Genomic DNA, 127,914 nt, shown 5'->3' with positions numbered 1-127,914 from the left:
ACAGCTATATACAGTGTGACAGGTAGATGGAGAGAGTGAAAGGGATGGGGCAAAAATAGAAACAGAGCAGTAAAGTATTTCGCAGCCTACTAAATTCTGAGACAAAAAGGGAAACAATGTTCTATAAAAGACTTGTGCTACCAGCAACATGGAAGTAGACAATTTGTGGCAAACATGAGGTGTTGGAGCTGATATGTTTGGTCATTAGTTAAAAAAAACATAATTAGAATCACTAGCTCAAGCTTCTGAAATCCAAAAAGGTTTGGAAAATGTCACCTGGAAATTGATGATATAGAATATTCAGGTTTAACCAGGTTTTGTTGATTACCGAGTCAAACTTGACACAGACTAAAACTGAACTAGGCTAAACTTTAGCTAAAGAGAAATCTTAAACAAGCCTGCTTGCTGTCACACTAAATGAACAAACAGCTGTCTGCATAACAATAGAGTTCACCTTTCCCTCTTGGGGACCTGCCAGGCTCACGTCTGTATTATCTGTCCCTGCTGCTCTGAGAGGAAGATATGGGACACCAGATGTAGGACACATTGCTTTTACACTGATAATCTGTCTTATCTACAAGGCTTTTACTCCCTTTTTACTGAGCTTTTATTAGCTCCCACATATAAAAAAAAAAACATTCACATTGCTGTGTGTCGGCTGTCAGCTTCAGTCTCTCGCACAGGTGATCTGCAAATGAGAGAAAACAGTGGCATCATTTACAGTCTCCTGACTAGAGTGTAATTAAAGTGGCACCGATTTTATGTCATTGCCTTAATCAATTTTTCAATATTCCTTATGTGGCATCTCCTAAATTAATCACAATAGCGAGGGCTGCAGTTTTTCAGTGTTGCATGGCATAGCCACAGTCTTTTGAGGCGAATGCCAAACTGTGCGCTCAACAAAAGACCAAAATCAGCAACATCCGTGCTGTTTGCATAGCTGCATGTGCAGGTTTCCAAATATTTATTTTGTCTGACACAGATTTGTACGGATCTCTTTGCATCTCATTGAAGGATTGCAGTATTCCAAGAGGACCTCCTGTCCTGTTTGCAGCCAAGTATATTGAAGGATGAGAGCAGAGCCATCATGCGGTTTAAATGTGTTATTCTCTCTGCTTTTGATGGCTTCAGGTTTAAGTGCACGGTCACACTCTGCCAGCTCTCATCTTCTGAGAACAAAAAAAGGTCTTTTGGGAGTTCACGCTGCAAAGTTGCACTCCAAGGGTATTGGACAGACGCCAGCTTCCTGCTGCCTCTCTTCCAAATATCTTCTATTTTTCCTCTTTAACGCCATCATCACATAAGCCCCCCTCCCCCACCCCCTAAAAACAGCTTGTCATCTGAAACGATGTGAAACAGCATTATATTGTTATATATTTGACATATTTATGCTGCAAAATTGTTATTTAACAGGATGATGACTCATCAGCTTCATATCTCTGGAGCAGTTAAACGCTTGTCTGCCACACGTCAGTTGTATAGCTTCCTTTCAAAATGGGTTTTGTCAATGTCTCCGATTAGGCTTCTGCTTTTAGGCAGGTGTTTTCAGAATGTACAAATAAAATGCTCACACACCACTAGGGGGAAAGAAAGAATAATAACAATAGTAAGAATAACAAAAGTCCATCTCAGTGCATGTTTGCACATGCTGATATCAAGAGATCATCTTCCATGATAGCTAAGCATCTGGCAAATCCCACCAGTGTTCACATGCGGTTGACGTATTGGTGGTCTTGTAATAACAGACACATTGGTTCAACACCAGCAAATGAAACAGCTAAAAGACACCCAAGAGGGACAAGCAGTGCATGTCATGAATTAGCTAATGTTAGCCATAATTAAAATGTGCCAAGAAAAAAGAAATGCAGGTGTTCTCACAGTTGCCACTCAGGTGTGTATTCCCCTCAGATAAACACCCACAATCTTGGAAGGACAAGAATAATATGGCATATACAAAATAGATGAAGTGAGAATATAAGATTTCTGTGAATGGTATTTTGTTTCATTGCTTTCAACACACGGTGATCAATCTGTTTCTTTTCCTTTACTTATGAAATAAATTACACAGCATAAATCAAATATGGCCACGAGTCAGCTAGCTTTCACATAAACTTAAAAGAAATGAGTGCAATTCCAGCCCTGAGCAGGAACCTGCAGAACTCCATTTGTCAGGGCTGAAAACACAATACACACATAATTACCAAATCAAAACTGGACTTGAGGAAAAAGTCCACAAGCGTATCCTTCATCAGAAGGATCCACATTAGAATGATTTGTCCCCTCTCAAAAAAGTGTTTACAGTCACAGATGATAAATGCTGAAGCTACAGTACTCTGTCTGTCTTGAGTCACCCCTCATTTCTTTATATTGTGCTTGGAAAATGGGAAATAGCTGCAGAGAATTATTGAAACATAGAAATATAAATGGAAATGTAGCATATAAGGCAACATTTGTAGTATTGACACTGAAAAACAATATTTCCTATGATTGCTTTCTGTTAGTGCAGATTTATTGTAATTTCTTTAACTAATCTTCAGGAATAGTTTTCCAGGCTTCCTCAAAGATGTTTAAAGCTCTTCTCTGGATGATGATCTGTTGTTCCGTTCTCTGTCGAGATGATCCCACATTGTTTCAATAAAATTGTCCAGGCTCTGTAAAGGCGTGATGACTGACTGACTGATAGTGTTCTACTGTGTGTTCTCTGTCAACGTATGCTTTTACTGCATTGGCAATGTGTTTGTCGTGTTGAAAAATGAAGCTGCTGCCAATCACATGATGTTGCATGGTGGATCATAATCGGAAGGTACTTTCATTTTTTTTTTTTACACAATCCACTACATAAACCGAGACTCTATGATTCACATCAGTTAACTGGTTTTGACTCTATCTGAATTTTGTTAAGATGGGGATTATTTGTCATAGTCTCTCTTCACGATTGTAAGCTCGTTAATCTGGCACAGTTTCTCTGTAGTCACCTCGATCTGTATTTCAATTTCTGCTGAGCAGCACCTCCTAAATTAATCTAAAAGATGAGCACTGCTGATGTTCAGAGCCAAATAAGGCACAGTGCATTTAAACAAAATAAAAAATCAGCAACCTTTGATTTCTATTCATGGAGCTGCATGTGCTGGTTTGGATATATATCTTTTCGTGCTTATACAATTATACTTTCTTTAGATCTGATTGAAGGCGTGCAGTATTCCAGGAGGACTTCTTGGCCTGTTTGTGCCAGGTATATTGTAGGATGAGAGCAGAGCCATCGTGCGGTATAAATGTGTTATTCTCTCTGCTTTTGATTGCTTCAGGTGTAAGTGCACAGTCACATTCTGCTAGCCCTCATCTTCTGAGAACAAAGAGGTCTTTTGGGAGTTCGTGCCACAAGGCTGTACTGCAAGGGCATCAGATATGGAGACAGTAGCCAGCTTCCTGATGTATGTCTCTTTACTAAAAATCCTTTTATTTCCTCTGCCTGCCTTTCTGTTTCAGGCTCTTACTCATTCATCACACACACACAAACCTCAGACTGCAAGACATGAAACAGCTGAGTATCAGAAATGATATAAAACAGCTGACATATTTACATTGCAAAATTGTTATCTGAATAACAGTTTGATGACTAGGCAACTTGAGCTCTTTGGAGCAATTAAAATCTTTTCCACCACATGTCAGTTGTTTTACTTCTTTCTAGAAAGCTCATCTATAGAATACATGAACCTTAGCAGGCTGAATTTATACAGACACTTTGATCCACGCCTCATATTTGGCTTCTCTTGTAAATTGAATGGTGAGAAATGTCACTCTGGCTCTGTCTCTCTCGCTCACTCTCTCAAGAAAAGCTGCAAAAAGATTTCCACAGCCTTTAATTCTCCAGCCAGCTGGGTTTTCAGAATCTGCTGGTTTGGGCCAGAATGGAGACAAGAGGATAGAAAAGATGAATTAAAAACTGTACAAGAAAAATATGCAAGCTACAAAATGAAAGGGACGGAATGAGATTTCTCTGCATGATATTTCTTACTATAACAATCACACTAATTCAGCACCAGCAGGTGAAATAGCCAAGAGAAAGCCAAAAGGAAAAGGTAATGCATGTTGTCAATTAGCAAATGTCAGCCATAATTAAAATGTGCTAAGAAAAAAGACAAACAAAAAAACAGCAGGTTTTTCTGTCATTCAGATGCGTGCCTACATCAGAGAAACTGCTACATCTTGGGAGGACTTCTCTGTGTGGTATTTTGTTTCATTGCTTTTGGTCACAGATGTATTTCTTCTCCTTTTTTTGTGAAATAAAATACAATGAATAAATCAAATTTAACCACAACTTAGCTAGCTTTCACATATCCTGAAAAGAAATGTGTCCAAACGTGACCTCCGGCAGCAACAGAACATACTAATAATTACCAAATCAAAACTGGCCTTGGGGGTGAAAAATCCACAAACCTATCCGTCATTCAACACATTTCAAAACATGCTGCAAGAGATAAATGCAGAAGCAATATAAATGCTTTGAACATGATTCATTTCTTGATGTACTTGCCATTGCACTGACAGCAATACCACTGTTTTTGACTGTATCCTAATAATAAAAAATGAAACGGCCATTTAATACTGTTTTGCTTTAAATTAGCAATTTATTTGCAGTCATTGTTTAGAAAACTAAATAATTGTGCAAAATATTTAAGGCCTAGAGACGAGCCTGCAACCATCTAACGACTGCCGGTCACGTGTGAAATCTGTGTATTCTACAATACACACATTGATCATTTTAATTACTTACCTGTATTGCCTAATCACATCTCTGTTGTGTGCTCATGCACCTTGTAGAACAGAGTTTAGTGTGGAAGAAGTACCAAAAAGGTGGAACTGAAAAGCTAAGTGAGAAAAAGAAACTAAAAATAGATGCAGCAAAATGTGTCAAATTAACTGGCATATTAGCTGTCGGGCTGCTGCTGCTTCACCGTCAACAACAGCACCAGCAGCAACTAATAACCAGCCCTAACAGTCACAGGAGGCTGCTGCTGCTAGCAACAGCTGTGGAGAAGTGCAGAAGGAGGGACAGCAGTCCCAACAAAGGGTGAAGAAGAGACGGAGGAAGAAGAAATTAACATGGTAAGAAAATAGATGGAGAGATTCAAGGATTCAGATAAAATGCATGGCTAATTTGACCATGAGCCACGTTTTTAATTGTCAATTATCAGCTTCATTTATCTGACTGGGAAACTATGTTTATGTTACATGTGCTGTTGTAAAAATGTAAAAATACAGTTTGGTGAGTGATTACTGGCAGCTGCTAACGTAAAACTGGTTGCAAAGGTGTATCAGGTGTAGTTTCCAGGGATGAAGCTGACTTGTCTGCAAACACTTGCAAACTACACCCAAAAAGGTTTGAGCAGAAAAAGTGAGAAACTGTGAACAGTGCAACATAAACCAGAAGAGGAGAACATGTTCCTTCTAAGGAAATGTTGGGGCTTGACTGCAACCAACATGTTTCAGCTTTTACTTTGAAGGAGACAACTCTCAGTGTGCATCCCATTTTTCACACTGCTGAGATTAGCATGTGAGCTGGTGGCCTTGGTATTCTACTAGCAACCCTTTTGCAACCAATTTCACCTCGCAAGCAACCACTCACTATCCAGTCATTGCAGATTTTTCCTAACAATAGGTGGTTGCCAGGAGGTGGCTGACTGATTTTTAGCCCTGCGTGATTGAGTACTAAAGCAAAGCATTTCAGATTTGATTGTAGGACCACTCCTCTCACTACAGTTTTTAGCTTATTTTATTTTCATTTAGAATTGTGTTCTAAAATGTAATTGAATTCAGTGTAATTTCCATATTTTCTTCCAGTAACAATAACTTATATATATATATATATATATATATACACACACATACACATACATACATACATACAGGGAGTGCAGAATTATTAGGCAAGTTGTATTTTTGAGGAATAATGCTATTATTGAACAACAACCATGTTCTCAATGAACCCAAAAAACTCATTAATATCAAAGCTGAATGTTTTTGGAAGTAGCTTTTAGTTTGTTTTTAGTTTCAGCTATTTTAGGGGGATATCTGTGTGTGCAGGTGACTATTACTGTGCATAATTATTAGGCAACTTAACAAAAAACAAATATATACCCATTTCAATTATTTATTTTTACCAGTGAAACCAATATAACATCTCCACATTCACAAATATACATTTCTGACATTCAAAAACAAATCAGCGACCAATATAGCCACCTTTCTTTGCAAGGACACTCAAAAGCCTGCCATCCATGGATTCTGTCAGTGTTTTGATCTGTTCACCATCAACATTGCGTGCAGCAGCAACCACAGCCTCCCAGACACTGTTCAGAGAGGTGTACTGTTTTCCCTCCTTGTAAATCTCACATTTGATGATGGACCACAGGTTCTCAATGGGGTTCAGATCAGGTGAACAAGGTGGCCATGTCATTAGTTTTTCTTCTTTTATACCCTGTCTTGCCAGCCACGCTGTGGAGTACTTGGACGTGTGTGATGGAGCATTGTCCTGCATGAAAATCATGTTTTTCTTGAAGGATGCAGACTTCTTCCTGTACCACTGCTTGAAGAAGGTGTCTTCCAGAAACTGGCAGTAGGACTGGGAGTTGAGCTTGACTCCATCCTCAACCCGAAAAGGCCCCACAAGCTCATCTTTGATGATACCAGCCCAAACCAGTACTCCACCTCCACCTTGCTGGCGTCTGAGTCGGACTGGAGCTCTCTGCCCTTTACCAATCCAGCCACGGGCCCATCCATCTGGCCCATCAAGACTCACTCTCATTTCATCAGTCCATAAAACCTTAGAAAAATCAGTCTTGAGATATTTCTTGGCCCAGTCTTGACGTTTCAGCTTGTGTGTCTTGTTCAGTGGTGATCGTCTTTCAGCCTTTCTTACCTTGGCCATGTCTCTGAGTATTGCACACCTTGTGCTTTTGGGCACTTCAGTAATGTTGCAGCTCTGAAATATGGCCAAACTGGTGGCAAGTGGCATCTTGGCAGCTGCACGCTTGACTTTTCTCAGTTCATGGGCAGTTATTTTGCGCCTTGGTTTTTCCACACGCTTCTTGCGACCCTGTTGACTATTTTGAATGAAACGCTTGATTGTTTGATGATCACGCTTCAGAAGCTTTGCAATTTTGAGACTGCTGCATCCCTCTGCAAGATATCTCACTATTTTTGACTTTTCTGAGCCTGTCAGGTCCTTCTTTTGACCCATTTTGTCAAAGGAAAGGACGTTGCCTAATAATTATGCACACTTGATATAGGGTGTTGATGTCATTAGACCACACCCCTTCTCATTACAGAGATGCACATCACCTAACAGCTTGGAGTAAGACAACATGCATGAAGACGATGAAGTGGACAAAATACTCATTTGCCTAATAATTCTGCACTCCCTATATATATATATATATATATATATACATATATATATATATACATATATATATATAGATATAGGTCAAGGATAAAATAGAACAATGAATGATTTCCAAACATCCATCCATTCTCTTTTTTGGCTGGAGCCTGTCTAGGGATATTTTTCCTTATCATTATTTTTCAAAGTTAAAGGTGTTGCATCCTCAGCTTATGAAACATAATGTATTACCAATGATTGTAATGCCAATGCAGTACCTGCCTTTGCCTGTAAAGAGCATTCATATCCTGTTTTCTCACATGTCAGCTTCCTAATTCGAGCCCTTTACCTATCAACCTACACATCTGAGGTACTCCTTCAGTGTCTCCGTGGTTACAGACACCACCTTTCTAATCTACCGCTCACATCAGCATTGCTAATATGCATGCATATACTGTTGAGGGACTGATTTATTTAAAGGGTGGGCTAGATAGAAAATGACACAGTTTAATTTTCTCACTGTTTTTATTTATTTATTTTTCCTAAATAGTGTATGAACTGTTATTCAGATGTTTTGTGTTTATCAAAGAAATCCAGTGTTATAATGCAGGCCTGTGAAAACCCCACCAATCAAACATTCCCCTGTGACTACAAATGTTACAAAAGTGGGAAGGAAGAGCTCTGTTTTAACAGGAAGAGACTTCCATGAGGGGCAGCTATCTACTTCTGCTGGTGAGGGGGTAAAAGGAAAGAGAAGAGAAAGAAGACAACCACAGAGATACTGAAGTATTGACAACTAGAAACCATTTATTTATGTTTATGAAGCCATGAAGTAACAGCTGTTACGCGAGTGTGTTTCTGTGTGAAAGCTTAGCATGGATCAATAGCCATCAGGTCCATGAGATTGAAGTCCAGCAAGCTCCCACTGTGAAATCCTCTTAAAGCTTCTGATAGTTCAAGTAATCTGGGAGAGGCAACAAGTGTGTGTTTGCGTCTAGTCCACGTGCCCTGTCGCCTCCAATAATGGCGGTCTTCCAGAGGGTCACGTGCCTCGCCGACTTTGAGCTCTTGAAGTGTTCGCCATGCAGCGCATAAGATCAGTGACAAGAAAGAAAATAAAGACACACACACACACACACACACACACACACACTATAAACACACACACACACACACTATAAACACAGAAGCATCGGAGCCAGCTAACCAAGTAGACACTTCATGTGTCAGATCTGTCGCATTAATTTGAACCTTTTCTCATTTTATCTAACATTCATTTCAGTGTGTACATGTGGCCTGGGAACACTGGTGGCGAATTAGCTGGCTATTTTATAAAAAGACCTTTATTTGGCAGCAAAAATGAAAGTAAGAACACCTGAAATACTGGTAAGAATCCTCCACACCACACGACTAAAACACCCCTGTTTGTTCAGATAATGTAGTCTTTCCAATAGCGTTTTTTTTTTTCATGGTACTTTCAGATCATTGGGAACATGTTTTAAAACCTTGTGTCAGTTTGCATTACCATATTGTACCAGTTAACAGTGAAATGATGAAAGTTATTTCCCACAACTTTAATTAAAAATAAATCTTGATGACAGATTAGCAGCATTCATTATACACGAGACCTTGAAGCAGACCAAAAGCAGATTTCATTGTCTGTTTTCCACGAGTCTTTATAAAAACTATAGATCAGTAGTAAAATGACAAGTAGTCAAAGTATTTGTGTGTCACACTAAGTGAAATATCCAAATGTACAGACTTAAAGATAAAATAAACTCCTTATCAAATAATCTTGGGCAGATAGTAGCAAGCAGACAATAAAGGGATCATCACATTGATTTAGATGTGTGCTGTATGTCACCACAAAGCCTATTTTAAATCTGTGAAGAGAGAGAAAAGTGAGCGAGATCTATGCATAAATAAGCGATAGAGTCAGAGATGCCTGTGATGCTGGTCAACAGACACCTATACAGTGAATATTGAGTGGGTCTGATCTAGGAAACAGGCCAAAACAGAGCTGGCTGATTGGAGGCCTAACGGATGAGACTCAACAACACTTCGAAAGGCTTGATGTTGAATAGGAACTGGATATTGAATTTCAAAGACACAACATTCAGCAGGCAGAGAGGGCAGAGCTTCCTCTTATGTGCGCCCTGTGTTGCTGTTCTCATAGGAGCCATACACTTGTCTGTGCAAGGCGGGGCCAGTGATCAATAACTAGGAGAAAGTGGCCGCTAGCCTTGATCCTAATTAGTGCAGGGTTAGAGCAGATTAGCTTGCACCTGAGCCCTATCTCAGCCTTTTTCAAACAACAACTCCCTCCCAATCAGGCTACCTAGAAGCACCAGTGTTATTCAGGGATGTGCTTGAGTTGTTGGGAAAAACAACTCTGTCTGCATATGAATAGTATCAATCTTTTCCACTCATTTTGCTTTATTGTTTGTTTGGGTTTGGGAATATCAAATTTAGGCCAAAAGTGGGTGGGTCTATCACAGAAGGATGTGAGGAGGGTGAGAAGCAACAATCTACCACGTGATAATAGTTGCCATCATGGCAACAGAGGGATTATCTGCAAACTGTTGTTATTTCAGCCAAACTCAGGGAATGTATAGGAAGAGGAAACAGTAAGGAGATTAATATATGGCTAAATAAAGTGGAAGACCTAAAAAAAATATCTACAACTGATGGACAGTATCTGAAAGTCATCCAGAAAAAGGCCGGATGCAGGACCTGAGAGATGTATCTGGTTGATCTGTGCACTGAAGCCTCATCAGAAATGGTCTCCGTGGAAGGGTGACTGTCAAGAAGGCATTTCTAAGGAAGGGGAACGGTGAGATGAGGTATGCCAGATTAGAGAAAAACTGGACTGAAAAATCAGCGGCAACAGCTTTTGTGGAGTGATGTGTCCAAATGTGAAATTTCAACATTATCAAAGCAGACAGTGAAACAAAAGAAAGCCAACATCCAAAGAACACCTCTGAATGTCATTCAAGGCAGCAGTCGGGATTCAAACAGGGAACCCTTCTTGCTGTGAGGCGAGACGCTATTGTAAAGCCATAAAATAAAACAAAATAAATATGCAGAGGGAATGTCATTGGTGTCAGTGTGATACAATTTGTCAACACAATCAACCTGAAGAGGCTTTGGTGCAGATGTTTACTGAGACTGAATGTCTGTATGAGTGTGAGTTTGTTTGTACTGTCAAGAAACTCACACATAAACTAAAAAAAAAAAAACTAAACTAACTTAAATATTTTCAATTAAAAAAAAATCCAAAGTAAAATAAACAAATCCACTTAGGAAACTCACTGAAACTAAACTGAAATGAATAAATGAATTCAAAAATAATATATTTTAATACTACAGCCCTACTAACTAATATAGAAGGGTTTTTTTTCCCCTGTAGAGAAAGGTCATCGATTCCAGTCTTACACTTAGCTTCGAAACTCAGCTTCTAAGCTGAGTTGTTGGGATACAGAAACAGAAACATTAACTGTATATTTTACATTCATATCATGAAACATCATTTATATACAAATTTTAGAAAAGCAAAACTATGTGTGAAGTTTGCACATTCTCACTTTGTCTGAGTAGGTTTTCTCAGACTCCCTGCAGCAGACTAAAGACATCAATGTTATTTTGTGACTTTAAAATTTGTATTAGGTGTGAATGTGAGCGTGAATGCTTATCCAGTTATCTATTTGTGATATATGGTCAAGAAAATGGTTGGATGCAGGAGTCCCAAAACTGATCCAGCCTGCGATATAATATATGCAATTCATACCTAGACATAGAATACGATGGTTTGGGGGTACTGTATATATACTGTATATACTGCAAGGATAAACAGCAATTACAAGGTTTTTGTACTCAATAGTCCCCAATCTGTTGCCTAAAATGAATAGCTGGTTTATTTTATCACACACATTTTACAGGTCTGTCAAAAAGCCTGTATCAAACCAAGTCTAGTTTGTAAGCCAGAAAAACTATGACAAACTGTTTAACTGTAAGAAAATAACTGGTCAGTTTTTATGTTGGTAATTAGTTTGTGCTGGGGCGGCCATGTTTTTACAATTCATCCTACATAGCTTTAACTTTATAAACAATAGATCCTTTAATATGTAGTTACTTTTTTAAGACTTGCCCACTTATTATTGCAATGCCTTTTATATAACCAATATGTAAACAGAAGTTCTTTGGAAAAAAATGAACACTGAAATGGCAGAATGAGTCATGTCATGCCTAACACTGACAAGCTCGATGTAACTGTAAAGGTACAGTATGTCCCTGTGCAATTTTCACAGCTCCTCTACCAGCCTGACCTGGTTTGGTCTGACACTTCCTCTTGTCATATGCATGTATACAGAATGAAAAATCACACCAGCACAAATACAGTACAAGACACACACTCTCAGGCGCCTTACACCTCTGATGCAAGCACATGTAAACACTAGTCCAGCTGCCAATCAAACATCAAATCAAACATCTTTTTTTTTTGATGTGCAGAGACTGCAACAAAACAAGTTATGGATTCTATCATGCATATAGTTCCTCTCATTAAAAGCAATATGTGGCTTTAAACTGTTAGGTCAGGTATGTATGACTGCAAGTGCAAATAGCGCTTTCTGATGATGTGTCTGTTTATAGAAGTGGCAGGATACATTCTGAAGCGTGCAGGGTTATATTCTCTGCTCAGATTTAGTCAAAAGCTGCAGCTTCTGGCAGCTTCATAGATGGTCACAAATGGGTTTCTCAAGGCAAAAGAAATTAGATATTCTTTATTGGCCAAGTCAGTCATCTGATTACAACCAACAGAGCACGATTTTCAGTTAATGCAGAGAATACTGAATGAGGACAAGCCCGCAAACAAGGAGCAACTGAAGGCAGCTGCAGAGCATTTTATACAAGGGAGCAGCATAATTCTTCTATTTTATTTTTTTCCAAAGCACTCTGCTGGTACAGAGGCAGAATTATCAAAACTGTATCATTCTATAGATCCAACTGCATACATGCCATCTACTGTCTTAGTCTGCCTTCTCGCTCAGAGACAGAGACAGAGAAACATCTCCTGCCTTTCCACCAAAGATGGCAAGTCTGTTAACCTTAAGGCTTTTGGAGCAGTCAAGAACTTTTCCACACTTTCCTCTTGCCCACTGCATTCATGAATGAGCTGCAGGAGTTGGCAGAGTAGCTGTCCTCTCTCTGGCAGCCTCGCTCACATCAGCTCCAGAAATGACTGTATCAGACAGTTGAGATTTCTCTTAAGTGCCTCTCCATGTACTTTTCTCCTGATGACAAATGGGACCTGGCCTTACCTCTCCTTAAAGGGGGCTACCAATAATAGAAAAGGAAATGAGGAAATCTAATCATGGCAATGGTGATGATGACATATATTATAAGATACAGTTGATATGCTTAATTGATTTTAGATGCTAATTGATGAACAACAGCAGCACAGTGGGAGGGAGGGAGGATATTATGGATGTGGGGTTTTTTTATTCTTTAACCAATGTGGGCCAGCTGCAGTGTGTTTGTGGTTTTATATTTGGGTTTGCGGTGCTGCAATGCTGTGTGAGCTAAAAAATTTATAATCAGCGCTGAAACTACAGCGTGCATGAAACGAACCAACCCGAAGAGCCTCCCCTGAGACACCAAAGATAGATTACGTACCTGTGTGAGTTCGCATGTGCTCGCCGCTACATTCGCACACACACATACACGCACGCTCTCCTGGGATAACTCTTTTTATGACTGTCATCATATTAACATAACACTGTCTAATGCACATAACCTTCCAAAGCTAATTTGAATGACTCCTAACCCTCTGTCTCTCTCATTTCCATTGAATGACTTAACAATGTTAGCCCAGTCGGTAAATGAAGATAAAACACTTGAGAAGCATTTCCAGTAGCATGAACCGGGCCAGTGTCTCCAAACCGGGGAAAACACAACATAGCAGCGAGAAGAGACTTTTGTTACACAGCAGCTTTTAACAGTTTTGTAGCCTTTGTGGTGGTTCTTTTGGTGACGTGTTTGTTAGTTTCTGTAAGTAGGTGTCTAAAGCATCTCTGTAAACAGTCACCAGTGTTTGCAGGTTAACTTCGCTTTATGGGGTTAAACACTGCATGATGCAATTAGTCATAGCCTGAACAAGAGAAAGTTAGGGAAAAATAAAAACTACACAAGGAAAAATATACTTTAGCAATTGGCTAACAAAAAAGTAACACAAAGACACACTAATTCTAATAATAGTCTTAAAACATGCAATTTATCAAGATCCCTGTAAGAAATCAGCTTGGACAACAGAGGCCACCTTGTGTCGCCTTGCTTTCCACTTCAAACTGTTTCCATTTTCAGCAGCATTATGATTGAGCTTGATATCGTTTCCTCAGCTCAGCTCAGTCGTAACAACTCTGGGTTCACTGATGGCCTAGGGGTACTTAAATCTGCATTTCCTCTCACTCATGCATGCTAAGAGCCGAATCTGAGAGGCCTTTTTTTTCCCACCGTATCCCTCTCAGTGCAGAATTATACATCACTATGTAAGCAACATCTGAGATAGAAAGCTACACGCTGGCATCTACTGTTCACTTTCTGCACATGCAGGACTCTACAAGAGTAGCTTCCTTGTATTTTGCTAGGAAAATGGATACAAATGGTATTTTTCTGTGTTCCTAGTTTCATCATTTTTGACAATATCTTCAACACCACTGACTGAAATGCAGCCCCAAACCTGTTTTTGCAACAGTAGCAAAGTGCCAAAAGATTCTTTTTTTCCTTTCCTTTGCCAAGTGGTTCGTTATGCCCGGTACTGTAACCTACCAAGGCTTTACATTGCTGAAGTGGAGTAGAAACAGGTATACAACAACCAGCCCATTTACCATTCACCAAAGACATTTATGACTTTTTTAAAATCAACACAATAAGCTCTCACCAAATATCAATTTAGTGTTTTATTGTATTGAGTTTTTTAATAAAGGTATTGGCAGTCTTACTGAAATACATCATGACACATTGTGCGTATCGTTTTGGACAAAGAAGATGTTTTTGTTCTTTAGACACGTCCCACCAAGAGATGAAACACATCATTTTGTAATACAGACACTGAGAAGTATATAAAAAAAAATATCAAATGCATGATGGATAATCCATGTAACATAACAAGACCCATGTCATAATAAACACAATTACCCAGCATAGAGAGTAAATGACAGGCATAACCTGAATTTTTCACTTCCTCTCTGTTCTTGGTCAACAGCAAACTCTGTACACTGGAATAAATCTCTGTAACATTGAAAGATTTGTACTTGAAACTTAAAGCAAGCATTTGGTCAAGGTTGTGTAAACAGTCTGAAAAGGCACTAGATTATATTATGATTTGTACATCTCTTCATGCGGTAGAAAGAGAAAAGTGGAATACTCTACCAGAAGTAATATGTTGATCTACAGCTTCATTTTAGAGAACAACAGTGCTAACATTTAATGATCTTCTCATTAACATCCATTATGAAAGAATACCCTTTGATGTCTGACTTTTGTTTTGATTTTTACATGCATGTTCTCCCTTTCCTTTTTAAGCTGCATAGTTCACACGATATCATGTAACATAAAAAAATCATGATCTGATTCCAGTTAGTGAGCTACATTTTCAAGTATTAAGAAATTCATCTCAAAAATTGTCAAGAAGCTTAATGATTTACAAAATACCTTAAAGCACATTAACAGCTACAATGATTTAAAGAGATTTGGAGTATTTCTAAGAAATGTCTGGGCTGCACTGGCTTGTAGGTTTTATTTTGTTTTTTTGAATCTAACTGATGTTGAAAAAGTCAGCCCGGTGTTTTTTTTAAAAAACCTCTGACTCATGTTGTGCCAAAGCTTGAGGCAGTGTAGTTCCACATGGACCCTGGAAATGGTACCTGTGCCACACACACACACACACACACGCGCGCGCACACACACGCGCACACACACACAGAGAAACACATTGAAGGTGAGAATTGTACGTCTGAAGGGCGTGTAGGTGGTCTAACTTCATCTTATTTAATGAGGACTGTGTTATTTGACTGACTTACATGAAATATTCTGATTTCGGTGTTGTATGTATATTAAACTCCGCCACTGGAACACCTCTGGATGCAATACGAGGGCCAAACATGGCTGCTGGGTAAACAATAGAAGATGCTCCCACCTATAGGAAAACAACAATCAACAATGACCTCCAGTGGCAACTTATATGGGAAAAACACAGGTCGAGTAATTTCTTAGCAAAATTGTGTTACATGACAATACTACACAGGAAGAATACAGTATATATCACACGTGCATATTGAAATTAAAATGACTCACCACGAGACAAAGATCACAGGTTTCAATTTCTTTTTCCACCTTGGTAAGAATGTGAGAGTCCAGCGTCTCCCCAAAAAACACCACATTGGGCCTCAGAAGACCATTACACTCTCTTTCTTCACACCTACAAAGAGCAGTATAAAACCTCATTTCCTCCAGTATAAAGTCCTCATGTTAATGGTCTCATACTTTTTCAAATTCTATCCACACTGACAAAGATGTGGCCAGAAAAGCCAAATGCTTGATAATTAAAGATGATAAAATCTAAGAATAAGCCGTTTTCTCAGGAGATGTCAATGTGCAACTTTTCAGCCATATTTTCAGTGACACCTATAAGCAAAACTGGATTTGAAGTATTTATAGCGCACTGCTGCCCCCCAGTGGAAGAACTGACCTGACTAACAGGAACATTGGAGTTGAGTTTAAACTCATTCAGCAGGAAAAACCTGCAGGCCTGCAGCAGCTCAAAGAGACAACAGGGTCACCGGAGGTGGGTGGAGATGATGGGTAACCTAAACCTTCACAATAATGCAGATGGCATGCTTCCCTTAAGTGTGCATTTTCGTAGCTATTGTGTTTTCTTATTAAAAAGATTCCATGTTTTTGATATTTGTTTCCTTTCTAACAAGCACATGCTTTTCGAAAGGGGAGAAAGATTTCCCGGTGAGGCACACAGAATTACACAAAAAAATATGTAAACGTCACACAGTGCATAAACAGCCAAGCTGACAATTGCTTAGTGTTTGCATAATCATATGCAATTAGAATAAGTTTGCTTATTAGACTGGTGCAGAATACAGAATTTGAGGAAACTAATTTTGCGTCTGACCGACTACAGTATATGCAAAACAAAAAGCTTAGCAAATCTGTCTGTCAGTGTTATTAATATGGCATGAAAGTAATCCCACCTTGGCAGCTTATCCACAGGAATCTGGGCATCAGGAACATCTGGGCCAGGGTCACTGCACATTAATACAGCAAAGACTGTGGGTTAAAGAGTGATCCACCCATGCTGGAGGTTTATGTTGATCAATGTAAGAGTTGGTATTTCAAAGGTTCTGTTACTCACCCTTTGTTTTTTAAGGGAGCACATATGGGGCTTCTCTTGTTCACTGACACATGACCGCAACTCATACAGCGCGTCTCCATCAGACTGCCTGCAGTTACACACAGAAAACACAGCTGTTGCACATTAGAGTGCTGGGATCACAGAAAACATCTCGTGGGAACAGACAGAAGAAAGATTTTAGCAGGTGAGTCAAACGTTTTAGCACTCTGGCCACTCTCAAAACAGTATGAAAATAGAGAAGCCAGTCAAAATGTTCCTCTAAAAGGCCAACTTAACACTTGAGCAGGACACTTCTTGGACTTTTCTCCACTGACATTAAATTACTGACTAAATCTGTGGGCTTGAGAGACCAACCACTATGAATCAGATTTTTCCATATCCCAGCGAAACCACAACAGCGCTGTCAAAGTTTCCACTAATATCTACACAAGTTGTTTTAGGATGACTGTACATTGTTAACACAAACTGGAAAAGTTGTTCAATTTCAGAACTTAAAACTGAGTGTGAAACTGAAGATACCTATAGAGTGAAATTCTTTTAATATTAGCACACAAAACTAGACATGGAGGTAGTGAGTCACAAAAACAGCAAGGCCATTCTGACAGTGCAGTTCTCTGCCAAGGCATGCTGTCATGCTCCAGCTTGCAACCAAGTTTCATATAATTCCTCCTGGTAGTTTTTACATAATCCTGCACGTAATGAAATTAAACAGCTGCTATTTGCATTTTGTATCTGTTGTCACTTGCTCTGCTCCTCACCGTGAACGTTGAGCACATGTTTGGACCCAGCCTGACGGTGCAGGTCATCTATGCACTGAGTGATGATGACCACAGAGCGTCCCTGCTTCTTCAGCCGAGCCTCGCATTCTGCTAAAGCCAAATGGACAGCGCTGGGCTTCTTGTTCATCACAAGCTCCCTTCTGTAATGGTAGAACTCCCAGACTCGAGACGGGTCGCGAGAGAAGGCCTCTGGCGTTGCAAGGTCCTGAGGACAGATCCACATGGTTGTGTTTTAAGCACAGACTTTAAAGGTCAGAAGGCTGCCATCAAAATGCACAATCCAAAGGCATATTTAACTGAAAGGGAAAACACAAATACAACCTAAAAAATAAAAAAAAAATGAAATAAGAAAAGAAAAAATAAAATGCATCCATGTAAAAGTGTGTGCTGCTTCTTTATGAGTTACCTGAGACAGCCACTTCCTCCACTTCTCATTCTTTCCACGAAAGGTTGGTACTCCGCTCTCTGCGCTTACACCAGCTCCTGTTATGATGGCTATGTGCTTGGCTTTGGAAAACACCTCACGGAATTCAGACATGTCTAGGAAAATATAATAAAAACTACTTTTACATCAGAGCAGAAAGCACAATTGCAAGCGTTGAAACCCTTCAGACATAATGATGATACCCAGATGAGTTAAGAAAAAAACATAATCATTTTAATTTCGATAGAATCAAGCAGCCTGTCTTCTTTTCAGTTACCGTGATGCACTTCCTACTTCTTAATTAAGCGCATCAGGATTTAGTTGTTTGCTTTTCATGAACTGACTTCTTACTCGGGTTCTATATGTCACAGAATGATGTAACTCAAACATTGTACTATGTAGTACTATGCACAAGTGTTCATTTTACCTGAGCTGTGTTTCACTGCATCAGCCAGCGGTCCTTTGGTCACATGAGAGGAGCACATTCGAAGCCCAAGAGCAACGACAGCTCGATTTCGGAGAAGCATTGTCACTGGAAGACCAGATAAAGATAGAAAAAGGCTGAAAATCCAATGTGTAACCTCACGCATGCTCACACAAGATGTTTGAAGGGACAGTGTAAGAGTCACCGTTTAAGCACAGTATAAAAGAGGTTTTGATCTAAATCATAGCACATCAGTGAGTGGAAGTGTATGTGTAGCTGGTGGTTAAGTGGTGTAATCCACGTAAACATGGATTACAGGTCAGCAACAAAACAGTATGATGCAGCTTTGGGAGTCCTGGGTGGTGTGACAGGGTGAGACATCCTCTGTGATGTGTCACAACACATGATAAATACATCATACTGCCATCAGGAGGAAGGTCTTTTAGACCTTGTAGCATAACTGATGAACAAATCCAGTTGATATGAGAGTCGCTCACTTTGCTGCAGCACTTATTGTTTTGCTTTACTTGTATTTATCTGACAGTCGCCACAAGACACAAATGGCGCTTCCGAAAGGACAATAAATGCAAAATTCAGTGCCTGTTTTGCTTTATATGCCAGTGAAATATAAATACAAAAAAGGCACGTAAATGAATACAGCTGCAACGTAACTCAGATAGCCTGCCTTTTTAGGCCCCGATAAGACACGCGAATGTCGCGTATTAAACCCAAAGAAGGTTGCCAGTTCTTCCTACTTTGAGGCCAACGGAAAATAACAGAAAATGACAAAAGTGAGTGCCCATTAACCTGAATAAACTACCTATTACGTTTAACGAGATGTCAAGCCTAAGGTTAAAAAAACATGTCAAAAGGTGCTTAAGCTAATCTAGGCGTTAAAGGCTATAAAGATTCTGCACAATCCGAGTACACGTTACAACTACTTACTGCTGCGGCTCTTTGTCGCGCGTTTCTTCCAAAAATAACCCAAAGAAGCGTTTCAGCCGATGAATTAATGAAAAGAAGACATTGTTAACTGCAGCTAACAAGTTGCAAACTCATTAACAAACTCCAAACATCGGCTGCGTCGACATGTACCCGTTTTAAAGTCGGGGGGAGGAGTAGCCACAGGGATCAAATCGTGCTCGCTGTCAAATAAGCAGGAAGTAGCCAGTCCATCCGAACATGTATCTGTTGATACTACAAATATGAGCGTGTTTTAAATAAACTTGCTACAATACATTTATTGTGCTCACCTCGCTGCGATATAAACCTTCTATCAGAGCAGAGTGCCACAACGAGTTTTCTTGTTTACCTGTACGCTTGATTATCGTGAGCAGCCGTAAACGTATCAAACTGTCGTAAATAGTACTCGCGAGCGTGACCGCCACCTGCTGGCGCGTTGGCGAAATTGCAGTTCATTCAAGATGATTCATTCATTCTCAGGTTTAACGATTCAGTGGTTTCAACTTTTTATGCTTAAAAAAATAAAAGCTCTGACAAACGGATAGAGATTTTATCAAATAAGATTATTTCAGATATATTATAAGTAATTATTTTGGTTCGAAAAAAATATTTATTTCCATACAGCACAAATGTATTTAACCGTAATATAATTGTATACATCGTAACCTATAAAGTCCTAATCTCTTCTAATTTGAGATTATATGTTTCAGTTTTTACATGTGAAAAAATCTGAATTGATCAATGATAATGAAATGATCATATCATGGCTTTATATATCCCTTCGCACTGTGTAGTGTATGCATGTCATAACCCACCAACGCCTCTCTCTCTCTCTCTCTCTCTCTCTCTCTCTCTCTCTCTCTTTTGCTCTCTCTCTCTCTCTCCCCCTCTCTCGCTCTCTCGCTCCTTCCCGTCATCAATAGCTACCTCCCAGCGTGTGAGAGTGGCCGTGGTTCTGCATCTGCCCCCAGTCGGCCAGAGCAGTCTCCACTGGACACTGGGTGAAAATTGATGGCGACCACTCCAGCCAACAGCACAGACCGCAGACCGATAAGGAGACTCCGCTCCAAGAGTGAAACACCATATCTTATAGAAGCACGACTCTCCTCCAGCATGCGGACAGGTAAGAGCACATCCATCCAGCCGTCATGCTCTCAGATCTTCTTGTTGGATGTTTTTTCTGTCCCCCTTTCCAGATGTCGTTCAATGATGTGGGTGGAGTGAGGAGATTACGGTCTAAAATACGCTCCTGTTTTTATGCGAATGAGCTTCCACAGAATGTGTGGATTTGTAGGACAGTTTTTTGGGGTGTGGGATTTAATCCTCAAAATCTGTTAATGGGTAGCTTTAGATATTTTTGAAAGGGAGGGAGAAATGTGAGTGAAATGTTATGCAACTTTGTAGACTAACGCTGAGGCATGGTGTCCGCTGCAAAACTCCAGAATACAGAAAATATACAGATTTTTACATTTTTATTTATTTATTTATTTCATAGCTTTAAATAGCAGTCTCGTGTGGATTTTGATTTCGTCAGCGTTTGGTAATTGCTACCACTGTAATTCAACGCAGTTACATAATAATGAAAAAAAAAATCTTCAACGTGACCCTGTAGTAGCCCCAGCTTTGGCTGTGGTGCACAAAAAATCAGGTGGGATGTCCGAAGTCCTGCATGTATTTCTCTCTCTCGGATTCTAATCACTGCATTATAAACAGCTGTCATTGATCCGAGATGATGCTGGTGGCGAACAGTCTCCCGTCTCCATCACCCTGTGCAAAGTGTGTTGCATCCCCTGTTACCATGGTGATTTGGCATTTTATGCTGACTGAGTCAACCGGATTCAGATCTTCTGCACTACAGTGTGATTATGATACACTACAAAGCTGCATCCAACAGTCTGTTTCGGCGACAGATCTCATCACAGTCACGCCAGTTAGCAGCCTACTATGAAGGATGTTTGATAGCTTGTTTTGTATCACAGCCAAAAATGTGGTTTTCTCTTATTGGTCTCATTAATTGAATCACATGCCCTGCTGTTTTTCTTTTCTCATAAAGCTTTTATATAATAAGCTGGCGAAGTTCCTCTTGTCCTGCTGTATCAGCTTGCTGGCATCACACCCATCATCCACTCAGCAAAATGTATAGGGTGCTGAAGCTGCCATGTCTGTAGTGTGTAAGGTTTGGATGTTGGCCAGATGTCCATGTATTGTAGCTTTCAAAAGATCCTTTCTTTATTTGAAACTACCACACAATGGCACATATTTTCACCTGAATATCACAAATATCTTTATAAAGGATGGCTTTAGATGAAATTACTGTGCTAATGAGAAGAAGTTTGAACAGTGATAAAGCAGTGTCGCGTCATTATGAAATCATGTGTTAGTAATTCATCAATGAATCATTTGGTTGCAAAGTGTCCTAAAAATGAGTGAAAATACCCAATGTGGCACCTTTAATTCCTCCCCCATCACCCCGAGCAACACTTCCAAATCTCAAAGAGTAAGACATTCATAAAATACAGGAAATTTGCTTGGAAGAAAATCATCTACACATATTATTCACATATTATTATCATTATCATCATTGTTTCCCAAATGTAAGATAAATAAAGTGTTTCTCATCTCATCATCATCATAGTCCTTTACAAGAAAAATAAGCAGTAAAATGCTCCCATAAAGAAAATCTTTCCTGCCTCATACCACAACCCCTGAAGTCCTTTGTTAGATTGTATTATATTTAGATTTTGATTTGTTCAGATCTTTACTTTTTCTTTTTTCAGTTAAATTAAGCTTTTTCTTTTCCCACCTTTCTAATACTTGCTTCAAGGCTGGTTTACATGTTTTGGCTGCTGCAACAAAGTAATTTCCCAGCTTTTTGGGATAAACAAAGTACATATCCTATTTGAAAAGCCAAACCTTGAAATCAGTTAATGGTCGCTTGTTAAGAGTATTTTATGCAGTTTTATGCTTGAAGAGCGGAGCATGTGCAGTCTCACATCAGGACAGCTTGGATTCCAGTGCAGCTTGTCATTGCACGGCAGCTGTATTGACAGCTCCCAGGTGTGCAGTGCGAGCCCAGGCAGCACCGGATGCTCACTTGTGTTTTTCTTGACATATGAAAAAGAGGGGAAAAAAGAAACAGTTCGAGTCTATTTTGCTTTCACCAGTGAGTGTTTGGCCTGTGGAGACGAGCCTGTTGTCAGTGACATGACACTGTCAGTTGTCTCTGTGCTTCATTTTTATTTTCCTACTCTACCATCGAGCTCACACAAAGCATAAAGATGGTACGGGGGCGAATTGTACAACAGTGCTGTTGACTCACTTCCACCTGTAGAAGTGGAGCAGGATTTAGCTTGCTTATTGCCAAGGAAACCAAAAGTCTTGTGCTTGTGCACCCAGGTGCTTAATAAAGATAAATGACCAGGGCTGCCAAGTATGTGAAGCAAGTACTAAGCAATTATCTCTCTGTAGTTCACAGCAAGACATTGAATAGTTACCTGTCATGCATTTAAACTCTTATAATGGTTTAAACACACCCCAGTTCTCTGCACAGAAAGAAAATATGGTAAATGAAAAACAAATGTTTTGGCTTTTGTTGTTGTTGTTTTTGTTTCCTTTAATAAATGAAAGAGAGCATAATGAGATTATGATCAATACACCACTAATCCTGTACGGGATTATTATGTTTTGTGTTCATTCATGTCTGCAAAGTTTATCTGGGAAGGTTTATCTGTGCGATCATTAGAAGATGAACTGAAGGTTCATATCTTGTCTTGCTTTACCCCCAAGACTAAAAGTAGGTTTAGCTAGCCCATGCATGGATCAGGCGTCCCCAGTCTTTGCTGTAACTTTGACTTTTACAGAGATAAGGCTGAGGCTTACAAATAAGAGGTACTCTAAGGGTTTGTAATGGAATTAGGGTTCACGTATGAAACATGGCTTTATTGCACTGACCTGTTTAGAGCCAGCACTTATCTAATTTGCCCTGCAGTTAAATGGCTCTGCACACAGACATAATAACATAAAGGCATCAGTTACCGCGTTGCTGTCAACGATAAAACACGAAAGGGGGTGTAGGTGTTGACAGACGGCTGACCTATGTGTCAAGACTGATTCCAGTCTGTACCGCTTGTCATGATGCTTTATATTATTAGGACACACACACACATACACACACACACACAGACATGCGTGGTGTCTGGGATAGCAGCTGTGAGCTGACAGAGAATCATCACTGTTTAGCTAAGCATCCTGTCTATGGGTTTTTAACAAAAAACAAAAAAACAAAAAACTAAACAGAGATTTGTGCTCGTGCATTCGTTTCACTGTAAACTTTCGTGAAGACAAAGTGTGCATACATGTCAGTTCTTTGTTAGCGCTTTGCCAGCTGACACAGCATTGTTTAACTGGAAGAGCTTGCCTTGTTGGTTTTTTATTCGCTTATCATTCAGCTGCTCGACTACAGCCCCATCTGTTTTCTGTCTGCTTCACACAAGAAAGTCTCCCAGTTAAAAGGAGCTGGCGCTTCTGATTTTCTACTAAAATATCTCTGATAACTGATCAGACTTCTTTGGATTTTCTCACATCTTTTCCATCACAATTAACCTATCATTCTGTCTCAGTCCCTCATTTCTCCTTTTGTTGAAAATAATTGATTCCCATATTTCTATTGTCAGATACAATCTGTTTTAATACCAGAATACATTGATAAAATCACAATTTGATATTATGGAGTAGATAGATTTTTCACTTTTCTTACTTTGTCACACTGTTGAGATGTGTTGAAATGTTATCCACACAGAGCTTGCCTCTAGCTAATCATTTCATAAACACTTAGTACAAAAATCCTGCTTATGGCAGTTTGGATTCCCACTATTATCTTTAGATATTTTTGTGGGTGTACATTGTTTGTTCTGTTTTTCTAGACTTAACACACAGTCCAGCTTCCTCACCTAGTTTTCAAAGATTTTCATACCCCACAATAGTCTCAGCACACCCACTATACAAATATTAATTATGGCAAACAGCTGGATGTTGTGTGGGGATGCCTGGAGGCTGGAGCTCCCGCTCTTATACCTGGCCTGCATGTAAATAAACTCAGACTTGGCTGCACTGCAGATGTTGGGATACTTTCCTCGGCTTTTGTGCAAATTTTATTTAATATTTATTTGCAGTCTTGCCTGTGCACAATGTGCATGCCGAGGCTTTTCATCCTAGACATTCTTGCAAATTCAGATGTACAGCCAAACGTGGAAAGACGCAAAGAGAAGCAGCGTTAACATTTCACTTGGACACGTTCTGTCTGTCTCACAATTTGATGTTTGAGCCTGGCTTCTGTGCTGCAACCACATTAAGCTAAAAAAAGCCAAATTCAACTCATTCACCACCCACCGCTCTCTACTTCTCTCTTTCCGTGTTGCAGTGCCTGCTGTCCTAAAGAGTACAATCAATACACAGATGCATGGTGGGACGGGGCAAATTTTTGCTGCAGAGCTCTGCTCGCCAGCTGGGTTTACATGACAGCTTTTACAGTATGTCTGTACTGGACTGGAGAAATGTAACTGTAGTTTTCCTTGCAAGATGCCAGCAGTTATTTTGTCTTACCTTTTGCTATTTCAGCATTTAAATATACATATTTGTTTCCACAGAAGAAGATCTAAGCCAGTTTAATGTAAAAGGTGACTGCAAGGACAACTTCCACCAGAATTAGCAATCATCAATTCAAGCTGTCAGCCCTTTTTTTTTAAAAGGAAAAGTGAATTTCTGATGACCTAGTGGGGCTGAAATAAGTGCAGAGGCTGTAGAATTTGAAATGCTTCAGCTGTCTGTAGAGACGTTAGAGGGAATTAGCGAATGTGTTTAACAAAGTAGTGATAATAAGCAGCAAGAAATCTATATCAGTTCTCAATCTCTGTCTTTTGTGATTTATCGCATAGCCCCCATTGCAATTTCTGAAACACGAGCATACAGAGCGTGGCTGACATTTTAGACCATCTTATGAGAGACTGAAAAAACAACAGGCACCCATCTTCTCTATTTGGTTGCAAATGTGCCTTCTTGTGCTGAAGCATCTCGGGTCTGAATAATACATGAGTGGGTAAATGAGAGCAGAAAATAGCAAAGCTATATCCAGAACTCTTACTGGATGTTCCTGCTCCGTGAACCATCAGAGAACCATCAGTGTCACCTGGCCTGAACACCTGCCAACCTCTCAAGGAAAAAAAAAAAATTAAAAAAAATTAAAAGACAGGCAGGTGTCTTCTACGACAGCCTGCAGGAAGCTGCAGCTCTCTCTCTCTCTCTCAACAATCTTTCTCTCTCTTCACTTTCTTTTCATCTCTCGCCCTCTCCGTGTCACACTTTTAAGTGTGGAAAAGGCTTCTGGCTGTGATATGCTTTCCACATGCCAGCTGAGAAATAACGCATTTTTCAAAAAGCCTCGCAAGCCGAAGAACGCAGCACGATGATGTACTTATGGGCTTTATTTATAGTAAGTGTGTATGCACATTGGATAGAGATGGGTAAGGATTCCGCTGCAATAAAAAAGGCAGCATGGCCAAGGACCAATTATTACTAGACTCGAGAACCCTGTCTGAATCACTATTACTCTCTAATGCTGCTTTGAAAGAATGTAAGGCCACATGCATCGAATGACTTTGCGTATGAAGGAATAAAATGCAAAACACAAGCGTAGACTGCGCACAGGATCCAGGAGATGGATGGGTGGATGATATCCCTGTTATCTGCAGTGACAGTAAAATGTATGTTCTCAGCAGATGGTGTCAGCCAGTTGAGAGACGTACAGTGTAATCTGTTAAGTGGAGAAGGCGAATGTATGAAGACAGAAATTTGATACAGGTGTCACAAATGCAATTCCCAGAGTGCACCAGCCCTTTAGGATCTTTCTGCTGAGTAAGTGTCTTCACAGAGTAAGAATCCCCTCAACACTGCCGCAAACCTGGGACTCAGTTCAATCAAAGCTGCATTGCACCACTCGCCCTCCTTTAAGATTGCATCCTTTTTCTAATGGTAAACCTAAGCTATATTGTGACAAATATTTTTAAACTAGGTGAATATTTATTCCAACAAAAATATTGATGGAATAATTTTTTGGATTATTAGTTGTTATGTAGTCCAAAAAAAAGGCATTTTTTAAATTTTTGTTAAAATAATATTCAGCAGTTACTTTATGTTATAGTGCAGAGCTTATTTTGGAATGAAACTATTCAAATGAAATAAAAAGGTGTTGTGTTTTCCTTAAGAAAACAATATTGTAAATCATGCCTGCATTTTCCAGGCAGTATGCAATCTGCCATTATATTGTTTTCTAAGTCAAATATATTCTTTTAAAACATCAACTGTCAACATCTGTATATGTTATATATGTGTATATGGATATACAGCCCAGCTTCAACTTCCCAAATGTAAGAAGGATCTCTTATAGCTAAATAATGCTCCTTTTTTGATTAGCCCTTTAAAGCCTGATCCATGAAATAAGAAAATATTTTTTAAAAGTATTTTTTTTGAAAATGGATTGTTTAGTGAACCTTCTGACTAATTACAAAAATTAATATTAATTTGCATATATGAGTTTCAGTTTGTTCAGTTGGAATCCTATTTGCTATATCAGGCAGTTGATTTCAGTTTTTCAGGCGGGGGAGGATCACGCTGCTGATGTAGAAGACAAAAACTCACAAAATGTCATGCATCAAATATGATACACTTGGCTTTAAAGGGTTAGGTTCATTGGCAATTTCTAGCGTTAACATCAAGATGGGTACTGTACCACCTCATTCTCTCCCGGCAGAGCAAATTCAAGTGACACCATGAATAAATGCCTCAAAGCAGAACATAGACTGCATCATTTTTATTCTTTGTTTATTAACAACAAATAGCTACAGTGTAATCACATACTAATTCTCAACATGTGAGCTTTAAAACATTCAAGTACAAGAACATTACACTTTTACAGAAGCGTTTATATTAATTTAATATAGACTGCTTTTATCAGTGCTTAAAAAAATATGAAACACAGTGGTGGGTTTTTCATCCATACTGTAGTTGTTCTTCTAGCTCCTCCCTTTATGGGTTGCCACATTATAACATCTGCCACCATCTCACCTTGTCCCTAGTTTCCTATTCTTCCGCACTAACCCTCTCCTTCACTAAATCCATGAATCTCCTATGTGGTCTTCCTCTTTCCCTCCTGCCTGGTAACTCTCAACAACTCACCTTCAACAACCTTTGTCCAGTATATCCACTACTAGTATATCCTCCCTCTGCACAAACCATCTCAGCCTTGCCTCTCTAAACTTTTCTCCAAAGTAACATCTTCAGCTCGACCACCTGCAATTTGGTTAGCACCACCATCTCCAAACCATACATCATGCCAGCTCTCTGTACCATTTTGCAAAATCCTCCCTTTCACTGTTGCTGTTATCCCTCTGTTGGGACATTCAGAGTCACTATGATTAATTAAAGATATTGTCCTGTCACTCAGCCATTCATAATGCAGGCACCACTGTAGTGCGTTACACCTTAAACTTTGAAAATATGTGGCAGCGGTCATTCAGTAGGTCATCAGCAATCAGGAAAATTCTTGATGTGAAGTTTTTTTTTATATTACTGAGCTACCGGTGCCTGAAACTAAATGATATTCATCTTAACTTTATCAGAGCCAGAAGAGGCCAGAGGGGACCAAAGCTCTTTAGCTGAGCGCCCCCTCTGTAGTGCGCTGCTCTCTGAGAGAATGACAGATGAAAGACTTAGTCAGAGAAAACTCAGAGCGTCTGCAGACACAGACAGCAAGAACATCCAAGAGGAGTGGCACAGTCTGCCTGCCACTAATTACTGCAGAGCTCATTGGGGATTGCTTTGATTTTGTGGAATTTCTTCTGTTTCAGTTTCCACTAACCTGCTCTCAAATACTGTGATGTTTTTTACAAATATAATCAAACTGTATTACAAAAGACTCTGTGCTGGTAGTGAAATATGAGGTACTCTGTCCTTTTCCTTTCTGCTAGCTTTATTAAATGGTAAATGGCCTGTATTTATATAGCGCTTTACTAGTCCCTAAGGACACCAAAGCGCTTTACATATCCAGTCATTCACACACACATTCACACACTGGTGATGGCAAGCTACATTGTAGCCACAGCCACCCTGGGGCGCACTGACAGAGGCGAGGCTGCCGGACACTGGTGCCACCGGGCCCTCTGACCACCACCAGTAGGCAACGGGTGAAGCGTCTTGCCCAAGGACACAACGACTGAGACTGTCCAAGCCTGGCCTCGAACCGGCAACCTTCCGATTACAAGGCGAACTCCCAACTCTTGAGCCACGATCACCACAAATAGGATTAACATCTAATGTGCTCTTACAACAAGAGATTTTAAACAAAAAGTTGCTATTTATCAAATAGCAACACAATTATTTACTTGACAGACAAATAAAAAAAAACAGTAAAAAGGAAAACCTGAAACCCTGGGACAGAAGAGGCTGATGGTTTAGACAACCAATGTAAGGAAAGTTTTACAAAGTCGTGTGTTTGTCCTGTAAAACCATAAAAGACAGATACAAATGTTCAGCAGCACAATGTTCTGTCCAAAAATCGTTTCAAATTTGAAAGATGCAGTCATTAAAGCCTGTTGCCTGTCTTCATTTCATAAGAGAGGATGTGTGAAAATGTATATCATTATAATGGAGATGAATATGATATGTCAGTGTATTACAGTCTGCCTCTGGAAGATGAAATTAGGGCAGTCCTTGGAGCACCACTGCTCCCTGCTGGTGCAACTTTCACTTTTTGCAATTTAAATGTTCATACACTCAAAAGTGTTGCAAAGCTCTATTAATGAAAGCTCACTGTGTTAGTTACTGATTAAAAACATGTATATTAACTGAATATGTCATTTACATAAAAGAGATACATTGCTCGCAAGAGCTTTATGAACATTTCATCAACTGTCTGTGAAGATTCTCAGTCATCCAGGTCATCGTAGTCAAAGGAGCTTGCAAAGAAAAGCGTCTGGACTTCTTTAAGTTACTTGAAGACGTTTCACCTCTCATCCGAGAAGCTTCTTCAGTTCTAAGGTCAAATGGTGGAGAGTCCCAGATATAAACCTAGTGGGAGTATCCCCCCACATAGGGACAAAAGGACCCCCCTGACTCTCCACCATTTGACCTTAGAACTGAAGAAGCTTCTCGGATGAGAGGTGAAACGTCTTCAAGCAACTTAAAGAAGTCCAGACGCTTTTCTTTGCAAGCTCCTTTGATTTCATCAACTGACTGATACAAGAAAAATCATTAGTTGCCTAACACAGGTGAACAGCGATTTGACTGTCTCAGTCTTTAAAAGAAAGGATTTGCAGCTCATCAAGTGGACAATTTTCCATTTTTTTTACAGAAAATGTCCTGTTTTTTGTTTGTTTTTGTTTTTTCTAAATAACTGAGGACCCATACGTGTGTGCACGCGCGCGTGCGCGTGTAAACAAACAGTGAAAATATATTTCTGTTATATACAGATTTGTCTGTTACTTAATTTGGTGAAGTACAGCACGTTACGTGTAATGTCATTTAGTTAGTGAGAAGGCTGTTAAACTGAGGATGATTCAGAACCCTGGCTCTGATGAAATCATCCATTTTTAAGGACACAATGCAGTTTTTCAGATTTTTTCAGAACCTCGAGTAGTAATGTCTCAAATTTACCATGCAGACAATTTGCTTGAAAAATTATTCATTTGACTTGTCGGCTGTTAACTTTTGTTTCTGCTCTACAGTTATTAGGTTTCTTCATGCTGTGAGTAAGTCATTAAAGATAATTCAGCACTTTATAACCCTTGTGGATGTGCACTTCACAGGAAGCAGTCTTTGTGACTTCCCATTTGGAATGAATTCATGTAGAATCACTCCAATTAAGAGTCTGGCTCCGCCTTGTTAAATTATACAGCTTTGGGTTTCTTGAGCTCTTGGAGAAATCTTCCAGAGATCTGCATATTTTAGACTTACAATCCCTGCAGAATGAACCATTCACATTGTCAGACTAAATGTTTTAGTTTATGTGCAAATCTGTTAATGGATTATAAAATTTGTCATGTATACAGTGCAGAAATATTATATGAGAGCTTTTCAGGCATTTACACAAGACGATTATTTATAGATTGAAAACAAATCATAAGTAGTTTCAATACGTCCACAGGACTGACTTCCAAATGTACCTTTTCTCTGTGGTCACAGAGGTGAGATTTTCTTGTAAAGCTTTTGGCACATCTCAGACAAATGGGTGCTCCGGTCCTGCATGTTTGTGCTGATTGAGGTATGTCTTTTGATAGCATTTCTTCCTGCAGATGGACCATGGGTAGCCCCCCTGTACGCTTCACCATATGTGTATCAAACAGTCTTTTGTACTGAACCGTTTCCCACAGTGAGAATGGTCTTCTTTGTCTGGTGCAGAATTAGATAAGCGAGAGATATGAAGTGTGAACTTTTTCATGATCCTTTAGTAGTCCTGGCTTGTGTAACATTTTGGCAGTCAGCACACCAGTACGCTTTTTTGTTGTTGTTCTGCTCATATCAAACCAATTTGCACGACCACAAGAAAGTATCAGGGATACGAGTCTCTAACTTGACTTGGATTAGTGTCTTACATGAGTTTCTGAAAGTCTCTAATCACACATGGTGCTCTTGATGGTGTTAGATTTAACCAAGTGGCCCTCTGCAGCTGCTACAGTTTCTTTTTCATTCCATTTAAATTCATTCTTCTTCTTTGTATGTCTCGCATTTTTCATAGTTATCAAAATCCTTCCAGCAATAAGAACAATGACAAGGACTCTGCGCTGAGAGGTGTCTAGTGTGTCTTGTCAAGTTAGAAGTAATTTACCAAAAAATCCCACAAATGCAGCAGGTTTTGACACTGTTGTAACATTTGAAGGTCCTGCTTCACTCTAGAAAAACTTGTTGTTTTGGCCTGTTGTTGTTTGGGATGATGAGTTAGGGTAGTAGAACTTTGTTGGCTGTCACACAAATCTTCTGGTCTTCTTTTAAATATTGTTGAAATTTGAAGAGTTGTTATGTGTTGGTGCCACAGCCACTGATGGTAGCTCATTTTTACTTTTTAGAATAATTTTTCCAAATACAAATTGTTGGCTTAGGATGTAAGTTTATCTTCTCACAAAAAATACTTTGGCTAGGAGAACCCAAGCAACCAATTCTGTTTATCACTCAGAACCAAAATCTTTTGAGTCATCTCGTGCCTTTTTAGTTTGCTACCGGAACCAAAACTCTGGCCATGAACAAAACACTCAAAAGGTTTCTTGTTGCCTTCCTCTGAGTTTGTAAATGACAAAACTATTATTTTTGTTTGTATTGTCATTTGACTAGCCTTCATTAAAAGGCTGAAGTGTTACTTCAACGGAGGCTCCTTGGTGTTCACTCAAAACAACAGGCTGCTGCCCTACATTCCTTATCATTTCTGAATTTATCTTTTCAAGGCTGTCTTTTCTTTCCTTTTTGTACTCACTTCAAAGCGAGTTATGCCTCTGCTGATCCTTAGCAATACACATGAATCATGATATGACAGCCATGGCCTTCATCATTGTCCAACTTTAGTTGCTGATATGACTCAGCTGCAACCAGCTGTAGAATAAAAATGGCAACCTAACCACCAAAAACATTTATTTTTGAAACTCATGACAATTGAAACATGTGACCTCAACCCAATAAGTTGAGCATGAGTGTGATTTTCAGTCACTGACATTACTGAATGCAGAGAGACCCACAAACAAGCAACCACTGCAGTGAAGGTCTAGCATAGCATGTCAACAAAGGAAACACAGCATTTGGTGATGTACATGGGTTCTCAGCTTCAGTCAGTTATTGACTGCAAAGGATTTTCATCCAAATATTAAAAAACAATTCCTAAATTTAAAAATTAAGTTATTTTGTCTAATTACATTGATACCTCTGGAAATTTGAGACTATGTACAAACAGTTCTGTAATTCCAAAACAGTAAAGCTGAATTTTAATTCAATTCAAATTGAAAGTCTGCACTTCAATCACAACTTGACTGTTTGATTTAAAATCCACTGAGCTGGTGTACAGAAGCAAAACTACAAAAGAAAATGTGTTACTGCCCAAAAACTTCTGGACCTAAATGTTTGTCTCAGGATGCCTTTGAATGGCTCCCAGGGAAGTGAATGACTTACACTTACTTACTAGTTATAGATGTGACAATATTCAGTAAAAACATAAGCACATAGTTTTGTTGTTGTTGTTGTTGTTTTACTCTAAACACGGTTATGTAAAATATAGTAAGTCCAGTATTGGTTTTAATTTAAAAAAAAAAAAAACTTTCCTTGCAATACTTCTGCACATTTATAAATACTCTGCTATCCAGTGACTGTACATTTATTTTATTAGGTTTATAGTAAATAATAGGAGGGTTTTTTCTGTTGACTGCTTGAACTTTTTTTTTTTTTTTTTTTTCAAAATCTTCACATATTCTTTCTCCATGAGCCCTTCCAACTTGATGAGATTCCCAGTTTCCGATGCACTGAAGCATCCTCACAGCCTAATACTCCCACCAACCATGTTTCACTGTAGGCAACCTGTTCTTTGGGTGGTATGCCTCTCCATTATTTCTCCAAACATATGCAGTGTCTCTGTGGGTGAAGAGCTCTAATTTTGTCTGCCCAAAGGACAAGCTCCAGGTTGTCATTAGCATACTTCAGTCTGGCTTGAACATGCCTCTTTTGCAGAAGTGGATCTCCTCTTGGTCTGCAAACTCACAGTCCGTTCCTGTGCACATTTTTAATGATTGTCTGCTCTGTAACTACAACTCCTGAATTGGCTAAGTCATTTGTTAGTGTCTTGCCAGATGATGTGGGGTCTGTAGACCCATCTCTCACTAGTTTTCTTTCAAAGACTTTGATATCTTTTGCTTCTTACGTCTGCTTGTCTTATTCTGTACTGTGTGGCTCTCTTTAATTCCTTGATGATACTTCTCACTTCATTTCTTGACACTCAGAAATGCTGTGATAACTTTCTATATCCACCTCTTCCTTTATGAGTGTCAACAATTGTTTTTCTCACATTCAAACTTTGGTTTTTGGCACAACACTTTCTCTAATCAAAGGTGAAACCTGTATGTCTCACGTTTCACAAGCTTTAAACACTTGCAGTTAAAGCACATCACTACTATAAAAATGTCAGTTTTTCAGGGGGGTTCAAAATATTGACTATGGTCATTTTTCTTTTCTGAAATAATTCTGTTATTGTGTGCAAATAGAAGTAATTTATGCTTTCTAAAGAAAACTACCATGTTTGGAAATGCTATGCTGAAAATCCCTTCCTTTGTTAAACAAGCTCTTGGGATATTCTAAACAAAACCTTTTCACTTCATACCTAATAATTTTGCCCTCATCTTTACTTGGCTCTGGGTTGATTTATACTGCTAACAAGCATATGGCAAGACATATGTATTTATATAATAATTTTATTTTTTTTGACATTGTTCATTGTTTTTCAGGTACTGGCACCAACGTCTTCAGATTAAAATGTGACTTTTTTCAATCTAGCCAGCAGAGCTGAGTTATCTTTAGGGCCAAGCTCCATTTGGAAGATTTTCTAACAACAGAATTTACAAAGAGAAAGATATAAAAATATAAGACAGACAGGTGTTTAACAAGAGCCTCTACCCCTGAATCCTGCTCTGTAAAGTGGCTGTTCATTCTGCTCAGTTGACACTGGATAGTTTGTGGGCAGAGCAACTGGATCTGAAATCCACACTGAGGCACATCTCTGGCACCACCTGGTGGCATATGTTGTTCAATTTTAGCTGGCTGAGGAGGTCAAAATGGAAATGTGCATGTTAAGTGTGAATGTGTGAAATGCGTGCGCTGGTCCTGTTCTCATCTGGCGTGAAAACTATGCTTTCACTTTATATTTGTTTATGTTTCGACACCATGAACAAGATTCAGGAGAAAAGCAGAGAGGCCTGCTTTTGTGCTGATGTGCATATAAAAATGTGCAGTCCGCTGTGGTAGCGCAGTACGTGATCGACAACGCTTGCTCTTGTGCCTTTGAGGATTATTGCTTCTTTAGTTCTAATGGGTCAAACTATCAGCCAAGCGGTTGTAGAAAAATTATTCAGACACTTAAAAGGGAATTACTCATTGCCAGTAATTATGCAGAATGGCTGCTTGATTATCATTACTGATCACTGTTACGTTTATTACCAATTAATCCATTCAGCCAGCCATCTTCCCCTGCCCTTTCAGATGCAGTAGACAGTTTAGGAACTTACTTATGAAGGTAAATATGTTGCAGAGTGTGAGGGCTTGGTAATGACTGCCAGTTATCTTTTATTTGTCCATTTAGGTAATTTGTAATTTGGCCCCTTCCACGTTTTCATCAAGATTGGGTATTATTATTTTATATTCGTATTTACTCCTTACCTTGCACGTACAGTGCATGGTAACTAGCTGTACGCTGTGTGTGTGTGTGTGTGTGGGGGGGGGGGGGCTCAGGCACTATTTCCAGCACTGTGATAATGAATTCCTCCAGCAGAGCGTAGTACATCACAGCTCCCTGCTTCACTATCTCCCACTGAGCTGCAGACACAAGCTGCAGAGGAGGGACGATAAGAAGCACGGAACAGGGAGGCAGGGAGCCGAGCAGCACAAATGGAAACAGCAGAAGGATTTTGGATACTTGCAAACGGGAGAAACTCACTGTAGTGCTGCATCACCTCGCACAACTTAGGCATTTATTGATGCTTAGTTGGGTGTTGAACACTTACCTTTAATATCTCGCTCACTGCGCTGTAGTGGACAAAATTGAATTAACAAAACCTGATTTAGCGATGAAGATGGCTGCTTGCTAATAACGTCGTAGCTATGGCAAAACTGGAATATGGAAGCCGGTGGTCAGAAGCACATCGCTTCTCCTTTGGAAGTAACTCTGCGCACTGCGTCTTGGCGCACAAACGTGCACGCGAGAGGGTTAAATCATCATATTTCCCCCAATTACAGACAGTGTTCGTGATATTTTAACATTTGGAGTCCATAAATGTCGCTGCACAGTGTAAATGTTTGGTGACGAAACTGAATATTTTTTGTGCTTTGAATTTAGAGTTGGCAAAATGCCAACTGACCCCACTAGATGGCAGCATTGCAAAGACTATTGCATGGAAAAAGCTGGGCAGCTCTGCAGTGGATGCCTCCTACTGCAATGATTTCATTTTAGGTTCTTCTGTTTTTGTTTTCTAGCAGATTGCAGTGTCAACACAGTGCAGAATGTAACACCTGCATGTACTTTTCTAAAGTCTTTTTATTCATATTTAGTCTTTTACTCATATTTAAGCAATTACCCAGCTGCTTTTGTTAAGTTTATGCAAGTGAGTAAATTATATTTAACTTCACCTACCACATGTAGCATATCCTGGCAGCACCTTTCATTCAAAACTTATCAGTTTAATTAACAATAAAGAAAGATTATGGAGACATAAACAAGACAAGAAGGGAAATGAAATATGACAGAAATGAGAAGTGAGCAGCTTTTTATTTTCAGTTTACTAGAGGGTAGTTACAGGCATGTTATCACAATCCCTGACACTTAGTGACCATTTCTATGAACACTTCTGTCGGCTTAAGTGGCTGAGCTGGTTAGTATCTGCACAATTATTACAAAAACAAACAAAATAACAAGTGCTCGTGTTTTAAATAAATTAACATTGTTTCACACGTGTTGCTGTCTGTGGATTTTTACATAATCATGTCACATTACTCTGTTGCCTGCGATAAAAAAGATATGGCTTAATTCAGAAGGTGGAGCCAGGAACTTCATAAAAGAGTTGAGATTCGGTTCCATAAAATCCTTCACATTTTCCCCGTGGCAAATTAAAAAAAATGTGCAAAAGGCAAAGCGCTGCACTTTTATCATCTTATCTTCTAGATTGTGTCAAGGAAATGTGGTGCTGTCTTACTATGAGTGAGCGAGGCAGATAATAATGCAGTGAGAGAATGACAGATGGGAAGAGACAGAGAGATACGCAGAGAATGGGAACAGCAGATTTGTAGTGACAGGCTGCTCAGTCGGAAGTTGTAAGATTGTTTAGCCTAAAATCTGCAAAGCAGCCATGGAAACCAGTTTGAACCAGAATCCAAAATATGAAATAAACAGAGTCACAAAACTCTGTCTTGAGGAAAAAAAACAGCAAAAAAGGTTGTACTTACAAGGTGACTCCCAAAGACATATTAGCTGAAAACTTGCGATAGCTCAGCATGTGTGGTGTGCAGTGTGTCTTTAAATTATTATTATTTTTTTTTTCAAATTGGCAAAAACTGGACACGTGGAGGACAAAAGAAGAATTGGAAGGCCTGAAAACTATCTATAGCAGATGAACAGTATCAAAAAGTCATATCGTAAGAAACAGGAATAAATCCAGCAAATACCTGGCACAGGATCTGAGAGATACATCTGGACCTTCAGTTGATCCATCTACTGTTCACTGAAGCTGCTCAGAAATGATCTCAGGGAAAGGATCGCTGTCAAGAAACCATTCTTGAGAAAGGGAAACAGGGAGAAAAGGCCATGCTATGCCAAATTACACAAGATCTAGGTTGAAAATTAGTGTTTGGCTGCCACTGTACCATTTTTTGAGGGTTGCTAGCATTAAATTCAAGATGAGCTCACATTCTTCCCAAAAACGTTGATATTTTTCACTTTAAACATCTGATATGTTGGTTTTGTACCTTGCATTGTCAGTTATAAATAGTGTTTGAATGATTTGCAAAGCATTGCATTCTGATGTTGTTTACATTTTACACAGCCTCACAAGTTTTTGGGGAAAAAAGCAGATAACTAATATTTACTGAAACTCCTTGGCAAACAGTGCTGTGAGCCAGCATTTCTATCAGAAGGAGCATGAGTCGGAATAGACTGGCAGACACTTCTCAGCAGCTGTACCTGAGCTTATTCTGACAGTTGAAGTTTATTGTGAGAGTTTGTGACAAGTGTCAGGTATGTTGTCATCAACATGAAAGTCTTTTTCTTTTAAGAGTCACAGTCATCTTGGAGATTTATGCTGAAATGCATGGAACACTGTGTTAGTGTCCTATGGCAGCTGGGATAGGCTTCTGCTCCTCGTGACCCTGAACTGGATAAGCGGTTGAATGGATGGATGGAAGCCAAATAAAAAAATAAAAAAAAGAATTAAAACCCTATGGTTGTGGTTCAGTTAAAGTAATGAACAGTAAGCAACGTGGTGTGTCATTTTTATTGAATGTCACTGCGAACACTAGTGGGGTTATGCAAGAACAAGTCCCAATAAGCTGAATATAACTATGGAGCCAATGCATACCCAAGATCCATAACTAGAGTTGTCATAGACAGTGACCAGTGAAATGAAACAAGTGAAAGAAATCAAACATTTAAACAACAAAAACTCATGAAAGATAGCAAAAAGAGAACATTTTACCCCGTCACAAAAGGCATGAACTGTGGTCAGCTGATTAAAAGTGAGTCATGTGAAGCCCTGACCAACACTGCGTCACACAGTAGTTACATAACAACACTGACACACGTTATTATTCTTTCCTTGCAGCCGACATATAGCCTGCCTTTGATTTGTTTCTTGTAAGACAAAAGCTGAGGATGAATTACACAGGCTAGCATGCATGAGTCTTGGCACACATCACTATTGATTTAAGCGCATTTTGTGTTCCTCTATCAGAATTATTTGGCTGGGCGGCAGCAAACAGAGTGAATGCTGTTATCAGGCCGGCACAGGAAGAAAGCAACGCAGGTTTCTTGAGTTTATCAGGGCTGTTGCTCCTCGTTCTATAGCGAGCACGCATGTACTGTACAGAGTCACACTTTGGTGCAATGTTATCTTCCTTGCATAGTAAGGGAGATACTTTTGTCCCTGTTATCTGCTAAACCCTGACTCTTTGTTGCAAAATGTTTTGTATATTAAAAAAGAAAAACTCTGCTTCACGGGGTCCTAAAGTTTAACACATATCAGTGCAAACAAACTTTGCACCAAAGAGAGGCAACTAAGAGCAACTACTGCATTGCACCGTGGTGTGAGTAAATCTGCGTGACTCTGTCCCTCATTTCAGAGAGCGCTTTGATGTCAGTGGAATAAGCTGCAGCTCATTGAAGGAACATCAAAGATACCCCCCACCCCACCCCAGCTTCACAACCATGCGCTGCTTTGAAACATGTTTGGAAATGCCGTGGGGTTCCCGTTATCTTTTTCACAATTAAAGGCTTATTAACCGCCTGTTAATACTATCAATTATTCCAGAATGTGAACAGTAACTTTGGGGATCAAGGGCGTAGCTATTTGGAATTTGTGATTTGAAGAAAGGGCATCATAATGCCTCTTTTCTTCAGGTTGAGCCCTCTCATTCTGCTTTCAGATCACTGATTAAACTCCCTTTGTTTGTTTCTTTAATTTGACCTCTCAGCACTTGTCTGGTGTCATGCCCGCATTAGATTGGTGTTGGGGTTTTTTCTACAGTCATCTTTGCTGCCCTTCAGCAAGTGTGCACATAGGTGTGATGGAAGCAGCCTTAAAGTGCTTAATTTGCATGGTTTGTTACGTTCCATTGTTTCACTATGTATTTTGTATCGGAAGCTCTCTAAGCTGAATGATGTCAGCATGCCTTTTAAGCTATTACATTTGATGACATCATCTACTGTGTGTATATATATTGTTGTGTTTTACAAAGTTCTCCATAGCTGCGGGATGCACTGACTATGGGAATCAGTAGCATTGTTATAATTTGAATCACTGTGTCTAACATTCACTCACCCGTCTAAGTGTTTGGACCCATTACTATTCCAGTCATCTCAGTTTGTGAAGTAATTCTAATAATATTTTGATTAAATATGTTTGAGATCTTCTCAGTATAAAATCAATATGTCCATCTCACCCAAACACACAGCACAACAAATTGTTTTATACTTAATATGCTTAGATGTGTTACTTAGTTTGTGTTGTGGTTTTTGCGGCTGCTTCAAATGGCACTGTCATATTAGGCAGCTTAATAATAGAAGAAATAGTTAACTGTGATCTTGTGGATGGAGGAGCAACTTTTCCTGCGTCCAGGCTGGCCTATTAGAAGCGCGTACCTAGCAGCCAATCACAGGCACTCACTCCTCAGCTCCTCTAATCGTGGATTAGCCACAACCGACTGCAGTCTACAGCTCTGGGAGTGAAAGGTAGTCACTGCCATTCAGCCTCGGTTTTATTATTAGCTCTCTTGGATTTGGCAGCAGATTTTTTTCCCCTCTCTCTTTCTCTCTCTCTCTCAGCAGCAGCGACTTCTGCGTTGCGCAACCAAGTAGGCTGCACATTTTGGGATCTCAGGTAAAGGTGTGGGATTACCGAAGAGACAAGCGACCAAATACTTAGAAGCTGCTATAGTAGGTCAGGTAGGACTCGATCCATGGCCCTTTAATTTAAACCCACAACGTAGTAACGCCGCTCCGTTTAAAGCACCGCTCCGTTTTCGCTTCCCGATGTTCAAGACGGCCAATTACCCGAGCGTGGATCCTGCGCCCACCATCATGCACGGCACTTGGTTTACCACGGGATGCCGAGAAAACACGCCCGTGGCGGTGGAGAAACCTAAGAAAAAGGCGTTCAGCTTGGTCAAAATAATGTCTCTGAACAACAAGAAGGGGCACGGCCAGCATCCGCACAATAACAACAACAACACCATGCCTTTTACGATCCACTGTCATATCGGGAAAGAGATAAAGCACATTTGCAGCAATTGCAGCCGCGGAAACGACACGCAGGACGGTGAGTAGGCTCAAACCTTGTGTGGTTTCGCCCATAGTAGGTTTGCGGTAGCTGTTACCATCCAGGATGCACACATCTGAAGATGGCTACGTTGCTTCTGTTTTTTGTTTTGTTTGGGTTTTTTTTTTTTTAATATGCGATTTGATAAGCAGGCTGTGTGAGGATACAGTTGAGGATATAGTGTTTTTTCCCCTCGAGGGATAGATTATATTATTTTAGTGTCGATGTGCATTGAAATGACACCACTCTCCTGAAGGAGAGTGAATCACTGTTGCTGCTGTGGAAACTGCCTCTGACTGGATCAGAACTTCTTACAGGGTTGGGCTGCTCATATTTTGAACTGTTAATTGTCGTTTGACCGCAAAAATACGCTGCGTCTTTTGTTTTTTTTTATTGTCATTAGATCTCAGTATTAACCTCTAGCATGAAGCTGTGCAGGCTGTTTGCACAAAGCCTATTTTCCCCCCCACTTAGGTGTCATTACATCATCACTCAGCCATCTTGGCATGCAAAAAAGTGTTGTTAATTAAAACCAGCAGCATCAGTTGCTCATGTTACAGTGGTGGAGAATGTAGGTTATAAGGATTCTGCCGTGCAATCAGACTGATGTCAAGAAGAGGAAGAAAAGGGGAAAATCCAATGAATTTGGACACTTGGAAGAGGATTTCCTTATTTTTTTCTTGTGCAGATTTTAGGATTTTCTCACAATTACAATTGCATCATCACACATTTACAGTGTAGACTTTGATTCTATGTGTACTGGTTTTAAATAGTTCAGCACAACAACATAAAAAAAAAGAAATAAATCTGGTAGTAAACACTGTATTTTGGGATAAGAGGGCTTTTGAGTGCACACTGAGATACCTACACCTGTGGGGAGATAGTATCCAGAGGTTTCATCTTCACAGGAAGGCCCAACTGCTTTACTGCAGTTTCTATTGTGTGCATTTAAAAAATAATTATAATTAAAAAAAAAGTATATATAAATATATATTTTCAAACCCATACTCCTTTTTGAGTTAAGGTTGTGGTACTTAACACTAAGTAGTGTTTAATGTTATGAAGCAATGCCCTAAGCACTGAAGTTGCTAACAGTGAGTCATTACTGCCACTCTCTCTGTCATACAGTACAGCAGCTTGTTACTTGGCTCCTGGATGTGGCTCAACTTAGAGCTCGTTGTCTTCCTGTCTCTATCTGGCCTTTAGGCTGCTAACGAAACCATTTGAATCTCTCCTGGATTCAATTAACACTGACTGCTGGGTTATTTATAGAGTGCTGTGGTGGAAGGATTTCCAAGGATGCTGCAGAGCATTCAAATAATGGTCCGTGGGACTGATTTCAGCACTGCATTATCGCCACATTTATTTACTGTCTCATTGCCCCAGGGAGGCGGCTGTCCTGTTAAGCGGCATGTCTGTGTTGGCAAACATTGCAAAAGTGATGCAATTATTAAAAGAATAAACAAACAAACAAACACCCTCAGATTCCCTGACTGCATGTCATGGGTGATGATCTGATGCAACCGGGTGACATTGACAACAGACGTGACACGATGTGCTAGAGGGTCACCTCGTGCGTCCAGGCTCTGGACGCACGAGGGTCACCTCGTGCGTCCAGGCTCTGGACTTTTAACACTGCTGATTTTAGGGGGTTTCTTTGGCGGTTTTTGAGTTTTTCTGTTTGCTTCTGCTGCATGCTCATAAGATACTTTAAAGGTGATTTGTGTCATCTTTTTAATAGCTTCCAAGAGTTTTGAGAGAATTCTAAGACATTCCCAAGCGATGCTGTTCATTCTAATAAAAAAAATGTCTGTTTATTGTTTGTCTTAATCGCTCTCGCTGCAAGATTGTGCAGTTTCTGTATGGGTGCATGTGCAAACTGATTTGAAAAGTCTGCACATTTATCATTCAGTAATGATGTATTTTGGCAATTATAAATGCAGAGATGATTAATTTAAACAACCGAGGCGAGCTGATCTCGAAAGTATGGAAAGTAATGGAACTCACTGGCTGCTTAGTAGAAAAAAATGCAGTTTAAAAAAACATGCATTGTCCTGACTAATCGGCTGTTCTTGCACGCAGTTGCATTTGCGATATTTTGCTATTCTGATGAAATGTTTTTTTGACTACATAAAAGACTAAGTTTAAAGATTAGGTTTTAAAGTAAGGAGAAGAGAGAAGAGCTTTTTGGCATTGCGTAATTCTTTTTTCTTTTCTTTTTTTTTTTTTTAAATCTCACAAGCTGCCAAGTAGGTTTAAGTCAGATTTTCAGCTCGAGTCCCCTTAGTTATTAATCATCCGCCTTTTGTATTCTTATCCAGCAGCCAGCTTTCCTCTTGGTGTTACATTTTAAGTGCTGTTTGTAGCCGTTTGCATTCGCAGTTATTTCTTCATGTAATATTTTGTGTTTGAGCAAATTACTTAACATTCTTTGCTTCTGAAGTCAAACAGTACTTAAAAGATTATAGGGCCGGGCCTCGTGAATATTTGATGAAGAGCTGAAATATTTCCCCTTAATGAGGTGCTCATCAGTCAGTCTACAGCCTAGAACTGTTTAGACCCAGAGCAAATCCTGCATAATGCCATATGATGTGCAGGTTTGTTTATGCTCTTATTCAGCCTCATCTAGTTAGTGCTGAATTCTGGAGGCTGCTTGGCACAGATTATTTCTGCTTGGATATTAAAAAACAAAAGTGTTTGCTGCCTTTAGTTATCATCCAGACTATCCATCACCTCCTCTGGATCCTCACCTAAACTAAATCTGTTTTGTTTTGTTTTCTCTCCCCCTTACAGCGGAGGAAGTAGAGAGGCTTGCCGCCATGCGCTCGGAGTCCTTGGTCTCTGGTACCCACACTCCACCCATCCGTCGGCGGAGCAAGTTTGCAACTCTGGGGCGGCTCCTCAAGCCCTGGAAATGGAGAAAGAAGAAGAGCGAGAAGTTCAAGCAGACATCAGCTGGTACGTGACATCTTTTCATAATTTATCCGCATAATAGTGACACGAGTATAATAACTCCAATACTTGTAAAGACTGTACCCTGTGTGGTTTCAGTTTTTTTTTTTTTTTTTTTTTTTTTTTTGGCGGGGGGAATCAATGCATATCCTTTGGTCAAAAGAAAAATTGATTACGTTTTTCAGTCTCCAGGGTGAGTCACAATGCAGCAAATTGATTCAGTGTAGCGCTGGAGTTTCATGTTTTGAGGTCTCTTTAGAGTTGCTTTGATCTTTCAGCCCAGTGCTGTCAGGGTCGAGTGAAGGACGTGGTCTCTTCAGATCCGGCTGTATTTATTTTCCTCGACTGACACATCCTGAATTTTTCTGTCAGCCTCTTGGAAAGGAGGAGGCACTTTGTCAGACTGTAGCTCCCAGGCTCGAAGAAGCGTCCCTGCTTTTATGGACGGGAGCTAAATCCAGTGTGAACAGAACAGGATGTTCTCATTTAGTAACATTATTCAATTAACATTTTCTGGTGTGAGTTTGCTGAATGATTCAGTATCTGTTGGGTTTGCTCATGGTTTCTTTGGCTGCTGTTTGAGTCTTGACCGTTTTAATTTTTGCGACCTCTTTTCGTCAGCTCCATCATTTGTCAGAAGTACAAGATGTGTGCTTGACTTTTTTTTTTTTTTTTTAACTGTAGCTGCCTTTGAGTTGTTTAATACTTAAAAAAAACTGCATTTTTGAAGTGTGTACTTGATAACACAGCCACAGAGATTCTGTCTGTTCACTGGTACAGTCATGTCAGCCCTGTGATAATAGCATCTCTCTTGTTGTGGTTAAGGACAGTAATCAAAAGCTGAGCCAACAAAAGATAATTTCTGTTTCAATGGTGGTAATGCTGAGTGGAGCTGAGAGAAATGACGCTTTTCATTGCTTTTGTTATCCACTTGTTTTGTGTGCATAATGCTTCTGTCCCCAAATAATGCTGTTGCTACTATTGTTCTATTCAATCCTTTTTGATGGGCATTTTTGAGCTGCCATACCACTGATGATCACCTTGTTAAGTTACAGGTGGTACGCAGTCTCACAAGAGACTTCGATGCTCAGGCAGGCACATTGGCCTCAGAGAGACCACAGCTCTGTCTCATCCATTTTTAGCGTGAACCTAACTCTGAAAGTTCCAAATAAGTGGAATGTGGCCTGAACTTCTGCAACTGGCAGTGGTAGAATTGAAGCCACAAGCGTGCGATTGTGCAATAAATTGAAATGACAGGAGCTGGCAGAAGGATTTTTAACTGTAGCAAGAGAGCGTCTAAGAAAACTCACAGGGTCACGTCCTTATTATTGAAATGCACATTTGGTTTTTATTAAGATAATTACAAGTGTTTCCAGGTTAACATTAATGAAAATAATTATACACCATGAATCATTGAAGAGTTTTAATGACAATAACAATGTGTTCCAGTGGCACATCGTGGTGCAAGTTTGCACCAGGTGTTCACAAAACATCAATCTTATGGTCAGAGAATGATTAATAAGTCATTAGACGTATTTTAGAGAAGGCCCAATGGCTGGTATTTTGTCTTAGTATAGTCACTAGATGAGAAATTCTGCTAAGCTTGAGGAAAGTAGGTTAACTGTATGGTGCAGAGGAATCCTGTGATTACTGAAAATGGATTATTGCTTCATTGAGAAATAAAAAAATATCCATCCAAGAAAAAAGTTTTATTTAGAAAAGGTAACATTTTCTTGGTGAACCCTTAAAGCGCTTCACATACAACATGACAACAACATCACTCTGTTCTGTATTATTTCCTATGGCTCGCTGCACACAAACGTTTTTCTCGTGGCCAGCCATGTATTGAACTTCAGCCATGACTGTGAAGTACAGTTATGTGAGGAAAATGAAAAATAAATAGTTTTTATAAGCCTTTATGCAGTCGTATGAAAAGTTAGTGCTTCTTTTTAAATAGTTTGCTCTTTTCAGACCGATTCCGAGAAAGACTCTGTGCAGTATAACCATTAGCAAGTTTGTGTTTAAAGGAATAATTTTTCACCTTATCAAGGAAACTGTGTTGTGTACTTGCCCTCATTTTATTACTGACCTGTTGTCAGCAGGTATAAGAACACTGCTGCCACATGCTACTACCAGCTATTGACTTGTTTTAGTACACCATCATTAATAGCTGAAAACAGCATTTTGTCTGCAAGAGTATTAGAGTATTTGTCTGTTGCTTAAGCAATCAGCAAAAATGTGCAGTGGTTATAGTTGCATTGCTATGATCTTGGCCTTAGATGGTCCTTGTTTGTCTTTTGTGTCTGAAGTAGTCTGTGCTTACCTTATTGTTGATTACAACTCCTGTATCAATAGGGAGTAGACCAGCCACTGGGCAGGAAGATGTTGTCATGGATAATTGGACACTGGGCACAGTAGAGGATTATTAATGTGTTGTGATCTTAAGCAGATGAAGGCCAGCTCTGGGAGGCTGCACTCTTTACCTCAGGAAGGAATGAGGGAGGAGAAGCATCTGACAGCTGGATGTCTTATCATGCTGTCTTATTGTGCTTGGTAAATTTTTACAGCCAGCTTGTATCAGGAAGAGATTTTAGCGAGAAGAGATTTATCAAAAGAACATGCATGCTGTAGTCTGATGTTATCAGGGAGTCTATTTTTAATCTAATTAGCACATTTCCCTATGAACAGCAGTCATCCAATTGCACTACTCATGCTGGATGTTCGCATGATTTTTAACAAAAAGGACATATTTCATACGTGTCCATTGTACACTGTATGAAGGGAGAAGTTGATTGCCTATTTTATGCCTGCTGTGTCCTTTATAGGTGTTAAAGTGTATTTTAGCCACACTCAAGCTTCTGAGGTCTGAGGTTTAACGCTTGAGTTCCTCATTGATAGAAGACACCATCAAAGTTTTATTCCAGTTTTTTGTGAGAGTCAGACTGAGAGAAACGCCTCAGTAAAAGACTCCACTTTAAGCTACTGTGCCTCAGGGTTTGTAGGATGTGTTCTGACTATCTGGGTCACTTCGCAGTGGAATTTACTTTTTTTTTTTTTTCTCTTTTCTTTTTTTTTCTAAAAAACTAAATGTAGTGTTCTCAGATCAGTAGAGGCTGAACTTAGATATGCCAGTTTCATTTAATATGCTCTCAGCTGAGTCTCCCCAATGAGTGTCTAATCTTCTCATCTTGGTACAGATTGAGTGGTTGGAGTGTTGGGCCATGATAACACTTTGGGCTATGGTAGACTTTTAAAATAGAACTTGGTTGATATTCAAGGTGATTTTGAAGGCTACTGCAGATTCTAATATACTGATATGGAGGTTTGCTTTGTACCCTTTGGTAGTGATAAGAGTGCATCCTGTTTGATGCTTTTAACTTGAGTACCTCAGCTGCACACTAAACTTATATAATAAACATTGTTACAAACTGACAAGTGATGACAACTACTCTGGTGTCCAAGTCAATAGCACTCTGTATCAAAGTCAGGTATTTTGAGGGAGTGGCATTTTTTCCCACTAAACAGACACTAAACACGCACACACGCAATTGTGTGTGTGTGTGTCCCCTAGGACCTTCCTGATGAAATGAACATGAAATCCACTTCTTGCACACTAATAATGTGCTGATTAAATATTAAACAGAGTGGGGGCTTTTAGGGGGGTTTGCAAGGATGGCCAGAGTTTCATCTCCTTACTTCATGCTCGGCACACGTTCTGCACGTGTCCACTTTAATTTTACCAGCTTCCACTTTTGTTTCGCAAACATTCGCCGCCTGTCAAGTCTGAAGACATAATATCCTCATTAAGGCTTTTGAGTTAATGGTATTGCATAACTGTGTGCATCCCGCAGAAGAGCTCTTATGTCATAAAGCTCTGAGTAATTGCTGTTCGTTTTGGATGAAACAACTGGCGTAGTAATGACCTTTAACCCCAGGTTTCCCCACTCTGGCAACAAATTGGTGCTGTACTTCTTTAGAAGGGTTAGGGTTAGAGTTTCATTTGAATGTTTGCTCTGTTAAACAAAAGACTAAAGAATAATGGACTCGTGATGGGGATTTCAAAGTCTAAGTTAAACTGCAATGCAAGAGTTTTGAAAGTTGAAAGTTTTAAGGAGAAAGCTTTTAGAGGCTGCATTGTAAAACCTATTATCTTTTATTATTAGATCTGGCAGAGGCAAATGTCTGGCAAAGATATTAACTTTCCAAGATATATATATATTTTTTTTTAATCCAATTACTTCACAGTACAGTTGTTACCACTAACCTAAAGTTGGTTGTGGGAGTTTTATGGAAATTGCTTGGTAATGTGCAAATATTTTATTTTCGATTAAATTTGTTAGCCACATGTTACTCAACAGCTAGAGATGATTGTAGAAACCTCAAAATACGGATGTTTTTAAATTAAGGAAAGGTTAAGAATGACTACATCTGTTACATATTTGATCATTGTCAGTGCCACACATGATGTGCTGTGCTGTCCTGTCACCAGTGTGCAGCCCCAAGCAAGCCTTAAACACATACTAGTGGGCTGAAAGAACAGGAGATACGCTTGAAAACGTAACCAAGTATTGATGTTCTTGGCCTCAACATTAGAGCAAGAGATGGCATCAATCAACGTCACCCCCCAAATAGCTCAGACCACCATCCTGCTGCTTTTTTCCTTAATCTGAGAATGGAAGAAACAGTGGACCATCACCTCCTGACTCATGGTTAATGTACTGTCTATGTGAGCCTAAACCAGGGACTCACATTCCCATCCAAAATCCAATTAACAACCTGTGGCCACATCCACTCTTCTGTTCCAAGTCCTGCATTCATTGTTGAGCTGACATTCCCACGTGGCGAGGCTATGGACTAAGCATATGAAAGGATAAAAACTGCAATATGCCAACTTGGCAGCTGAAGTAAAGGAGTGTGGCATATTGGGGAATATTCGGTCATGTATGCTCGCTCCCCAAAAAATATGTTTAACTTTTTAACTAATTCCTTGCTCAGGGCTGATCAAAAAGCTTTGGAAAGCTTTTGAAGTAAGCATTGATGATGAACACCTGGTACCATAGAGAAACTCATAAAGAAGCGTAGTGATTTTGACTTATTTTGAGCAGTGGGTTTAAAGTGTAATGTGCTGTGAACGATGTGCAAGGAATAGAGAGGTCAAGATGCCAGTGTATTTTTGTCCAATGTGCTCTGAGTATGTAGTAGCACTGAACATTTTTGATTTCAGAAGTCAGGGCTTCTGATATGTCAAGCACTCATACTGGGCACAGGGTGTACGAGTCTCCTGTGCAGCGTGCTCAACTGTTGTTATTGCTCATCCTCATTTCACGTTCTTAATTAGCTTCTGTGCAAGATTAGATTTTAAAATGAGTAACAACTTCTCTTTTTTTTCTTTTTCTTTTTTTAGTATTTTACTGCTTTTGTTCAGCCTACTGATAGAAGATCTTAAGTGCCTCAACTCGCAAAGCCTAAAAATAGAAGGAAACAGTAGCTATGGGACATGGCATCTTTTGCATAATGAATTACGATGAGAAGCATTGCTGGAATATCTTTTTTATCCTTTATCTGTGTTAAACAGGGAACAGTTTCTAATTGTTCTAACTGTTCAGCAGAGACGACTGATTATCTTTACAGCAAAATCTAAATAAGCCAGACGAAATGTATATGGTGAAACTGGGATTAATTATGGGATTATCACAGTGACCGAATGCAGATAGTGACTGATATCCATTTCACACAAAAAGAAAACCTGTTTTGTTTTGGTTTTTGGCTGGACCAGATGTTTGATTGGTCATTTTTTTTCTTTTTCTGATTGCTGAACACTTTGAGTAAAGGAAACAAATAAGCAAGTAAATAAATATTTCTTTGACTTGTGATGCAAACGAGAAGCTTTCGTTAGCATATTGCTAGTAATTTTGATGTTTGTTACTTATTTATTACATTTCTAGGCATTTGGAAATGTTACATCAAAAGTGGTTGATGTGAATGCGTCTTTAAAATAAAAATGTTGTGAAACACATGACCACATCCATGTTGTGAATTGTTTAGCCTGGGTTAAACAAAGAAATAACGGTCATAGTTTTTTGAATGACAAGTTACAGTGTTAAAACCTCTTTATCACACTCCTTTTCTTTACAACATCAGCTTTGGAGAGGAAGATGTCAATGCGACAGAGCAGAGATGAGCTTATCAAGAGAGGAGTGCTGAAGGAGATCTTTGAAAAAGGTGAGCTGATTTTCTGCAGTTTCTCTCTGATTTAACAGATGGAAACTGTTTCAGATTTAAGTAGAAATTACAAGAAGGGTAACGGTGGCGTACCAAACTGAAAGGTCCTCAGTTATTCATCTCCTTGTTAATCAGTAGCCTTTGGTGTGCACTCTTCAAGATTTGGCACAGAGCTTCAAGAGATAGAATCTTTCATTATAGAAAATTTGTGGCTTTAAAAAAAAAAACCCCGTTTGATCTGGATTTGATGTGCTTTACACAACCTAAAGATATATTTTATTATGTTTGAATCGCACAACAGGGGGCTCGATGCCGCAGGATATCAAAAACAAAGTCAGAGAAGCTCGGCTGACTCTTGCCAAGATGTGAGGAGAGCAGATAAGAAAGAAATGATAGCCTGTATATAAAAGATAGACACAGCTTCTGGACCTTAAAGGTGAAGCCAAAGCATTGAAACTTTTTTCTTTTTAATGGCCCAATTTTTTTTTTCTGAGGAAAAAAAAAAAGAATTGTACACAAGAGTGTGGGAAAACAGCGCTACTGATCACTTGATCTGTGAGTATAGTAAACAGGATTTGACAAGTTCAAGATCATAATTGCTAGTTTCATGTGTTATTGAATACAACATGATATTCATTACACTGAATACAACATGATATTCAAAACACATGGTAGGCCTCAGGTTTACCACTTCTCAAACCCAGTTTAAAAATATAAAGATGGCAATCATGAGAGGGCTTAATTAGGATGGGACTTGATCAACCAATGACTGATGTCATAATAGCTACGTCCATCTTTTATATACAGTTTATGGAAGATTTTGGCTTTCATTATTTTTTGAAAAACTGAGTTTAATAGCTAAATGTGAAAACACTGTATGCTGTGACAGTGAATGAGTACACATTGCAGAAACTCAACAGCTCATGGAAAAGCAAGAAAGACAAGACAGGTGAAGCTACTAAGCAGTGGTGACTAAAACAACCACTCATTACAGCCAAGGTATGCAGAAAAGCATCTCCAAACATGGAACAAGTTAAATGGTTCAGTATCTCCCATCACAGTGTTGAAAGCTACTGTATTGTATCATAGATCCTTCCTAAAGCACCGGCCTCAAAATGAAAGCCTAGAAATGATCCCTGAATAAAGAGCTTGAAAAACTACAACAAATTATTAGTTTGTTATCTTTAGTTAATAATAAAAAATAACAAGTCTCCTTGAGGAATTTTTTGAATGTTAAAAAGATTAGAGGAGTGAAACGTTGTTGTGATTTTCTATTTAAAAAACAAAGTCCATAGCTAAGATGGAATTTGGGAATATGGGAGGCATGCTGTATAAATGCACTGGCAGTCAGAAAATATGTGAGCAGCACTGTGACTTGCACTGTCAGCCTTTAAGTGTGATCATGCAAAAGAAAAAAACATCAAATGGATGAGAACTATAAAAGAATTAAAATTCAAAAGTTCTGTCAAACTGCTTGTCTGCTGCTGTTCCACGGTCTGGTGTGTGCTGATAAAAAAGCTCTCGGGTTTGTAAACAGTCCAAGCCCCCAGTGTCTCAAAAACACATCAAGTTCATTTTAAACTTAGTTTATGCAGTCTTTTTAGAAAGTGTCTTTCTTGTGTAGTCAAATGCATTTTTGACTGTTTGCAGATTGATAGTTTTTTCCTTGTTTTAGCAACCGTTGAATTCCGATCCTCAATGGATGGCAGCGTCTGCACTCAGGAGCCCTCTATGAAATCGTCGATGGTCTTGCCCACTAAGAAATCTGTTGGCTATCCAGGTGACCATCAGGACAACCCTGCCAAACCACCGCTTTACCATAAACAGCCTCCTGCTCTCCCCCCAAAGCCTTTCTCTAGGATCCCAAACCACAGCACAGGTCAGTTGTCCTAGATTATGGTCCGTTCCATGCCTGTGCAGCTTTAATCACTCCAGGCAATATGTTTTTTTTCTAGAACTTTTCTTTAATCCAAGCAGAATAAATACAACATAATATACACTTGATTTAATATTTTTCCTTAAAGTGTACATTGTTGGGTGTTGCTTCATTAGCTTTAACTGTCAAAAAATGATTAATTTTAAAAGTAAATAGCAGGTACTTGTGTTGATAACAGCTTTGGCTTTAAACTGTACCTGTACAGCCACACATGCTCATAGGATTATACTAGTCTCATTAAATCCCTCTCTGGTTGGGTCAGCTGGCTTTATCTGTCATTGTCAATCTGTCAGGAGAGAGAAGTGGCATTACTCTGGTGTAATTCCCCCACTCTGGGCTGATGTTTGAGCCGTTTCCACTCATCTGTGTTCTTTGTTTATCTATCTGCACCATAAACTGCAATAGCTATGCCATGCATGACATTCATATAATAAGTCCAATGAATCTTCTTTTTGTCCTTTTTTTAATTTTTTAACAATTCCCTAGATTCTTGCCAGCCAATGAAGTTGCCCTGTATGCCTGGGGGAAAGCACTCTCCACCTCTGCCACCCAAGAAAGTGATGATTTGCGTGCCTCCAGGGGGGCTGGACTCCTCCTTATCCTCCCCTTCTCCATCCCCCAACCCCCTCAACACTCTCCCACAAAAGTCTGCCCCTCCCCAGGGCATGCCTTCCCTACATGGCACCTTACTGCCCTCCCAGCTTGTCGGTCTAGCCGGTCTACACCAGAGCCACGGTCACCCGCTCCAGCTTCAGTACGGCAGCTTACACGCCCCCAGTCGGATCATCGAGGAGCTCAATAAAACCCTGGCACTCTCCATGCAGAGGTTTGAAAGGTTAGTAGCTCTCAGTTCTGGTCATTAAATCTGATTGTGGGAAGGCAGGGAAGGATTATGGCTCAGTTTCTGTCTGTAAATCACATGTAATATCTTAAGTAAACTTAAACAATGCTGCATGTGTATGTTTAAAAATGACACAGATGGATCTTATGTAACAGAACTACACTCATCAGTCACAACACGGGGAGGGCCACGATAGGCAGCAGGAGAACATTAAATTACAGAAAACATAGAAAGAAAATGGACAAATGTAATAAACTGATCAAATTGTGATGCTGACCATCATGTTGACACCTGGGTGTGTGAGAATTGGTTATCCGTAGAAGACATGAGTGCAAGATGCACTGTGGGAAGAAGATGAGGTGATTCTCAGGGAATGTTATGCCAGAACTGCATACACATATTATATGTCATGGTAAAAACAAAGTACACCCAAACCCAAGGTTTTAGAATGTAATAAAATAATAATAATCATAATCGAGCCCTTAGCAGGTCTTAAAATTAGGTAAATACAACCTCAGATGAACAGTAATAAAAGACATAGTACAACATGTCACTATTTATTTAAAAAAAATAAGCAAAAATGCAAAAGCAGTAAATGAAAAACAAAGTACAGCCTTACTGATTCCATGGGAATTAAGAGGGTAAGTAGCAGCTAGGTGCTGCAAATCAAATGCAATTGATGAATTGATTGGCAGCAAGTGTGAGGACCTCTATAAAAACAGCAATTTGGGTGGTAATGAATCTTAAAGAAGCACTTATTGCTGCATCAATCTGGGAAGGGTTATGAGGCCATTCCTAATTTGATGTTCATCATTCTACAGTATATAGAGTATGAAATATTCAAGAGAGCTGCTGTTTCCAGGAGTGGGTGTCCTATCACATTCATCCCAAGGTCAGACCATGCAGTGGTCAGCAAAAAAAAAAAAACCCAGAGGGATAAATTTCATACTTTACTGGCCTCAGTTGGCATGCTAAATGTTAAAGTTCATGACAGTTCAATTAGAAAAAGACTTAACGAATATGTTTTATTTGGAAGAGCTGCCAGTAGAAAGCCTCTTTCTATCTAAAATAAATAAATAAATAAATATGGGAGCAGAGCTTAGGTTTGCAATGTTGCATGTGAAGAAGACTTCTTAAAAAATGTCTTTTGGACAAAGAAGACCAAAGTAGAGATGCTTGGCCATAATGCACAGTGCCATGTTTGATGAAAACGAAACAACATATTAGCACAAATACCTCATGTAAGGCAAGGTGGTGGAGGGGTGATGATTTGGGCTTCTTTTGCAGCCACAGGATCTGGCCACCTTGCAGTCACTGAGTTGACCATAAACTCCTGAAATGTAAGAGTCAGATGTGAGGCCATCTGTCCAAAAGCTAAAGCTTGGCTGAAATTGGGTCAAGCAGGACAATGATCCCAAGCACAGCAGAAAACCCACGGAATGACTTTAAAAAGAAAATAATTAAGGCCCAGTCAAAGTCCAGACCTCAGCTGACTGAAGTGTATCTTCAGAGAGCTGTGCATAAACAAATGCCCACAAGCTTCATTGAACTGAAGCAAAATTGTAAAGAAAAATGGTCCAAAATTCATTCAGCAACAATGTGAAAGGCTGATAAAGTCAAGCAGAAAATGATTACTTCAAGTTCTTGCTGCTAAAGGTGGTATTTACCTCATTTTAAAACCTGGCAATACCTGATAACTTTTTATTATGTCCTTATATGTAAAACCGTAGAAATGACAGAGAGTTTAACTACATAGACAATGCTGCAGACCATGTCCACCCCATTACTAAAGCAATATTTCCTGATGGCAGTTGCTTGGAAATGGTGTAGCATCACAAAGATCTGAACTGTTTTTACTTGGCCTCTAGATTATCATTCCAATTACACATCAGTGGTATTTGTTAAAAAAGTCTCATCTATACAGGCCCTGCATCACAGTTTGTAGAACTTAATGCATCTGATGCTAAAGTCCTTGTGTCTGATAGGAGAGGACACTTTCCAAGAGGTCTTATGGAGTCTGTGCACCAGAAAAGAGCTTCTTTATTAGCAGCAAAAAGGGGATCTGCAGTTTTAGGCAGGTGGATTTACAGTTACATGGCTAATATTAGTATAGCGTTTAATGCAGATTTTCCCTTGCGTTTGCTAGTGACATTTTTCTTCTACAAAGAATTGATTTCCTTTCTTTTTTCTTTTTTTTATCTGATGAGTTTCTGGTCATTATGGAGTAATGAATGTCTTGTTACTAAAAGCTGTCCCTAGAACAGGTCTAATCAGAGTAATCACTGAGAAATGTCCTTAGCATAGAGTGTCCTCTTTTATTAGTATTTGTTTTTGTGGCACTGTGTCTGCCACTTTCAGATCTGCTCTTGTGTTATTGAGGTCGCATCCTGCCAGCTCTGTAGCACTACCATACAGGTCTAAATCGGCACACTGCCTCACAGGGCAGCATGGCCTAATTTTGAAGTAAATGTGTGTATGTGTGGGCACAGGCGCATGGAGTAGGCGTCCCTCCAACAGTTGGCCTGACATAACATGACCAGCTGCTCTTTACAAGAGCTGCATTTCTTCATGTTTGGAGAAAAGGGACATGATAGCGGATTGCACATTATGTAACCTCTTACATTAGGATCTCTTTTTCACCAAAGCTATTCGAGTAGGGATAAGGAAGTAATGGCCCTGATGTTGCTCACAATTAGTCTGAAAGCCTGACGTGGTTACATCACAGTGTCCCATCATAACAACCTTCAGCTAGGCCGTTATTAATGAATCTGTCATATATGTCACTGCTGCTTGCTAGTGCCAACCGGTGACTGCTTGTGAAAGTGAAGTTTATTCTTGTCAGGCTGCTGTTAATAATGCAAGTTGTATAATCCGTTACTCTTTTTTTCCTTCTGTGCAGCTCAGAGAATTGCATGGTATTGCGTAGGGCTTCGCAGAAATGCAGTTAGTTGGTATTCAGGCTTTTTGTACTGAAGTTCTCTTTCAGCTCCAGTTACACAGTGTATCTCCCCTCGCTTTATACTTGGATTAAAAACCCACTAAGCTATCATTATGTTCTGCACCAGAAGCCCAAAGCCAATTTATTGTTTTTGAGCCATTTTCATTTTCTGGGTTTTGTGCGGGCTATTGTTTTAATAATACTGTATGAATTTAAGAAAAAAAAATGCTGAAAGATAATGGAGATGAAATATGATGATCTTCCCCATTTCAACTGGATTTTCTGGCTCAGGGTTTTCATAAATTCACCCTTTTAGCAAGGCCAAATAATATGGCCATCCTAATCTGTCACAACCCTGTTCCAAGAAAAGTCGGCATGCTGTGTAAAATGTAAACAAGAGCACAGTGCAATGACTTTCAAATAATCTATTTTACAATGGTTCTAATATAACATTTTTTAAAAATATATATTTAAGGAGACAATTTTTACTGTTTTAAGGTCTGTCTTGCTTGTTAGGGATTTCAATTTTCAGTGTCATATTTTTTTCCCCATTTCATAACCTGCCAGCTGTTTTCAGTGTGTGATAGGTCTAAACAGCAGGTAAGCTGGCCAGTTTAGCACATGGACTCTTTAGCTACTGAGCTGTGGTTTTGTAATACGTGTATATGTTGTGATATGGCATTGTCTTGCTAAAATAAGATAAGCCTTCCCTCAAAAAGATGTCAGTATTTGGCAGCACATATTTCTCCAAATTGGAGTTGGCTTTTGAATTGCATGGTGAGGTTGACAAAGTATTTCTTATTTTAATTGGTCAGACAACAGGGCAGTTTTTCACTTTAATTTCATTTTCTTTCTTATTCCAATTTAGTAAACTAGAGTCAGTATTATCAATCCATATACCCAGAATTTTAATCTCCCTACATAGAGAGATCATCGTTTTAGGTTTTTCACTTTACCATACTTCCCATTAAATGAATGTTTTGTCTTTTACATGGTAGAAATGACATTCTTGAAGTGCTGTTTGCAGTGATGAACCATGCTTCCTAACAGTGGTTTTAGAAATGCTGCTGAGCATTATTTATCTGTTTTTGTTTTTTATATATTTTTTTGAAATATTAATATTTTTATTTCATTAATATTACATTTTTTGCAGTCCTATCTCAGGGGCTAAAGGTGCTGTAAAAGCCATTCAGTCTTAATCTTTGGCCTTGTACCTTGTGCAGAGAGATTTCTCTCTATTCCGTAAGTCTTTTAATGATATGCCCTGTTGATTTTTTTTTTTTTATATTTGTATTGAGAAGTGACTTTAACTTGTTGAACTTATTAGCTATTGGTAGTCTTTCACAGAATAGTGACGCCATCCTCATGTTTATGTCTGAAAGTAGTGTGTTCCCAAATTTCTTTTAGGCATTACACAACAACCCAATGTTTGTGATACGCACATAAAATATCATCTTTTTGTTATTTGTTTAGCATTCGTTTTTTGTTGGAAATTGTTCAGTCTATTAATATTCATGCTTGGCTCAGAACCATCATAACTTATCTCCCTTTCGCTCCTCTAGCTCTGCTCTGCACGGCGGTGGTCAGTGTGCCCCCTTAGAAAGAAGAGAAGTGCCATCTGTGATCATCGACTACGAGGACGATAAGGAGAACCTGCCTAATGAATCTGACTATGAAGATCTACCCAGCATGTATAAGGATGAGGATGATGATGTGGATGACGATGAAGACGATGATGAAGATGACGACTCAATATTTACAAGTAAGTGGCAGCTGTCATGGTAACACAGAGTAGTGAAATTGCACTACTGCACTATGCTCATCAGCAGATGCCTGATCTGTCCCTTAAGCTATTACTGTCTGACTTTTGAGGATGTTATTTTGATTTAGTTTATCAAGTACGGTTGGTTATTTATTTATTTATTTTTTTAAAACTATGCACCCAAAACATTTAAAAATCCCTGTTTTTTTTTATTTTTATTTTTTTTATTTAACTATAAAATGTGATCTGTTTTATACTTGGCAGGTATAAAGCTGGGGATCTAGTTTGATTATGTAGCTCACTTTAGGCTTCTTTTTGTGATAATTAACTGTGACGCACACATACACACTGGGGCATGCCTCGTTTAGTTAGTGTGTGTTATATGAAATACCAAAAATAACAGTAAATGTTAAGCTAAGGATTAATGTCAGTTGAGATAACTATAACATACCTGTGCTACAGTATTGCTTGGTCTGTGTTTTTTAGTTGTTGTCAGATGGTTGTTAGGCAACATGATATCATAATATGTCATGTATAATTAAACTTTTCTAGACATATAAATTAAATCATACTATGGTTTTATGTAGCATTGTTCATGCATAAACATAGGACCAATTCTGTGCAGTTATTGAAGCTAACTGCTGTTGGTGGTGTGCATGAGCTGCATATTTTGTTAACACACCCCATTCTTTCTGTGAATTGCTCACTCGAGCTGCAGTGTGACCTCTCCAAACATGTGCATTTTGTTCTGCACTAGTTGTAAGTCAAATTAAAGTCACAGGTAGGGCATTTGAGAAACAGGGTGCCTTAGCAGCAGAAGTGTCTTTCTCTGTTCGCATATCACTCCAGTCTTGGCCTCCCTTCACTGGTTGCCTGTAAATTTTAGGTTTCAGTTTAAAATTTTAGTTCTAACCTTTAGGGCCCTGCATGGTCAGGCTCCTCAAGATTTATCTGACCTGCTGAAACCACATACATCTTCTCGGGCTTTAAGGTCATTAGATCAGAGACTGCTGGTGGTACCACGCACTCGTTTTAAAACTCGTGGTGATCGGGCCTTTCAGACTGTGGCACCACGGTTGTGGAATTCTCTCCCACTGTCTCTTCGCTGCACGGACTCCATTGATTCTTTTAAGAAACAGCTGAAGACATTTTTATTTAGAAAAGCATTTGATTAATTTCTTCTTATGCTGTTTTTATAGTTTTATTGTTTTACATTGTTTTATTTACTGTTATATTGTTTTTATATTCCCATTTTCTGTGTTGTAAAGCACTTTGTGATTTTTATCTGTGAAAAGCGCTATATAAATAAATTTTACTTACTTACTTCTACTTACTGTTTTTGTTTGGACAGCTCATGTTTGCAGACATAGAGACTGTTTGTTTGACTGATCATAATTGTCAGGGCTCCTTATTTCACATGAAGGCTCTTGGAACTCAGATTTAAACTAACCTTCAAAGTAGGGCCGAAAGATTCACAGAAATGTATCTAGAATTTAATTATCAGCCAAAACTTTGATGCATATTCTCTTGGAAAAACTGCTGAACTGTGCAGAATGCATGGAAGGAACATAATGTTAGAGAGCTATTGTTTTAAATCCATGGTATAAAATATTTAAAACACTGTTTTCTGGAAGATCCAGAAAACAGAGGCCAAATAGCAAAGATCAGTACATTAAACCCCATTTTCGTATACTTATTTTTACCATACCAATACCTATTAACCATAACTATTTTAACATTTTGCATTTCAAATTTAGGTACACTGGCTCAGAAGGTACTAAGAAAAGACTCTTTGGCCATCAAGCTGAGTAACCGTCCATCTAAGAGGGAACTGGAGGAGAAAAACATCCTGCCCATGCAGACAGATGAGGAGAGACTGGAATCTAGGCAGCAGATAGGCACCAAACTCACAAGGTGAGAATCATACGCACATGCTTTTCTTCTTAGCCTGAATACAATTACAATACAGCCACAATTTCTGGGACAGATATTTCCAGCGGGCCTGGCTGATGTTGCTGTAGCCAGCCCGATAACAGCTGTTGGGCAACAGCACTGGCTTTTCTCAGCCATTGCAAGCATTTGTTTTACTTTGGGCTGACAATTCCTAATGTCCTGGCTTAACAGTATTGTGACTCAGTCCAAAGCCCATGTGAGTCTTATTTTTATTCAGTCTTTTCTATCCTTTCAGTTTTTTCCTTCCCAATATCCGATAAGGATAAACGCTTTATTTCGTTAAAACGAGTCTCTGAAAATGGAGCTGACCTAATTTCAGTGATGCATCAAACTCCCCCCTCCTCCTTTTTTTCCCTGCTCTTGTCTTCTCTCTCTCGAGTGCTCTCTCTCTCTCCATTTCTCTCTCTAACCCTGTCTCTCTCTCACTTTCTTCCTCTCCTGCCTGACTCCCTGCCTCGCTCACTGAATCACCACAGTGATGCATGTGCCAAACTATCTCCACCCGACTCCTCCACACAGCAGCACCGCGCAAGCCGCTTCATATCAGCAGTTTACACACACTGCAGTGATGCCGTGTGTGCAAGTCGTAGGAATGTATATACATATGTTGAGGTCATGAATGTGAATTCTAGTAACTGAGCAGATCAAACAACGCAATGTTTGGTCTCATTTGATTTCACTGGGCTTTATGAACATGCGCGACTAAATAAAGCGGATGTAATGATGTGGTAAGGGGGCAAAGAAACCACCAGCTACTTGGTAAAAATGAAAATCTGAATAGTGCAATTCGATATGAGATGCGGCACTGACGGAGTATTACCTAGAGACACTGGCACTACTCCTCACTGTGACGGCAGCACAGTACATGTTCTCAGACATACTGTCTGCTTAGTTCTCATGTTCCAGCTCTGTAACAGCGTCTTTTATACAGTATCACCTAACAAACACTTTCCCATTTCACTCTTTATTACCAGCGGCATTGTGTCCTTTAAAGTAGTTGCTTGTGCCAGGCCAGTTAGAATTGATTATGATAATGCTGATCTAGGACACGCTGACCTCAGCTTAGTTCTGCTGACCTGATTCACTGGGAAAAGTATGGAAAGTAAAATGAAGTGCTTTTACCCTTCATAAAGTTAATAAACGCACGGTTTTATGCTGTTTTTTTTTTCTTTCTCCGCTGGATTTAATGACTGTATTCATATTTTCATGTAACATGTATTTTATTATTTTATTCCTTTTTAAATTTTCCTTTTTTCCTTGGGCAGATTTCTTAGGCGTTCTTATATCTTATTTGTGTGTATTGAATTTCTGGATGTAATTACAATGATGTTTGTCCTTCTAAATGCTGCTAAATAATTGGTTGGTATAAGTCAGCAGCAGCTCAGAGAGAAAGAAACTAAATCAATGATTAAGTGATTTCTCACTTCCACGCATCATTGATATCTGGAAGGGTTACAAATTTTACTTGTTCAGAAGGAATTTGTATTGTCTGCAATACTTGCACCGGGTTCAGAAACAAGCACTTTTTAAAATATTAATAAGGCTGAAAATGTTTAAAAATACTTTTTCGGGATTGTCTGAAACTGACAACTTTTACTATTCTAGCCATGTATCAAAACATTCAGCTGTAAAGAATAAAGAGCTTAAAGCAAAGACTTGGGTTTAATTTGAGTGGTTAAATAAAAATATAGCACTAACTATATATTTTAATGTCACTCATCTCCATCCACTCCACCATGCCTGCAAACTCTTCTTCACCTCTCTTATGCACCTCACTATCTGCATTTTCTTTACATGGTTGACCCCAGGTATTTAAACTCATCTACCTTCACCATCTCTATTCTTTGCATCACTTAAACTGGTAAAAGGTTCAAAAGTAAATGGAGCTTACTACATAATCTTCAATCCATGCTGAGATATCCAAAAGCCCAGTCTGGGATTTAGTGCCTGGACCTTTCTTTGCACAGAACTATGTCTGGCTACAGGCTCTTATTTTGATGAGCAGTAACAGGTCAGATCTAAAGAAACTGAGTCAATCATTGATCCAGTGCTCAAAGACAGATCTACCACCACTTGTTTTGGATAGATTGCTATTGTAAGAGTCTCCAGCTGAAAGTATTTTGAGTGACTGACTTTGTGCATCTTAGTACTTCCAGCCACTTAATAAGCATACTAGAGATAACCTGTACACAGCACATCTACTCTGATGTTGTATAAAATAAAATAAAAAGCATATCTGGCTATTCTGTTTTTTGCTGTGTAGGTGCTGTATGCAGTAAATTTGTAATGACCTTTTTACTCAGCAGCTGAAGGTGTCACAGTCATATTTTCCTGATACAGCATCAGATAAGAGTTTGGTGGTTTGGGGTATCAGGCTTTGCTTTTAGCCTTATTCCTGCATCCCATCACTGCTTTATCATTGAGTCATTGTGGGGATTGGTGATCATGAATGAGTGACGTTTTTGGATTTTCACCTGTCAAGCTGTCATGAGGCAAGAGCTTAAATAAGATAAAAGCCTTTCAACTAAAACAATATACAACTCTGTTGCTCATAAATAACTTCTACAGGACACAAGGAAGAATGAGAATTGAGGTCATTTGTATTCAGTTCAGTTTGAGAATGCATTTTACTCTAAACTTACTCTACGCGACTTATTCCCAGCACTATATAAAAGTGCTCGTTCTGTGAGCCAATGTGTCAATAAGATAAACTTGTCGGGAGTCGATGTCAAAGCTGGGAAGTGAATGCTCTGCAGAATGTAGGGGAGAAAAAAAATGAGCTTAGCAGCTTTTTCCTGAACTATACTGTTTTGGAACACTTCTTGTCCTTTCAAAATACCCTGAATTTTCATGTGTGACGTGACTGCATCACATCAGTTCTGCAAATTTGGCAGCTGCACATTCACATTGCGGATCTCCCCTTATAAAACATCCCAAAGGTGTTGTGGATTCGGATCTGGTGACTAATGAGGTTATTGAGGTGACTGTACTCACTGCCACGCTGATGTGCCCAGTTAGTGGTGACTTTAGCTTTGTAACAAGGTGCATCATCAAGCTGGAAGTAGCCATCAGTAATTTGTAGGAAGAAAAGATCAACTTGGTCAGCAATGATACTCATACACACAATGGCAGTCAAACAGTGAAAGTTAAAGGAATTTTTTTAATTTATTTTTTCCTCAAACCTCCAATCCACAAAGTAAGGTTGGTCCATGGTTTGATGATGTGGATCAGAAATTCTGATTACATTTATTTCTTAACTGTCTTTGCATTTGTGCTTAAGTTTTTGTGAGCCTCTGCCCACTGCACCCTCAGATTTCTATTGCAGCCTGTTGGCCTCAAAGTTTGAAATTGCATTCTGAGGTGCTTTGCTGCTCTCAGCTGCACTTGCTGGGAGTGGATTTTCCGTACCAGGCTAGCTGTTCTGTGGCCTCTCATCACCAAGATGTTTCCCCTCTGTAGAACTGCTCCTCACTGGGTTTTTTTCCCCCCCCATACGGTTCTGAACTCTAGAGACATTTGTGGCTGAAAATCCCAAGAGATCCACAAACCAGCTTGTCTGGCACTAACAAAGTCATGTTTTCAAAGTCATTCAGATGTTTGATGCGAACATTAATTGAACCCCGTGACTGTTAAAGTCCTCTTAATGAGAAAAACCTGTAAAATATTTGGATGTATTTTCTTTTTTTAAATGTGATAATCTCAAAACTGCTCCCATATTGGTTCAGACTTTCCTCGCTGACCTCCTTTCTCTGATTGTGTGCTGACTGTGGATTTCTGTTTCTCATCAGACGCTTGAGTCAGAGACCCACAGCTGAGGAGCTAGAGCAAAGGAACATCCTCAAACGTGAGTATCTTAAACGTGTGTATTTAACATTACATAGCTAAAAATGTGCAAAAAGGTCCCTCAAACGTTGCGTTTTAGCAACACATGGCCCACATTTGTAGCTGCCTTCTTGTGCATGCTGACTGCATGAAGGGCAGCGTGGAAATTTCTTTTCTTTTCTTTTTTTTACATTTTTTTATTAATTTTTTTTAAATGATTATTATGAGACCCTGTTATGTGAGTGCTCGTGGACATGCATCTCTTTCTTTTGTTCCTCCTCGATCTGCCTTTTCGTGAAAGTCATGCAAGGTAGCAGGGTTCCCCGAGGAGTCATGTCCACAGAGACTGCTTTCTTAGCTCAAACACATGCAGTATCAGAGAGAAGCAGTTCTGTTTCCTGGGACTCTGCAGATCTCACATCAAAGACTGATTTACTATCAGTTCCTGCTTTCCCAGAGGCTCTTGGATGATTGGCAACAGTACAAGGGGGAAAAAGACAAAGTAACAATTTATGACTGACAAGTCATGTCCTCCCTGTCACTCACACACATACAAAACCAAGGTTAAACAAACGGGACTTTATTTTGTAATGAAGCAACATCTAAAATCCCAAACTGCAAGTAGTACTGGAAATGGAGTGTGTGTTTAGTACAAGCATAAATACAGACTGACTGGTGAAGCTTTTTGCAAACAGCAGTGTCCCAGTGTGCTTCTTGTTTACTCTTGTCTCTCGTTTTAACTTATCTTTTTGTTTTGTTTGTCATTGTGATTCCAGTGGAATCTGCAGGACAACACATACAGGAATTTAGTGAGGAATAAGAACTTGATGTAATCAGCAAAAGAGAACTATATACATTTGAAAAGCTCTGGGACAATGTGAAAGAAACAAAGCAATCAGTCACTCCTCATGCCTAACCTCTCCTAAAAGCATAAAACAGCCAATGATGGAAGCTTTTTAAGCTTTAAGGGACTTATCCAGTTAAGTGTGGAACAAATGAGGCATTTTAAGCAAGCGGCGCGCTTGTACTTATTTCACAAAGAGCCCCACTGTACGGATGCCTGTATTCAAAGGTTAACACTTCATCCTTTCATTCTTTGCAGCTCGCAATGAGCAGGAGGAAATGGAGGAGAAAAGGGAGATAAAACGAAGGCTCACGCGAAAGGTGAGTCCAAAATAGCTCCAAAAGTGTGAACCCACACTTGCTCTTTTGGCACTTGAAGGGGCAAGTTGTTGGCCAGGATAAACAAACACTATGACAGTGAGTCATCTGATGAAATGGAGTGTGTGTGTATGCGTGGGCCTGGTGTTGGTACTTCTCAGGTTCCCTCAGGAGACACTGATGCCCTTGTTGCCCTTGTCCCTTCAACATGTTGGATGCCAAACTCTTAGACCCCATAGGGAGGTGTTGAGCATGTTCCCATCCCTGTCAAATTAAAGAATAACACTTTCTGCTCACCTGCAGATATGCTTCTCAAAACAAAACCTCTCAGCTGTTGGACAAATACCAATGATGATATATACTTTAAAATATGCAAGTTTTTAAAAATGCAAGAATAGAGAGAAGGGTTTTTTTTTTTGTTTTTTTTTTTTGAAGTTGTAATCAGAAACATGGCTGTAACTGAAAGCGATTTACTCCAAGGTGAACCAAGGTCAAAATAACCAACATAACCGAGCTATTTTTTCAAAAAGTAGTGCTACCCAATTCTCAAGAAATCAAGTAAAAGATATGTACTCTAACCATGACTCCTTAGAATATGTGAACGAGGAGGAAAAACTGTAAAATAAAATGTCATGTCATCCCTTTTGCTTCAGCGCTATTAAAGGGAATTAATCTAAATCTACTTCCGGCTGCTCCCTTACTCACAAGAAGCCGCCACAGTGGGTAGCTCCTCATGTTTGATTTGGCAGATTTTTACACCAGATGCCCTTTCTGACACAACCCCAAAGGGATTTGTGTCTCCTTCCAGGATCAAACTGTGGATCTTTCACTTGTTATGCAAATGTGTAAACCAAGTAATGGAAGAACCAGGCTTTTTAAACAGCAGGGTGTTGTAATACTTCATCACTTCATCAGGCAAGGACCTGAGTCTAGCCGTTCCGAAAGACACCTCATAAGTAAGGAAGGAGACGTTACCTCACAAAAAAATAGATCTACACTCAGGCGTAGAGCCACAGCACCCATTTTAAAGGTTATATATGAGATTCTACATGAGGCAGTGGGACCACAGATTTCCAATTTGACAGCTTTAGTATGTCTGCCCTTGCATCTTTCTTATTTTTTGCTGGGTGTACCTGAGAGGAGAGAGGTTAGAGTAATGAAAAGCACCCTGTGCAGCTGAAGATAGACGTGCAGGTACTCTAATCTAATCCATTGTTTGTTAAATTTTGCTTATTGCTTCTTAAACTAAAATAAAGTTCTATGGGTTTCCTTTATAACCTCACTTTCTTATGAGAATTATGATCAGTATCTGAGTAAAGTAATCGGTGTCAAGCAGAAACTGAAATGTTAATTTGAGACTTTTTCAACACAATAAAATATCAGGACTGGTTTCTTGACCTCCTCACTCTTCCTCCTGCATAAGAAAAAACAATGCAGGCTGAAGACTTTCTATGAGAAATGTAATATATGTTTTTAATTTTCCTCATTTCGCTCCAGCTGAGCCAGAGGCCCACTGTAGAGGAACTGAGACAGGCCAAAATCCTCATTCGATTCAGTGACTATGTGGAGGTGTCAGATGCCCAGGACTACGACCGGCGGGCAGATAAGCCCTGGACCCGGCTCACTGCAGCTGATAAGGTCAGTTTACTAATCTTACTGTTAAAATTAGATAATCTCTGATATTCTCAAGATTCCCCCTTCCCTAATTTGATTTGTCACTCTTAAGCTCTGCTTCTGTGCTTCTTATGACACGCTCATACAGGGAGTGCAGAATTATTAGGCAAATGAGTATTTTGTCCACATCATCCTCTTCATGCATGTTGTCTTACTCCAAGCTGTATAGGCTCGAAAGCCTACTACCAATTAAGCATATTAGGTGATGTGCATCTCTGTAATGAGAAGGGGTGTGGTCTAATGACATCAACACCCTATATCAGGTGTGCATAACGTCCTTTCCTTTGGCAAAATGGGTCAAAAGAAGGACCTGACAGGCTCAGAAAAGTCAAAAATAGTGAGATATCTTGCAGAGGGATGCAGCAGTCTCAAAATTGCAAAGCTTCTGAAGCGTGATCATCGAACAATCAAGCGTTTCATTCAAAATAGTCAACAGGGTCGCAAGAAGCGTGTGGAAAAACCAAGGCGCAAAATAACTGCCCATGAACAGAGAAAAGTCAAGCGTGCAGCTGCCAAGATGCCACTTGCCACCAGTTTGGCCATATTTCAGAGCTGCAACATTACTGAAGTGCCCAAAAGCACAAGGTGTGCAATACTCAGAGACATGGCCAAGGTAAGAAAGGCTGAAAGACGACCACCACTGAACAAGACACACAAGCTGAAACGTCAAGACTGGGCCAAGAAATATCCCAAGACTGGTTTTTCTAAGGTTTTATGGACTGATGAAATGAGAGTGAGTCTTGATGGGCCAGATGGATGGGCCCGTGGCTGGATTGGTAAAGGGCAGAGAGCTCCAGTCCGACTCAGACGCCAGCAAGGTGGAGGTGGAGTACTGGTTTGGGCTGGTATCATCAAAGATGAGCTTGTGGGGCCTTTTCGGGTTGAGGATGGAGTCAAGCTCAACTCCCAGTCCTACTGCCAGTTTCTGGAAGACACCTTCTTCAAGCAGTGGTACAGGAAGAAGTCTGCATCCTTCAAGAAAAACATGATTTTCATGCAGGACAATGCTCCATCACACGCGTCCAAGTACTCCACAGCGTGGCTGGCAAGAAAGGGTATAAAAGAAGAAAAACTAATGACATGGCCTCCTTGTTCACCTGATCTGAACCCCATTGAGAACCTGTGGTCCATCATCAAATGTGAGATATGCACAGTAATAGTCACCTGCACACACAGATATCCCCCTAAAATAGCTAAAACTAAAAACAAACTAAAAACTGCTTCCAAAAACATTCAGCTTTGATATTAATGAGTTTTTTGGGTTCATTGGGATCATGGTTGTTGTTCAATAATAAAATTATTCTTCAAAAATACAACTTGCCTAATAATTCTGCACTCCCTGTAGTAGCAGAAGGGTGTGTTCCTCCTCTTTCATAATGAAAAGTCCAACTCTGTTGTTTGGTTTGCCTTTGTGAAACACCCTGAAGCAACCCTGCTGCTCACTGTCCCGTGATCTAAGACTTTTAATGAGCTGTAGAGTTTGCTGAGCAGATATTCTGCATTGTCCTAAACACTACGGGCACACCTGAGGTCCACTCATGTGAAATGTGAGAAATCATAAGGATTCAGCATTTTGGTTATGCAACATCTCCACTTACATAAGAGTGTAATTGGACAAGCAGTGCCTCAAGAAGCCCCCCAACGCTGCTGTGCTGAAGTTTTATTTTGTTGGGGGTTTTTTTGGTTTGCTACTTCTGCTGTCGAACACAGAATTTTGTTTGGTCTCCTGCTGTGGACGCATCCTCCCTGAGGCAGAAGACATCCCCTTGCGTCACGTTGAATAGTAGAAGCAATCACCTGACCGGGGTTCTGTTACATGCTGTGACATTGTAGAGGGGATGTAAGGTCATTAAAAAAGATTGTATCGTACCATTTTTATATACAGAAGCCATGATTCACTACCCGCTGGTTTGGACTCAAAAGCTTGCTTTGGTGAGGCCCAATTGGTGAAATTACACCACAGTGCCCCCTGCTGATGCATTCAGATCACTGCAGGGTTTTTTTCCCACTCTGAAATCTGCTTTATTTGGAGCTTTGGATCCAAAGACTGTAAAAAAGTAGATATCGCTTTGATGTTCTAAAAATACAGCTGTCATGGTCAAATCTAAAAATTCCATTTAACTGTATTCTCTTTATCTGTCCTGTATAAATCAATGCTATCAAAACTTAATGCTATTTAAAGAGGAATCTATCCAAGTAAATCATCAACAGATTGTAAATTATGTTAGGGCTGTTAGAAGTCTCAAGAGGGGGAAATTGAAGGTTCCTGTGATGAGAGAAAAGAATTCAGAAGACTCATTCATGGCTTTGAGATGAGCATAAATAATGCATGAAGCATACTAAAAGGAGTCGGGGCTTAAAGGCTGCCGTTTGTGAGCTAAGCCTTTGCAGCTTCGCTCAGTCTTCTTCCTCTTTGTCCTCTGCAGGCAGCTATAAGGAAGGAACTCAACGATTTCAAGAGCAACGAGATGGAAGTGCACGAATCAAGTCGCCATTTAACCAGGTACAAACTACCAGCTTGCATGATTGATATCACTTCAAATGCAGCCAAAAATATTGGCACGCACGTGCCGACTTCTTCTTGAAACTTCAAAACCTCTCTTTTTTTTTTTTAAATATATCTTTCTAGGTTTCACAGACCATAGTAGACCACCACTGTCTCGAGCAGTGCCCAACCGGCGCTCTCCTCCACTGAGAACCTTAAGTGCTGGACAGTAAAATGGTGCCCGTTTCTACAATAAGGCCATGTCTTCTGAAATGCCTTTTCAAGTCCCACACAACTGAGTCGGTACTACGCCACAAGACGCAGACACCCACTACTCCATCCATGTAGTAGCACACAAAGACTCCAGCCGATTCACATTGCCCCCGCCCTGTGTGGAATTTGCTCGACTATCTCTAAAACCTCTCTGCTGAGCTCTCAGGCAGGCACTCAGTTCTGTGGCGATTGGATAGCAGACCAGTTTTCTCGTTTGCGATTGATTGGCACACTTGTGTCATCTACCGAGGGTAACTGTACCTTGGTATGTCAATAACACCAGTAGACTTGTCTCAGTGGACATGTTTTTATTCCTCTTCTTTATTACGCTGTCACACCAGACTCCTCTAGCCCTTACGGACAGCTTTTGTGCCAGGATGCAGGGTTGATTGTTCTGAGCTCACTATGTCATCAGAAGCTCCATCATTACTACACCTGCTGGGACTTTGGAAACAGCTTAGAGAAACAGGAGGAAGGGCGGGAGGGAAGGAGGCGTCCAACATTAAAATCATGTGCAATACTTTTTTTTTTTTTCCTTCTGCTTTTCTTAGACTATAGCACCCCCTGGAGTGTCCTCTATGTCGTTACTATGTAGTCCTGACTTCTTTCATGCACTTCTCACTGTACCGAAAATGCTGACATTTAATTGCTAACTGTGAATTTAAGAGTTGGGGCTAACGCCTGTACTGTCTCTCTCTTTAATGTATATTTTGTTTATACTGAAGAAGGTCGAATTTAAAGAAGAATCGCGTTTAACTGCATTTTATTCATGTGGGTCTTATAAATTTACTGTCAAAATTTGCAGCTGGTGGATATTTTCTGGTTTCCAGTGTGTGCAAGAATGACCTGTTTTGTATTATTTTGACAGTGTTAACTGTTTTTTTGTTTTTTTTGTTTTTTTCTAGAGGCGCTCGGCTCATAAACGATTAATTTACATCTTTACATGCCAGTGCTTTGATGTGTGTGATTTATATCAAGAGATGACTCACCACATGTCTCTTTTTCTTTTGCAGAAGTGTGTGAAATGATCTTTGCTCATAACGTGCATTGTATTATACACTTTACTTTTATACTTGTGTCACCCAAGCTTTTGACGAAGCAATACCCAGCGTTTATAGAGAAAAGGTTAAACTGCAGGTGTACCCCCCCCCCACACACATCATTGTTTTTTACTGTGCGTACATACTATGCCTACACTTCAGGGTTTAAAGTTTTCTTTTATACCTTACTTTAAAAAAAAAAAAAAGAGAAAAAAAAAGGCTTTATTCTGGGGGACTTTTTCAGCAATTTTCTTGACTGAGCCACCTGAAAATCTGCCTCTTTGACAGCTTTACCGACACATTCGGACAAGATTTGATGGAACTCTCAACGAAAAAGGATGCATTCTCTATTTCAAAAGATTTGAGCACTGATTTTAGTGTATTCACTGAGTCAGGATTTTTAAATATTTTTATTCCTAAATATAGTTTGCACTGTTAAGAGTGTGGCTTTAAAGTGGCCGTTGTTTCAAGGTAAAGTCCAAATGTGTAAAGTATTGTTGGATTTCTGAGGTGTAACCAGTGTGTCTCTTCACTTCAGTGGTCTTTGTTACCTGATCAGCCACCCTTCACCAGTAGTCCAGTGCTCACGAGCTTTATGTGCACAGAATATTTTCATTATTTTCTACTGTATTGCTTTTAAAGTTGCAATATGAAATTGTCAGATGAAGAAACAGTGGAGTTGAACGGCTGCCGGTCGCCTTTTACAATACATCTGTCTGCAAATTAACAGGGTTTCCCCTTATTTTTAAGGACAGCGATAGATGACATAATGAAATCAGGGAATTGATGACAAAAAAAAAGTTTTGCACTGCATGGTTTGTATGTGAATGGATAGGGGTTTGCTAGATTTCTGAAGAAGTTCAGATCAGAATCAATACACAAGTATTTTTCTTGTCCCTCCACCCCCTCCTTTTTTTTTTTAATATTAAAATGTCAATGGATCATCTAATTGCAAACACTTTAATATTTGTGGTATTTCGTGTTGGGAGCAGCTTCTGTATAATTCAGCCATCTCAACATGTTCTTTCATGTTTTTAAGTCCAGAGGTTCAGTACAAGCATAGTAGGAATAGGGAGGAATTTATATTAAAAATACACTCCAGTTCTCATTTTCAGCTCTTTAGTAACAACCTGAGCCAACGGGCTGAGCATGAGGTTTTTCCATTTTGCTGGAATCAAGGAACATGATGTCAGCAATAATCTGATTCCTTTTACATGTCTGTGGAGCAACTGAACAAAAACTGAATGCAGTCCTCTTTCCCCCCCATTTTTAATCTACAGAATACTATGTAAAGGATACATCATGCCAATTAAACTCCATTTCTGAATGCATTTACTTTGTATGCATTATTATTTTTGTACATATTTTAGGCTTGTTCTTTAACCTTGTAGTAATTACAGTCTGAGATCACTAAAACACACTCTTCTTTGGCTGTTACTAACTTAGTGTATATACAGTAAAAATTGTGCTTATGTTTTATTGATAGAAATGTTTACTAATAGTATTTACATTTCAGAGCCTTCTTCTTATGATCCAATAAACTTCCCTATTGAGACTAATTTACATTCTCAATTCAGGTGTAAAATATACCTCAGTTTAGAATATTACAAATCAGGTTTGGGCCATTTGGTAATTCCTTATGAATACAGGGGAAGGGCCCTTTTTTTAAAGGAGGAAGAAATGAAATTGGAGAGCCATTTAAATGCAACATTAAAGGTTTTGTCTCACAAGTTAAATATACATCATCAAACCAGGGAACATTGTTAGTTAACTATAGCCTCCATTTCCTGTTCTTAGCTGACTGGAGTCACACCCAATGGGCTCTTCTGCTACTGTAGCTCATCTGCATCTAGGTTCAACATGTTCACATTCAGAGATGCTTTTCTGAATATGTTGGTTGCAACAATTGTTTGAGTTACTGCTGCCTTCCTGTTAGTGCAGACCAGCCTGGGTATTCTCCTCTGGCATCAACAAACCCTGGAGATGAGTGTGAGGGAATATCCTAGTAGGTAATCCAGTCATCTTGTTCTGCTTACCAAAATTCAGGGCCGTAGGGGGGCTGGTGCCTATCCCAGCTAACATGCACAGAGAGGCAGGTTACATCCTGGACAAGTCGCCAGTCTGTTACAAGGCAAACATATAGAGACAGACACAGTTTAGATAAACAATCTCTGAAATACTCAGATCCGCCCATCTGGCACCAACAACCATGCCTTGTTCAAAGCTGCTTAAATTACTTTCTTCCCCATCCTGACGCTCTGTTTGAACTTCAGCAGGTCATCTTGACCATATAAACATGCCTGAATGCACTGAATCACTGCCATGTGATTAGCTGATTAGATATTTGCCTTAAGGAATGGTTGATCCTAACAAAGTTGACAGTTTAAATAAACTATAATCCTTTAAGCACTGAGACTTCCGATATGTAGAAATACCATTTTCCATTTGAATATGTATGGTTATTCAAATGAATAACCACTCCTAAGCAGTAGACGTTAATAACATAATATTTTTAGTCTTTTTTTTTTTTGCAGGATCTTTAATTCCACACAGGTAAAACGTAGTTTTTTAAACCAAATTACATTGTGTGACTTTATACTGCCGTAATATATGCGGCAGAATGTGAACAAGTAGTCTGTCTGGTACAGTAAGGCTCGCTGTGGCCTCAACGCTCCACTAGATGGCGGAAAATACAACAGAATAAGTCGACGTACACTGAGCCTTGTGAAATGGCGTCCTGATGAGATGGTGCCGAAGTTATTTGCTTCGTCACCACTTATCTAAAACATTTAGACCTACAGCGAGGCTTAGTTTAACCTTGTAGCATAACAAAAACTTTCTCTTTTATTTTTAAGATAAATGACCGCCGTGTAAGCTAGCCAATGTGCAAGGAATCCTCGATAACAGTTGAAAGTTTCCTCACATATTCAACAGTTGACATTGACAACTCACTGTGTGACTGCGTCTTACAGTTTTACTCGCTGTTAGCGTACAAGTAGCAAAGGGTGAGTTCGCCACAGTAAACACAGGACGTGCTCCTGTAACGCAACACCAAACATTTTATAGGCGCTATGTTTACGCCTCTCAACTGTTCGCCGCCTCACTTGACTGAAAGTGCAAAAAGGCTTGCTGGGAAATGTATTTTTTTAACAGTTTCGTCCCGGCAGCGGCGACTACAAGACGCTAGCTAGCGCAATACTCTTCCCACAATTCACCGCGTTGTTGTTAGCGACCCCCATCTTGTGTCCTCCTCATGAATATATATTAGTCGGTATTTGCGTAGGAGGTCGGCCGACGTTCATTTCATATTCTAGCGCTGTGTTTTGGTCCAAATGGGACGCACAGTCACGTCTCCGCCCTGATCTGTCCCTGCTCGCCCAGCCTCTTTCTCAGCGAATTTAATCAGTAAGATGTTTTTTGGGAGCAGCGGAGGAGACTCCGACAGGGAAAGGAAGGCGAGGAGTGAATGACTACTAGTGGAATAACTCAGCAACACCGCCCAGTTGGCGGACATTTAGCGCGGCGGGCACGTATTCGGGCTTTTAAATGTAGAGCTTTTAGGCATAACCAAGTGCGCACCGTTATTTATTTAGAGCGGGGGACTTTTCATTGGCAGGGATGGAAAGTGTACAGGCTGTCGCTGAGGATGGCGCGTCAGATGGAGGCGCGACCAAGTTAATGAAGAAGCCCAGCGGACTGTCTGTCGCCCAGGGGACTCCAGCGGATGATGGCGGTGGATGTTTGGCACCCTCCCGCGCTGAGGCAAAGAACGGGAATAGCCTTTCTCATTCCGCCTCTACAGCGGGGACTAGTGCGTCAAACCGAGCCGTGGCGTCTAATGGCCGGAGCTCATCCAGCAACTCCAGCTCGCTCCTGTTGCGACGGAGGCGCTTGAAGAGGAACCTCTCAGCTGCAGCTGCAGCCACCACTACCACCTCAGCTGTCACCGCCGCTTGCGGCGCGAAGATGAACTCGGCCCTGTCCTCTGCGTCTTTACATACTCGAAGTCTGGATAGGAAGACTCTGATGAAGCACCGACAGAACATGCAGCTGCAGTCCGCAGATCGCGAGTGGGTGAGAGCAGATCTCCACCGGGGCGCCATACACGTCCACGACAGACTGACGCCCTCGTATCCCAGGCCGGTGCTTTGCACTATGGACACCACAGCCGGCGAGGTGGCCCTCCGACTGAGTAAACTCTCCAGCAAGTCGAGCTCTGTAATGCGCATTTTTTGTAAAGACGCCTCCAAGACGGACCAAAATGGGAACTGTAACATGAATTATGAATATAATGATAATCAGGACAAGGTAAAAGAAGACTCGAGTATAAAATGCAGCCACCTGACCCCACTGGAAACCACAGATTTAAGAACCCGTCCAAATGACAGGTTGAGACTTCTCCTCATGGAGAACGCAGATGTCAGGCAAAAGCAACAGGACGTTGATGGAAAACTTTTCACCCCGGAGTCAGAAGACAACATAACCTGTTCGCTGTCAGACTTGAATTCTAACTCTAACATGGATACCCCCAATGACGATGATTCGGAGCACAGGAACGGTGTGGACAGTTATGGATTAAACTCTGGCTCAGATGTGGAAAGCAGTGCATTTGACGACCTGAGCTCCGGGGCCCGCCTCAGTGAACACAGGGACTCCCTGAGTGATGACATGATCCTGGGAACTGAGGCATCCATCCTCAGTCCCTCCTTTGATAGTGCCACAGAGGGCCATGACATGTACGGGAGCTCGTCAGACGAACTGGAACTCGACTGTCCAGCATCGAGCTCAAGCATGGACCCCATCTCCCAGCATCATACTAATGGCATCACTGCTGTCACTGCCAACTACAAGCAGTGCAACGTGGGACATTTAAGCGACGTGACAAGCGACGTGGGGCCAGATAGCAGACTCAGCCCACACAGTCTGGGCAGCCTCCCACCCAGCAGTAGTTCCGGCTCATTGTCAAGAGCTGGTTCTACAGGTAACACACCTGACATCCAAGATCCGGACTGTGGCCAGGGGGCCGTAAAAACAGGGCTCACAGCACACCAGAATGGAGATTCTTATAATTCCAGCCCCACACTCTATGTTCAGCTGCATGGTGAAGCTGTTAGGAGGCTTAGCCCAGATGAGAGGCCTCTGCAGATCCAGAATGACTTTCTCTTTAAGCTTGGATTTAAGAACCCGTGGAGAGTTCAGGAGGAGGGGCTTAACACAGAAATTGGCTCCTTGTTACGTTTTTATGCAGGTAAATGAAACTACGTGTCTGTGTATACATGTGTAATATGACTAATATCATTATAATATCATCCTATTGCGATCCATGTGTGTTTTGCTCATTCTGACAGTTACTGAGGCCTTTATATGAAGCCTTTGTTGTTTGGAGTGGAGATCCGTAATGTTGTAGTGCTTGGAACAGGTTGTTAACCTGTGAAAGAATGAATCTGGTGGATTCAGGCATTTGTATGGTATGACACCATATCCTTTTTGCAGAGGCAGGATAATATTTTCACAGGATGAGCTTGTGCAGTATGAGTGCAGCACAAAACCTGATAACTGCGACAACAGTTTTAGAGGGTCATTATTAAAGGTCTGATAGACTAAGCCTTTTTCCCAGTGATGGGTTGCTATGTTCAGGTTATCCGTGTGCTTGCATTAATGGGTCAAAGTGAGGTCACGTTCCAGAAGGATGTTGATTTTACAGATCTACCTTGCATTACAGTCTTTGTTTGTTTGTTTTTTTGTTGCTTCTTCCGGCTTCAGCTATCTTTGTTGGCCTGTAGCAGCACACTTTGCTCCCATGGACACACATGCCATTGGCTACAAAGCCATCACCACAACTTATGGTGCTCAGACATGGGGGCCCTTTCCGGCTTTTGCCCCATTATCATCCTAATGAAAAGCCTGAATTCCTTTTTGGTTGGATGGAGAATAGGGGTGGGAGCGGTATGGCTGGGAAGACCATAAACCCTCTCTGTGGACTCTGTGAATTCTGGTCATTGAGATGCTGCACACTGCCTGTCCTACTGGCATCCAGCACAGCTACTGTCACACTAACTAACTGCTTGCCAAGCTGGGTTAACGTGCTTCTCCAAAGCTCAGGAAGCCCTTTTCTTCACCATGCCACTGCCTCCACCACCGCTGCTATTGCTGTTTGCTGCTGTGGGAAGTCGAGTGTGTGGGTGGCGGTGGTGGTTGAGGGGTGATAATGTGAGTTGAATCAGGACAGTTGAGGAAACTGGTCTGAAGTGTGCAAACTGTAATGCTCTGTAGCTTCCTGTCCCTGGAGGCTGCTGAAACAGAAGTTATTTAATAAGAAGCTGAAAACGGCCATAGAACCAATTGTTTCCGATTGCTAGGATTATTTAATTACATGGAAGGCTGTACAAGCGTGCATACTGGGACTCCTTAATCAATGCCCATTTAGAGAAAATAACAAATCAAATCCTACATGAGCCTGTGCAGTCATCTGAGATGAGCCAGTAGCAAACAGCAGCTGTTAACTGCCGGCAGAGGAAGCCCTCACGGCCCTCTGATGGTGACGCCTCCACATCTCATGTGAGACAGCTTAACTACGATCACCTGAGCTCTCCCCGGCACGCCCCCACCACCACCACCACACAAAGTGCCACTCAACAACACCCAGGCTGCAGTCTGCAAATGAGGCTTGCCTCTTGTCCAGCCACATGTAGAACGACATTGAAGAGCACTACACACACACACACACACACACACACACACACACACACACACACACACAGACAGACAGACAGACAGACAGACAGACAGACAGACACACACACACACACACATATATACAGGGATGCACTGTAAAGAGAGAGCAGTGCTGATGCCCTTGGGACTTTACTAGCCCGCTCTTCCACTGTTTCCTTACTGCGCTGAAGCACGTGAGGAATGTACGCTGGCTCCTCTAGAATGTCAGGCACGTCTTCTACAGAAGGGAATGAGAGGGCTGAGGGGGATGGGATGTATGAAGGAATTCTGCGCTGACACATGTTGAGCTGTCTTCGAATGGCTTTTTTCTCTCTCAAATAGCAGCGATCGGACTAGCCCCAGCTGACTTGTTGGCTGAATCTCAGCCACAGCTGCCACAGCTGTAGGCCTCAGTCACACTGAAGACCTTTTTGTTTTATGTGTCTGGTCATGCAGAGTGGCCTTTGATACAGGAAGTTTAGTATCTAAACTATGTTTTCTCACGCTGTTGCACAGTACAAGCTCTATGCACTTTTAATCGTAACCTAGATATTAAGTATGAGAGCAGCCGCTATGCTGTGCTATATTTTTAATAAGAGTGACATATGAAGTACTCAGCAACTCTGCATGATTAGGGAAGCAGGAGAATGATGGGAAGGGGCTGTTAAGTCGAGGAGTTGCCATGGAGCATCTCGATAGATCCTTTGGACAATCCAGAGACCAGTTTGACTTGGAAGGGGTCAGGTCATGCTTTGAGAACACAGACTCTGCAGTGGTCAAATGAGAAAACTCACTTTGCCCTACTAGACACACAAGCACACACACATATAGGCTGACTAGATCAAAGGGCCGCTGTCCTCTTTGGAAGGCTGATGAGTGATCCTTTCAGAGCTGCTCACACAGGAGTCTCTTGTAATGCCAAGCCAGCTTTATTAGAATTTGAGTATAAGGGAAAAAAATTATTTAAAAAATACAGAAAATACACACAATTTAAAGGCCACTTGGACTTATTATTAAACTAAAGTTTAGTGGAGTCAAGAAAAATATGTATCTGCTTTGGTTTGCATGTTATTGCCACTTCTGTGTGTGTGTGTGTGTGTGTGTGTGTGTGTGTGTGTGTGTGTGTGTGTGTGTGTGTGTGTGTGTGTGTGTGTGTGTGTGTGTGTGTGTGTGTGTGTGTGTGTGTGTGTGTGTGTGTGTGTGTGTGTGTGTGTGTGTGTGTGTGTGTGAGAAAGAGAGAGAGCTGTCTAAGCCCCGACTACTGTAAAACTCTATCACAGATAGCAAAGTGTCTCATCTTTTTGAGAATAAATTCCTTTGAACTCGAGAGGCAGTGCCTCCCTGGAGCACATGTTTGGTGGATCTCTGATCTATCTTTTTATCATTCTTCTTGTATTACTATTCTAGAAACTTTTTCGATAAAGAATACACAAATATTTATTCTTTAATTATTGCTCTTGAAAATGTTGGTGATGGATACCTTCCTAGCTGTGAGCCATGTAGCAAAACAGTCTGTACCAGTCATGCTTTTTGGTGGTCTATCTTTTTAAATGTAAAGTAGTTGGTTACACTAGTTATCAGTGTTAGCTATCTACTATTCATCTAAAGATGATAAACTACATTCTGCTTTTATTCTTGTTTCTAAAGAAAAACTAAAACAGACATTGCTATCACTTTAGACATAAAGAAAGATGGAAATTAAATAACAGTGACATTTGGAGGGTTAGTGAAGTCGTGTTTAGAGGAAGGAGATAAACACCATCATATGGTAAACATGAGCCAAGAAAACATTTCAGATGAGCCCATCTTAAATATTTAAGCATTTAAATATTTGGTGTTCAGGAGACTGTGAGCCTTATAAAAGGCATGTTAAAGGTTTCAGATAGCATATAAGTAGTGCTATCTGAAAGCTGGAGATCTAGAGAATGAACACTTATTATTTTGAGGGAAATTGTTTTATTAAATAAAACAAGGCGCAAAGCATTACAACATGTTGAAAAGACAACAGCCTCAGTCAATGCAGTAGATGCTTTGACCTGGAAACAGGGCTGATGCATCATCGCTTAGCAAGCAAACAGAAGTTCTCTGTTAATCAACGGTGCGGTTTAGTAAAAATTGTAATATTTCAGATTAAAACATTATATTTTTTCAATGTTACTCTGTAACCCAGTTTCTTCTCTCATGACTGCAAATCTCCAGTCCAGCAAGCTAATGAAGTTACCTACCCCCTACTGGGGTGCTTCTTTTCCATTACCCAGAGGTAGTAGTGTTTGTCTCTCTCTAGATATGCGTGTGTGTGTGTGTGTGTGTGTGTGTGTGTGTGTGTGTGTGTGTGTGTGTAGACTTGTTTTAAAGAGAAATGGCATACTGACATGCACACACTGGCACAGGGTTTTCTCTAGAGGCAAAGAGCCTGAAGTTCTTAACTAAACCAAAGCAGCATGCTAAATTATTTAGATTCATTAGCCTACGCGGCGTCGCAAACACTCTCATCTATGCACTTAAGCATACCAGCTACTTTTTGTGAGCTCTACTTCGTACTCTATTAAAGTTGAAATGTTTGAAAAGCAGTTTCCTGTAGGTCTAAAGTGGGAAGATTTGGTGTGCCTTACGAGTGAAATTAATGACCACGGGCCTAGAAACTATCAAGGTATTAATTCCTTTCAGTTCCATGCAGGTTCATAGCTCAAGCTTCTGTGGAAGTCAGTTTTGGTAGCCGTTTCAGCACACTGCACCCAATTTTCAGGTAATTCCCATGTCGTCATTGTGCGCCAGGAAGGTGAAATTGGCAGGAAGAATCAGCCATGAAGAACTAATAAAAGCAGAGATAATACCAATAATGACTCTGGTTTTATGAAACACAATATCTTCCTGATTAAAAATGTTTGTAGCTTTGCAGGTTTATGGTAGCCGTTAACGTTGTAATCTGAGTAATATTGGTTTTTCACATTATGTGCACAATTTTAATGAAATGTAACATTTTTATTTCAGTTTATTTTTGCAAACCCTCAAGACCAACTGAAACATGGCCTCACTGATATTCAGGTGTTTACTTGCAACATTCGGGCAATAACTTGACTACTTTATTGCTTTGGGATCTAGCTACAAGGCCAAGGCTAACACTGCACATATTCTGCATTTTTGTCATCACCTGGGTTAATTCCACTGCATCTAAAAATGGCAGTAATATTCCTTCCGCGTCTTACAGAAAGCTTTGTTTAAAGGGGGAGGGGGAGTTTTCTGCACTTATCCGGACCTTTTCAACACAAGCCTTCGAAGTTCCACAACTGTTTATTTTTTATTTTTTCCTCTGTGTTTGTGTGTCCTGTTCATGCTGAGAGATGTGTAACAGACAATCTGAGAACTATAAATGTAATTTTACTAACTAAAGCACATAGGAAAAAATTAAATCTAGAGTATAAGCAGGTGGCCTGTTGTAAAAAGGTTTCCCTTACCCCAAACTGCTATCATTTTTCTTTTACCTAGCCAAGGAGCTTTGGTGCCTAAAATAACAAACAATATATGAACAAAGTGTCAGATTAATTGAGCCCAATTCTTTTGCCGCCATACATTTTCCTAAAGAGACTTCTTTGCTTTGTAAAGGAAAATCCTGCTCAGTCTCTTGGTAACGTGTCTAATAGTCAGGAAAATGTCTTTGCCTGTGTGTGTGTGTGTGTGTGTGTGTGTGTGTGTGTGTGTGTAATGCCTAACCTTAACCAAGTAGTTTTTAATAGCTAAATCTAAACACAACCATATGACATATCTGTAACACATACCCTACAAATGTTGTGTGAAGAAATGTATGGGTCTCTGGTGTGAAAGTCAAGAATGACTTACTCCTCCACCACCAGTCATGTTCAGGGACACCAAATAATGTTGGGAAATTTGTCATTACAAACATTAAAAAATGTGCTGTGAGATCAGCTTGAACTGTTATATGTCATTTCTCCAAATTTTGATAGTTGTTATCAGGTCATCACCTCTTTTCATTTTGGTACGCAGATGTGTTGAACCCCTGCACGCCACCAGAACCAATGTACCTTGGCACTGATCACCAATTTCTTTCAAAAGATATTCTGATGTAGAGTGTTTTAGTGAAGGAGGTGAAGAAAGTTAACACTCTGGTCCAAAGTCTCTCGTGCATTTTCAGCTGGTATGCATAGCATATTAATCATTTAATTTTCATGCTCATCAAACTCTTCAGTGACCCCTCATGTGGTTTGTATGTGGGCACAGTCATCCTGTAAGAGACCACTCCTGCTCTTGATGTAAAAAGTTGAAAGTGATCACTTAGAACAACTTTTTTCCCCCTCTGATACAAGTGGACTCAAATGATCCATGGCCTCCTAAAGCAAAGCAGAGCCACCACCTCTTGTTGTAGAGGTGTGTGGGGGGCAAGTGTTCACGCTCAGCTGCCCTTGAATTTGTCACTCTTCTTACACATCTTTAAAAGATTTGTAGCTTTCTATTATTATATTTATCATATGATAATAAAGTCTCGGTGGAATCTTGGGCAGGTTGTTGCCTACGGTGTGAGGAACATGTTAACATTTCATGAAGATTGCAATAGTTTGACTACTCTCAAAGCTTTGTGAAATCTCTTTTCAGGACAGTATATTTCCACTGTTACCTCAGGGGCCTCTCTGAGGCGGCAGCGGCTAGTGACGTGATGACTTAAAGGACTGTGCAGGGTTTAAAGGCTTAATGAAGCTCCCAGCTTTCTCCAGCAGGCTCTGTGGCAGCTATCAAGCAGAAAACCACTCACTCTGTCTTGTCAGTGCCACGTTGCTCCCTTCGTACAGTCAGCGCGCCAGATTGCTCCCACACTCACACTTGCATTTCTATGAAAACATTTTCAAAGGCAGAAGGAGGACAGTCTGCGCGATTCTTGTCATTGTTTTGTTTTTTTGTTTTTATGAACGATTACTGGTTATCATAATAACAGTAGGAGGATGCCTTCCAGCGGTTTACTTTGGGTGAATTTTGTTAATCAAATGATGTTTTATTGGTGCTCGGCGATGTTGATCATTTGCAATATTCAAGTGTCGCTTTCACTTAAACCTATAAAACGCAGCCGAACCAAAGGATCTCCGTGTGTGTAAAGGCTCCTGCATCATCTCTGCAGAAGTGAGGCACTGGGGCTGCCTCATCCTTCCTCACATTCACGTTCTCGCCTGACAGCTAATGGTCTTTCTAAATGGCCCATTGCTGAGTCATTATGTAATTGTGTAACCAGATTTCACACGTTCCAGAGCTCAAATCCAATACGCATGTGTTGGTGTGCGCTGAGGTTTTTCTGGCTTTCACTAGTGTATCCGTGTGCCCAAGAGAAAACTGAGCGATCAAAGAATAGATTTACTGTATGCATTTTACTTTTGTTCACATGCGAGCCGCACGTGCGCAAGCGCTCTTAAACGAATAGTGACCATAGAGTCTCAGTGCTGAGCTGGATGTTAGTATCTCGGAGGATTCACGTGTGTGTCTACTGAGGCAGACTTGGAGAGGATGGTGGTGTCAGCTTGTAGCAGTTAAAGCAAGGGGAACTGTGTTCTGTCTAATATAGATTGCCTTCTTGGCTGACATCCACCACCCTCCCCTTCTCTCCTCTCACGCCGAATCATCCTCCCTCTCTCAATTTCTCTCATGATCGATCCTCCTCCCTTTCCTCTCGCTATCTTTTCTCGCATCTCCTCCTCCCTCACACCATCTGACAGTTTGCATTTATCTTCCCATATCTCTATCCTTTCCTTGCTTATTGCTTTTCATTCTGACAATTAGTGGTCACCCTCCTGGTTGTCTTATTAATAAATGACAAAAACCAACAGCTAACATCATTGCTTTTAGACGCTTAAAAGTCTCTGTCTGATTGCTGTCTCCGTGCGTGGATTTGCTTGCTTGGGTATATAGCATGCCCACTGTGTAAACACTGTAAGTAAAAAAGAAACAGGGTTGTATGCAGCTGAAAGTGCCTTTGTAAACAGTTGAATCTAGGCTGAGCAATGTCATGCTGATATGTCACTGTTGTCTGCCAGCCGGCACATCTTTGATAGGGAATTGGGAAAGGGGGTTGGGAAGGGCAGCGGCTTTTCCTGCCCTGTGGGAGAAGCCCATCCTCTTAGCTGTCTGTCAAGCTGCCCTTGCCAAATGCTCCCCGGAAATCTCGGAGGTTTGGAATAGTCGATGTTCACCAAACAAAAAGCAATGAAAGGGTTCCCCCTTCGGGAGGGTCACGGGCTCGGCTGACTGTCCCCGAGCTGAGCACCAGCCCCTGGCCCCGACCACATCCATGAGCGGGGGATTAGAAGCCGGCCAGCAGGGGCTGACTTTATGCAGCTTTGATCAGCAGCAGCATAGCCTAATACCCAACAACATCTGCAACTCTCAGCATTAAAGAGGCCCAAAAAAAGCGGCCTGCTTGCCTGCTAGTCTACTGGACAGAACTGTATCAATTTGGATGTTTCTTTAAATACCACCACTCCAGTGGTGCTTAGACTGATTTGTTTTACAAAGCCCACGTCTCCAGACAGGGTAGCTTGCTTTGTGTTTGAAAATCCAGTGTCTTAGCTTTTTGTTTTCATTAGAAGAAAAGATAGGATCACTTTGCTTTTTGGGGTGGCTCTGTATTTCTTTTTCTTTTTTTTTTTACAGATACATTTTCCTGCTTTGTAGAAACGGAACAGAAAAAGCTAAGGAGGTAGAATGTTTTGCAAACATTATTGTGTAAAGAAAGTTACCAGGCGGTCTTTGAATCTTTGTATGTGTCATCTGGACACAGTTAGATAAGGTGTGTTTGGGTGGAGCTGAGCTCATTTCTTTGGACTTTGCTCTAATAGAAAGTGGACAGAGTTGTCATTTCATATCAACAACATATCTGTTGATATGAACTGACCTATTTTGAAGTTCATCTCTCTCAAAAAAATGCTGAAGCACAATGAAAGTACTTCCTCATTGGTGAGCGAATGAAGAAAGAAAGGTTATTAAAAAACAAGAAGGATGCCACCACACGCCAGTGATTTACTGGAACAGATTTGCATGATTACTGCACAAGACACATGCACAGATATTATACTTAAAATTCGAAAATGTTATATCCATAGCGCTCCATTCTTCTTTTAATCTGATCACACTTGGCCATAGTGTTTTTAATTTATTCTTATAGCTTTAATTGCGCTGTTTGCTCCAAAGTAGTCCCTGTATCCAGGTGGGATACACCAAAAACCCACTCAGTGCCACCTGCCTGTCACCAAACACCAGACAGAAAGAAACAAATTGTAACTATTTGATAAAACTGGATAGTTAACGAAAAGAACATCTTAAAGGAAAGTGAATAATTTACTGGCATTCATTAATTGGCCAGAAACACATCTAAGAGTTAATAGAACAGGTTACTGTTGTTCTTTCACTATTTGGTGTTTAGAATATCAAAATAAGTAGTGTAACAATTTCAGTTTGTCCCAGTTGGATTATTACAGATGCGTTACATTTCCCAAAACTGAACAGAATCATTAGCAGCTACCAAAACATTTATACAGGTAAGATTTGTCATAGGCGCTGGGTGTTAACAGTTAGGTTCATATGTATTTTTGGCATTTCAACTGTTTATCAAAATATATTTTAGTGACATTTATATCTTTAATTGAACGGGATTACGTCAAAATTCATGAATCACAACTCTTTCTCAAGTGACTGCTTGTCTCAGACCCCTTTTTATAGACAGGTGTGGTCTATTCCATCATTCTAGCTGTAGCATTTGCTTTTTGAAGTCGCTGCTGTGAACCCACTGCATGCTGTTGAGGAAGCAATACATGCAAATAAGAAATGCATCAGAGAGATATACATTAGCAATGTGAATGTTTGAGCATGCATTTTAGCTGCTGGCACAAAGGGGCCAACAAACAGCATTAAAGGATTGGTAGAGCATCAGAAAAGAGGAAGTCCTTTATTTTATTATTTTATTTTTGTTTGAGTCCATGGGTTTCAAGTATTTAAAATAAGAATTTTAAATATTATTGTGTCCAACCATACAGTATAGGTATACCCTCCAAGTATTTCTTGACCTAACTGTATAATAGTGGTGTGTCTGTATAGGTGAAGGCTCAACATCAGCCTTTAGAGAATGGACAGGTGAAACTGTGGCCTGTGTGCAGCCTGTCTCAGTCATCAGCAGGGCAATTTGTTAGTCTCTTTCTGTTAGCTGTGCAGTTTGATAATTACCCAGGTCCTGGAAAAAAGTGAAGGCGTCACTTGCTGCACCAGGAAGTTACCCTTCACTTTTCTCTCGTGTCCTTCCCCTGTGGATTTTACTCTCTTGCGCATGCTTATTCTGCCCAGTGACATTCTGTCAGCAGTTCCTGTTTCATTTGTGGTTTCTTTCACATAAACACTTGGTGTCTTTTATCAACTCTCACTTGGCCTCCACTTTTCTATTTTTCCCAGCTCCTCTGATTAAAGACTTTCCCTCTTTTGTTTTCTCACTACCCCCCCTTCTCTCTTGCTCTCTCCCTCTCTCTCCCTCACTGCCCTCCCACCCTGGCACCCCCTCACCCCTCCTCCCTCTCCCTCAGTGCCACTGTGTTCACATGGCCCCTGCATGTGACATGAAGCTGAGCCAAAACACCCCGGATGCCCGCTTCAGCCCTTCGCTGTTCCAGACCTTGTTAAATTTTAAACAAAACAAAAGGACAGGGGAAGGAGGGAGGAGGGAGAATGAGAAGAAAGAGAAAAGTGAGCACGTGGGGCCAGGGGAATGTGCAACAACATCACAATTTCATTCATTCACTCGTTCTGTCCCTCTGCATCATCACAAGAGCACAGCCCTTTAATTCTTGCCCTCTGTCCATTTACTGGTGTGAAAGGCTTTCTCTTGTCTCTGTCCTCTCTCTCTCTGCTCTGGGTCGGACTAGTTGAGGCTTCAAGCAAAGATCTGGAGTCTGATTGCTTCATGGACTGTCCTTCTTTGGTATTAAAGAACAACTGGCTTTGCTGACTTGCAGTCTTCATGGACAAGCTTTAGTAGCCTATCTAAAAAAGTAGGCTTTTTAATAGAAATAGCTAGAAATATGAATGAGAAAAAGCAGAAATCACTGGTTTATTAGTGCCTGAGCACAGCTTTGTAAAATGCAGTGACTTGCAGACAATACCTGAAAAGTTGGGACAGGGGTATGTTTACTACTGTGTTGCATCACCACTTCTGTGTTTGGAAAATAAGAAGAGCAGTTGCTGCAGTTTTGATAGCTAATGGATGATACGGGGTTTCAGCTGGCTAGCAGTTCTGGGCCTCCTTTGATGCCTGGCCTGGTCAGGCCAGTTTATCAGCAAATTGTGTAACTAGAGAGTCATACTGCTGGGATACGTGCAGAATGTGGTCTTCCTTATATGAGCAGGGCCTTGTGTGCTGCAAAGCTAAATACAGCAGCCTGACCCATGCCTTCCTCACGCTCTCTCTCTCCCTGCTTCACTGTCTAATCTTTACTCCGCTATCTAATAAAGCTAAAACCCCCCAATAGATAATTAACAGATCACTAAAAACCTCATCATGCAGATGCTCTCTCTGTATTTACACTATGTTGTTTAGTGTTAATGGTGCCTTCACAGCTGTGCAAGTAATCCATGTCATACTATGATACAGTGGCAGGTGCTGGCTTTTGAACTATATTGGGTCTATCTTCTCTATAAGAGGATGTCCAGTCCGGGATTTTCAAAAAGAAGCCACGCAGACTGTGCTAAGCTTTACTCTTTTTAAATGTTGTCCCTTATATACAGAGTTTTTGATTTCTTGGTCATTTTTAGACAGCCACAGTAGAGAGTAGACAGGAGGGTAGTGAGAATGACCTGCAGAATGACCTGCACCTGCAGCCTTTCAGCATGTGGTTTTCCTGCTCAACCAAGTGAGCTGCAACAGCAGCCATACAGAGAGGACAGAAAGGGTCTGTTCGCTTATATTAAATACCAAATAAGTGTTTATTAAAAAAAAACAACAACAATACTATTTCTTAGTTTCAACATTTGTTTATATGTTTATATTATTTTAAAATCACATGCAGGTCACCAATCTGTTGTGGCTCTAACACAGACAACCATTCACACCTACAGCTAATTTAGAATTACCAATTAGCATACTGTTGGACATAGTTGGACATGCTGTTGGACATAGTGCAGCACTTTGGGTGAAAGTACCCAAGGACTCGAACCACGAAAACGCCATACAGAAGGGTCCCAGCCAGCCAGTGGATTCAAATTCAGCACCTTCTTAGTGTGACGCCACACATCCATGCTGCCAACATGGCAACCCTTAATGTATTTGATCCCAGAATAACTTGAATGCCTGCAGTACCTCGGTGGATATGTGCCAGATTTAGCCAAGCTGTGAGGGTCATTTATAGCTTCTGATAATAAATGGCGGCAAAGGTTAAGTACTTACTATAAGAAGTGATCTTGTTATCTGTATGTCTGGTTTACCCGCAGGTAATGCTTGGAACTGAAATTGATTTGATTGTGTTTCAGCTTGTTTTAACAGCTAATCAATCAGGAATGAAAAAGTTGTCTTTGCCACTATGCACTGCTCATATAAAGACGGGGCTAACTGAGCTTGATTTACAGTTTTCTTGCAGTAATGGTCAAAACACGTCAGCTCAGTGTATCTCTGCTATCAAATGGCACGTTGCATATGAGGAAAAACAAGTTCAGACAGGAGCCTCAAGCAGCCTGCAGTTTTCAGTCTGCCGAGCATAATATTAATCCCACCATTCACACACGCTTTCTTTATGATTTTGTACACTGCTCTGGTATTCAGCCAGTCTCTAGCTCACTCCAGTGCTATTCTAGTTCTGCACGTATGAAAATGTTGCTGCCGCCCACTTAAATCTGCCTCTTTTTTTCTAAGCAGGAATCTGTCTACACTTTGATTTGTAGCACATGCTCAGTGCACACAGTCGATAATATCACATCTGTTGATGGTGATCATCGCTGTTGTCCTCAAAGCATTTTGTGCAGCATTTTACAGCACAACGACCTATACTTACTTGTTAAGCTGCATTGCCATGTTGTTTAAGCCAGCGGTTCCCAACCTTTTTTGCGATATGACCAAAAATATTTATCACGATATACATTTGAAAATTTGCGATAACGATATAACTGATGATATAATTGACACTAGACAAAATACTTTACAACTCCACAACTTTATTAGTGCAAAAAACCCCATCAATGTATTTTCACTTAAACAAGCAGCTGTTTTTTATGTGCATTAAAGTTATATGAAAACGTAACAGTGCAAATTCCTTGCTGACAGTTTAACCAAAAGGCATTTCCAGTGGAAATTGGCCGATATATCCTCAGCATAACCATGTATAATATCCACAAAACTTAAAAAGAGGTTATACACACACAATACGGTAATATTATGTTGAAGCGCAGTACGTATCACTCCGCGAGGCTCCTGCCTACGATAGCCGTAATGCTCCGACAATCCATCAAGCGGTGCGGCTTCGTAGCTTAGCAAAATCGTATTAAAACATTTGACAGATTCGAGCAACATGTACCACATAAAATCATTTCGAGGTCAATAAACACAACCAGAATTCATACATAAGGCACACGGGATTATAAGGGGCACTGTCGATTTTCAGAAAAATCAAAGGATTGATTTTAAGTGTGCCGTATTTTCCAAACAACACGGTAATAACGGCGGCCCGCTAGCATGCTCTACCAAAAATAGTGCTTTGTTGTGTATCTGATGGACGAAAGCTAAACCAGTTCCACACCACTGAAGTTACAGCATTGTTACAAACCAATTCTGATTCATCCGTTTCATTTAACGATCCACTTTCGCTCTTCTCATTCTGCGTCGCCGCCATGTGCGTATGTAAACAAAGGCACTGCGCATGCGCATTTTACCCATATTCTATCGCGATATTTCATTTTCCTATCGTTGCCCAAAATTACACCGTTATTACCGTGAATGGTATGATATAACCCAGCCCTACATGGCTGTAAACTGAAATACACTAGAGGCAGATTAATCCATTTGCCCACTTTATTATGCCTTCAGCCTTTGAGTTTTAAAGGCATCATGTGCGAGTGGCTGACAGGTACACACACAAAGTCTCGGTCTTAACAAAATATGAAGAAAAGGGATTTAGCTGCCGTGCAGGAGTTAACAGTAAAATATATACATAAATGTACAGAGAGTTGGCAATCCTCCTGCTCCTGTAATTATGATTTTTACTTATTGTCACATTAACTTTCTAAGGCCTTTGGAGCTTCATTATGAACACTGTCCATAAATTAACAAGTAGTTTGTTTATGCCTTTTTAGAACTCTCCAAATGTCATGGAATCGCAGTCGTCAGTGTTGCCATGACTCAAACAATCCACCTGATTATCTGTAGCAGTTTTGCTCTTTTGTGACCTTTAAATTTTCTCCTTCTAATGGGCGTCTGTGACGGCCTTCAGGCTGTGGAAGTGAAGTTCTGGTATCTCAATTAAAAGCCTCTATTTTAGATTGTTAATTTAATTAAATTGGTGGCTTACAGATATGAAGTACAATTATTATTATTATCATTAATACGGGAGGACCGTGCTGAAATGCAGAGGGGGATTTCGACTCTGCAGTTGACTTTGGCTCATTCTGGTGTTATTGAAGTTATTTTTTTTTTCTTTTTAGAGCCATGGTGCTCTGTGCCTATACCACATACTGTTTGACTGTGTGTGTGTGTGTGTGTGTGTGTGTGTGTGTGTGTGTGTGTGTGTGTGTGTGTGTGTGTGTGTGTGTGTGTGTGTGTAAATATCCCAAATGTCAAGTTTGTCATCCACGCATTACCATTATTTTCTCGTTTCTCGCCATTTGAAAGAAGAAATATTAGTTTTGCTGAAAAGGGCAGTGGCATGATGATGAGAAGAGAAGGGTGTATGTGAAATGTTCCATCTTAATTACTGTCAGCATTATTAATGCTGTGGTACAAATGAACAGGGAAGCCCAAGGTGACAAACACATGGGAGTCCCTGTATGCTAATTAGTCACCGACGTAAACACAAATGCGTGAGTGTGTGTCTCCATGCTTGTGCAACCCACCGCTATCAGTTTTAACCTTTTGCTCAACATCAAACCTTCGCTCGCTTACCAATTACTATACTCATCTCGCCTCTTTAGCCACTGTATCAGCAGGAGGTGTTGTCAGCCTGCTCCTTATCGCCGCCGTCTCTTCATCCCTAGCTCTCGTATTTCACCCTCCCTTGATGCACTTCCCAGGGGGGTTGAGTGTGAGGTGGGTAAGCCTAAACCTCTCTGTTTGGATGGGTGTTATTGTACTGTGCTTAAGATGACTGTACCCACCTCCCCACCCCTACCTCACTTTCTTTAAGCCCGACATACAGTATAAGGCACTGCACTTTATCAAGGCTGTATAGAGTGCAGCAGAAACAGGCTGCTGCTGCTGTATGCAGGCCATTAGCAACTGCTGAGTGACAGAATGCGGAGGCTGAAGTGACACAGTGTTAGCGCTGATGAGCAACCAGTGTTGCGAACGATAACATAATATGTGTGTCTGTGAAAGCTCTTGCACGATTTGGGTAAATCTTAAAAATAATGCTCCTAAAGGAGAGCATTTTTTTTCTGATTCAGTGATGAGAAAATTTGCACTCAAAACTTTTCTAGAGGCCTGGTCAATATCTTTGTATGGTTTGTTTGCTTTTGTACATGCATAACTGTAGCCACAGTAAACATCTTGCCTCTTGAGTATAATTTGTAAAGTAAAATGAAGATGCACCGCCCATTTCAGAAGCCAGAAACCAGCAAATGCTCGGCTTTTTCTTCAAAGTGTCATTAATGAGACATAGTGCTCTCTCAGCTTGTGAAAACAGTAATAGCAGCTTTGGAGAGACCTTCCTTTGGTTTAAAAAAAAAAAAATCTGGATTCAGGAGACAGACACCCTCTCTACTTTTAAGATTAGGCTTAAAACTTTCCTTTTTGATAAAGTCTATGGCTAGGGTTGGATCAGGTGACCCTGAGTCCTCCTTAGTTATGCTCCAATAAATCTAGGCTGCTGGGGGATTCCCATGATGCATTGAGTGTTTCTTCTTCAGTCACTTTTTTCACTCATTATGTGTTTATACACCTCTCTCCATGTAATTATTAGATATTATTAATCTCCGACTCTCTTCCACATCATATCTTTGTCCTGTCTTCATCTGCTCACCCCCAACTAGTCGTGGCAGATGTCTGCCCTCCCTGAGCCTCGTTCTGCTGGAGTTTCTTCCTGTTAAAAGGGAGTTTTTCCTTCCTTCTGTTTTCTTTGTATTATTGTGGCGTCTTTACCTTACACTATAAAGCGCCTTGAGGCAACTGTTGTTGTGATTTGGTGCTATTTAAATAAAATTGAATTGAACTGGATTAAAAACAGCCCTTTATTTTTATGACAGAAAACCTTTGTTTGCTAGACTTTTTGGCACAGCCCGAAGAGCATGTTGTCTCACATTTTAAGGTACCCCTCGTGTACTGAGTTCTGATGGTAATTATAAAACATTATAGCCAACATACTAAAGGAGCTTGTGAATGTATGCTTGAGTTCATATTGGGTTTAAGTAAAAACTCCTCGAGGCAGATGCTGTTAACACGGCATTGTTTCTTTGCTTTGGGATTTTCTTTAATTGCAACTTCATACTACACTGCAGTCAGCCTTTGTTACATTGTGCATGCATTTCCTGTGTGCTAGCTTTCCTCATGTGTTTGTCAAAGAGCTGTTAAGACCAAAGGCGAGTGCTGCATCATTCATGAGTGTGTGCCACCCTGTGCCCAGACTGCAGTGACCCATAGCTGTCAACAGTGTATCCTTGAACATAATGGCACAGGTTGTGCTGAGGACACACTGCAGGGACCACTGGCATGTGGAGGTCTGTGGGTGGGGCCAGGGGATGGGTGGGCTAGTTGGGGTTGTAAATGGAGAGAAGCGCTGAATAAAGCACTAATATAAATGCAGTCATTTCTCTCTTTTTGTTTTAATTTTCTTTTTTGCTTTCGGGTACTGCCTGTACCAGTATATTTCAAAAGATGGCTAAGGTTTTTATAGGTTTGCAAGAAAAAGAGAGAGAGCGAGAGAGAGCAAGAGAGGGGTCAGGCTGTGAGTAACCTGGGCTAGAAATCATTCCCTACCCACATGAACAGCCACTGAACCACTGGACAGAAGAAAGTGAGGAAAAAACAAAGTGTGAATAACAGCTGGAGATACTGAAACCTGACATTATATATACAAGGTTTATGAAGAAAGATGTGTAGGAAAAAGGAGGAATTTTGGTCCTGCTGAGGGTCCTATAAAATATTTCATATGCACGCACACACAGAGCTGAAACCTGTGTGTGTGTGTGTGAGAGAGAGAGAGAGGAAGCAAGTAAGACAGAGACGCATTACATAACTGGACACCATGGCTTTCCTGCCAGTTTACTATCACACAGCAGTAACTCAGTTCACACGTGTGCAGGCTTGCTTTATTTTGTGTGTGAAAGCTTAGCAACCTCCCGTTTGTTTCTCACGCGTTCATGACCTGCTGGTAATTTATGATTTCCCTACTTAGCCAACCTCTTCCACACCAGAGGACAAATTCAGCATGCAGTGCAGCTCCACATGAAACAGCATTATGTTATGTATATAATATAAAGGCTAGAAGAAGGGTTTGACAGGAATTACATCTGACTTTTAGCTGGCAAGATATTAGACAGCTATTGCAAGTGACTGAATCTTGATTCTTCTCGCCTCATTTCTTAAACAAAACATACAAAAACACACACAAAAAAGGTTTTACTTCTGTTTGAAGCAATCCGCCAATACTGGCTGAACATGTGGTTTTTTTTTTTTAGGTCATTTGTGTTACTAACATAATAATAACAATGATGATAATAATACTAATAATAACAATGATGATAACTTGAACTGATCATTTACAGAACAGATGATGGACAGTCACTGTGACATTTTAGTTATGCTTCTCGTGAGATGTTTATTACAGTTAAATTATCGCAGTGACAGTTTTTTGGGGAGCTATTATTACTTATTTTGTTATTCAAAAAAACTTTTTTGAGTATTTTAAACAAAATATGATCAATAAAATGAATACTCATCGTCAGCGGAAATCATCCACTGTAATTTACAGACATAACTCATCCGAACTACAAAACCTAGCTCACTGATTTTATATTACCACTCTAAATCTGTCAGCTGGAAACGACAGTATTTTGTGTATTTTCAGGTTTACTGCTGACTGAGATTTACTCCCATAACATTTTCATTGCACTTTCCTCTTGTGAATCTTTCTGCCTGAGGTGACAGAACATGCCACTAGCCAATTCATCCCGTCTGTTTATATTGTGCATCTGTTTGTCTTTACATCTATTATCGTTTCACTTCTTCATCTTAGCCCATTTTTATCTTGTTCTTGTTGGCGTCAACTTTTCTTTCTTTCTTTCCGTAGAGCTCCATTTATTTGCATCGTTCTCTCTGTTGCCTTATACTAGACTGCCATGCTTCCACTATTGATGCTTTTAACATGCCTTTTGGCCCTCATCTTTTTCTGCATTTGTAGAAAAAGATGATGCACAAGCATACTAATAATTAATTTGGGAGTCCAACAAACTTCCACAGCCTTGGAATTATACTCATATACTCATAACACCCATGCTTTCAGTTAATTTGTAGTACACGCTCCCATGCAAAAAACTGTATGCATTCACTTGAATACAAAAGAAAAGCTAATAAATGAAAAAAATCCCCACAGCTCTTGTGTGTCTGTGTATGAATGTGTGAGCTAGCTGACCGGGAGGCCTGTGTATTTCAATGTAAGGTTTCATAACACGCACTCATTACATAACAGCAGCAGGAGTGGAGCTGGGAAGAGAGAGGGGGAGCACAAATGTACGTCAGTATCCAACCCTTTCACTGGCAGGAAATCACTGGGGAACATCTTTTTTTCTCTCACCCTGATGCCAGCACCTGAATTTGAAGCATCCATAATACAATTCTATCCACTGCACCTAAGTGGTGTTTAGTGTTTTTTAAATAACGTGATGAAGCATGTTACCAGTGTAATGGGTGGCTTGAAGGACTGTGTTACTTTTATTTAAAGGCACAAACTTTATATATTTAATATTTAAATAGCTGCACAGGATGATTCGCTAAACACTTGTTGAGCCTTTATAACTCCTCGTGCCAACGGTCAGGCGCATGTTACACATTCATACATCGTTTGCATTTGCAATTGCGTCTGCCTTTCAGTACTGATTTATCTCAGGTTAATATGATCTGATATGGAATGATATTAAGTGGACTGAGTTTTTTTTTTTCTTTCGCCAGCATGCATTAACTAACGTTAGAAATTAAAAATGCAGAAGTGCAAGTGAGTGTGCAAATGGGCAAAAGCGAAGTGACAAAAAAGGCAGCGTTAAAGACAAATTCATCTTCAGATAAGACAACCCTTCCTTTACCCAGTGCTGCTCTGCATCCGGGCATTATCCCTGCAGGTGGTGGGTGGTAATGCAATGACCTGATAACTGGAGTTGTACAATGCCTTTAATAGCAGAGGACTGTTTAGTTCCCTTCTTCCCAGGGGCAAAGGGTAATAATGGTTTGATGGAGAAGATATCGCAGGCTGTGACCTCATTTGGATTCAGGATGTGTTTCACTGGACTGAGAGTTTGAGAGAGTGATATTTTGTGTAGTGTCTGCGTGTGTGTGCATGTTACCCTCCTTGGTGACAAGTTTAAAAGAGATGAGCTTTCAGAATTTTACGGCATCCTTCACACTAATAATTGTCCACCTCATCCTCTCTGTTGTGATAGAGTGATGTCACATGGGCACCTGGGTCACTACAATACCCTAGACTCCAGTTCTCATCTCTCTGGCTCTGCTGTGCTACTGTTGGGGGGAGGGGGCATCACCTCGGCTGTGCTGTTAAGACTGAAGGATGTCCACTGACAGCAGACAGGAGCTCGAAGCTGAATGTAACTCAAACTGGAGCCAGTAATTAAAGCACTAGAAAAAAGTGAACACAGACAGTAGACTACCTATCATATCCAATATCCTTATAAAAGATTACTCATCAAAATGACATTTTTATACTTATAGCAGGCTCTCTTTCTCTGATTTATAAGGTATTACTAGGTATCTGAATAATTCAGAATGTTAGAAAAAATATAGCTTTATGCTAGCCACAGTAGTTCGATCTTTTACATTATTGCCCATTAATTTTAGGCTTTTAATATTTTTGATGCATTCATAAACGAGCTTTAAACTAGACTAGAACAATATTGTTTTAAAAATGTATTTTTTCTTGACTTTTTAACTCAAACTTTTTCCAGTTAGCTTAGCTTAGCATAAGAGACTGCCCCTATATGCTAACAAGTTCACAATGCTAACAAGTTAATATTGGCTTAATGTTTTTCAGGTTAATCGTAGTACAGTATGTTGTCACACTAACATAAAGTAGACAATAGTGTTCCCATATACTAATAGGCTCACATATGTTAATGTCTATATTTTTGTGTTTTTTACGTTCATCTCATCTTTACATTAGCTTACCATGTTATCATGCTAAGTTAATATGCTTAGCATGATAACATTGCACGATAACACTTGATGTATGCCAACATGTTATCATACATAATTTACAAGATATTGGCCTCATATCTCAACAGGCTCACGACGCTAACATGTTAATATTGAGAATGTGTAATATTTTTAAGGTTTATCCTATTAGTTTAGTATGTTACGCTGATAACATTTGCATAATGTACATGATGCTGAGGGAGGATCTTTTTTTCCTCATCTAACAAAAACTAAATTCTTAACAGTTTCATATTTTGACCCTTGAACATTTTATTAAACTTTGCCTCCCTTTAAAAGTTTAAATTATTCAGACTTGAGCCCTAAGACAACAGGGAAATTTAGAACATTCATGCTCAGCACAAAGTAAGTAAGAATACACAGATGCTGTATTTGCCCAACTCTAAGCACTTGTGCAAATTTAGTGTCACGCAGTGATAATGCAGGAACACTTATTTCCCATGCAAACATCCACCTCATCTCCTTATCACTTTTTACACAAAGGACAGCTTGACACATTTCACACATCAACACCTCTTTAGTCCCTGAGGCCAAAGCAATCCCTTCTGTCTGTTTGGACCGGTTTGTGCAGTAACATCTGGAAAGTTTTAAAGAGCGGTTTGTAGGATTACGAAGTTACAAATTAAGGGTTACTCATTACAAAAACGATGAAACTGTGCGGTTTAAACGGGCTTGAGACCTTCCTAAAAATTTCCATTGTGCACTGTTGTTTTTTATCACTACCGCACATTCACAGTTCAGCCTGTGTATATCTCTGAAAGGTACAGAGAGGTAAAAATGTAATGTAAGGGAAAATGTGGAGTATTAACATGAATACAGCAAGCAGTCTGTCACCCGTGATGGCTTTTGCCACCTTCGAGCATGGCTCATCAACCACTGCCTGTCACTTTTCATCTGAGTAATCACCTCAAGTCTTCCACAGAGAAGGAGTACTGCTGAAGAAATAAAGAAAGGAATAGCAAGACTCAGACTGAGGGACACAGCAAGTAAAATGTAGGACAAATATCACTCTCTTGCCTGAGACAAGTCACCTTTGAGTAGGTATATTTTGACTTATTGTGTTTGTATATGTTTGAAGCAGAAGCATCTATTTTGTGTTGGAGAGTAACAGCTGACGTTACTGTTTTACATCTCCAACAACTCCTCTCAACTCCAGTTTCCTTTTTGTAAATGTATAAGACATCTCATCAAAGTCTCTTTTAGTCGGTTTTCTATGCAGTTAAATATTTATATGATTCATTTTGGTTGCATTTAAAGAAGCAATATATATATATATACTGACTTGGAAGCATTTATATATCACCAGAGTCTTGCCAGTCATTAAATTGGATTGGTCATTGCTTCTAATAAACAAGTGTGTCTTTACAAGCTCATGCTCGGTTGTGACTTATGTGGGTCATTGATGCCCTACGGTATGGCATGCCCAGTCCTTTACAGATAGTGTGCTGATGTCAGGTTGTATTCTTATTATTACCGAGAAGATCCACAAGAAAGAAGTGTTGATCTGTTAAATAGGAGATGGATGTAGAGAGGCTGGCCTAGTTGACTGATTGCTAACAATGACGGATGACGGGGACATCAGGGCATCAGTAGTCAGATTTTCTAGTGCGCCAGAGTCAGCTCAGGGCTCTTTATTTCATGTCACTGGACGTTATTGCCCAAAAAACTATATACTTTGCTGGTAGATATCATACAATATAGATGTCTGTATTCAGAGAGGGCAAGGTCCTCAGTGTCAGTAGTAGCTGTTACATCTTCGTGCTTAATCTTAAATTAAACATTAATGTGTGTTTCACAGGGCTGAAGTCCTGAAATGAACTGAAGAAGTGGAAGTGCTACCATAGCAGTAGACTAAAATGGTCTTTGGCGTGTATAATTTTGTCATCTGGATATTTTCTCTCTCTTATCAGTGATTGCATTTCAAATCATTGGGACGCAAGACTAGTGGGACCATTATTTGACCAAAATTTGCCTTTGCAGGCTAACTCTCGCTCTGACTGTTTCAGTATTTTTAGGATGTACAGGATTTTCAAAGGCTTCTTGGAGCTGGAATTTACTGGAAGATTGTGCAGTCAAAAATAGAGAGAAGTGTTCTTTAAGAAGAAATTAACCAGCGGTGTTTTTATATGTGTTTTATTTTTTTTCCAAGTATTGCAATTGGATTCTAGGGACTCATTTGTGTGTACAGTAAAAGCAGAACAAGTATTTTTACTAATGATTAATTTTTTTTAACTATACTCAGAGGTGCCGAGCCCACAAGGGCTTACAGGAAGAAAGTTATTCTTACATAGAGAAGCAATAAAACTATGGGGAAGTATGCAAATGCTTAGCACATTATGCAAAATTGGATAAGCTGTGCTATTTCTTTCCATTGCATCGTTTACCACATAAATAAATATATGGCCGTCTCAGAAACCGATGAATTGAATAGCTTCTAGTGAAAAATCTAATTGAGTTGCAGATTTCAGAGTGTACCTGTAAGCTTTTGCAGAAGTAAGATTTTCAACATTGAGAGAAAGTCAGGTTTCTAATAGTGCCGTTTGTTCTTTCATCCTGTGAGTCTGTGCATATTTATGTTTGTGTTAAAGCAGTAGTGGTGCACACACTTGAATATTTGAGCCTAATGTGGAAGGGAAACTGTTATTTCCTGAGCCTGGGGAAAAGGAAGGAAACCATCTTTAGATACCAACACACACACACAAACTGTACTACTCCAGCTCCTACATACAGTAGGGCTAGGAATAGACTGACTTCTGAACATGAGCACACCCACCTTAAAGAGCCTGACTATTATTTTTCAAATTCACAGTCTTATGCATTGGCCATATAATACGGGATAGCTAACCACCTTGAGTAACACCCATCGTTGTTTATCATGTTTTCACTGCAAGTGGGATGTGGTTCATGCATTTGGAATAATGACAGATGCCTCCTATAACTTCCTTCCCCTACAAAAACCAGGAAAAGACCCTGGTTTTCTCTGATCTACCTCTGTAAACAGGATGCTCACGTCAGAGTCGCACCCATTTCTCTGTTTCCTACGTTGTGCATTCCCATGGCTAGACTGAAATGTACTTCCATCCAGTCATCCCACGTCCATGTGAGATGGTTGTAAACGGCATTGTCAGTACAGGAGTAGCTATCAAACTTAGCACAAAACCAGCCCACTCAAGCTGACTGTATTCTTCTCCTTATGAGGGAAAAAAAACACTTTCTGATTTTGGGTCAGAATTGGATGGATGCACGCATGAAGATGGTTAATCACTGTCACTGTCACACTGTCTGTGTGTGTGTGTGTGTGTGTGTGTGTGTGTGTGTGTGTGTGTGTGTGTGTGTGTGTGTGTGTGTGTGTGTGTGTGTGTGTGTGTGTGTGTGTTTATGTCAGCGAGGATAAGAGTAGGAGGAGGAGTGGGGTGTATGAGTGCATGTGTGCACATATGCTTGTGTGGGAGAGAGCATGCTCCAACAAAAGACCTAAAAATAGTAAGACTATGCTCATGTGACATATTGAGGCTAAAAGCTTGTGAATAATTTGTTTAATGCAACACATTCTCCTCATAAGCTCTGTCATGAAAACATGTTCCTGCTAGTAACCTCTGCCAGCCAGCAGGTTGGAAGAGAAAGTTGTATCCAGCCTGTTTCAGTACCTCAGTTGGGTTTTCTGTCTGTTCATGGATGGCATTTGGATCATTTTTATATGTTTCAAGCAGGTACAGTAGTCGAGTTAAGTAAACACAGATACCAACCTGATAGTAACTATGTACAGTAACAGTCTTAGTTTAACTTAAAATTTCAGTCTTTTAAGTTGTTAAATATATCTTTACGTTATCAGTTCAGTTCCTTATCCAATCTTCCCCTTCCCCACGTTTCCTCTTAATGGAAACGCGTATCTACTGTTTACCTCGCTTATCCGAACCATTTATTACAAGTTGAAATTGAAAGTAGACACCTGTTATATTTGTTTGTTGCCTTGTGAATGTATTTGTGTGCGCCACTCGACTGGACTAAAGTTAAATTGGAAACCAACTTTGCAAAATGTAATAGACTTTTATTTCCTCTCAGATATGTGAATGAGGCATTAGGATTTAGAAATGCGATCAAGGTATAAACAAGTGTTTGGCTTGTCGTGTCTTGTCTTGCCAAGACGACTTGTTGACTTATTTGAAGCTGCGCATGCAATATCATTATATGCAATTATATGCAACAGGAATGATGTTCCAAATCTGTGAAAAGAATAAAAAGGGAAAGGGACCACTTTCCTAGTGTCTGGTATTTTCTTGTCTGTACCTAAAATACTTTATACACGTAGTCACAATAATACAAATCATTAATGGTGTTTCCTGCAAAGTGGATGGTAATAATGTCTCTTTAAAGAGAGATAAAACCTTCAGTTTCATTTGCTCCTTTCACACTCCACTTGTTTCAGAAGTACAATTAAATGAGTGTGGAGATCAACAGTGGGGGTTGTGGGGGGGGTTGCACAGAGGGAACAGTTTGTGTTTTTTTTTTTCTTTTTGAAGGCAGCATGAATGACAAAAACAGAACATCCAGTGATGTTCACTTATGCCTTATTCTCAAGCATGAAATGTCACAAAGACAGTTTGTTGAGTTTTTGTTTTTAACAGATATATATTATTTTAACAGCACCTACAGTTCTTAATAAATCTATTAACCACCACCAATGTAAGGTTTTTGCTACAGCTGCCCTAAATTAACAGTATTGCTCACTGACATTTTTTGTTTCTGTAATGGATCTTACTTTTTTTTTTAAAAAGTAAAGCACATTATTATTATTATTTTTAAATAGAAAGTACATTTGTGTGTTTCTTGTTTTTATGACAGTCGGTCTAATAAATTTAAGCACTACACTTAACACAAAATCTCCTTGAATCTCGAATTCACCATCTCAGGCTGAGTGCGACGTAGTACAGATGCCAGATTCATGATATTACATATTTGGTTAAAAAAATGCCTGTGAGGATTTGAATAATTTAAAACGTACAGAGATAGCTAATCGCTTATTCACATATTTGGAAAATATTGGTAATTACCTAATTGGATTAATGCATTAACCTAAAGTAAGAAAACAGAAAAAGAATGTTACATATATCCTTTCACATCTTTTAAGCTAATTAAAGCACATTTATTCGCACCAATAGGCTTTCAGCTTTTAATGCCTACTGTGAAGTCAAAACTGGCTGCCAGAGCACTGAGAGAAATTCTGAAAGAAATGTTAAACATATTGTCATATACACTGGACAATAAACAAACAAATCCTTTTGATCATAATGAGCTTTGTGCACAGTATAAACCTTGTTTAAGCTGTTGTTACCGGCAGATCTTCACATAAAACAGTAAGAGTCATCTTTTTTGCCTAGAACCACAGACCCGATATGACTCATAATATGCACATAAATAGATTTTTTTTCTGCTTAATACATATTTCTGTCATTTCTGAAGTGTGTGTTAAGCTGCAAACGTGGCGTGTGTTTACCATGTTTCACTTCATATTTTGCTCACAGAAGTTTTTCTTCTCTTTAAAATCGAGCTGCTCCTTCATTTCTTATCTTAAACTTCTTTAGAGCCTTGCCCTCTGTCAGCCGCCCTGTAGTTTTAAGAATACCGATACAGCTCTCCACTATAGTTATGCACGACTCGTAATTGACATTTAACAACAGTGTTTTGTGTTACATACTCAGCATTCTGTCAGAGCAAATATCCTTTTGCAAACGAGACTATTGATTCTGCTGTGAGCACAAGATTAGCTTGCACCACTGAGGAGATGTTAGGGCTCAGGCGCTTTGCTAATTTCAATAAATAAATAAATAAATAAATAAATATCCTGGGTCGGTTTGAAACTCTGCATCTCTCGCAAGATAATCTGATAATCATCAGATTAAAATGTGTATGTATTCTCGTGACCGTCGTCTTAACTACGCCAGCTCATGCAGTGCCACACAAGATACAATCTGCATGTGAAAGACCTGAATTATTTAAAGCCATGAGAGTGTGTGCAAGTTCTCACTTGCTTACCATACTGACTCTTTCTTCCATTAACTCTCCACTGCACCTCCCCAGCCCCTGCTTTGCTTAGCGTTTAGAAGGAAGTGAATAATGTGTGAAGGAGACGCCACAAGAAAGATGTGGATAGTTTAGAGCGAGCCACAGGACAAAAGACATTTTTCTATGACCATCTGTCGCTTGGAAAGGAAAACTTCTTGCGCCATGCCACAAATCTCTTAGCCAAATTAGAAAGCAATGAGGTTAAACATGCTGCGAAAGCAAAACATTGAAGCTGCAGATAGCAAGGGGGAAATCCAAAGGCAGGCAAGTTGGACAGATAGAAAGGCGAGATGATAGAGGGGAGGAGGACAGCACACGCCAGCCCAGGGAGGTTTTTGCGGAGGTGGAGGTAGACAGAAAGCAGGTAGATGTTTAGACAGAACGATAACACAGCCTGGCTGACAGAACGCCTGATAAGCAGCCTGACTGTCAGGTTTGGCAGGCTAGCAGTGAAGTGAGAGATGCATGCAAGGGGGAAAGGCAGACAGACGGGTGAAACTGAATAAATGAGACCCAGATATTGTAAAAGCATCATTTTAAAAGAGGTTTACCTGGGGTTGAATTTGAGAGTGGGCTGCACTGTTTTGAATGCAAATCTGGACTATTCACTTCTCAGTCTAAAGCAAAGCATCCAATGGTGAAAGTTGTGTTTAATATGTTTAGACTTCATGCTAAGCCTGCATCGTGATGTTAGCTCTCTTTGGCGAGCCGGATAAATATTGTCAATTTTGAGCTGCCTGAATGTTCATCGGGTTGCTGTTTTTTGTTTGTTTGTTTTTTTTTGCTTGGTTTTTGAGTGACATCTTGACAGCTTGGTGGCGCAGTGGTCAGGTGACCGTAGGTGTAAACTTGCGAACATGAATGTCTCACCGTATTAGCCCTGCAACAGACAGTGACTTGTCCAGAGTGCAGAGCCCAGTGTCATTGTGAGCTTTTAGCACAGAGCACTGTTATAACAAAATATAGACTCAAATAATCAGTAGAACGGTTAAAGCCTGTTTGCTGGGTTTGACTTGTGCTTTATATTCATGGGAAACTTTCACTATGCCTTGCTCGTACCAGACAACTCTGACCCTACGATCTGAATGTTGCAACAAAAATCAAGGCTTATCAGACCAGGCGATGTTTTCCAGTCTTCTGTTATCGAATTTGTGGGGATAGGTTAATTGGATAATCCAAATTGCCACTAGGTGTGAATGTGCGAGTGAATGTGAGTGTGAATGGTTGTCTGTCCCTATGTGTTAGCCCTGCGACAGACTGGCGACCTGTCCAGGGTGTACCCCGCCTTTCGCCCTATGACAGCTGGGATAGGCTCCAGCACCAGCCGCGACTCTGGAAAGGATAAGCGGAAGCGAATGGATGGATGTTATCGAATTTCAGGTCAGCCTATGCGAATTGTAGCCTCATTTTAATGTTCTTAGTGGCACCCAGTAGAGTCTTCTGCTGCTTCAAGGTTTGACACATTGTGCATTCATTGATGCTTCTGCATTCCTCGGTTGGTTATTTAAGTTACTTCTCTTTAAGCTACTTCTCGTTCCTTTCAGCTTAAAGAGTTCAGGCCAAGCTCTTCTGACCTCTGGCATGAACGAGGCCAAAAGAACTGCTGCTTCCTGGATATTTTCTCTCCTTTGGACCATTTTCTGTAAACCCTACAGATGGCTGTGTGAGAAAATCCCAATAGATCAGAAGTTCCTGAAATACTCAGACTAGCCCATCTGGCACCTGCAACCTCGCTAAGTTCATAGTCAACATAGTCAACTGGGGGTGACCGTGGCTCAGGGGGTTGGGAAGCGTATCTGTAACCGGAAGGTCGCCGGTTCGATCCCCGGGCTCTCTGTCCTGGTCGTTGTGTCCTTGGGCAAGACACTTTACCCTACCGCCTTCTGGTGTTGGCTAGAGGGGCCGATGGCGCGATATGGCAGCCTCGCTTCTGTCAGTCTGCCCCAGGGCAGCTGTGGCTACAACCGTAGCTTGCCTCCACCAGTGTGGGGCCGATGGTTGTAGCCAGGGCAGCTGTGGCTACAACCGTAGCTTGCCTCCACCAGTGTGTCAATGCGAGAGTGAATGAATAGTGGCATTGTAAAGCGCTTTGGGTGCCTTGAAAAGCGCTATATAAATCCAATCCATTATTAATTAAATCTGATTTCTTATCAATTCTTAGTGTGAGCTTGCACATCTTGACCATGTCTGCATGCTTAAATGCATGGTGTACCAAACAAAGTGACCCATGAAAGTATATGCTTTTGAGTGGTGTTGTATAGCTGTCTTCACTACCCTAACTTTCTCTGATTTTCGAAAAGTTTCTTCAGTGGTTTCACGTGGATTCTAACTGCAGCAGTAACTGATTCTGTCTAATCTGTATTCACGTCAAGTCTGCAGTGCTAACTGGACAAAACATTTCTTTCTCTGTTTCAGGGAAGCCCCAGAGCATCGAGAGCTCAGAGAGGGTCCAGCTGTCTGGAACCTACAATGTTCGGAAAGGGAAGCTTCAACTACCAGTCAACCGCTGGACCAGACGCCAGGTCATCCTGTGCGGCACTTGCCTCATCGTCTCCTCTGTGAAGGAGAGCCAGACAGGGAAGATGCACATCCTGCCCCTCATTGGAGGAAAAGTATGTAAAAGTCACACCATGGCAGGGTGTTACTGTTGTCACATAATCATTTTCTTTTCTCCCTCTTTTACCCTGGTCTTTTTATGGTGATGTTATATAGTTTATGCCTCGGATCATAAACCTATAACATGATATCATCAGAGAATGACCTGATAAAGTCAATGTTATTACCCTCTTCAAATGCCTCCCTGTGCAGGCAAGTTTGTCCTTGATGAAATGTCACCTTTAGTTTGACATCAAATACTGCTTCCTGCTTTGTTCATTTTAGCTCTCAAGGTCAGACAGGAATTGTGCAAGCCAGGGCTAAAGCACTGATGTGTGTTTTTTTTCTTCTTTTCTAATTTGGAGTCGAGACACACTTTAATATTTAGTGTAATGGATCAGTATAGCGTTAAAACAGCTTTATGTCACTGTAGCGTTTTAAATTGCCTTCCCAAAAGTGACCTTTATCCATTTATTGCTTTATGTGCGCATGTGTGTATCTGCTAAACAAGCTCTAAGGGCTCCTCTGAAAAGCCTTATCTGCTTGTCTGCCTGATACAAAGAACACTCAGTGTGTCACCACGCCCAGTTTTTAAACATTTCACACACAACACATTGACCTCGAGTCAACCCTCTTTTCTGTTTCTCTGTGTTTGTCTATAGTGAGTTTGCGTGTACGCCTGCTAGTATTCTGTTCAAACAACATAAGTAGTCAGCCATTCACCGAGCCTGCTGGAGTATGTGACTGTGGATGACTGAAAAACAATTTCACATGCACACGTTTTGTTTCTAATGTCAGTCACGTGTGTGTGTTATTTCATTATACGAACGTGCGTGCTTTTTCTCTTTTTTACAGGTGACTGAATCTGACTAGCCTGCAGACATTTAGTGTGTTATTTGTTTCAACTGAAGTCCTTTTTATATATATATATATATATATATATATATATATATATATATATATATATATATATATATATGAGAGAACTAACCTATGTAGGCCTCCGTGTTTCATGTTTTCCTTTCACTTTTCTTTTCTGATGCCTAAAGATGAGCTCTTTAATTTATATTCAGAAGTGGATAAGGGATGTCAGTATTTTACACTCCAGTGACATTATTGTGTGTGTCTGTCTCCAGGTGGAGGAGGTGAAGAAGCACAATCATTGTTTGGCCTTCAGCTCAGCAGGGCCTCAGAGTCAAACCTACTATGTCAGCTTTGACAGCTTCACGGAGCACCTGCGCTGGCAAAGACACGCTGCCAAGGTATTGTGTGGGCAAAAGAGTTCGAGAAAGAAAAGGAGGAGCATATACTCCCTGGGCACTACTTTTGGGTCAGCTGCACTGTACGTTACAACACGCTCAACTGCATTACACCCACCACAATGCCGCTGTCGTATGAACCCGGTGAAGTTAAAACTGCACATATTTCACTGCTGTGCAGTCTGTACTCTATAACCTGTCTGGGTGCTCTCACACACATAAACACCACTGATGGCTCTCTCCTCTCTCTCATTTGAACTCAAGTAGGCCATAGCCAGAAAACCTCTTTTCTAAATATTAACAGGGACATGCATGTCACCAGCGCCCTGAGGGCCACTCAGAATAGAAGCCTGGATAGAAGCGGCACGTGCTGCAGTGACGACTGCTGAGCCTCTAGCTAAGTCAACTCTGAAAGGCTGCCGTTCACAGACAGTAGACTTTCTCCTCCAACATGACAGATGTCGTTTCGGTTTATATATCCACGTTTCTTTGAAACCGACTTATCAAATGGACACAGACTAACTACTCTCTACACCTGCAGTTAACTAGATTACCCAATGTTATAACTCGTGATGTCAGGTTACCAAGCTGTTGGACTGTCCCTTGACTTCTTCTTACTCTCTAATCCTAAGAAGATTGCCTCTGAATGACATTTGAGCCCCTATCAGCAGGCTACAAAGACATCATGAACCAGTACAGTCTTATGTGGTCGGGGTAATCCTTTTTAACTCCACATTCTTTTTCTCTCCCTGTTACCTCTGCTCTCCTCTCTTCTTTGCTTTCCACTCCACCTCTTTTTTAGATGGTGTCCCAGAGAATCCACTCAGTTGATTTGTCCTGCTGCAGTCTGGAGCATCTTCCTCCCAATCTCTTTTATAGCCACGACCTGACCCACCTCAACCTAAAACACAACTTCCTGCCTGCAGATCAGCGGCTGCAGCAGCTGCAGAGGTACAGTGCCATTATAAGACTACTGTAAACACACCTGTGAATGAAAGAACAGACCTGAAGATTCACAATAGGTTGAGGAGGTGGTCTGGATGGGCCGGCTCGGGCAAGATGAGAACTAAAGAAAGATATGGTTTACAAAAGCTTAGTGTAACTTAACAACAGCTGGAGTCGAGATAGGCTTTTGTACAATATGGAGGAGACAAGACACCGACACAGTGAGGCTTCAGTGGGAACAGCAAGTCACGGCTGGCTGGTTTTGGAAAGCTTTAGCTTTTGCCTGCAATTTGCAAGCCATCGACCTGAGCAGTCTAGGACTGGGGCCATTGGCACATAGGGACCAAAGAGGCTAGCCAGGGCTGTACCAGGCTAGGCCAAATCAGCCCAGAGCCCAGAAGGGTAGAAGTGTCTGCAGGGAAGCTTTTAATGTGCCTGGCCTCCCTCGCTCTTTCTCTCTGTGGGCACCATCTGCTGCATGCTTATCATGGTCGCAGATTAAAGACCACAGCCAAGATGCTGTATATGTGTCTCCACGTGTGTATGTGCACTTATGCATTTACAAATTAATATATTTGCACACTTGTTTCAACGTCTCTCTGTGGAGAAGATTACCATAAAATTGTTACCATTTGAATAGTGTGAATCTGGTGCCTGAGTATGTGTTAGCTGTGTGGAGTGTCAGTGTACGTGAGAGCTGCTTGCGTGTTGCATGCAACAGAAATAGTGGCTGCAGGCTACTGATTTGGGGTCAGCGCATACAGAGTCTTGATATAGTATGGCGTGTTCCTTCATTTTAACATGGCTGCACTAAAGGAATCCGCGCGTGTGTGTAGCTCTGCATCTATGATCTTGCTCCCTTTTGTGTCTTCTTGATAGAATATTGTGAATGAATGAGGTCAGGATTTTATGTTTTCTTACCACAGTCATTTTTTTGAGTCATCTTTTTTTTTTTTATCCCTGGCATAATGACTAATATTTAAAAAAAGATGATGTGAAGGGAAAATAGCTAGTTTTAATAATTGAGTGAAACACAGCTCCCCTGCTGGTCAAGTGAGAGACATCAATTTAGCCCTGCCAAATCTAAGTAGGCTCATCCGCATTTGACCCAGCATGACAGAAAATGAGGTCAGTAATGAGAAAGAGATGAATAGTTAGCTGAAAATAGAGAGGTTCTAACAGAACCGCGCAGCAGAGTTACTCGAGTAGTCGCTTTCCCCAGAGAGACTGAAGTCCAAAAAGCTGGGCTCAAGAACAATAATACTCTGTATGCAGCCTCTATGAATGTGGGTGTGTGTATGTTTTTGTGTGGACTGTTGTGTGAGAGTCTGTTTTGGTTTCTGTATAAACACTAGCTTTTCTCTGACATCTGATGTGGGGTTATATTATAGTGTCTTTTAATTTTCCAAGACCAATGAACGTGAACCTGCCTCATGGCTCCTCCCCCCTCCGCCCCTTTCTATTTTCTTTCTGGCCAAATACTAACTGGTGGGTGATTTGCCAATCAGATATGCATAATCAGTTGTCTCGGATACTAGCGCTCTCCTCTGGCATGGGACTGCCTTCCCAGCATGCATCTCTTTTTGAGACAGAGGTTACCACTCACTGAGGGGAATGGCTGATGTTCCATGAATTTCATTGAACCTTTGGCCTTTTTTATTTACATATTTATGATAGCTTATCGAGTTATGAAGGACATAAAAGTCATTGAAATGAAGCGATGAAAGGCCAAGTGACCGGATTAAAGTTCCAACTGGTGCGCTCCTGCTAATGAGTAGCAAACATATAATTAAACATATAAATAGCTAACTGTATAAACTGATAATTCTCTTTGAGGACACGACTTTTAGCAAAAACATATTGCAAACAGTTGCTTCACTGGCTTTTTAAAAATAATTAGTGCTGCTTTAAATAAATAAGAATGTAAGTAAGGTCAAAGCAGAGTAACATGAGAAGACAGAATGTCACAGCATGACAAAGACGCGTAGGGACTGTGAGGAGGGGGTGTGAGCGTTACTCAGCAGATTGCAGGGGCTGATTTAATGGTGGAATGACATTTTCCCACATGCTCCGCATCCCCTGCCTGCAGGAGTCACCCTCAGCTGGAAATTCTCCGTCACTCTAATCAATAACCCGACGTCTAGGCTGGCTGCCCCCCCATATCACTGTGATATACTGTGTGTGTAACCTGTGTGTGTATAGCGCAGAAAATCAAGTGCCACTGTTAGCAGCTGCTCCAGCGTGCGATGCTAATATGGCACGCTTCTCATCTCCAGATGCCTAGCTGAGCTCTCCGTGATAGATGATAGCAGGTCGCATGCGTGTGTCGGCATGTGTGTAAATAGATAAATAAAGACAGAGCGAGCCAACTCCTGTGAAGGTCACTGATCTGCCAAAGGGCCAGCACGCTGAAAGCCACTGGTCACTGGTGTTTAAACGTACAACAGGCGTCTTTGCTGTGTTTGTTTGCTAAACATTCAAACGTGAAGGTTTAGCTGTACTATGAAGGAAGGGTTTGTTTATGGGTGTGTTGAATCTCACTCTGTGCTCACTTTAATTAAAAAGCATGGGTAAACTACACTTAGTTGAGATGTATAGATTTTTCTCTCTTGCAAAACTAACAGGATGAAACCACACTTTTCAATCACCCTTGTCTTTTCGTTAATACTTTTATTCACTGTCTCTAGATTTTCTCGTCTTCGGAGCCTCAATCTCTCCAACAACCACCTTGGCCAGTTCCCCCTGGCTATCTGCGACATACCCACTCTGACAGAGGTCAACCTCAGCTGTAACTACTTGGCCTCTGTCCCCAGCTCTGTGGGTGCCATGACCAAGTAAGTAAAAAGAAGAACATACTGAGAACACAGAAGTTTTTTTGTTTGTTTTTTTTACCAAAACTTTGAAAACCAACGGTAGTCATGACTGTAAAATCAAAATATTTTATAGAGTCAGAACATGAATATATCTGAGTTCTAGTTCAGAAGGATTTTTTTTACTTTTGGTTTTGCTTTTTGTGTTTACCTTGCTTGTTAACTATATGCACAGCAGTGGCAGTGCACTAAGTCCTTGGGAATTGCCCAACTCTGTTCTGTACAGAACCGAAGCTTCTGACTTGGGGCAAAGCTTACTTGCATAGATGCCATTTGAGTTTAACTAATGAACCTTTTTGTAGACCAACCTCTTCAAGCATTTCCATAGTCAAATCTGAAAGTTACCTGGCAACAGTCACGTGACATGGCAACCACAATGATATATACATTCCTACTTCCAACATATAAGAAAACACCATAAGCTGTACATGTGATTCTGTGGTTTTTGCTGTAGTTCTCGAGTGTTCCCAGAGTCTTTTACTATATTATTGAGCAGATTTGTTATTATGAATGCCGTTTTGTCCGTCTCTTGTTTTGGTGAACACCTTAAGTTTTTTTTTTAAAAATTCCAAGCTACTTACGTTTCCAAGAAATACTTTTTTTGGCTGTACAAAATTTCATAATTCTGAGCCAGCATTTTGAAGAGGATGGAACATAGGTAATGTTGTTAGCTCAATGGCACTTTTTTCTCCTTTTCTTTCCATTACTAGTCATTCGCTGTAGAAAAAAGCCCCATTACTGGCTCTTTAAAGCAGTGACAAAACATATACTTAAAAAATAAAGTCAGGACTTTGACCTTTAAAATCCTTGCACGTTTGGTCGATTTTACTCCACTTTGAATTTAGGGATTACGGGAATCAGTCTAGTAACTAGGGCAACACTTGCAGTCTGGGTAATAATAGAGGTCCTTTAACTCAGCCTTTCTTCAAAACCTACAGGTATGTTTGCACATAAGAAATTAATCTCTGGAAATTATCTAGCATACCTGTAAATTCCTGAAGTGGCCAGTAGTGCATTTATGCAGCTACTGCCATCTACTGGGCATCAAGTTCACTGAGTTTTGGAAATGGCAATTGTTTTGTTAGTCCTGCTTGATACAACATGTCACAACAAGCACACTAACTATATATAGAAATACAATTGTGGTCTTTCTGTGTGATCTGTGTGATCTTTCATTAATTATGCCAACTGTCTAATCACATGTATTTGTCTCAGTTTGCAGACATTCCTACTGGATGGAAACAGCTTAAATGAACTGCCCAATGAGCTGGGTTCCTTGCAGAGGCTGAGTTACTTGGGCCTTTCCTTCAATCAGTTCAACCACGTGCCCCAGGTGCTGGAGCGGCTGTCCTCCATGGAGAAGCTCTGCATGGCTGGCAACCACCTAGAGACTCTTACCCTGCAGAATTTCAGACTGCTCCATGTCAAACACATCGACCTAAGGTATGACATGGTGTCCAAATTATTACCCATTTATTCACTATGAAGACGAGAACAGCATGTCCTAAGAGTTTGTCCCAGGGTTACATGTGACACTGAGAACATGCACACACGCGTAAATACTAGAAAACAAAAATAAAAGGAGAAGGCCAAAACACAAGCAGATTGCCAGACAGCACAAAACGGGGAAATCATTTGCCTACCGCGTCTCCCGTTGTCTGAAAAAGTGCAGAGCTGGTGTGACTTGCACTATTTTACAGTTAATACTTTACTTTTTCTTACTTTTCTTGGCCGGGGTTTGTAAATGTTGTTTTCTGTCCAGCATTAACACATTTTTGGACAAAGATCACTCGGTGTCACTGATGAGTTTACATTTCATACAACATTGTGAAACTCTGCTTTCTTAACAAGGAAGTGCAGTTATGAATGATTTGATGTTCTGAAAAGAAATTTCAGTTTAATAAATTTAAAAAGCTCCTTTCGGCGGTTTTGAAGTTGTTCTTAAGGCTGGAAAATTGAGCAGAGCCAGTTCTGGACCAAAGTCACATATTTATGCTTCTTTTATCTCTTATTCATTCTTGGGTTCTTATCGATTGAGCGCTTGAACAATTCAAGATAAACTGTTAACACTCAGGACCAGACTACTAAACAAACTGCACAATATATCAGCAGTCACCCTAGGCATGTTCCCTGCTGTAAAGGCCAAAGTCTGTGCACTTGGATGAACCTTTGCCTCCTTCATGCCTCCTCTTGTCAGGTTGAATAAAATCTCCATCATGGTGCCGGACGAGCCTGACCTACTGAGGCACGTGACCCAGCTGGACGTGAGGGATAACAGGCTGACGGAGCTGGATGCCTCGGTCTTCCCCAGGCTGGAGGTGCTTCACTGCGAGAGGAACCACATCACCAGCCTGAAGGCTAAGGGCTGCTTGCTCAAAGGCATCTACGCCTCCAACAATGGTGAGTTTGGCTTTACTGTGACCTCACACATTTCTAAACTGAGATCACCGATTTGTATCTTTCTTTTCTGAATTTCAACACATAATGTATGTGTGTGTATGTGTGGATATGTAACACCTCAAAGACATCACCATGTTTTTATATATATTACTTCCATGTTCGTCTGCATACACCCTTAATCCTCATCAGTGCAGCAGTCTCACATCATCCCTCTCTAACATGTCATCACCATCCTCCCCTGCCTAATGCTTCCCCCATTTTCCATTTACCTGCATTTATAATAGACCTTTGTAGGAGACCTTGTCTGTCCTTGCTGTAAGTTAATGTGTTTGGATTTCTCCCTACAGAGCTCCGACAGCTAGATGTCAGCCCTGTGCCCTCCAATCTGAGTTACATGGATATCTCGAGGTGAGAGAAATTCCAGAAATGTACATGAATTTAAAAAATGAATAAATAAAACAGAAATATTTGGAAGTTCCTTCTGAAAGTAAATGCATCTTATTTACAGTACATCTGCCCTACAAGAGCGGAAGGGCAGCAGTTGTTCAGTGTGATGCTTTAAAGATTGTGCAACTACACAAAATTAGGAAATACACGGTCTCTGCAAGTGGAGTGAAATATAAACTTAGAGAGGTCATTTTTAACCATGCTAATCCTGACCTTCTGTACTTACTGTAGCTGTAGTCAATAAAATGCATGAACTAATCACTGCACTTTCCAATACCTTTAAATCAAAATGCTAGTGTTAAAGAATTCACCCATAAGTCACACAGAGCTTACTTCTATTCACTTTGTCTTTAACTTCTTAAAAGGGCATTGTCCACGAGACTGTCACACTTAAGAAAGATCGCATCTTTTAAAAGTTGTATTTATCTTTTTTTTAATCTTTTGTTTAGCTGTTTATCTTTTGGTAAACTGAATCTGAAAGATAGTAAAATGTAAACAAACAAACCAAAGCTGAAGTTTAATATATGGAGCGTTGCAGACGGCTAGGATTCATCATCATCGTCTCTCCTTCTCTTCCCTCAGGAACCATATGGAGTCCTTGCCAGACTGGCTATGTGAAGCTAAGAAACTGGAAGTCCTGGACGCGAGCCACAACCTCATTGCTGAGCTACCAGCACGGTGAGTGCCTCACACAGCAAAACCTGTAAATGCTGTACAATACTGCATTATTCCCCCTGCCCTTTGCTGGCCTGTCATTTATCCCCCAAAAGGCCTCATAAATCACACAGATAGCCTTTAACCTCCGCAGCATCCATCCATTCTCTTCTCCTTTATGTACCCTTTTAGAAGGTCAGTTGAGTTGCACCTCTTCGTCTTTTCTATGTCTTACATCGGCTGTGTCAAACTTGCTCCACTCCTTTTCTCTTTCTTCCTCTCTCTCTCTACCTCTGGCCCCCTCATTGTCTGTAGATTTATTTTTTACCCAATAAGTGTCAGGATGATGAATTTCAGCCGCGGGCTCCACTAGAGGCACTGCTATTTTTTGATATTTTTTTTTCTCCCATTCTTATCCATACTGTCATCATCCTTCTGCACTATTGTCATTTTTAATACTGTTTCAGGCTTCCCCGGTTACAGTCGTTCAAGGACCGGTGTGGAAAAAAAGTGTCACCTTATCTATTTACCAACCAGTCTATCGATCTATCTTCATCTATATAGCCATCTAGCTATCACTGTGCAACACTTTTTTTTACACGTTTTTACGAGGCCCTTCCTGTTTGTCTTTAATCTTCTAGCAGTGACCTAACCATCTATATATTCTTCTTGCTGCAGGTTGTTATGCAGCAACAGTCTGAGGAAGCTCAGTGCTGGACATAACCAGCTGCAGAAGCTGCCTGAAAGAGTTGAGCGCCCTCTGCTGGAGGTTTTGGATGTACAGCACAATCAACTGGTTGAGTTGCCCTGCAACCTGTTCCTCAAATCTGACAGGTAGCATTTATTATCAGCTGAAAGTGATTTTTCTTTGACTAATGTTCACCTGACAAGAAGATTAAATGTAGGGACAGTGCAGGTAGATGAAGATAAAGCACAGAAATTCTAATTAGGAGTTTCCTGTGAAGGACAAGACCACCAAGGGCAAGGATGACAGGCAAATAAAAAACAATCAGTCTGTAGAAGGACATGTTTTTTGCAGTGAAGTATTAAGTAAGAATTTATGGAGTAGTTTGCAATTAAAATGAATCACCTCAGTGTTGTCTGTCCCTCTCTGAAGGAGATTTTTTTTTTCTCCTTTCAGCTTACGATGCGTAAATGCATCAGCTAATAAGCTGGAGCACCTGCCACCATCCAGTCTGTCAGAGGAAAGCCACAGCATCCTGCAGGAATTCTACCTGACCAATAACCGACTGACAGACAAGTGTGTACCCATGCTAACAGGCCATACACACCTACGAGTTTTGCACATGGCCTACAACCATCTCCAGACTTTCCCAGCCAGGTAAAAAAGTCATATGTTAAAGGGGACTTATTCCTTTCCTTAATCTCTGTCATATATGCACAAAAGCAATGTGACGCCTACCTACACACAAACTTCTCACCCATATATGCCGATGCTATAGTGATGCCTGTGCACAGTTTTTGAGCTGATGCTAATGCCATAGGACGTTGGGGACTCTGCAGTCATTGAGTCAGCACTACATTTTTAAAGATTTTTATGCACCCTAATCCACAACGTTGCATGCTCTTAGTTGCTGTTGTTCCTAAACACTTGCACTTTGCAATAACACCACTTACAGTCGAGTAAGTATCTGGTAGTGATATAGGAACAAAGAACTTTCACCAACTGACTTGTTGCAATTAAACATCCTATTGCAGTGCCTTGCTTGAATTCAGTGAGCTCTTTAGAACGACCCATTCTCAAAGAAATTTTCTGTCAAGTCAGACTGGATGACTTACGTGCTTGATGTTGTACACCTGTTGCAATAGAACCGAAAACACCTGAATCCAGAGATTAAGACGTGTGGCTCAATGTTTTCACATGTACCATTTCTGCTCTGGGATCGGTATGATGTCACTAACTTAACACACGCAAGGTGAAGGTCAGATGACTGCCACAACCGGGATCAGTATGCCATTTGTACTGGGGGGGGATTTGTCTTTTGACTAAGCAATTGATTGTTTCAGTGCTATTTTACACACTTGACTTCACCTACTGCTCTCTCTGATCTTTCAGTAAAATGGCTAAGCTGGAGGAGCTGGAGGAGGTGGACCTGAGTGGCAACATGCTGAAGACTGTCCCCACCACCATTATGAACTGCCGGCGAATGCACACACTCATAGCCCACTCTAATGCCATTGAAGTCTTTCCTGAGGTCATGCAGCTGATGGAGATGAAAGTAAGTCAGGGGCAATAATGCATATCTTTGATGCCCTGACTTTGTAATGCATGTGCATTTGTGCGAGTATTGACATCTGCTCTTTGTTGTTGTCAGTGTGTGGACCTGAGCTGTAATGAGCTGAGTGAGATCACTCTACCAGAGAATCTACCCCCAAAGCTCCAGGAGCTGGACCTCACTGGAAACCCTCGCCTAAACCTGGACCACAAGACTCTTGAGCAGCTAAAGTATGTCTGGGTTTTTTTTTTTGTTTTTGTTTTTTGTTTTGGGGGGGGGGGTGTATTTAGTCCTGCAGTTTTTTTTTGTTTGTTTTATATGCGCCATCATAGTCCCGTTAATGTGGCTTCAATTTGTACTTTGCATACAGGGAATCTGAGTTACCACATGATGTATGTTTAGTATTTTATTTCACGTATGGCTGTTAGAAATACTTCAAGTGGTTTTCGTTTCTCTTTGCCCCCAAAACAGTGCGGTGAATTTGACCTTGTTTGCGTTTTCTTGTTTTTCAGCAATATTCGCTGCTTCCGTATTGATCCACCTCCGACCTTTTCATCGAGTGAGGCGTCTGGTGGGCCTGCTGTGTGGAGTCATGGTTACACAGAGGCCTCGGGCGTCAAGAACAAGTAAGCACAATTCAATCAATGATGAAATGACAACCAGCACCACCACACTCGCCTGTTGAAGCTGCACTAATCGCAACCTCTTGAGAGTGCACATCGTTAAAGCCGTGCGACTCAAATGAAGGAAATGTTAAAGCGGTGCTCGTTGAAAGCAAGAACTGTGTACATTCACATCCTGTGTGGACTAAATTGCTAATTCAGCATTTGAAAGTGCGTTCTGATGGCAAGTCTTCTATATCAAGGTTCTGCTTTACAGTCAAAGGAGTCATTTAAGGCATTGCTTATGCATAGCATATGGAGTGACATGATAAATAGTTGCACAGGGGAGTTGTGGTCCTAAGAGCTCTCATTCTTTCCTCTTTCAGACTCTGTGTTGCTGCCCTTTCGGTAAACAGCTTCTGTGGGAGTCGTGAAGCTCTGTATGGTGTGTTTGATGGAGACAGGAATGTGGAAGTGCCCTACCTCCTGCAGTGCACAATGAATGATGTGCTGGCGGAAGAAATTCACAAGACAAAGAGCGAAGAGGACTATATGACCAACACCTTCCTTGTCATGCAAAGGTTTGCAATAGATTCTACATGCCTCGTCTTCACTGTGTGTAACAAATTTCTCATTTCTGCCTCAAAAACCTCATCCTCTTCCCGTCTTTCCTTCTTCCACCCTTGCAGGAAGCTTGGAACTGCAGGACAGAAACTGGGTGGCTCGGCAGCGCTGTGTCACATTCGCCATGACCCCACTGACCCTGGTGGCTGCTTCACCCTCACGGCTGCTAATGTGGGAAAGTGCCAGGCCATTCTGTGCCGTGATGGAAAGCCGTTGTCTCTGTCACTCCTTCACAATGTAGGGCTGGAGGAGGAATACCGCAGGATCAGGCAGCACAAAGCTATCATCACTGAGGTAGAGATCTTTTTTTTTTCAGAGTACTGAAAAATTGGTGTAAAGTACATTCATGTAAATGCAGTATTACTTGCATCCTGCCTGAACACTATTGATTTGTATCTCTTTCTTTTTTCTTTTCTCCACAGGACAACAAAGTGAACGGTGTAACTGATTCTACACGAATCATGGGCTACTCCTTCCTCTACCCTTCTGTCATCCCTTGTCCCTATGTGCAGACAGTCACTCTAACCCCTCAGGATGAGTTCTTCATTCTCGGTAGCCGTGGCCTGTGGGATGCTGTGTCACCCACAGAGGCGGTGGAGGCTGTTCGGAATGTCCCCGATGGCCTGGCTGCTGCTAAAAAGCTTTGCACATTGGCGCAGGGCTACGGCTGCACCGACAGCCTCAGCGCCGTCGTTGTGCAGCTCAATGTGAGTGAAGACTGCTGTTCCTGCTGTTGTTCTGACCCTCCCCAGCCACCTCCCAGTCCAGGCTTGGGACCTTATCCTCCATCGTCCTCTGCCATCAAGGAGAGACCCTCAGACGGCTCCCTCCCTGTTCCCCCCTCCTCCTGTAGTGAAATTAGCAGTGAGATTAGCACCAGTGAGATGAGCAGTGAGGTGGGCTCTACCGCCTCATCGGACGAGCCTCCACAGAGTTCCTTGGTCCTACTGCAAGAGCAGTCCCACCACCCTCACCTTCACTTGCACCATCAGGCCCACTTGCTGCCTCTACAGCACCAGCAGGCTCACACAAGTACCCAGCCCTGCCACTATCTTTTCCCGGGTTCAGAGCTGCCTTCATCCCGAAGCTGCTGTGCCCTCCACCCTGCCTGCTTAGCACACTCCTTTCAGAGGCAGCTCTCTAGTGCCACTTTCTCCAGCGCCCTTTCTGACAACGGGCTGGACAGCGAGGATGAAGAGCCCATCGCTGGGGTTTTCTCTAACGGTAGCCGTGTGGAAGTAGAGGCAGATGTTCACTGCCTGAAAGCACAGTCCTGCTTGTCCTCATCACCCAAAACACCGGTACCCTCATCCTCCAGTCAGGAACGCAACCTGCTCACACTTCCCCCACCTCCTCCACCACCGTGCACCCCAGAGCCCCTAGAGGAGGGGATTGACATGAGCCAAGGGGAGGCTGAGAATGGGCTTGAAAGGGATGAGTCATGGCCGGGAGCTGGAGTGGGATGCGGTGATGGAGGGAAGCTAGCAGGCAAGAGAAGGGTTAATGGGTCCGTGGCACAGCAGGAAAAGAGCCACAACCTTATTGAGGTGGCTGCTGATGCTCCCTCCAAGAAGTCCGGGGGTTACTTCACAGCTCCAGCCCAACCTGACCCAGACGACCAGTTCATCATCCCACCCGAGCTGGAGGAAGAGGTGAAGGAAATCATGAAGCAGCATCAGCAGAAACAGCAGAAGCCTGCTGGGACAGATCAACCCACAGACTACTATGACACCCCTCTCTGAACAGCAGTACCAACTTTGGCCTCATCTTCTTTACATGAACTAAACTGGTCTGATTTTCCTACACATGGACACAAACAAATGAGATTCGGCGAGAGGCTGTAAAATGCACACTGAAAAGTTTCATCAAGCTTTTTCTGTGTAGTCTCTCTTCTCCACGCAGCCCTGTCATTGGAGAGAAATGCACTGTAACCCGCTCCAGTTATAGAATAAAACAAGCAAATGAGCCCTTTAATGATACTCAATCCTCTTGAAAAGCCTATGGACGCAGCTCCAAGTGTCCATGGTCGTGCCCTTCTCACAGACTGTGGAACATTTATTTTTTACATTAGACAACCAGCTGAGTATGTAATCAACACTAGTCTCTTTGCTATAGCATTAGCTTGCCACAACACTTGTTAATATAAATAACAATTCAATGGTTTGTTTGTTTGTTTTTTAAAGAACTTACCATATCTTTTAATGTGAAAGCAGTGAAGTTTCTGGAAGAACTTTTTAAAAGCAGAGACACATAATCTTTTTATTATCAGTGAACTATGTTGAATGGTACACCAATAATACCACATCGAACTGTTGTAGATAGGGCACTTACAATACTGTATTTCTTCAGTAAATCATGGCTCTTGGCCTATAAAATGGCATAGAAATTTTTTTGTAGAAATTTTCAATACTAACTCCTAGGAGTTGCATACTCTTTATGGTGACTCAGTCACTTTTACTAATCTTCTCTGAGAGAAATGGTGATTTTTTTTCTCCAATGATTGTAAATAAGAGAAATGTTGTATACTGAGGCTTTTAAAGGAACTGTATGTCGGTGAAGGTTTTAGTGGCGGGGAGGATGCGTTTGTTTGCAGTTATGGAGGTGTCACCCTCCCTTTCCCCTTTATCTTACAGTGTAAGCCCACACACACACATACACACACACACACACACACACACACACAGACACACAAATGTAAATGTGCAGTAGCAGGTCAGAAAACCCAACATTCCATGCAGTATAACTACACTAAGTGGCTCTGGTTTGCCCCACTCCAACTGTGATGTCTTGTAGTCATCACTGCATCTACTGAACACTAATAGACCGATCTTTGCATGCACACACACACCCATGCAGACATGACATGCATACAAGCACACATACACAGACACTTGGTTAATATTAGTCCCACCTCCCTCCTACAGTAACTGTTATCACCGGCATGACTGTGTCAAGTTCAGTAATACAAACAAATATATCCACATGGAAAAGAATCAACACAAATGTTCCTGTCTTTGGTATAATAAATTTTAAATTTGTGAATATACTTCATGTTGTCTAGGACTGTTTTTTAACAAATGAATTCATACATAAAATCAGGTTATCATGATTTTTTATTAATTTTTTTGATACACTAATAATGATGCATCGCTCTGCTGTGTTTCCACTGAATGACCAGTAAGGGGCAGTCTAATGTAATATTTTGATCCAGTACAGAATACAAAAGTCTTATTTCTATATCATCAAAAGCCTTGTTTTTTACAGTATTTAGCAGGGAAATTTTTTTTTAAACATTTTCAACTATTTGTTTTTGCTGTGTTCTTCTGTTCACCAAGTTGTCATTGTGAAGTTCAGGGTCTGCCTCTTGAAGTCTCTAACTAGCATGTGAGTTCAGGATGACGGCGTTATTATTATTATTATTCGTGCGTTTTTTATACTTTTTCTTCACGCAGATGACACTGACTACTGTAACTACCAACATTACTGCCAGTACAGATAGAGAAGAGGCAAGTGCAAGGGTGGTTTTGTCACTGTTGGACCCTCTGTGCTGACATCTGTCCCCGTAGTACCACCAGTCGTCACCCACGTCACACCTGGACACCAGAGGAAAAGGATGAACATGAGAGACAGAAAACATACTTGAAGGTTTACCCAGCATTCACCACGTAGCTGATCGTGATGGTGGAAATTAGAGAAAGAAAGAAAGTGTACTTTATTGGTCCCCGTGGGGAAAATCCCTCTCTGCATTTAACCCATTCACTCAGTGAAGCAGTGGGCAGCCATTGGGCGCCCGGGGAGCAGTGTGTAGGGACGGTACCTTGCTCAGGGGTACCTCAGGGTAGCTGTTCAGGGGAATCGAACCCCCGACCGATGTGTAACAGGTTGTTTGACTGTCCAAACTAATCAAGTGCTTGACACTCTTAATGTGCTTGCTGACAGGACATAATTAGTTCACAGTGATATAAAACACAATATGAGAGGTTCAGTAGCACCTCTCAATCTTTTTTCTAAATAGGTGCACTTAAAACAAGTGTTCAACTGTTGCCAAAAATGGACAACACATTGATATAATATTAAAGTGTGTTAACGTCCATTTTTTGGTAAATGCCGTGAAGTTAGCATAGTGGATGACATCAAAAGTGCTCACCTGCAAGCAGGTTTGCCTTCATCCACGACACAGACACCGCCATTCTGGCATTGCACATTGTAGCAAACTTCAGAAGGTGTGATGGTGACAGGCTGTGAAGTTGTAGGAGGCAGGGGCTGGCTCACAGTTAAATGGGACACATCTGAAGAAGAGGAGCAAATGAGACAGCAGGTTAAAGAAACCCACGTGAAAGAGCTAATTGTTTGGATTACCTGCTGTGACCTGACCTGAGGGTTAATAAATCCTAGATGTGATCATGTATGCCGAATTACATAGTCCTACTTGTGCGGCTTGCCGAATTAGCATTACAGAATATGTTCGGATTTACAAAGAAATGGTACATTTACAAAATTAAAATGCATCTTGTATATCTGGTGCTTTTACCCTCCATGGTGAGGAGGAAGATGGCATCTCCTCCCTTGATAAAATCTCTGCTTTTAGCTCTGAGATGGGTGAGATACGCTGCAGTTCCATAGCCTGGCCCTCGGAAATACTTTGATCCGTCTGTATCTGTGACCTCAACGCCGACCTTACGAGGATCATCCCAGAAAAATTCATCAGAGCCTGTTAAAAAGAATATTAAAAGAGTGCAAAAATTGTAATACAGCAAAAAGCCATGATTTCATGATTTGTTTGTAATTTGCAAACAATTTCTGTGACTCTTTTTGAAAAAAGTTAAAATGACTGCACCTGCTGCCTTCATGTTGGGGTCAGTGGTGATGCTGCGCTGGTTGGACATGCGCTTTTGAATATGTGGATGCTGGTCCATTAGCATCATGGTTATCTGTTTCCAAGGACATGGCCATATCTGTCCTGTGTCCCCTTCACGGGCCACCAGATGAGCATAGGCTGACAACTGCCCCTGGTAGCCCTCTCTACCGCTGGGGTAAAGCATCATTTGGAAGGTATAACCCTCTTTAGAGGTGAATAGGGGGCTAAATATAGGTGTGTTTATTGGGGTGTTTTCCATAACATGACTGAAGTTTTTAACTCTCCAAATAAATTCTGGGCAGGTGGTCTCTGAAACGTTGATGTCATCCAAAGACTGTCCACCTGATGGGGGCCCAGCTTCCACTTTGGTCCCTTCAAAGACTACGCGGAATTTCATTTTAGCATCTAGACTGACGTGGTGCAGTTGCCAAAGCTCCTGAGGGGACCCTGTTATGGCACATGAGGTAAATGCATTGAATGTATTAAAAAGCAAGTGTACAAACCTGATATTTCAAGCAATATTCTGACAGTAGATTGTGAACAGAAGTAAGATTTCCAAAAATGTCACCTTCTATGGTCTTTATAAGGCGCAGACTTCCATTGGGGTTAGCTTTGTCATACTCTCTGACATAGACCTTCAGTGTGTCACTGGGCCCAGCACTGTTGTAATAGAAGAACTGCAGATATTGGTAGCCTCTTTTGGGGTAAAGCAATCTACTTTCCAGCAGAGCTTTGTCCCCAGTATTGGCTCTGCCGGTGCTGAAGTGCATAAAATACCCAGAGCCTAAAGATATAAGTTTCACTTCATTAATAGGTTCGGTATCTAAGCATGTTTGCACAGTGGATAATAAGACATAAGAGTACTCAAGCCAATCCAAAGCTACAGTGGCTTGCAAAAGTATTCGGCCCCCTTGAACTTTCCCACATTTTGTCACATTACAGCCACAAACATGAATCAATTTTATTGGAATTCCATGTGAAAGACCAACACAAAGTGGTGTACACATGAGAAGTGGAATGAAAATCATACATGATTCCAAACATTTTTTACAAATAAATAACTGCAAAGTGGGGTGTGCGTAATTATTAAGCCCCCTTTGGTCTGAGTGCAGTCAGTCGCCCATAGACATTGCCTGATGAGTGCTAATGACTAAACAGAGTGCACCTGTGTGTAATCTAATGTCAGTACAAATACAGCTGCTCTGTGACGGCCTCAGAGGTTGTCTAAGAGAATATTGGGAGCAACAACACCATGAAGTCCAAAGAACACACCAGACAGGTCAGGGATAAAGTTATTGAGAAATTTAAAGCAGGCTTAGGCTACAAAAAGTAGTGATGGGCAGATGAAGCCCCATGAAGCACTGAAGCTTTTCATCCAATTGGTTCACCCCAACGCGAAGCTTCATGAAGCTTCATTTGCTCTAGCAGGACACCTACTGGACGTAAAAATAATAGCTGGCATGAATTTGAAGAGTGTGGCATTTTGCACACAGCCTGTAAATGTCAACAACAAAAGGAGTGTGTAAAACATGTATATTGTAGTGATGGCAGTACACTGTGTATATTTATACTGGCAGTATGGGAAATGATTATTTGGAAATGCTTGAAATGGAAATGATCATTTACTGTGAGGTGAGGTGTGGTTGGGGTGTGGACAGTAGTTGTGCTTTTGTAACGTTGAGGTATGGACAGCTACACACTGAGGCTTTGAGCCTCAGTCCTGCCTGTTCACATTTTATTCTGTAAAAACTAAATTTTCACTGCTTTTACGACCTTTTTAGTGGGGAGAACATAGCTAGGATTTAATGATTTAACAAATCTTTTGAATCCTTTGTCCTCCACAATGCTAAATGGCTGGGAGTCCTCAATCACCATGCTGACCAGGTCTTCATCTATTTGAGATTGTTCTCCTGAGGAAAGACAATAAAGATAAAGCACAAATATAAATATCACACACGTAACTTATAACAGTTGTATAATATTGTTATATCATTTAGTAACATTACTGCATCCTATATTATCATTGCATTTGATGGCTCACCTGGTCTTGCTCCACAATCGGTGTCCCCCTTATTCTCATGCAAAGCTCTGTAGTGCCTAAGCATGGATGAGGTGTTGTTGTTATATCCCAGCTCCCTGGCACATAGCAAACACTTCACCTTGTACAAAAGTCAAGACAGCTCAACATAAATTGTATTGCACCATCAGTATCATGGAAATACATCTTCTGTAGAAATTTACATACCTTGTTGGGAGGAATAAGATCAAAATGTTCCCACACAGGGGAGGACATCCTCCTCTTCTTAGCTGGCTCCATTCTCTCCTGACTTTCTCTCCTCACTCTCATAAACTTCCAAACTGTCTCCAAACTCTCACTAACAACTCTCCATCAAACACCCACATTTTTGAATGTAGTCTGAGGGGTTTATATCGCTGTCATATCTCGCGGCAAAGTTCGAACCACTTCATGAACCAGTCACGTGGTACAGCCGGGCAGCGAGGCTTCGGACGTCATCATTTTCAGCTCCTCCCATAAATGAAGCAAGCCTCGATACGCGCTTCGCGGAAACGCCCCCTCCATTACTCGACACACGCTCCGAAGCCTCGATACAGAACGTCCCATCACTAACAAAAAGATTTCCCAAGCCTTGAACATCCCACGGAGCACTGTTCAAGTGATCATTCAGAAATAGAAGGAGTATGGCACAACTGTAAACCTACCAAGACAAGGCCGTCCACCTAAACTCACAGGCCGAACAAGGAGAGCGCTGATCAGAAATGCAGCCAAGAGGCCCATGGTAACTCTGGACGAGCTGCAGAGATCTACAGCTCAGGTGGAGGAATCTGTCCATAGGACAACTATTAGTCATGCACTGCACAAAGTTGGCCTTTATGGAAGAGTGGCAAGAAGAAAGCCATTGTTAACAGAAAACCATATGAAGTCCCGTTTGCAGTTTGCCACAAGCCATGTGGGGGGACACAGCAAACATGTGGAAGAAGGTGCTCTGGTCAGATGACACCAAAATGGAACTTTTTGTCCAAAATGCAAAATGCTATGTGTGGCGGAAAACTAACACTGCACATCACTCTGAACACACCATCCCCACTGTCAAATATGGTGGTGGCAGCATCATGCTCTGGGGGTGCTTCTCTTCAGCAGGGACAGGGAAGCTGGTCAGAGTTGATGGGAAGATGGATGGAGCCAAATACAGGGCAATCTTGGAAGAAAACCTCTTGGAGTCTGCAAAAGACTTGAGACTGGGGCGGAGGTTCGCCTTCCAGCAGGACAACGACCCTAAACATAAAGCCAGGGCAACAATGGAATGGTTTAAAACAAAACATGTCCATGTGTTAGAATGGCCCAGTCAAAGTCCAGATCTAAATCCAATCGAGAATCTGTGGCAAGATCTGAAAACTGCTGTTCACAAACGCTGTCCATCTAATCTGACTGAGCTGGAGCTGTTTTGCAAAGAAGAGGCAAGAATTTCAGTCTCTAGATGTGCAAAGCTGGTAGAGACAGACCCTAAAAGACTGGCAGCTGTAATTGCAGCAAAAGGTGGTTCTACAAAGTATTGACTCAGGGGGCTGAATAATTACGCACACCCCACTTTTCAGTTATTTATTTGTAAAAAATGTTTGGAATCATGTATGATTTCCGTTCCACTTCTCACCTGTACACCACTTTGTGTTGGTCTTTCACGTGGAATTCCAATAAAATTGATTCATGTTTGTGGCTGTAATGTGACAAAACATGGAAAAGTTCAAGGGGGCCGAATACTTTTGCAAGCCACTGTAAAACTGAAACATAGACTAGTTTCACATTTTACAAGTCTGTCATAAAAAAATGTTTAGTGTGATCTCATAAACAAGAGACCACACTAAATATGTTCACATGTTCCTATGAAGATATTTTTTCAAATGTTCTATGCAGAGGAGATTTTGGTACACTAAGAAGTATCTGAACATTGTTTTAAGAAAGAATTGTAAAAATATGAACCTATCCTTTCATACATTTCATAGTAGATTGTTCTCACCAGTGCATTTGCCCATGTTGGAGTAATCAGTGTCAGGCCCTCCAGTAGCTGTTGTAACCCTGTCCCAATCTGCCTGATCCCCTTGTCCCTGTATCATACCACAGATGTTTTCACGTTCAAAGTCACACGAGTCCAGAAAGGTGGAACCTTGAGCTGCAGAGCAGATTTCATAAACACACATAAACAAGTGTTGCAGCACTTTGAACCGCAATAAACTATAAAAAAATCAAGGGACAAGCCATGTCATGAACATCATTATTGATGAATGTAACAAAACATGAAGTTGAACAGATCAGTACTGCAGGTGCAGGACAAGTTGACTTTTATAATGGAGAAAATAAAATAGTACTTGTGCACTGACTGCTGAATCTTACTGCAGTTATAGAGGCGGTTCAGCTTGAGCAGGTCACTGTCGCTGAACTCCATACGCTGGCCAATGATGTCACTGAAAGCAGGGATCTTGGTGACGATGGTGGGCTCCATGCCGTTCTTAAAAGCAGTTTTACTGTAGTGCATCATGGAGCTGTAGTCGTAGGGGACGCCCAAAGAGCTGGAGGTGGTGTCATCATAGGTGTTAAAATTGTGTCCTTTACCTGCAAATTGGACATACATAAAGGCGCCATTGCAGTTTCATCCATTGTGACATTGCATTACTTATTATTGTATGATTCATATGACTTGGACCATAAATGCTGCTTATCAACAGGTGTCAGAGACTGCTGACTTATAAAAGTACTCATATAACAATACTTGGGTAAACAGGTACGTCATGAAGAAATCACCACATAAAGAGATAAAACTTTATGAGAGGATGAACAGCCAGTGTTTAAACACTGTAGTTTGGTTGGATGAATAACAGTAACAATACCCTCTGTAATGCGGTCCCACATGATTTCGACATAATCATCACGGTCTGCCCTGGACTGCTCGTGCCAGAAACCCAGCGCATGAAGGAACTCATGTTCAATGGTGGCAATGTGGTCACAGTTTGTTCCTATAGACAGTCTCTGCTTCCCAACATGCCGGTTGCCAACAGAGGAGAAACAGCTTATGGAAAGAAAATGAGGCTTTTGTGAAGATCAGATAAACTCCCAGTGTCTTCTTGCCAATACTTTTCTGTAGTAAAAGTACAGAATAAATACACTCACTGGCCTCTCTGTTAGGTACATCTAATCATCTGCTTCTTAATGCAAATATCTAATCAGCCAATCAAATGGTATTAACTCAGTGCAGTTATGCATGGTCAAGTCAACCAGCTGAAGTTGAACTAAACATTCGGATAAGGTAGAAAAGTAATTTAAATGATTTTGAGTGTTCTGTGGTAGTTGGTGCCAGATGGGCTGGTATGAGTGTTCCAGAAACTGCTGATCTACTGGGATTTTCCCACACAACCATCTCTAGAGTTTAGAGAGAGGTATCCAGAAAAGAGAAATACCCAGTGATTGGCAAAAAATGCCTCCATGATGTCAGAGGTCAGAAGATAATGGCCCGACGTGTTCGACTTGAGAGAAAGGCAATGGTCACTCAGTTAAACAATCAAATTATCTCTGAATTGACAACATGTTGAACTTTTAAGCAGAGGAGCTACAGCAGTAGCACGCCGAGTACTGCTGCTTTCAGTAGAGAACATGAAAATAGAAAAAACTAGGCAAAACATTGGCTGGTATGATGAGTCTTGATTTCTGATATTGCACTTAGAAAGCCAGGAATAGAACCTTATTGAATCTATGCAATAAAAAATCAAGGCACTACTGAAGGGCAAAGGGGAACCAACATGGTACAAGCAACGTATACTTAATTGAGTGTCCAATGAGTGTATATAATCCATCTAAAAAGAGATTTTAGAAGAATACGTTCTTCTTGCCTTACCCATCCCCTTTAAAGACAGAAATGTAGTTTGCTTCTCCACTCCATGGCTTAAAGTCGATGCAGGTCTTGAGCCGGTACTGCTCAAAGGCCTTGAGAATCACACCTTTTGCATTGATCTCTGTGTACAAAATGAAAAATCAGTTTTATTATAGTTGAAAAAAGTTCTTTACGGTACCTTTTTTTAAGAACAACTGTAAGCTCCTGCTGAGTTATGATTACAGATGACACCCATACCCATATATTTTTGTGAAAGCACAAAAATATTGATAATAAAATGTGTTTAAATATCCAATTTATGACATTTGGTTTTTTTAATCTAAATTTTATCATTAATATTGTTTCCAAAAGCCATTAATAACATTGTATTTAGTCAAAAAGATTTTATTCTTTATTCTATTTTACTTTATTTTTAACTGCTTCAGATCCCATTGGCTTGTTAAGTAATAAAATAATACATAATCTGAAAAGATTATGTATTTTTTTTTCAAGTGCTTGAAAACAAATAACAGGAACAAGATTCATTTTAAAATTAAAATTAAAACATTAAATACTTGTAAACACAGAGCTAATAAAAATAATGCACATTTTCTCATTTATTTTGCTTTATTTATGCCACATGACTGTATATGCAAATATACTGTACTGTAGAGGCTTAAGTATGAAGCTAAATAATTTCAAATTGTAAAGAAAAACCCCCAAACAAACAAAAGGAAAATAAAACAAGCTCGCTTTTACCCAAGTCATCTTGCATGTAGTATGGGATTGTCTTTGGCCACCTGTACTCTTCCCCTATTATAGAATTTCGGGGTTGCTTCTGCCACAGCCACAAAGAACAAACCACAAACAAAAGAACAAAATATTGAGCCATTGTTGAACTTTAATCCAATCCATTAATTTGTGTTGTTGGGGAAAGAAGTTCAATTAAGTTACCTCATCAAGAACTATGTCCCCTTCTGCAAGGTTCAACCCTGCCTCTGATCAGATTAAAGCACAAAGAAAGTTTAAGAGAACTGAATTTGGAATTTGGAAGAAAAAAAGAACATTTTCTTCTGGGTTTTTTTTTTCTTTTTCTAAAATACCTTCATTGATATCAAAAATGTCAAGGTCCCGTCCACCGTCCACATCATAGACTGTAAAATCAAAGTAGTAATTTAACATGAAAATTAGTAAAAAAGTAACAAAAACAGTTAAAGTAGCCTTTGCTTGTTTGAGAAAAAAACTTACCTAATAATTTTGCTGCTGGCTAAATATTAAAATAAATGAAAAAGGAATACTGGTTATTGATTTTCAAGTGTATAAAAGTCAACTTTCAAGTTCTCCTAAGACCACTTCTGATAATAAAAACTAAACAAAATGACAATTTCTCACCAAGCAGAGTGTGGTACCACAAAGAAGGCATGCAGTGTAAAGGATGAGCACACCTGTAGGTTCCCTTCCTGCCATGCCATAGAATCTCCCTCTACAAGAGTGTCCAAATAAGACCTACTGAGCTCTGACGGGCATTCAGGAAGAAGAAATCAGAAAAGTGCATTTGGGGTGGAGAAATAAAATGCGTTCACAAGTCAATAACTGACAGAGCTATAATGGGCTCAAGTTAAACGACAACTTCAATCCACTCTGTTATCAGCCAATAAATCTTTGCACATTTGCAAGTAGCAGGCCTGATATAAGACATGTTGAAATTGATAGCAACCTCCTGATCTATGTGTACATTTCTGTTTTCAGGACATGTACTGTTATTATCGATTTCTATCTACACTGCATTAAAGTCAGCAACACTGTGGAGTGCTGCTGACTTCAACTGAGGATATTGTTGGGTGATAGAAGGAATACTTTGAAGACCTCCTTAATTCCACTGACACGTCTTCTATAGAG

At 40.6% G+C, this 127,914-nt stretch overlaps 5 protein-coding genes across 9 annotated transcripts; 2 read left to right on the top strand and 3 right to left on the bottom strand.

The window, feature by feature from the left end:
- Positions 1–14,313: 14,313 nt before the first annotated feature.
- LOC146648065 (NAD-dependent protein deacylase sirtuin-5, mitochondrial-like) lies at positions 14,314–19,805 on the bottom strand. 4 transcript variants are annotated; one of them, XM_085389860.1, is made up of 10 exons: positions 19,525–19,769; positions 19,375–19,399; positions 18,433–18,537; positions 17,988–18,121; positions 17,561–17,786; positions 16,803–16,890; positions 16,642–16,695; positions 15,734–15,857; positions 15,460–15,575; positions 14,314–15,303 (listed from the first exon to the last, which is right to left on the bottom strand). In XM_085389860.1, coding segments are annotated over exons 2-10 (921 nt in total). In that variant the 5' UTR covers positions 19,376–19,399; positions 19,525–19,769; the 3' UTR covers positions 14,314–15,230. The 4 variants fall into 4 exon arrangements, with proteins under 4 accessions (XP_085245986.1, XP_085245987.1, XP_085245990.1 ...); XM_085389861.1 differs by lacking the exon at positions 19,375–19,399 and having other exon boundaries at positions 19,683–19,805; XM_085389864.1 differs by lacking the exon at positions 19,375–19,399 and having other exon boundaries at positions 19,742–19,783.
- A 541-nt stretch (positions 19,806–20,346) lies between these two features.
- On the top strand, positions 20,347–70,193 carry LOC146648064 (phosphatase and actin regulator 1-like). 2 transcript variants are annotated; one of them, XM_085389924.1, is made up of 12 exons: positions 20,347–20,515; positions 42,996–43,160; positions 49,296–49,376; positions 51,052–51,255; positions 51,799–52,147; positions 56,654–56,853; positions 58,611–58,767; positions 62,595–62,650; positions 63,731–63,792; positions 65,287–65,427; positions 67,890–67,966; positions 68,093–70,193. In XM_085389924.1, the coding sequence occupies exons 1-12, from the start codon at positions 20,404–20,406 to the stop codon at positions 68,106–68,108; spliced, it is 1,620 nt and encodes a 539-aa protein (XP_085246050.1). In that variant the 5' UTR covers positions 20,347–20,403; the 3' UTR covers positions 68,109–70,193. The 2 variants fall into 2 exon arrangements, with proteins under 2 accessions (XP_085246050.1, XP_085246049.1); XM_085389923.1 differs by lacking the exon at positions 20,347–20,515 and adding an exon at positions 39,591–40,202.
- Positions 70,194–72,520: 2,327 nt separating this feature from the next.
- Positions 72,521–118,009, top strand: phlpp1 (PH domain and leucine rich repeat protein phosphatase 1). The gene is made up of 17 exons (XM_085388335.1): positions 72,521–74,509; positions 103,061–103,257; positions 104,377–104,502; positions 105,302–105,450; positions 108,132–108,278; positions 109,530–109,757; positions 110,512–110,714; positions 111,062–111,122; positions 111,744–111,839; positions 112,494–112,649; positions 112,957–113,157; positions 113,893–114,055; positions 114,152–114,282; positions 114,565–114,678; positions 115,041–115,235; positions 115,344–115,572; positions 115,701–118,009. The coding sequence occupies exons 1-17, from the start codon at positions 72,880–72,882 to the stop codon at positions 117,018–117,020; spliced, it is 5,346 nt and encodes a 1,781-aa protein (XP_085244461.1). The 5' UTR covers positions 72,521–72,879; the 3' UTR covers positions 117,021–118,009.
- Positions 118,010–118,651: 642 nt separating this feature from the next.
- Positions 118,652–127,499, bottom strand: LOC146648061 (meprin A subunit beta-like). Its single transcript, XM_085388687.1, has 14 exons — positions 127,408–127,499; positions 127,264–127,282; positions 127,119–127,169; positions 126,970–127,013; positions 126,775–126,853; positions 126,040–126,157; positions 125,039–125,217; positions 124,545–124,763; positions 124,171–124,323; positions 120,705–120,920; positions 120,116–120,583; positions 119,810–119,989; positions 119,426–119,567; positions 118,652–118,871 (listed from the first exon to the last, which is right to left on the bottom strand). The coding sequence occupies exons 1-14, from the start codon at positions 127,480–127,482 to the stop codon at positions 118,652–118,654; spliced, it is 2,163 nt and encodes a 720-aa protein (XP_085244813.1). The 5' UTR covers positions 127,483–127,499.
- Positions 121,464–122,760, bottom strand: LOC146648062 (uncharacterized). Its single transcript, XM_085388689.1, has 3 exons — positions 122,382–122,760; positions 122,178–122,295; positions 121,464–122,046 (listed from the first exon to the last, which is right to left on the bottom strand). The coding sequence occupies exons 1-3, from the start codon at positions 122,481–122,483 to the stop codon at positions 121,886–121,888; spliced, it is 381 nt and encodes a 126-aa protein (XP_085244815.1). The 5' UTR covers positions 122,484–122,760; the 3' UTR covers positions 121,464–121,885.
- Positions 127,500–127,914: the final 415 nt, after the last annotated feature.

The sequence above is a fragment of the Rhamphochromis longiceps genome, linkage group LG18 (assembly GCF_057381845.1).
Source record: "Rhamphochromis longiceps isolate RC_006_pf linkage group LG18, R_longiceps_female_GT1.1, whole genome shotgun sequence".
Classification (NCBI taxonomy): domain Eukaryota; kingdom Metazoa; phylum Chordata; class Actinopteri; order Cichliformes; family Cichlidae; genus Rhamphochromis; species Rhamphochromis longiceps.
The sequence above is the reverse complement of the archived record's forward strand: the minus strand, read 5'-3'. Positions and strand labels throughout refer to the sequence as shown.

Excerpts from the sequence above, each read along its gene's own strand:
- LOC146648065 (XM_085389860.1), bottom strand. Across the intron at positions 16,891-17,560 it reads ACATGTGCTCAACGTTCACG|GCAGTCTGATGGAGACGCGC; the intron begins GTGAGGAGCAGA and ends GTGTAACTGCAG. Across the intron at positions 16,696-16,802 it reads GCTCCCTTAAAAAACAAAGG|TGACCCTGGCCCAGATGTTC; the intron begins GTGAGTAACAGA and ends ATTAATGTGCAG.
- LOC146648064 (XM_085389923.1), top strand. The coding sequence starts at position 39,917 with ATGTTCAAGACGGCCAATTACCCGAGCGTGGATCCTGCGCCCACCATC. Across the intron at positions 52,148-56,653 it reads TCCATGCAGAGGTTTGAAAG|CTCTGCTCTGCACGGCGGTG; the intron begins GTTAGTAGCTCT and ends TCGCTCCTCTAG. Across the intron at positions 62,651-63,730 it reads GCAAAGGAACATCCTCAAAC|CTCGCAATGAGCAGGAGGAA; the intron begins GTGAGTATCTTA and ends CATTCTTTGCAG.
- phlpp1 (XM_085388335.1), top strand. The coding sequence starts at position 72,880 with ATGGAAAGTGTACAGGCTGTCGCTGAGGATGGCGCGTCAGATGGAGGC. Across the intron at positions 109,758-110,511 it reads GTCAAACACATCGACCTAAG|GTTGAATAAAATCTCCATCA; the intron begins GTATGACATGGT and ends TCCTCTTGTCAG. Across the intron at positions 114,679-115,040 it reads GCCTCGGGCGTCAAGAACAA|ACTCTGTGTTGCTGCCCTTT; the intron begins GTAAGCACAATT and ends TTCCTCTTTCAG.
- LOC146648062 (XM_085388689.1), bottom strand. The coding sequence starts at position 122,483 with ATGAGAGTGAGGAGAGAAAGTCAGGAGAGAATGGAGCCAGCTAAGAAG. Across the intron at positions 122,296-122,381 it reads ATCTTATTCCTCCCAACAAG|GTGAAGTGTTTGCTATGTGC; the intron begins GTATGTAAATTT and ends CTTTTGTACAAG. Across the intron at positions 122,047-122,177 it reads CGATTGTGGAGCAAGACCAG|GAGAACAATCTCAAATAGAT; the intron begins GTGAGCCATCAA and ends GTCTTTCCTCAG.
- LOC146648061 (XM_085388687.1), bottom strand. The coding sequence starts at position 127,482 with ATGGCAGGAAGGGAACCTACAGGTGTGCTCATCCTTTACACTGCATGC. Across the intron at positions 126,158-126,774 it reads CTACATGCAAGATGACTTGG|AGATCAATGCAAAAGGTGTG; the intron begins GTAAAAGCGAGC and ends TTTTGTACACAG. Across the intron at positions 124,324-124,544 it reads GAACCGCCTCTATAACTGCA|CTCAAGGTTCCACCTTTCTG; the intron begins GTAAGATTCAGC and ends TCTGCTCTGCAG.